We start from the raw sequence: 124,840 nt of genomic DNA, 5'->3' as shown, positions 1-124,840 counted from the left end.
GAAAGAAAGAAAGAAAGAAAGAAAGAAAGAAAGAAAGAAAGAAAGAAAGAAAGAGGGAGGGAAGGGAGGGAGGGAGGGAGAAAGAAGTCAAGATTTCAAAGAGCTAACCTTTTCAGAAGAATGAATTATTCATTGTATCTCATCAACAGCACAGCAACAGGGGGCATCTGGGTGGCTCAGTTAGTTTGGCAACTGCCTTTAGCTCAGGGCTCAGAATGGAGTCCAGCATCCAGCTTCATGGGGAGTCTGCTTCTCCCTCTGACCTTCTCCCCTCTCTTTTCTCTTTCACTTTCTTTCTCTCTCTCAAATAAATAAATAAACAAAATCTTTAAAAAAAGAAATACTGCCACAGTAAGTTTCAACTGTATGAATAGGGCAAAGGAGTTTGATTGTGTCCCTCCAATATTTTTACATGTCATTGGATAATTGGTAATCGGTTCCCCTTAGCCAAGTCAGTCAAAAGTCCTTATAAAAATTATTTCCTCTTTGAAGAGTTTTGATCAGGAAGGGATGTTGTACTTTGTCAAATGCTTTTTCAGCATCTATTGAGAGTATCATATGGTTCTTGTTCTTTCTTTTATTGATGTGTTGTATCACATTGACTGATTTGCGGATGTTGAACCAACATTGCAGCCCTGGAATAAATCCCACTTGGTCGTGGTGAATAATCTTTTTAATGTACTGTTGAATCCTATTGGCTAGTATTTTGTTGAGTATTTTCACATCTGTGTTCATCAAGGATATCAGTCTATAGCTCTCTTTTTTGGTGGGATCCTTGTCTGGTTTTGGGATCAAGGTGATGCTGGCCTCATAAAATGAGTTTGGAAGTTTTCCTTCCATTTCTATTTTTTGGAACAGTTTCAGGAGAATAGGAATTAGTTCTTCTTTAAATGTTTGGTAGAATTCCCCCGGGAAGCCGTCTGGCCCTGGGCTTTTGTTTGTTTGGAGATTTTTAATGACTGTTTCAATCTCCTTACTGGTTATGGGTCTGTTCAGGCTTTCTATTTCTTCCTGGTTCAGTTGTGGTAGTTTATATGTTTCTAGGAATGCATCCATTTCTTCCAGATTGTCAAATTTATTGCCATAGAGTTGCTCATAGTATGTTCTTATAATAGTTTGTATTTCTTTGGTGTTAGTTGTGATCTCTCCTCTTTCATTCATGATTTTATTTATTTGGGTCCTTTCTCTTTTCTTTTTGATAAGTCGGGCCAGGGGTTTATCAATTTTATTAATTCTTTCAAAGAACCAGCTCCTAGTTTCGTTGATTTGTTCTATTGTTTTTTTGGTTTCTATTTCATTGATTTCTGCTCTGATCTTTATGATTTCTCTTCTCCTGCTGGGCTTAGGGTTTCTTTCTTGTTCTTTCTCCAGCTCCTTTAGGTGTAGGGTTAGGTTGTGTACCTGAGACCTTTCTTGTTTCTTGAGAAAGGCTTGTACCGCTATATATTTTCCTCTCAGGACTGCCTTTGTTGTGTCCCACAGATTTTGAACCGTTGTATTTTCATTATCATTTGTTTCCATGATTTGACAAAGTACAACATCCCTTCCTGATCAAAACTCTTCAAAGTGTAGGGATAGAGGGCACATACCTCAATATCATCAAAGCCATCTATGAAAAACCCACCGCAAATATCATTCTCAATGGAAAAAAACTGAAAGCTTTTCCGCTAAGGTCAGGAACACGGCAGGGATGTCCATTATCACCACTGCTATTCAACATCGTACTAGAGGTCCTAGCCTCAGCAATCAGACAACAAAAGGAAATTAAAGGCATCCAAATCGGCAAAGAAGAAGTCAAATTATCACTCTTCGCAGGTGATATGATACTATATGTGGAAAACCCAAAAGACTCTACTCCAAAACTGCTAGAACTTATACAGGAATTCAGTAAAGTGTCAGGATATAAAATCAATGCACAGAAATCAGTTGCATTTCTCTACACCAACAGCAAGACAGAAGAAAGAGATATTAAGGAGTCAATCCCATTTACAATTGCATCCAAAACCATAAGATACCTAGGAATAAACCTAACCAAAGAGACACAGAATCTATACTCAGGAAACTATAAAGTACTCATGAAAGAAATTGAGGAAGACACAAAGAAATGTAAAAATGTTCCATGCTCCTGGATTGGAAGAATAAATATTGTGAAAATGTCTATGCTACCTAAAGCAATCTACACATTTAATGCAATTCCTATCAAAGTACCATCCATCTTTTTCAAAGAAATGGAACAAATAATTCTAAAATTTATATGGAACCAGAAAAGACCTCGAATAGCCAAAGGGATATTGAAAAAGAAAGCCAACGTTGGTGGCATCACAATTCCGGACTTCAGGCTCTATTACAAAGCTGTCATCATCAAGACAACATGGTACTGGCACAAAAGCAGACACATAGATCAATGGAACAGAATAGAGAGCCCAGAAATAGACCCTCAAATCTATGGTCAACTAATCTTCGACAAAGCAGGAAAGAATGTCCAATGGAAAAAAGACAGCCTTTTCAATAAATGGTGCTGGGAAAATTGGACAGCCACATGCAGAAAAATGAAATTGGACCATTTCCTTACACCACACACAAAAATAGACTCAAAATGGATGAAGGACCTCAATGTACGAAAGGAATCCATCAAAATCCTTGAGGAGAATACGGGCAGCAACCTCTTCGACCTCTGCCGCAGGAACATCTTCCTAGGAACAACGCAAAAGGCAAGGGAAGCAAGGGAAAAAATGAACTACTGGGATTTCATCAAGATCAAAAGCTTTTGCACAGCAAAGGAAACAGTTAACAAAATCAAAAGACAACTGACAGAATGGGAGAAGATATTTGCAAACGACATATCAGATAAAGGACTAGTGTCCAGAATCTATAAAGAACTTAGCAAACTCAACACCCAAAGAACAAATAATCCAATCAAGAAATGGGCAGAAGACATGAACAGACATTTCTGCAAAGAAGACATCCAGATGGCGAACAGACACATGAAAAAGTGCTCCATATCACTCGGCATCAGGGAAATACAAATCAAAACCACAATGCGATATCACCTCACACCAGTCAGAATGGCTAAAATCAACAAGTCAGGAAATGACAGATGCTGGCGAGGATGCGGAGAAAGGGGAACCCTCCTACACTGTTGGTGGGAATGCAAGCTGGTGCAGCCACTCTGGAAAACAGCATAGAGGTTCCTCAAAATGTTGAAAATAGAACTGCCCTATGACCCAGCAATTGCACTATTGGGTATTTACCCTAAAGATACAAATGTAGTGATCCAAAGGGACACATGCACCCGAATGTTTATAGCAGCAATGTCCACAATAGCCAAACTATGGAAAGAACCTAGATGTCCATCAACAGATGAATGGATCAAGAAGATGTGGTATATATACACAATGGAATACTATGCAGCCATCAAAGAAATGAAATCTTGCCATTTGCAACAACATGGATGGAACTAGAGCGTATCATGCTTAGCGAAATAAGTCAAGCAGAGAAAGACAACTATCATATGATCTCCCTGATATGAGGAAGTGGTGATGCAACATGGAGGCTTAAGTGGGTAGAAGAAGAATAAATGAAACAAGATGGGATTGGGAGGGAGACAAACCATAAGTGACTCTTAATCTCACAAAACAAACTGAGGGTTGCCGGGGGGAGGGGGTTTGGGAGAAGGGGGTGGGATTATGGACATTGGGGAGGGTATGTGATTTGGTGAGTGCTGTGAAGTGTGTAAACCTGGTGATTCACAGACCTGTACCCCTGGGGATAAAAATATATGTTTATAAAAAATAAAAAATTTAAAAAAAATTATTTCCTGCAAGAAAGAGGATACAGTTTGCTTTGGTGATTCTTTTTACTTTTGTTGATTTTGGAATTGAGAAATGTAAGACTATCTAAAATTGTGCTATTTAATACATAACTGACAATCAGTCCTGGTCATGTGAGAATTCCTTTGGGAAGCACACATTGATTTTTAAACTGTGTTAGATGAGAAATATGTTAGAGAGAATAACTTGAACCAAACAAGAGAAATCTCAGACGACTTAGCACTTCTTTTGAAAAACTAACAGGTAGGTTTTTTAAAAGAAAAATTTGGTCCAAAGTTTCTACTTTGTATTCAAGCTTTTGATGCCTCTTAAATTAGTGCCATTATTATCCATTAGTTTCTATAGCTGAAGCTATTTTCTACCATTTCTAGCACTGACTGAAAAAAATGTAAATTGCAGTAGGATTTAGGCTCTGGAATGGAGTAGTGTTTTCACCTCTGTTGTAATTGTATGCCAGGACAGGCTGCCTCACCTTAAAATGATTCATGTTTTGAGAGAGATGTGTAACAAATTGCAAGGCTAATCAATGGGAAAATTACCCAGTAGTTGAGGTAGGTTTTAATTAATTATATTGCTAGTTTGTTACAAGAGAAGGCTTTGAACAGGTAATCAAAGAAACATCACATATGGGCATTTTGTTCCTGTATCACTATGTTTAAAAAGGAAGTTTTTTGTTACCTCCATATCCTGCCAAGGACAGGGAAAAGAATGAGGTGTCCTTCTGGCCACTGGCTGATGGGTCTTCTCTCTCCTTCTGTGGAAATAAATGAAGACCACTCAAATGAGAGCCCACAAATGCTATTTATGCAGAGCTGGCTCTAGTAAGAAAGTCAACCACCATCATATGCATTTGGCAGAGACTCCAAAGCAGACAGAGGAAGGGCGAAAGCTTTATGAAGGAACAGAGGGATGGTTTCAGGTGTGCCCTGAGAGAGACGGTTGGCGTAGAGAAGATGCAGGTGGCGTGTTTTCCTGCTAGGGCCACCGTAACAAGATCTCACAGTGTGGGTGGTTTAAACAACAGAAATTAATTAATTTTCTCACAGTTCTGGAGGCTGAAAGTCCCAGATGAAGGTGTTGGTAGCAGTGATTCTTTTGAGGCCTGTCTGTCTGGCCTGCAGGTGGCTGACTTATGACTGTGTTGTCATATGGTCTTTTCTCTGTGAGAAGGTACCCCAGCACCATGGTGTCTCTCTATGTGTCCTAACCTCTTCCTGGAGGACATCAGTCAGACTGGATTAGGACCCGCCCTAATGACTTCATTTTAATCTAATCACCCCCTGAAAGGCTCTATCTCCAAATACAGTCATATGCTGAGGTATGGGGTGTTAGGGTTTCAATATATGAATTTTGGGGGGACATAATTCAGCTGAAACCATGAGCTAACCATGTGATTGGTTAAAGGAGCATACCTAGCTTTCTACATATGGTAGTGAATTGTAAATGGGGACAAAATTTGAAGAAGCTGTCAAGCTATTACACCCTGACTGTTTGGGATGGATTGTACAAAGGGTTTCACTAACTGGTTTGGTTGCTGCTGATTGAGTCAGAGTTTCATTGTCATATAAAATCTGGCTATTGTTGGCTTATATGTTTAGTCTCACCTGGAAAAAGTAGAATGTAGTGAGAGCAGGCACCTGTTCTGCCATTGACATCTTTAGCCATAGCTCCTAGAATGGAGCCTAGTGGATAGCTAGCTCTCAAAAAATAGTGGCTGAAGGACTGGATTCAGGTCAGAATATTCTTTGGTAACAAGTATTTACACATTTCTTTACCCTTTATAACCAGATTTTCTTATCTACAAAATGGGGATACTCCCATCATTTTAATGATAGTTATTGTTTATCAAACAATTACTATATGTTCAATTGGGATAGACATTTTGAGGTCACCATCTCATTTAATTTTCTGACCAGCCCCATAACATGCTTTATTGTTTTAATTTTACAGATGAAGAAGGAGATCCAGAAATGCTATCTTGCGTGAGTGACAATTACTAGATGTGTGACATCAGTCTGCTTCCCCTCTGTGATCTGTCATTTCCTCTTCTTTAGAAAGAAGGGGACAAAATATCCACATCAAAAGCTTGTTATAAAATCAATAAATAGGTAAAAGGAAAAGCTCTTCCTGTAGCAAAATGCCCATCACTAAGAGTAAAGAAAAAATGGCACCATCATCACACGTCAGAATACATACATGGCCTCATAGTATTTTCACACAAATCACTTTGTAATAAAGGAAGGAAGGTATCTTCACTGGAGAGAAAGGTGGTAGACACCACCTTAGCCAAGTAATGAAATTTAAGCCCACCACTATTGGAACAAAGGCACAGAATGTATAACTTCATAATGATGCTCTGAGAGAGACATAACACTCTGGTATTCCTGGCCAAAAGGGAAAAAAAAAAAAAAAAGCATACCTGAATCTAATCTGAATTTAATTGTGAGGAAACAATAGACAATCCTATACTGAGGGTATCTGAGGAAATAAATAGACTGAATTCTGCAAAATGTTAAGATTAAAAAAAATCTAAGGAAATGTTCCATATTAAAGAGACTAAAGAGACATAATAACTAAGTATAACAGATAATCCTAGATTGGATTCTGGGCATTATTATTATTATTATCATTATCATTCACTAACACCCTGCGTGAAGGAGGAGGAATACCTTGCCCCCTTCACAGGGAGTAAGAATTTCCTGTCCCTTTCAAGGTCCTTCTAGCAGGACAAAAAATAAAATCAATGAGAGACAGATTAACAGAAGAAAATCAAATGTAATAGACCTATGTATGGGGTATCAACATAAACATAGAAATTCTAAAGAGAGTATAGCAAAATGAGAGATATATGTCATTCTGAATTAAGTAGAGGGGGACAGGGGTCTGGGATGTCAGAGAAAAGGAACATACTTCACAGGACAATAAGAAGGGCATATGTTTGGTAATTAGATGTTTGCCCTGTCATACAGATGGGTCACTCACATAAAATTTATCTTTGCTAATAATCCTGTTTCTGGTAACATCCTCTAATTTAGATTCTTCTCTGTAGTTAAGGGAGGGGCAAAAGTTTCTCTGGAGCCCATAGGATCTCCACTGTTTTAATAATCCACATGCCATAGTTTTACATTCTTGTGGGGGTGGGCCTGTCCTAAACCCCTTCACCTGTTATAAAAGATATTAACAGACAATGAGCAAAATGTGGATAAAATCTGAGATTAGAAAACAGTATTACAAATTTTATTATCCTAATTATGATAGCTCTACTCTGGTTATGTAAGAGAATATCCCTGTTCTTAGGAAAATAAAGGGGAGAGTTTGGGTGCAAAACAGCCATGATATACGCAATGTACTCTCCAACAGTTCAGAAAAAACAAATAGAAGGTGAGGGAACAATAACACAAACACAGTAAAGTGCCCATATGTAGGGAATGGTCGGGGGAAGGTATTATTTACCCAATTTTCCTGTAAGTCTGAAATTGTTTCAAAATACAAGGTTAAAAATGAAAAAAGGTTTTAAATCCCTTGCCATAAGGATTGCACGAGTTAATACTTCCAAAGAAGGTAGACCCTAAAATTTTAGTGACTACTTATTCTTATTATCACAGAATCAAGAAGTGATGGCCACTTCTCTGGGCACCTCCATACCTTCCATTCAGAGTTGTGGAGAATCCAATGAGATGATTGACAGGAAATCCTTTACATAAACTGTGAAGTGCTGTACCCTTGTGAAGGGCTCTAAGCTTGCAACGTGAGCTCCGAGTCTTGTGTGTAACTGTGAAATGGGTTAATCAGTCTTTTTCGTGAGGTAGTTGAGGTACAGAAATCTCAACCAACTTCACTAAGATGACAAGCTTGGAAGTCAAGGCCTGGCTTCCAGTCCTGCCCTTTAGATAGCAAGAAAAATTTAGGGAAAAAAAAAAACTTTGCCACCCTGACATTTTTCATCCAGCTCTGAAAGGTACAGATTGGCTATGAGAGGTCAGGTTGCAACCCCTTAACCCAGCCCTGAGGCCAACCCAGTCACCTTGCCTGGAGCCCAAGGATAGACTGGAAGTAGAGGGCACTGTGAATGGGGCAAGCCTAAGGGCAACCAATTGATTTGTATCCTCCCTTCTCTATCTGATGCTGAAAAGACACCTTTCTTAGCCTCTCAAAGATTTGGTTTTCTCTCCACCTGTAAATATTGAAGGAAAGTTTTGGGAGGGGGATAGAGGGGTACTCCTGCATATCCAGGATTCTGACCTCTATATGCATCCAAATACCCCAGGTTGTTTATACTGGTCTGTTTCCTTATTAACATTTTTCTAAAGAGTAAATTAATTAAATTTATAAAGAAATCTAGGAGGAGGAGTCAAGATGGCAGAGGAGTAGCAGACTGAGATGACATCAGGTCACAGGAGTGCAGCTAGTTATAAAACCATTCCAAACACCTACAAACCCAATAGGAGTTCAAAGAGAAGCAGAGCAGAAATTCTAGAAACAGAAAATCACCAGTTTCTGAAAGGTGGGGCATACAGAGAAGTGAATACTAAGCGATGGGAAGATAGACTGCGAGGGGAGGGGCCAGCTTCCAGCAACTGGTGGAGCAGTGGAACACAAAATCTGAACTTTTAGAAGTCTGCTCCTCTGAGGGTCATCACTCCAGAGGATAAGCACAGGTGGAGCCCTCACGGGGACAGTGTCATCACAGGTCCTATGGGGTCACAGAAGGATCAGGGGTATCTGAGTGCAGCAGAGCTCTCAGGTGTCAGAGCAGGGAAGCCAACTACAGAGTCAGAGCCAAGGAGTGAGCTCTCAGCTTGGGGTTAGCTTAAGGGGGGTTCCAAGGCACAGTGGGGCCACTGCTTTAAGAAGGGAACCCACAACTGGCAGATCCAGGGAGACTCACCTTACTTCTCTGGAGGCAGGAATCTGCTGGGTTTGGAGACTCCAAACAGGACTGTCTACCAGAGATAGGAATGCTTGGTCACAGGCTAGGTGAGCTCGGAGTGCGGCTGGAGACCAGGGAGAGGGGAGTGATTGACTCCCTTTCTCTGAGGGCACACTGAGGAATGGGGCCCTGAGCTCTCAGCTTCTCTGGCTAGAGGCTGGGAGAATGCCATTATCATTCCCATCCTCCAGAGCTCTACAGAAAGCATTCAGGGAGCAAAACCTCCCTAGAGGAACCTGAGCAGATTACTTAGCTGGCCCCTGGGAAGGGTGGGGTAATTCTGGTCTGCAAAGACAATTGAGAATCACTGCAACAGGACCCTCCCCCAGAAGATAAGCAAGAACATCCAGCTAAGACCAAGCTCACTGATCAAGGAGAATAGCAGAATTCCAGAGGAGGGGAGGGCAAAGCATGGAATTCATGACTTTCTCCCCAAGATTCTTTAGTCTTGCAGTTAATATACTTTTTTTGTTTTTTCTTCTGCTAATTTTTTTAACTTTTACCTTTTCCTCTTTTAACATTTTTTCTTTTTTTAACTAGTTTATCTTAACAAAACCTTACCCCCAAAAATAATAATAATAATAATCTTTTTTGAACCTTCATTATTATAGTCATATTTTATTCTCCATTAAATCTAACTATTTTTTGTATATACATATACTTTCTTTTTAAAATATTTTTTCCGGGGCACCTGGGTGGCTCAGTGGGTTAAGCCGCTGCCTTCGGCTCAGGTCATGATCTCAGGGTCCTGGGATCGAGTCCCGCATCAGGCTCTCTGCTCCGCAGGGAGCCTGCTTCCTCCTCTCTCTCTCTCTGCCTGCCTCTCTGCCTACTTGTGATCTCTCTCTGTCAAGTAAATAAATAAAATCTTTAAAAAAAAAATAAATAAAATAAATTTTTTTTTTCTTTTTTTTTTTTTTTTTTTTTTTTTTTTTTTTTTTTTTTTTTTTTTTTTTTTTTTCGTTTATCCCCTTTCTCCCTCCCACGATTTGGGAGTCTCTTCTGATTTGGTTAAAGCACATTTCCCTGGGGTCTTTGCCACCCTTTTAACATTGTATTTGTTCCTTTATGTATTGTTATCTGGACAAAATGACAAGGCGGAAAAACTCACCACAAAAAGAAGAACAAGAAGCAATAGAGAAGGCTAGGGACTTAATCAATACAGGCAGTGGTAATATGACAGATCTAGAGTTCAGAATGATGATTCTCAAGGTTCTAGCCGGGCTCAAAAAGGCATGGAAGATATTAGAGAAATCTTCATGAGAGAGATAAAAGCCCTTTCTGGAGAAATAAAGGAACTAAAATCTAACCAAATTGAAATAAAAAAAGCTATTAATAAGGTGCAATCAAAAATGGAAGCTCTTGGGGCAACTGGGTTGCTCAGTGGGTTAAGCCTCTGCCTTCGGCCATGTCGTGATCTCAGGGTCCTGGGATTGAGCCCTGCGTCTGGCTCTTTGCTCAGCAGGGAGCCTGCTTCCCCCTCCTCTGCCTGCCTCTCTGCCTACTTGTGATCTCTCTCTCTCTCTGTCAAATAAATAAATAAAATCTTTAAAAAAATGGAAGCTCTTACTGCTCGGATAAATGAGACAGAAGAAAGAATTAGTGACATAGAAGACCAAATGACAGAGAATAAAGAAGCTGAGAAAAGAGAGACAAACAAATACTGGACCAAAAGGAGAGAATTTGAGAGATAAGTGACACCATAAGATGACACAATATTAGAATAATTGGGAATCCAGAAGAAGAAGAAAGAGAGAGGGGAGAAGAAGGTATGTTGGAGAGAATTATTATAGAGAATTTCCCTAATATGGCAAAGGGAACAAACAACAAAATCCAGGAGATGCAAAGAACACTTCAAAATCAATAAAAATAGGTCCACACCCCGTCACTTGATAGTAAAATTTACAAGTATTAGCGACAAAGAAAATCCTGAAAGCAGCCCAGAAAAAGAAGTCTGTAACATACATTAAAACATTAGACTGGCAGCAGACTTATCCACAGAGACCTGGCAGGCCAGAAAGAGCTGGCATGATATATTCAGAGTACTAAACAAGAAAAACATGCAGCCAAGAAAACTATGTCCAGCTAAGCTATCATTAAAAATAGAAGGATAAATAAAAAGCTTCCAGGACAAACAAAAACTGAAAGAATTGCAAACACCAAACCAACTCTACAGGAAATATTGAAAGGGGTTCTCTAAGCAAAGAGGGACTCTAAAAGTAGTAGATCAGAAAGGAACAGAGACAATATATATTAACAGTCACCTTACAGCCAATACAATGGCACTAAATTCATATCTCTCAATAGCTACCCTGAATGTTAATGGGTTAAATGCCCCAATCAAAAGTCACGGGGGTATCAGATTGGGTAAAAAAACAAAACCCATCAATATGCTGCCTACAAGAAACTCATTTTAGACCCGAAGACAGCCCCAGATTTAAAGTGAGGGGGTTGAAAACAATGTACCATGCTAATGGACATCAGAAGAAAGCAGGGGTGGCAATCCTTATATCAGATCAATTAGATTTTAAGCCAAAGACTATTATAAGAGATGAGGAAGGACACTATATCATACTCAAACAGTCTGTTCAACAAGAAGACCTTACAATTTTAAATATCTATGCCCGCAATGTGGGAGCTGCCAACTATATAAACCAATTAATAACAAAATCAAAGAAACACATTGACAATAATAAAATAATAGTAGGGGATTTGCTCACTGAAATGGACAGATCATCCAAGCAAAAGATCAACAGGGAAATGAAGGCCTTGAATGATGCACTGGACCAGATGGACATCACAGATATATTCAGAACATTCCATCCCAAGGCAACAGAATACACATTCTTCTCTAGTGCACATGGAACATTCTCCAGAATAGACCACATCCTGGGTCATAAATCAGATCTCAACCGGTATCAAAAGATTGGGATCATTCCTTACATATTTTCAGACCACAATGCTCTGAAGCTGGAACTCAGTCACAAGAGGAAATGTGGAAAGAACCCAAATACATGGAGACTAAACAGCTTCCTTTTAAAGAATGAATGGGTCAATCGGGAAATTAAAGAAGAATTGAAAAAATTCATGGAAACAAATGATAATGAAAACACAATGGTTCAAAATTTGTGGGACACAACAAAGGCAGTCCTGAGAGGAAAATATATAGTGATACAAGCCTTTCTCAAGAAACGGGAAAGGTCTCAAGTACACAACCTAACCCTACACCTAAAGGAGCTGGAGAAAGAACAACAAAGAAAGCCTAAACCCAGCAGGAGAAGAGAAATCATAAAGATCAGAGCAGAAATCAATGAAATAGAAACTAAAAAAACAATAGAACAAATCAACGAAACTAGGACATGGTTCTTTGAAAGAATTAATAAGATTGATAAGCCCCTGGCAGACTTATCAAAAAGAAAAGAGAAAGTACCCAAATAAATAAAAGCATGAATGAAAGAGGAGAGATCGAAACCAACACCAAAGAAATACAATTATAAGAACATAGTATGAGCAACACTATGCGAACAAATTCGACAAACTGGAAGAAATGGATACATTTCTAGAAACATATAAACTATCACAACTGAACCAGGAAGAAATAGAAAACCTGAACATACCCATAACCAGTAAGGAGATTGAAATAGTCATCAAAAATCTCCAAACAAACAAAAGCCTGGGGCCAGATAGCTTCCCAGGGGAATTCTACCAAACATTTAAAGAAGAATTAATTCCTATTCTCCTGAAACTGTTTCAAAAAATAGAAATGAAAGGAAAACTTTCAAACTCATTTTATGAGACCAGCATCACCTTGATCCCAAAACCAGACAAGGATCCCACCAAAAAAGAGAATTATGGACCAATATCCTTGATGAACACAGATGTGAAAATTCTCACCAAAGTACTAGACAATAGAATCCAACAGTACTTTAAAAGGATTATTCACTACAACAAAGTAGGATTTATTCCAGGGCTGCAAGTTTGGTTCAACAGCCACAAATCAATCAATGTGATACAATACATTAATAAAAGAAAGAATAAGAACCATACAATACTCTCAATAGATGCTGAAAAAGCATTTGACAAAGTACAGCATCCCTCCCTGATTAAAACTCTTCAAAGTGTAGGGATAGAGGGCACATACCTCAATATTATCAAAGCCATCTATGAAAATCCCATAGCAAATATCATTCTCAATGCAGAAAAACTGAAAGCTTTTCCACTAAGATCAAGACCACTGCAGGGATGTCCATAATCACCACTGCTATTCAACATAGTACCAGAAGTCCTAGCCTCAACAATCAGACAACAAAAAGAAACTAAAGGCATACAAATCAGCAAAGATGAAGTCAAACTCTCACTCTTCACAGATGATATGATACTATATGTGGAAAACCCAAAAGACTCCACTCCAAAACTGTTAGAACTTGTAGAGGAATTCAGTAAAGTGTCAAGTTATAAAGTCAATGCACAGAAATTAGTTGCATTTCTTTACACCAACAACAAGACAGAAGAAAGAAAAATTAAAGAGTTAATCTCATTTAAAATTGCACCCAAACCATAAGATACCTATGAATAAATCTAACCAAAGAGCCAAAGAATATGTTCTCAGAAAACTGTAGAGTACTCATGAAAGAAATTGAGGATGACACAAAAACATGGAAAAAACATTCCATGCTCATGGATTGGAAGAACAAATATGTGAAAATGTCTATGATATCTAGAGCAATCTACACATTTAATGCAATTCTTTTCAAAATACCGTCAACTTATTTTCAAAGAAATTGAACAAATAATCTTAAAATTTCTATGGAACCAGAAAAGACCCCTAATAGCCAGAGGAATGGTGAAAAAGAAAACCAAAGTTGATGGCATCACAATTCCGGACTTCAAGCTCTATTACAAAACTGTCATCATCAAGACAGCATGGTACTGGCACAAAAACAGACACATAGATCAATGGAACAGAATAAAGAGCCCAGAAATAGACCCTCAACTCTATGGTCAACTAATCTTCGACAAAGCAGGAAAGAATGTCCAGTGGAAAAAAGACAGCCTCTTCAACAAATGGTGCTGGGAAAATTGGACAACCATATGCAGAAAAATGAAATTGGACCATTTCCTTACACCACACGAAAATAGGCTCAAAATGGATGAAGAACCTGAATGTGATAAAGGAATCCATCAAAATCCTTGAGGAGAACACAGGCAGCAACCTCTTTGACTTAGCTGGAGCAACTTCTTCCTAGAAACATTGCCAAAGGCAAGGGAAGCAAGGGCAAAAATAAACTATTAGGACTTCACCAAGATCAAAAGCTTTTGCACAGCTAAGGAAACAGTTAACAAAACCAAAAGACAACTGACAGAATGGGAGAAGATATTTGCAAACGACATATAAGATAAAGGGCTAGTATCCAAAACCTATAAAAAACTTAGCAAACTCAGCACCCAAAGAACAAATAATCCAATCAAGAAATGGGCAGAGGTGGGGTGCCTGGGTGGCTCAGTGGGTTAAGCCGCTGCCTTCAGCTCAGGTCATGATCTCAGAGTCCTGGGATCGAGTCCCGCATCGGGCTCTCTGCTCAGCAGGGAGCCTGCTTCCTCCTCTCTCTCTGCCTTCCTCTCTGCCTACTTGTGATCTCTGTCAAATAAATAAATAAAATATTAAAAAAAAAAAAAAGAAATGGGCAGAGGACATGAACAGACATTTCTGCAAAGGAGACATCCAGATGGCCAACAGACACATGAAAAAATGCTCCATCACTTGGTATCAGGGAAATACAAATCAAAACCACAATGAGATACCACCTCACACCAGTCAGAATGGCTAAAATCAACAAGTCAGGAAATGACAGATGCTGGCGAGGATGTGGAGAAAGGGGAACCCTCCTATACTGTTGGTGGGAATGCAAGCTGGTGCAGCCACTCTGGAAAACAGTGTGGATGTTCCTCAAAAAACTGAAAATAGAGCTACCCTATGTCTCAGTGATTGCACTGCTGGGTATATATCCTATATTATCGTGGTGCTCCAAAGTGGCACGTGCACTAAAATGTTTTTGGCAGCAATGTCCACAATAGCCAAACTGTAGAAAGAACCTAGATATCTATCAACAGATAAATGGATAAAGAAGAAGTGGTATATATATACAATGGAATACTATGCAGCCATCAAAAGAAATGAAATCTTGCCGTTTGTGATGACGTGGATGGAACTAGAGAGTATTATGCTTAGTGAGTGAGTCAGTCAGGGAAAGACAACTATCGTATGATGTTCCTGATATGAGAAAGTGGAGATGCAACATGGGGGGTTTGTGGGGGTAGGAAAAGAAAAAATGAAAGAAGATGGGATCGGGACAGAGACAAACTATAAAAGACTCAATCTCAAAAAAACAGACTGAGGGGTGCTGGGGGAGTGGAGACAGGATAGGGTGGTGGGGATATGGACATTGGGGAGGGTATTGCTATGATGAGTACTGTGAAATGTGTAAACCTGGCGAGTCACAGACCTGTACCCTGGGGGATAAAAACACATTATATGTTTATTTCAAAAATTTTAAAAAAGTAGAAATGAGACGAAAACTTCCAAACTCATTTTTATGAGGCCAGCATTACCTTGAATCCAAAACCAAAGACCGCTTCAAAAAAGAGAATTACGGACCAATATCCTTGATGAGACATGAAAATTCTCACCAAAATACTAGTCTATAGGATTCAACAGTACATTAAAATGATTATTCACCATGACAAACTGGGATTTATTCCAGGGCTGCTAGGTTGGTTCAAAGCCACATATCAATCAATGTGATACAATACATTAATAAAAGAAAAAACAAGAACCATATGATACTCTCAATAGATGCTGAAAAAGCATTTGACAAAGTACAGCATTTTTTCTTGATCAAAACTCTTCACGGTATAGGGATAGAGAGTACACACCCCAATATCATCAAAGCCATCTATGAAAAACCCACAGCAAATATCATTCTCAATGCAGAAAAACAGAACTTTTCCACTAAGGTCAGAAACATGGCAGGGATGTCCATTATCACCACTGCTATTCAATAGTACCAGAAGTCCTGGTACCAGAAGTCCTAGCCTGAGGCCAGCATTACAAAAAGACAACAAAAAGACAGACAGAGAACAGACAGACAGACAACAAAAATAAATTAAAGGAATCCAAATCAGCAAAGAAGAAGTCAAACTCTCACTCTTTGCATATGATAGTATACTTCATGTGTAAAACCCAAAAGACTCTACTCCAAATCTGCCAGAACTTGTACAGGAATTTAGTAAAATGTCAGGGTATAAAATCAATGCACAGAAATAAGTTGCATTTCTTTACACCAACAACAAGACAGAAGAAAGAAATTAAGGAGTCAATCCCACTTAAAATTGCACCCAAACCATAAGATACCTATGAATAAATCTAACCAAAGAGCCAAAGAATATGTTCTCAGAAAACTGTAGAGTACTCATGAAAGAAATTGAGGATGACACAAAAACATGGAAAAAACATTCCATGCTCATGGATTGGAAGAACAAATATGTGAAAATGTCTATGATATCTAGAGCAATCTACACATTTAATGCAATTCCTTTCAAAATACCATCAACTTTTTTTCAAAGAAATTGAACATGGAACCAGAAAAGACCCCTAATAGCCAGAGGAATGGTGAAAAAGAAAACTAAAGTTCATGGCATCACAATTCCAAACTTCAAGCTCTATTACAAAGCTGTCATCATCAAGACTGTATGATACTGGCACAAAAACAGACTAGAACAGAATAGACCCAGGGTCTAGACAACTAGACAACTTCTGGGTCTAGACAACCCGACAACTTCTGGGTCTAGACAACCCAGAAATGGACCCTCAACCCCATGGTCAACTAATCTTCGACAAAGCAGGAAAGAATATCCAATGGAAAAAAGACAGTCTCTTCAACCAATGGTGTTGGGAAAATAGGACAGCCACATGCCGAAAAATGAAACTGGACCATTTCCTTACACCACACACAAAAATATCCTCAAAATGGTTGAAAGTCCTCAATTTGAGAAAGGAATCCATCAAAATCCTTGAGGAGAACACCGGCAGCAACCTCTTTGACTCAGTTAGAGCAACTTCTTCCTAGAAACATTGCCAAAGGCAAGGGAAGCAAGGGCAAAAGTAAACTATTAGGACTTCACCAAGATCAAAAACTTTTGCACAGCAAAGGAAACAGAACCAAAAGCACTGACAAAATGGGAGAAAATAATCACAAATGACAGATCAGATGAAGGGCTAGTAACCAAAATCTAGAAAGAATGTATCAAACACAACACCCAAAGAACTAATAATCCAATCAAGAAATGGGCAGAGGGCATGAACAGACATTTCTGCAAAGAAGACATCTAGATGACCAACAGACACATGAAAAGTGCTCCACATCACTCAGCATCAGGGAAATACAAATCAAAACCACAATGAGATACCACCTCACACCAGTCAGAATGGCTAAAATTAACAAGTCAGGAAATGACAGATGTTGGCAAGGATGTGGAGAAAGGGGAACCCTCCTACACTGTTGGTGGGAATGCAAGCTGGTGCAACTGCTCTGGGAAACAGCAGGAAGTTCCTCAAAACATTGAAAATAAATTTACCCTATGACCCAGCAATTGCACTACTGGGTATTTACCCTAAAGATACAAATGTATCTTTACCTTGAAGGGGTATGTGCACCCAAATGTTTATAGCAGCAATGTCCACAACAGCCAAACTATGGAAAGAATCTAGATGTCCATCATCAGATGAATGGATAAAGAAGTTGAGGTATTTATATACAATGGAATACTATGCAGCCATTAAAAGAGATGAAACCTTGACATTTGCAATGACCTGGATGGAACTAGAGAGTATTATCCTGAGCGAAATAAGTCAATCAGAGAAAGAAAATTATCATTTCATTTCCCTGATATGAGGAATTTGGAGAGGCAAAGTAGGATGTTTGGGGGTAGGGAAGGAAAAAATGAAACAAAATAAGATCAGGAGGGAGACTGGCCATAGGATACTCTTGATCTGACAGAACAAGCTGGGGGTTGCCGGGTGAAAGGGGGTGGGGAGAGGGTGGTTGGCTTGTGGATATTGGGAAGGGTGTGTGCTATGGTCAGTGCTATGAAGTGTGTAGGCCTGAAAACTCACAGACCTGTGCCCCTAGAGCTAGTAATATATGTTAATTTTTAAAATTAGAAAAAAATAAAATAAGTAAGTAAATAAATAAATAGAAATAAATAGGTTGGGTAGAAAACAAATGTTTCTTCCTGATCTTAACATTGTATAATGGGCTCTAAACAAATGAGTACCTGAGATTTATTTTTAGCTGACTACATACAGATTTGTTTCACTGATTAAATATGAAGAACACATCTATAGGTGATGTTCCTCCCTGAGGGGCTCAATGCATTTTACAGAACGGCATCACAGGTAAGTCAAAACCAGAAGAGAAAATGTTTAGAGAAAACAGTCCTTAAAAAAAAAAAGTTAGCCTCTGTTTCCCCACTTGTAAAATAATATGTGGGTTTATTGTCACAGCTGAATGGCAAAATAAACAGGAAGAAATATTTTCTATAAACAGTACTTAAGCGAAACAAATGCCCCAGATTCAGCAATGGTACCTTTAGGAAATATTTACTTTTTAGTTACCCCCCAAACTCAAATACTTCTCAACTGGGAGATTCACTGAGCCTCCTGATTTGACTGCTAACCAATAATGACTTCCTCACAGGAGTGTTTCTTGTGAAACAGCCCATCATGGAACAACAGTGGATGGGTCAGTGGGGGAGCCATGAGTTTAAAAACTGAAAAGAAAATTGAAGATGGTATGAGCAAATGGATAAGAGCAAGCAGGTTTCTGATGCAGGAATTTTCTTATTTGGAGAAGTAATTTTATTTTTATTTATTTATTTGTTTGTTTGCTTTGGTCGTTGTGCTTTGTTTTATTTAAGGAAAGGGATATAATGTGCCAGGACAGCACAGGAACGTCTTACAAATTCATAGATTAATAAAAAACATTAATAATCTGCTTCTATTTGATGTTCCTCTAAGCAATTAAACTAAAGGATGTCAAAATATCTTATTTACCATTACACTTCGAAAGAAATAAGCATCAATTGATAGCTTTATGTACATCAACTAGATTTCTGATTTCTTCAGGAAGCAATAGATTAAGCCACTCAAGTACCACATCATTCACTAGCTCCAATCATAAATAATAAACTCCATCCACTTAAAATTTTACAACAGTGATTTGCATATTTGCCTTCAGGTGGTAATTTTTCTACAAGCATCGAGTTAATTGTTATTTGGCCACTCTTATTTAACTTCTCATTAAGATTTCTTTAATGTAGCCAACGTGTCAACTTTAGATCTTTCATGCAAAGAAACAAGAAGTATATAAAATACAAATACAAAACAAGTGTATATAAATTGTTTTTTTCCTTCACCATTGAAGTTCTTTAACACCATTATTTATTAATTACTATAATTTATTAAGCATCAGATTTCAGGCACTAAGGGAGACACTTTTAACTCGAGATCTCTACTTCTTAAAAGGAACCTTGAAGGTTGGTACTATTACAAACCCTACACAGAAGAGAAAAATCAAGGTCCACAGTGGCCTTTCAGCTGATAAGGGGGTTACTTTTCCCCTTGCACCCTTGCATTACTTCCTCCCCTTCTCCTCCCCTCCCGCAAGGCCACAGGACTCTATCCTGCCCCCCCCCCCACACACACTTCTTTAAACTTACTTTAATATACTATAATATTTCGCAGTAGTGGAATACAGTGGTCATTGCTGTTAAATCCCGTGACACATTATCCCTTCATGCAGTTCTGGACAATTCTAGGTGTCAGAAACCATTAGCAAAACTGGGGAAATATTGAGTACGCTTTTTTAACCCATACTTTTGATTGAGTACAATGCATATTGCCCAGTCAGTTTTAGTTGAACTTCCGTGATGTTTTAAATTTCTGCAAACCTTTTGAGGGTAGGAAAGAGATTTTATTCACCTTTACTTGTCTGCTGCTGAACCCGGAGTCCCCAGCACACAGTAGGCAGTCCATAGTACTGAATGAATTGGGTATCTAGGCAATCGTTTTATTCTTAATAAGCCTTAATTAGGTAATTGAACGTTATACGAATTTTTAAAATGGTATATTTAGTGGAGGCTTTGTGTCTTCAAAATGATTCTAGCCCCTTAAGGGACCTAAAATTGAGAGGACAGCGGGTAACTTGTCCCTCTGGGATGGATGGGCACTATGTGGTACTACTATCACCCACCTCAAGCTAGTTCTACTTGGGAGCTCCCCCACACCTGTACCGCTCTCAGTCAGGGAGAGGACCCCCGGGGGGACGGGGTAGGGGAGCGGGGACCCAGCGCCACCCCACGCACTCGGAAAGACACGTTGAAGTTCAAAGGAGCGTGTTTATCAGCAAACAAAGGGCGGCGCGGTCTTGGGACCAGCTGAGGCCTCCCGAGAAGGGCAAGAGGGCCGCGGTGACATATGGACATTCCGCACGCGAGCAAAGGGACACTCGATCTGCGGCTCCCGGCGGCCCCACCCACCAGCTCCAGCTGCCGGGCCCAAGTCGCCGCCCGCTCCCGCGGCGGATTCTCCACGCGCGCAGAAGGCAGCCTCGGGCGCCACCGTCCCGAGAACTTTCCCATCCTTCCGGGATAGGGGCCGGCTGTAGGGAGGGGCGGGTAGGTGGGGGCCTCTACGGAATTCCTTCCAAGGACTTGGTGGGCGGCCCTTCGCAAGTGGAAGGTGGCTGGTCTTCAAGTCCAACCCCGACCCTAGGGCGCCCCGGAGAAGGTCCGGGGAGAGAGGACCAGGCGGCGGCGCGGGAGGAACAAAGGGAGCCAGCGGGCCGAGGAGGATGCTGCGCTTCCCTGCGCCCCACCCGGCTGGCCCGCAGGCGCTGCCTCAAGCGCAGGTAGCCCGGCCAGCGGCGCGGCCGGAGGGTGTGTTCAAGCGGGGAACACAAAGACTCACTTCCGCGGGGCCAGGCGCCCGGAATCCCCTGCCCGCCACTCACAGCCTGTTCACATTTCGCATCCCTGCCGCCCGCGGGACCTGCGTGCCCGCCGAACGCCCCGCGCGGTGCCGGTGCAGGTAACCCTGGTAGGAACTGGGGCTGGCTGCAGGCGGCGGCCGGGAAGAGGCATGCCTTTTTAGGCAACCGCGCCGCCCGCGCAGCCCCACGCAGCTCAAGTCTGCAGTCGCTCTCTGCCAGAGACAGGGTTCCGCGCGCAGTCGGGGAGCGCCCCGCCGTGCACCCCGACTGGCGGGCCAGGGGCGCGGGGAGCGGACTGTGCAACTTCCCAGCGCCCGACGCCCGGCCGCTAGGTGAGCCCAGGCCGGGAAGGGGCAGGACAGAGGCGCCGGCAATGGGAGGGGGACCCGAGGCGGGCGGAGGGGACGCGCGGAGCCCGGGGGCGGGGCGCGGCGCTAGCTCAGCTCCGGGGCCGGGAGCCACCGCCTAGCCGCGGGGCTCCGGGCCGCGGTCCCTCCCGCCGCCCGCGCCGCTGCCGCCGCCGCCGCCGCCGCCGCCGCCGCCGCGCTGCCGGGAACAATGAGGCGCGCGGCGCGGGGCTGAGCGCAGCGCGGCGCGGGCCCTGAGACCGAGCCACACGCCGCGCCTGCAGCTGCCGCCCGGCGCGGAGCGGCTCTGGCCCCGTGGAGGTGATCCCACAGGCCTCCCGGGACGCGGGCGCGGTCGTTCGGGGCCCCCGAGGTGGCGCGGGGAGGCTGCTCCGCGGAGGCGGGGGAGGCCACCAGCAGGAGGATCTTAGCCGCGCGCTCGGCGTCCGCAGACCCCAAGTTCCGCGGCGTGCGTCGGGCGCTCCCGGCCCGGGCTCCCGGCTCCTGGCTCCCGCGGGCGGCCGAGGGAGTATGGGAGCGCGTGGCGCGCGCGCCCGAGCGGCTGCCCGGGAATAAAATGTGACACGCGCGTCTTTGACTCTAGCGCTGCGCGGCCGGGGAGCGCCAAGCACCGCGGGGTCGGACGCTGAGAGGCGCGGCGTCCGGAGAAGGTTTGTCCAGGAGAGCTTGGGATCGGGCGGTAGGAATACGTCTGTCTCGGAGTCGCTGCAGGCTGTGCGCTGCCCTGTAGGGAGTTAGGCTCGGCGACCTGGAGCCAGACAGACCTTGAGAGGGGGAGGTTGAATGTTTTGGGGGAGAAGCAAGACATTCTTCGAGAGGGTGAGCGAACAGGAGGGCTTGAGCTTTGGGGACGGGCGGACACAGCTGTGCTCCTGCGGTTCAGTCAATAAAACGACAATCTTTTATTTATTTATTTTTTTAATTTGGCTCTGGGAAGGAATCGAGATTTTTAATTGCCTTTCTCCTCCCCACCCCCATGTAAAACTGCACTTCCTAAAGCTTGAAGTGTGTTCTATCGATCTCTAGTTTACTGTAGCTATATGTAGGGACAAAAGGGGTTCCTTAGAATCCCAAATACCCGGGTGTTCATTCTAGGCACTTGTACGGGGAAAACTCTTGCTTTTAAGTTGTACTTTTCTACGTGTATAGAGAAGATATTTGATGCATTCTTTTGGGTAAGCAACGTTAACACCCATTTCTTTAGGATTTGACGGTGCCAGGGAACCGAGCGAAGTTAAACTTGTGGCTCGCAGCAAGTGATGCCTTCCAAGGAGAGCTGAATAGCTGTGTTTGGAGAAGCCCTGCTTTCCAGGAATTTAAATGAGACTTTTTGTGGTTGCCTTCCATGTCTCTCCTCCTAGTACCATATTTGTTTTGTCAGGCTGAACTTTCAAAGCTGTTTTATAATCCGAGAAGCACTTGGGGAGAAAAGTTATGCTTGGCTGGTTTTTTGTGAACTTATTTTTACAGGGTCATGCTGAAAATTTGACGAAAAGCAAACCATATTTGGTTGAAATCTTTGTTTTCTGTGCCTTTTGCGTTCTAACAGTGCAAGGGCTTGTTGATCCTCTGCACCGGGAACTGGCTGCTTGGGTGAGGGTATTGTTGGAGCACTTGCAACAGATTTGTCTTAAGCGCTTTGGGCATATTTAAAAAGCCTCATGCATGTTACTCGATAATTACTTTTTGGGGGGGGGGGGATTTTGCTCAATATATTTGCCATTTTGAGATAATTGTGACCAATGAAGAATTTCAAAAATTGAAGTGCTGTGTATGTGATTGTATTGTTTGCAAACTTAGGGCTAACACTTCCTAAGAAAAAAAATGATGTGTGGCCTTGAACTTATTTTTACCCACTTTCCTTCTCCCATTATTTTTCTAAAACTGGCAGCCAGAGTTTTTGCAGCACTCCAAGGCTTGCTTTTCTACTAAAGCTTGAGAAAAACTGTTGACAATGGTGAATGAGTATTATGATCAAAACAGAGAACAACCTAAAATAATAGGTGAATTGCCTTAAATTTTACAGTTACGTTAAAAGCAGGGGCACTCAGACATGTTGGAATCTTGATCCAGTTTTTATTGTGCTTGATGTAAATTTAGCATTTTACCTTTTGGCCTGGTGCAGTTGGACCTTCTGGAATTTTAAGTGAATTCTCTTGGCAAAATTGTGAGGTGAGCCTTGGCTCTTGGTGGAATTCTGAGCCCCACAGTTTAGACAGACAATAGAGACTGTTGGAGAGTGGTCAGAGCAAAGGCCAGCATTTGATGGGTTTCTTAGGTCGTGCAATCTATCTAGAAAGTAAAGATAATGAAATGAGGATATGCAGACTGGAGGGTTCAAGGCCGAGATAATTTAATGTTTAAAATAAGTGAATGGGGGCACGTGGGTGGCACAGTGGGTTAAGTGTGTGCTTGACTTTGGCTCTGGTCATGATCTCAGGGTCCTGGGATGGATCTGCATTCACTGAGGAGTCTGCCTGTCGCTCTCCGTCTGCTCCTCTACCCACTCATGCTCTTTCTCAGCCTCTAAAATAAATAAATAAATCTTCAAATTATATAGATAGATAGATAGATAGATAGATAGATATGGACTTATTGGGCAGAGAAGGACAATCAATCCACTACGCTCACTTTCTGGTGAGGAGAGTTAAGAAGAAAAGGAAGGGTTTATTTACTCTGGGGGTGAAGACTTAAGTTGGGGCTAAGGGTGGATTTGTGGTCAGCCAGTGAGATACAGGTTAAATAATGAAGGGGATGCTGAGAAAGCCCTGGAGGTGCTTGCTTCCAGAGCTTTTTTCCCAAGGTTCTCCTCTTTCCGAGATGATTCAAGTATGTCTCTGACCTATTGCTTATACTAACTGCAGTGGTATACTATAGGTCCAGAATGTACCCAAGCGTTTGTTTGCCAAGGGCTCCTTACTTCTTTCCTAAAATGACAAACTCATCCTGAGCTTTCTGTGTCTACTGCTAAGATCAATTAAATGCTGAGTTCCTTTCCACAAACTTGGAAGTATTTACCCTTTGAGAAACACTTGATTTTCGATTTAATGCCTCTTTCCCAATACTTCTGAATAAAAATATATTAGGCATCGATAATGAGTACAGTCTTTAAATATTCACCCTCTCTTCATTTGTGATGTGTTTTTCCCCCTCTTGGATCTTCTCTTATATGATCTTAAATCTTGACTGATTAAGTTAAATAAAGTACTTCATCTGACTTGCTTAACTGTCTAAGCATAAAGTAGTACCCTCATGACAGGTGTTTAAGATTTTAAGCATTGAAAGCTCTTCCAAAAAGAACTATGGGATGAAGTTCACCACTGAGTGTAAAAGAAATAATTACATAGAATCAGATGCTAATTTTGGAATCAGGAAAGTGCAGGTGTACATTTACATAGCAATTTTCAATGTTCTCAACAGGTGGAGGTCAAGGTCAAGATTGAGTGTGCTGTGGAAGCTGACCAGCTACTGTTAGTGGATAAAGTCAGACTTTCAGTTTAATGTATCTGCATTTTTCTGAAAGCCCTCCTTCCTACTTTTGAGAGATTTGTCTGTAAATATAAGTAAGTACACAAGGCACAGACAGAAGTATCAGAGAAATACGGATTTGTTATGCCCCTTACCAAATCCCATCCTAATCTGCAATTCCAAGTCCAACCCCCTCCCCCCCACACTGAATTGGTGGGAAACAGTTGCAGTGCTTGGAACCCACACCACCTGTGGGCGAAGTGGAGGCGATGCATTTCAAGGGTGTGAGGTGTGAACTGGACGTCATAAGGTCTTCCAGGCAGCGGTGGTTTGGTCCAGCACTAGCATAGGTCCTAGACCTGCTGCCGCTGTGTAAAAGCTGGTTACCAGCAGTTGCCCTTCCACTGTCTTCACTTGACCACTGGCAGGTTCTGGGTCATCCCACAGTGAGTGCCGAGTCACTTCTGATTTGGGGAGGAATTGCTCTCTGGATGGAAATGATATCAGAGAAATGCACCCACACTCCTCGGGATTTCTCTGCCCAGAACTGTTCTTTGTCCCTTCTGGGTTCTGCTGCCCCCTGTAGTCTTCCCTAGGAAAGAATTCTGAATTCGAAGTAGACATGGGCTCTAACAAGGGGGTGCGTGGGTTGGTTTTGCAGTTCTTCCTCAGAGAGCAAAGAAACAGCAAGGAAATCTCTTGGCCAGTGCCCTCAAACCCGAGTCCTAGGGAGTACTGTCCCTGCAGAGCAGGTCTTGGAAGCAAGTCTGAGCTGGACCGGCTTCCAGGGCTGGGAAATGAAGCCATAAACAGATTAAATCCTCTCCAAGGTGGCTTCTCTTGCTGGGATTCCATGCAGTTGGAATTGTATACTCTCGCATACTTAACAGCAAATTCCCATGCTCAGAGGCGAATCACCCTTTAGTTAACATGCTGGACATCCCTCCAAACACCATGTGGCCCCAAGAGAGACTAGTAACTCCAAGGATAATCACAGTGATTGCTCCAGATTGACTGTGAACCATACCCTGCCTCTTGCTCTGCCCAGCTTATCATAGTACACCTAGCCCCAACCCCGGGAGGTACAGCTATTCCCATTTTACAGGTGAACAGACTGAGCCTTACAAAGATGAGGTACCTTCCTCAAGTGTCCCCTAGTAGGAGAGTGGCAGAGCTGGGTTTGGGACCTGGGTTTGTGTGTTCGGAAGTCTGTGCGGTGAAGATTGAGCTCAGACTCCATGGAGAAGCAGGCATGACTCCTCTGGTGGTCATTGTCTTGGAGCCTGAGAAGGGCTGTGACCGTGAGATTTCATGTCTCAGACCATGGCCGAGGTTGCTGGATGAGGAAAATTGTATAGGATGGAGGAGATGGCAGGGGCACTCATCCAGCAAAGCCTATGGATTCAACGGAATCTGGAAGCAGAAAGGGGCACAAAATGCAACCTAAAAATGGTCCCCATAGGTGAGACTATCTGGGCAGTCAGTATTAGAATGAAAATTGGGCTTGTATGAAGGGTGTCTTAGCAAGTGAAATTTCCAAGCAAAATGTTAAGCTAAGATTTGAGAAAATTATCCCTACACTCTGAGTTATCAGGTCAGTGAAGAGAGCAAAGCTCAGAAAGTAGTCTCTCAGGACATTTAGAAGTACATTGGCTAAAGCATGAGACGATACTCTGTAAAGAAAAATCCTGTGATATCTTGATTAGAAACTGCTTTTTTCGGAAGTTTATAATTCACACATTAAGTTCTATTCTAGGCTGTTCCTCGTATTTGAGCCTGAGAGGGAAATGCATTATTAAATTTAAAACAATTGGTTTTCCATGTTCAGATTATATAAATTTTTCAAGGAAAGGTTCTTGCGTGTTGGTAATTGTGGTTTCCAAAATGACTTAGCTTTCAATTAAATTGGGAAAAGGGTAAGTCTCTTAGATAATCTGAGAGCTTTCATTATTCAGAGATAAATTTGAGAAGTAGCTTCCTCGAAAGTGTAGTGATGACTTTTCTGAAAGATAAGTATGTTACTATGTGCTAAAAACCTGTGTTTGGGCCTCTGACCACAATCCAGTAGAAAAAGATATAGCTTATACTGCATTTGCTTCTTAAGTGATAGAGTCAACCCAGTTAAGCTATAGAAAGGGAAGCATGTGATTGAATGGATGAATTTAGTTGTACTATGAGAAGAGGGATCATGCTGTGTAAATTATATTTTAAAATTAGGAAAACTATATCCCCCGCACAGAAAAGAGGTCTGTCCTTAAAAAGAACATGTAACACACACACACACACACACACACACGCACATGTATACACATACACGTGCAAATACAGGAGGAATACGTCCCTGCATTAACAAGGCTTGCCAGTCGTAATTAGGAGTGAGAACCTGAATTAAGATACTTATGCATTAATTGTTGGGATTCACAACCATCAAATAACTTAGAGTGAGTGGCTTAGAGTCCTGAACTTCTGACGGAGAAGAACATTCTTTTTCCTGTATTCATATCTCTGAGAGAATCGCATGTTCCAAATTATCAGTGGCTTGATCGAAGGTTATCAAAACATGCAGGGTTTCAACTTTACTTTTGATTTATTATTAATAGGATAGATATAGGAAAACACAATTTATGTGTGTGAATGTGTGCATCTGTAACACAACAACAGCATCTTCAAGGTACTTTTAGGGGCTTGCAGAATTTTTTTTTTTTTAAAGATTTTATTTATTTATTTGACAGACAGAGATCACATGTAGGCAGAGAGGCAGGCAGAGAGAAAGGAGGAAGCAGGCTTCCCAATGAGCAGAGAGCCCGATGCGGGGCTCGATCCCAGGACCCTGAGATCATGACCTGAGCCAAAGGCAGAGGCTTTAACCCACTGAGCCACCCAGGCGCCCCGCAGAACTTTTTTTTAATTAAAAATTTTTTTAAAGATTTTATTTATTTATTTTACAGAGAGAAAGAGATCACAAGCAGGCAGAGAGGTAGGCAGAGGGGGGCGGGGGAAGGAGACTCCCCACTGTGCAGAGAGCCTGATGAGGGGCTGGATCCCAGGACCCTGGGATAACAACCCGAGCTAAAGGCAGAGGCTTAACCCACTGAGCCACCTAGGCACCCCACAGAATGTTTTTGACTGTTGACACTAATTCCCAAGGGAGGCCTCTCAGGCAGGGCAGCCAGGAGAACCCATGTGGGGCCCTATACATTAGTCAGCTATTCGATGGCCTGAAAGAAGTAGAGCTGTGTTAGGGGTTTCAGGTGGACCTGAAGTTGGCCTAACAGTGCATGTGACTTAGACTCCCTCTGAGAGAACAGGTAACTAGTTGAAGTTACCCTGAATTGTAATGTCTTCGATCTTTTTAAACTTTAGGTAAAATAATTAAGATAATAGCAAGCTCAAATGTTTGATTTGGGAAAAAAATATTGATACCATCTGGTGCTCAAGATATTTTGGGGGAACAATTGATGAATAATGGGAAGCTGACCAGTGCGACATCATTACTTTATATTATTATGTGTGTATCAGTGTGTATGTAATAAGTATGTAGGTATCTGATTTACGTTTTTCAAAGGGCAGTTTTCTTCCTTGGAATCACAGTGTAGTTAAAAACTATAGTCCTCTGCCCTATGTTCAAAATTTGTAGCTGAGAGAGTTGAACCAATTAAGTAATTTGCCCAACTAAATCCTTGATGCTTTATAATAACATTCAGAGAATGCCATTAAATAGATTGATTGCTTCATTAACTATTTGAGGCAGGAGAGTTTCAGAAACTGACTTGATAGTAGTAGGAAAACGTCTACAGTGTGACTGGAAAATAATGGGAGTGCTTCCATGACTTAAACCCAAACATGTCTCTACTGGCTATACTCTGTAATTTTCACATAATTAAAACGTATCATTAATGTATTATAATCATACCCCAGAAATGCCCCACATATCGCTGTGTAATACATACACAGAAAGAGCAGAATTAATTTCTTTAAATTGTATTTAAAAAATGTGCTTCATGAGGGGTAGTCAAAAAACTCCTGGAACAGGGAATCCTTATTGTTCCTAGTGGTATGTATAACCCAAGGATAACATGGAACTCTTGTGAGTATGATCAGATAGAGGATAGACAGGTTTTACAGGCAAAACTAAACTCCGCTGACCCCAGAGAGCCCCCAGTGGGTCCCTGCCTCTCAGTTGCCCAAATTAGATGTATCTTGAACTCACGATATTGTATTGAAAATGAAAGGGGAGTTTATAATATACAAAATTATCCTGCATTATGGCCCACACGTTTGGTCTGGCAATTGCAGTATCAATGTAGAGCCTACCAGGAACCCTGGATGCTTAGTGTATTGGGGCAGCTTGCAGCCAAGGGCGAGGGTTGCCCTCCACCAAGTTCAACCTAGAAGGTGGCAGCCTGGTAGGGAGGCCATTTCTTAGAGCCATTCCTTACTGAACTGAAAGACATCCATAAATTAATTAATTGGCTTTCCAGAGTACATATTTTCTATGAACACACATAGTCTTTTCTCTCAGGGAAAAAATTCAAGTTCTGCATGTGAGGAAAGGTAGACAGAGAATGGAATCATACATGTACATTTTTGTTTGTTTGCTTTATTGTGTGCGTTTTTTTGTTTTGTTTTGCTTTTGTTTTCTTATGTTGTGGCTAGAAAACAGGATTGATCGTTGCAACTATGTATTTAAACATTCCCCTTGTTTGTTCTTTGTAGTTGCTAAGCAAATCTTTTTTTCCGAGATAAGGGGAAGTCCCTTGGACTGTTCACTTAGGTGTGTACTTCAAAATGCCGTTTCCTTCGCTTGGACCTGATGGTTTGTAGAGAGAGAAAAAGTAGTGACTGGGTCAAGGACTCCATTTCTGGCATTGGTAGAATGGGAGATACATGTTCACGTTTTACTAAGAGAAGCTGATGCCATAAGCATTTTTTCAACTCGGGGATCTTGGAGTGACATCATTGAACAAAACAAGTCCAGAGCGTATCTTTTTTTTCCCCCCAATTCATGGGACTACATTTGCTTTCATGTGACACTATTCATGTCACCTCCCCTCATGCTCACAAATCAGATTTCATCAACCTTAAATACAATAGAGGTAGAACAATGCCACTAAACCTCCTTCTAGGATCTCAAGAGGATACAGAGAAGCAAACTTAGCCATTCCCTTGCAAATCAAATAGGTCCTCAGAGATTGGGCTAAAACATCCAGGGTTGGAAGACACTAATCAGTAAGAACTGGCTCATGTCATGTTCATCTTGAAAACAGAAATGGATGGCATCAGATGGAATCTGGGAGGAGAAAAGAGATACACAGAAACCTGCCATTTCCACCCCCCACCCCACGCCACTTACTTATTCCCCCAGAGAGGTCCTTTATCCTATCTTCTTCATTTTCTAAGCGTGTTCTTGTGTGGCACGTGCTTCTGGTGTCTGTGCAATGTGGGAGGCAGTGTCACTTCTCCAAGCTCAGTTTTACTCTGGCTTTTGGGCAACAACTTTACCTGTCTTGAGTTCTTCCGCTGTATTCCTAACCCGGGAATTGCTGCAAAGACAAATAATTATTGAATCTTTAGCCAGTGTCAACTGTGCGCAGATCGTAAGCGAAAAGTTTGATGAGTTTTCATAAACCGAATACTCCCACAGAACCAGCTAGCTCAAGAATCAAATATTACCAGTATCCTGAAGCTTCCAAATTCTCCTTCTGGTCACTGTCTTGCAGAAGGTAAACACTATTCAGATTTCTCACAGGACAGATTAGTTTTGTGTCATCTGCTTATGTTCAATTTTAAAGAAAATAACATTTTAACAATTCAGTATATATATTTTTTAGGGTAAGAGCAGCGTTACCCAGCAATGAAATACAAGCTGTGTTTTAAACTAGAGAAGTTTAATATTTGTTCCAGTCACTGAAACTTCCATGTTGCATAAAATGCATTTTGTTATTAACAATCAGTTGTTAATAACATTAGCGCTTAGTTTTGCCATTTGTTGGATACTATAGTTCTTCCTTTCCGTTTGTTGCATGACAGGATCAGAAATAAATTTTAAACTGTATTAAAGGCTAGTAACCTTATGTTCTAAATCTCAAAATACATTTTAATATATTTCAGTTTATTAGACATAAAACTGAACATATGACAGTTCTATGGGAAAAAACCTTCAAAATGAAACTTCCTTTACTAACTGAATTTAATTTCATTTGGCAACTCTCGGCCCCCCTAGCTTGTGGATTGGCATACTTCAGTACTGCAAGTGGATGCTGAAAAATGGATAGTTCTAGGAGATATTTTACATAATATAGCTAGACTTTCTTAAGAGATGTTTTTTAAGGAACTAGCTCAGAAAAATTCAGCAAGACATGGACGGTTAAAGTCACATAGATTTCTTAGAGTTTTTGTCTTCATAGAGATATTCTACATCACAATTTGGAAATAATAAAAAAATCCATAAACTAAACAAACAAACAAACAAACAAAAACCTAAAAAATCTAGGGGTGCCTAGGGTGGCTTGATCATTACGCATCTGCCTTTGGCTCAGGTCATGATTCTGGAGTCTCAGGATAGAGCCCCGCATCAGGCTCCCTGCTCAGCGGGGAGTCTGTTCTCCCTCTGCCCTTTACCCTGCTCCTGTGTTCTTTCTCTCTCTCTCTCTCAAATGAATAAATAAAGTCTTAAAAAAAAAAAAATCTGAAAACTCAGTTCCAGGCTATCCCTTGCCTGGTCTGTACTTGCAGTGGGCACTGACCAACTTGGGGAGAGGTTTTCATTACACCAAGCAACTAATGTTCAAAGGGATATAAAGAAAAGGTAGAATGGTATCTCAAAGTTTACCAAAAAGGAAAAGAGTAAAAATTGGAAATGTGATTTAAAAGCAAAAATGTTAACAGGCAGATTGCTTCATAATGATCCAATGTCCTCAGATTATATTGTATCAATTCAGGATTTTCCCAAAGCCAGAAAAATTGGCTTAAACCCAAAGCCAGATGCTGATGGAACCAGTGGATAGAGAGCAGGGTATTTTGGCCGCCAAGCTCACACGGCGTAAGGAGTCTGGTGATTTGGTTTCTGTCTCCTGAAAAGGAAGCTGGATCTCTTACCTGCCTGTGAAAATGCAGCTTTTGTTCAGCACGCCCTTGGGCATTTGCTACTTAAGTGGCTCGAGACTTGGTGATTGTACTTCATGTGACCGCCCAGAGTCTCTCTCCTGACATTGACTGTTTCTGGAAGGCAAAGTGTTTTCTCTCCTGACATTGACTGTTTCTGGAAGGCAAAGTGTTTTTTGGGCGTAAGCTTCTATCGTTTATCGTGTTCCTCACAGAAAAAAAAATGGAGGGATGCCCTGCCCGATTAGCTCACGGAGCATTTTATAAGAGGAATTCATTTTACAGATGGCTCTATTCCCTCTTGCTCACCTCCTGAACCCCCGTTCATTGTCCATATTGGCAGAGTCTTCTTTCCTAACCCTAACCTTGATCATGTGACTCCTCTCCTTTCCTTAGATGCTTAAGTGCTGACCCCCTAATCCAGCCTACCCCCCACATTGCATAAAGGACACAGCCTGGGATTTTTAGAATATCATGTGCTTCTGGATTGAGCCCCCCTGTTTTGGTCTACGCTTTCCCACTACTAAGTTCTCTCTGACTGTTTTGGACTGTGACTAAGGATGGACCTGCTTCTTTTTCTTTCTGTCTCTGTCACACACGTGCATACACGCATGCACGGATGGTGCGTGGTGTCCTGGGCTACAACACCATCTCTCCTTGTTGTACTTATTACCCCACATTATAATTAACCTTTCCTTTCTCTCTCCCCTGCTTAACTGTAATGTCCTTGCAGGCTGCCCTGTGGCGCTCTGACCCCAGTTCCTTAGCACATCTCAAGGTATTGAGCCCAGTAGGTGCATGATCAATGTTTGCTGAATGAGTGGAGCTATAAGTATTACTAGATTTGAAAGGATTACTGACTGCTCTTAGTAAACATGATTTCTAAAACTGAAGGGGAGAAACTAGGATCTTTTCTGCCTTTTTTTTTTTTTTCAAGCTGAATCCCCATGTATATAGCTCCCCCAATTCTAGCCATGCATTTATAAAGAGGACATTCTGAAGACAAGGAACCATGGACCAGGTGGACTGTTCTGTACATGCATGATCTTTAGAGTTACTATTAATCACTCTGGAAAAAATAAACATTTACTTCCAATGTTAGGAAATCAGAGTTAAACCATTCAACCTTCTAATTTTTATGCCTCTTGTGAATCTCACAGAGAAAACTGGAAATTCACATTTCTTTTCATAAGTGTTACAAATGTGGTTGGGCATCTTTGTTCCCCTCTTTAACAAAGCATTCAGAAGTACAGGACACGTATAATTGGTAAGTGATTAGTAAATAAATTGGGTAGGAACTGCCCAGGGAGGTTTTATAAAAGCTCTTTGTCTAGGATTCATAAATGTTGTATCAAATTCTAACAATTAGAACTACATACATTATCAGCACCTGGTGTGATAATAAAGGTTGGTCTGGAGCGAATGGGCTCAGCAGCATTTTGTTATTGTGCTACCTTATTTTCTGGCTGCCCATGAATCATCTACGAATAGGTATTAAAACTTGGAAATGTGGGACGCCTGGGTGGCTCAGTTGGTTAAGCAGCTGCCTTCGGCTCAGGTCATGATCCCAGCGTCCTGGGATCGAGTCCCACATCGGGCTCCTTGCTCGGCAGGGAGCCTGCTTCTCCCTCTGTCTCTGCCTGCCATTCTGTCTGCCTGTGCTCCCTCTCTCTCCCTCTCTCTCTCTGAAAAATAAATAAAATCTTTAAAAAAAAAAAAAAACTTGGAAATGTACTGCTCAGCTATCCATTAGGAATTATAAATGCAATCCCCCCATCCTGAGATCAGCCCAGCCGAGTGCAAGTAGAAAGGTATGCACACTTTCAGCTGAAATTCTGGGGAAGACACTGTGCAGTGTTCTTCCTGTGTCTGTCACATGCGTGGCCCTGACCTTGTTCTGCCAGCTCTCCCTGTGGGAGGCAGCCCCAGGGCTGAGGAGTGCCTTCCCAGGACAGAGGGTCAGTGTGCAGCCGAGGTCATTAAAGTTTTATGTAATGTAGTGTATCTTCACAGTAGCTTCCCAGATGCCTGTCCTCTTGAGTACCAAGCACTGTACATTTCTCTTCCCACTAAGTAAGAGAGTTTTGTTTTAAAGTTTGCAGTCTCCCAAAGTGTTGAGTTAGAGCTAGGCATGCCTGGGATGAGTCATTTAATTAAAGGGACTCTTTCCCTGACTCCAAATCCATACTAGAATTAAAATTAAATGTTACCAGTGGTTGAAGTTAGGGACCTTTGGCAGTTCTTGGTGATAGATAGAACATTGCAGGCATAATAACAAAAGCACAGAGAATTAAAAAAAAAAAAAATGCATGGGACATATGAATAAACTGTTTCCCTGCTCCAGTTACATATGCTTAAGATACAAGGGACCACTTGGGAGTAAAGAAAGAAGAACCTAACTGTGGATTTCTTCTCACCCATGGAAATAGCTTTAAATAACTTTCATAGTCAAGTTAAGTGGATTTTAATGACTTCGTGTATGTTGGCTATTAGCAGTTGTTGGTGCTACTGACTGTGGCAGTTCATTCTGGAGACCCCATCGCCACCCTTGGCTGTGGGTAAATCTCTGCATCATCTGCGCAGACTCACATCTGTCCCTGTGTTCACACACCAGGCAAAGGAAGCTGTTCAAGTAAGAAGTACTTGTATCCTGATAGATAGTGTGGTTTAGGTCCCAGAGTATCTGGCCATTGCTGTTATTTAAAGTAATATATTCAAATATCTGTGGAAATTATTTCATTTTTCCTTAATGACCTTAGATCTCTACACACCCCCAAGCCCTTTTAATTTTCCTTATGAGTCGTGTTATGCCAGCTTAATAAGGCTGCTAGGCCAGCGGGTTTCCCTGCACTTTTTAATTATGTCGTTGTCCCGGACATGGTTTTCGCTAACTGGATGTGGTTAGAAAATTCTCTTACTGTGCTCTATTACTTCCTGGTGCCAGCCGGGAAGGCCTACCCCCACCGTAAAACCAATCCACCAACTTTGGTTGAACCCTCATAATCACTGGATATTGGAACTCTTTTCAAATGGATCCCAGGTTTTTGGGGGAGGCGGTGAACATGGCCTGCACCTTCAGTGTTGAGTTTGGTGGTGTTTTGCTTATTTATTGGTTTGGTTTTCTTTTCTTTCTTTCTTTCTTTTTTTTTTCCCCCTAGCTGCTTTAGACTCCTTGATAGGGTTTACTCTCTGGCAGAAAGCCTCAAAGTAAACACAGTTTTGTTGGCTTTCTAGAAATCGCCAGTTTTCATAATATGAATCTAATAAGAAGTATTGCATTTACCATGCTTTCATTTCATGCAGATCTGAAATAATTCAAAATTTCAACTTTTCAGGCCCTCTTAGGGAATTACTATTAAACATTCCATTTGCACACCAAAATAATGGTCTTTATTATTTTTTAATTAATTAATTTTTTTTTTTTTTTTGAAAGCCGCCTCCCGGGAAGGGAAGATTAGCATCCTGCAGGGGGATCTCATTGAGGCCTCCAGCTCTCTCTGCCGAGGGAAAGGTGGAGATGTGACTATGTAGTGATCGGAAGGATTCCTGGTCTGAGCAGTGGCAGAGTACAGGGCTCCCCAGGTGACTGCCACACAGACCTGGCTCTCCCCACGTTCCCCTCTGGCCATCTTGCGGATGGGTCCCTAGCAGTCCCCAGGGATGCATCACATTATCTGCAGTAGGTGACATGGAACGAGACTGGACACAGAGGTCAGCTCCCTGAGGGCCTTCACAAACAGCTGGGCCCTCTGTTCGGTCCTGCCATTACTCAGGAAGGTGTGAGGCACAGGTGTGAGGGGGAGCCGGGACCCCCACGGAGCTGGGGGAGGGGGCTTCAGCCCTGCATCCTTGCATGGCTGGACCCCTACCTGGCTGGACTCCAAGGGCAGCCTCAGCTATCAGTTAATGAGAAGGGCTTAAAAGCAAACAAATCCTTTCTTCCTTCCCCAGGGTTCTTGAGTGTTCTGAAAGGGTCTGACTGACAGCTTTGAAGACCCCACTCCTGCCCAGAGAAGGGAGGCAGCGGGAGGGCTTCTGCACGGTGTCACCTCTCAGCCTCTCCCCTCCCTAACCCAGGAAACAGGCAGGAAAAGGGTACCTCCAAGCCCCCCTTCTTGGGCAGGCTTCAAGGTTATCCTGAAGTTCAAAGGGCAACTGCTGTTTGGGGGTTTCTGGAGGACAAGGTGAAGAAATGAGACGAAATATGTTTTCTGTCTGCAGAAGGAAATTAACAAAGTTGTCTGGGGTTGGTATTTCCTGGAATATGTGAGTAGAAGACGTAGGTTCTGTAGAGGAGGGGATCTTCCAGAGATCCAAACTGTACTCTCCCTCCCTCAGGGGCTGCACCCCCCTGCCCAAGAGGAGACTTCGCAGTCCCTGATGTCCCCTGAGGCACGACTCCCTCCCCTGGGTAGGTTCTGTACAGGAGGGGAGCTTCCAGAGATCCAAACTGTACTCTCCCTCCCTCAGGGGTCGCACCTGCCTGCCAAAGAGGAGCCTTTGCAGTCCCTGATGTCCCCTGAGGCACGATTCCCCTCCCCAGGGACTTTCTCAGCTGCTTCCGTCTCCTGCGGTGGCTGTCATCCTGGGCTTCTGGTTACCACCCACACACCTTCACACATCTCCCCACCCCGAAAATTCTTAAATGCAGGGGTTTTTCTCACTTACCTTTGTGTCACAGGGGCTAGCCAATTCCTTCTAGACAGGTGTGTATAAACGAAGTTTCTGTCATGCTAGACACAGCCTTGTTGCCCTCTACCAATGGATCACTCACAATCCACTTTTTATCTCACGACAAATCCCAGGACGGAATGTGTGTGATGGCGTTCTTTCCACGAACAATGTATTTAAAATTTTTTTTTCTTTTGCACTCCCTAATTCATGCTCTTCGGTCATAATGAACACAAATGGGGACCGAAATTTATAGAAGAAAAGTACATTCTGAGGTTAGAAATTTCCTTCCTAAAAACAGAAACCCGTTGGTTTATTCTGACTGTCTCTCAAGCCCCCACCTCCACACTGATGATAGATCAATAATTTTTTTGCCTGTGGGATTCTCTCCCCACCTCTCCTCAGCTTCTGGGCTCCCATCTCTTTGTGGGGCACGTGATTTCAGGACTTGCGCATTAACAGCAAGCGCTACTGAACCATGGCTGGAGGTTTTCGGGACAGTTATCATTGCTCTGGGACTTGTACACAGATATTTCGTTTATTATGGCAGGTTCTAAAAATTTATGACCTGTGAAAAGTTTATTTTCGGTGTAACTGAGGTCAGGATTGGATATTTAATCCAAAACCCATATGGTGCTGAGTTACGCACTGTGCTCAAGTGCTTTGTAAACCATAGAGGGTGGCCTGAGGAGAGAGATGGGCCTGAACTCAACTGACCAAGCCTCCAGATTCCAGGACCTCCACTTTGCTGGCGCTGGGGTGGGTGGGTGAGGGGACAGTGGGTGAGAGGGGTTGTAGGAATTATTCCTCTTTTCTTTTATTTCTACATTTTTGACATTAAGACCTCCAGAGCAGTTTAGGTTTATAGAACACAGAGATCCCCCCACCAGCCCCCCTACCCCTGCAGGTACACAACCTTCCCCACCAGCAGTCCCCACAGTTGGTCAACCCACACTGACATATGCTGTCACCCCAAATTTGTGGTTCACATTGGGGAACACTCCTGGGGTAGTACCTTCTGGGGGTTTGGACACATGTGTGTTCCTGTGAACCCACTGTTGGAGGACCACACAGAGTATTTGTTCTGCCTTAAATATCCTCCCCCAACTCGCACAACCACTGATCTACTGTTTCTATAGTTTTGCCTTTTTCAGAATGTCATATCGTTGGAATCATACAGTTTGTAACCTGTTCAGACTGGTTTCTTTCATTAGTAGTTAGAGCATTGAAGATTACTCCTTGTCCTTCTATGCGTTGAGAGTTCCTTTCTTTTTAGTGCTGAATAACAGTCCTTTGTCTGGTTACCACAGTTTATCTGTCCATATTATCCAATAGATTATTCACCCATTTAGCCAATGAGGGACAACTTGGTGGCTCCGGAGTTTGGGCAATTGTGATGGAAACTGCTATAAACATTCCTGTGCGGGTTTTTGCGTGGACGTGAGTTTTCAGTTCCTTCCAATAAATACCAAGGGACATGATTTCCAGAGTACATGGGAAGAGTATGTTTAGTTTTCAAAGAAACGGACAAACTGTCTTCCAAGGTGGCTGTCCAGCTTTTGCATTCCTGCCAGCGATGAAGGAGAGCTCATGTTGCTCCTCACCCTTGGAGACGTCAGTGTTCCAGCAGTTCTGATAGGTTGTTTATGGGTATCTCGCGGTGGTTTTAACTTGCGTGTCTGTGAGGACTGAGGGCTTGAGCATCTTTGCATACACTTACTTGGCATCTGTATATCTTCCTTGATGAGTTGTCTGTTGAGGTTGTTCACTTATCTTTTAATCAGGTGTTTTACTTTCTTACCATTGAGTTTGAAGAATTCTTTGTCTAATTTTGATCACAGTCCTTCATCAAGTATGACTTTTGCAAATATTTCCTCGCAGTCTGTGGCTTGGCTTCTCATCCTCTTGCGATCGTCTTTCAGGGAGCCGTAGCTGTTTGTTTTAATGAAGTTCAGCTTATCAGCTCTTCCTTTCTTAGATGGTGCCTTCCATGTTGTATTTAACAAGTCCTTTCCATCCCCAAGGTTGTCACGGTTTTCTGTGTTATCTTTTAGGCATTTTATAGTTTTGCATTTTGGGTTTAGGTCTGTGGGTTCTTCTGCTTCTTGTTCCTAAGTTTCTTCCCTTGTAAAATGAGAGTAAATCATCTGGGTCTTTTTTGACATATCTCTCCTGGACTCAAAGGCATCACCTGTGGCTGTTATTAGTAGAACCACAACACCATAGTCAAAGGCCATGGGCTTGCTGCAGGTCTAGCAAATTTTTTTGGCGCTTGCTTAATGAGCCTTCATAAAGGTTTGGGGGTTTTTGTTGTTGCGGTGGTGGTTTTGCTATTGCATTTCCTTCTTCTATAATATAATACCTTATTCTTTGAAGTAGGTTTTGGCTGAGGGAACTTAAATCCAATAAGTGGTTTTGGCGGGGAGGGGTGGTTTAAGATCCTGGGGTGGAAATTCCCTGACTTTGAGTTTACCGTGAGACTCGGGCACACAAAATTTTAGTCTGCTGCTTCTCATCCACATTTGGTGTTCAACCCAACATGCTGTCTCTGCACTCGAATGCCTGTTCAGTAGCAAGTGCTCATTTCGGACCCTCCTCCTTCCTAACCAGCCCAGTCCCCTAAAGGATTGCACTTGCCATAAAATGCAGCCTCTGGTTATGGAGGTAATTAAGTACTGGGGAAAAGAAGCAGAAGGACTTTGAAGTTACATAAAACTCCTCATTTATTTGTTTTTATTAAGGTTCTTAGAAATGACTTCGCCCTCTTTGTCTCTAAAATTGTGGAGACTCTGTTGGATAATAGTTACGTGTTCCTGGCTCAGAGTGAATACAATACTTGCCTAGTGAATGGAGAAAATACAGCCTAAATGATTGAGAGAAAACAAGAAGAAAAAAAGAAAAGCCAACGGGAATAAACAATTAATTGTCAGATGTCCAGATTGCTACCAATGGAATAATGACAAAAATATTCTGAAACTCTGGGAACCCTGTTGCTTTTAATGAGAGGCTGACTGAGACGCTGTCAAAGCGCAGAGCTCTGGAGTCAGCCCAGGTTCAGATCCTGACCTGCCACATCTTACACACTACCACACTACGTGACCCCCACAGCTGGCTGAGGGACTCCATGTGACATTTAAATGTGGCTGCGGGGGGTGGGGTGGGGGCAGCAAATGCCCTTAACAGGATCAAAACAAAACACTTTTTCCTTTCCTTCCCTTTTTTCCTCTGTCTTGACTTGTCATGGTGTGTCTAATCTTTTTTTTTTTTTACGATTTTATTTATTTATTTGACACACAGAGAGAGAAATCACAAGTAGGCAGAGAGGCAGGCAGAGAGAGAGGAGAAAGCAGGCTCCCTGCAAGCAGACAGCCCGATGTGGGGCTCGATTCCAGGACCCCGAGATCATGACCTGAGTCAAAGGCAGAGGCTTAACCCACTGAGCCACCCAGGCGCCCCTGTTTCTAATCTTCTAAGTAAAGAAAAATTAAAATGTAGTGATCAGCACAAATTTTACCATTCATCTTTCTGTTGCACAAAGCCAGTCTTAAATGCCAACGTGAGAGCATTCAGCACCCGTGCAGAATCGCCAAGATCACATAAGGTACAGTCCTTGGTGACACGTGCTTATGTGTTTCGTTCTTACCGGAACAATGGAAACAAAGCTCAGAACGACCTGAGCTGTTTTCATTTCACCTCATGACCCACATCCATTCTACCCACTTCAGCTTTCCAGCAAGGAAGGAAGGGCTTTTCTATACCCATCATTTTTAGCATAGATAGATGGTTCATCCAAGGAAGTAAGAAAGGACATGATAGGGCCCTTGGTCCACTGTGTTTCTTATTTTTGCTTCTGAAGCCAGTTCTGGCTCTAGCAAAGCATGGCCGCTTGGGGCTGCCTGATTCCCCTACTTAATCACAGAGGTAACACGCTTACCGTGTCCTAACTGTGAGTCGCGCTAAACTCCTGTGCATTGTGGGCTCACGGGGCATCACGCATGCTGTGTGTGAGTGGCATGGGAAGGCAGGGTGGACACTCGTATCACACGCATTTTATCCCTACCTGCTCTGCTCACACACATGCTCCTGTTGTCCTATCGTCCCCTGTTCCCATCAGTTTTTACTTGAAATACACAGACTCAAAAGACAAATTTATTTATTTATTTTTTTAAGATTTTATTTATTTATCTGACAGACAGGAGATCACAAGTAGGCAGAGAGGCAGACAGAGAGAGAGGAGGAAGCAGACTCCCCGCTGAGCAGAGAGCCCGATGTGGGGCTTGATCCCAGGACCCTGGGATCATGACCTGAGCCGAAGGCAGAGGCTTTAACCCACTGAGCCACCCAGGCGCCCCAAAAGATAAATTTATTATTAAGAACTTTAAGATCGTGGCAGGAGAATGTGAATGCAGACCCGGTCCTTCAGAACATGGAGACCTATTGCACGGCACTAGTCACATGCCTGGGAGCCTGGCCCTGGTGGCTGACATCCAATGGATTTTTCACCTCAAGGAACCCGTTTCTCATGATAAAATCAAGCAATAATATGACCCAACTCATAGGCTGTATTCATGTTTCAATGTTTATGAAGTACCACACTTGGTGCATGGTATGCCTTTACTAAAAGCTCATTCTTAAGCCACTTCGCCCCATCTTCAAACAGGACAGTTCTGTTGTTGGAGAGATAAGCTAGTGAGGAGGCAAGCTGGAGTCATGAAACAACACTTCTAGAATTGAGCAGGCGGGAAAAAATATTATAAGTCACAAATACATTTTATTATCTCTGTTGAAATGATTCAGTGTCTGTACAGATGCCTAAGAAAATAAAATGTGCCTTGACGGCTTTGAAGAGCAAAGTGGTTTTATAAAACCATGAAACACGGCTTCCAGCCCCACACCTCTGTCCCTGTGGGCAGCATGCTTCCTTTCTCTATGCCTGCGCTTTGTGCTGGGTAAAGTGAGTGTCAGACATCCGACACAGATACTAAAACTTGTCACATCGTGGTGCGGTGTCTTAAACAGAAGAGACAGAAGGTAAAAACAGAGACTTGCAAATGTGTATAATAAGGACATGATGGAAAGAAGAGTGATAATAAAGCCGTTTTGTTATTACCAGCATGCTGGCCGGGTGCTGGCCGTGCACAGGACACTGTCAGCTTTCTTTCCCGACAGGCTTGTCTGGCGGAACTCATGCACCAGCACGATATCAGCCCCATACAGATGTGCACTGTTCTGTAGCCATATGTCACCTTTGAAACTCTAAGCATACCCTTGCCACATCTCTTTGAAGGGTCTTGCATAATTAAGCCTTCTAGGGGCTCCTGAGTGGGCCAGTGAGTTAGGAATCCGACTTGATTCTAACTCAAGATCCCAACATCAAGCCCCATTGCTGGCTCCCCACTCAGCGCGGAGTCTGTCTGCTGGAGATTCTCTCTCTCTCTCCTGCTGCCCCTCCCCCACCATGCATGCACACGCATGCTCTCTCAAATAAATAAATAAATCATTAAAAATGAATTAATTAAATAAAGCCCTTTCTATAATCTGAAAAACCTAGTGCCCTGGAATTAATACCCCCAGAGTCCGCTTTTTCTTGATGAGGTAAGATACAGTGTATGAGAGCTGGCTCCTGAATATTCAGGAATTTTGTGAGCCAATTTTTTGTTGTTGTTGTTAGAGATTTTATTTATTTATTTGGCAGAGATCACAAACAGCCAAAGAGGCAGGCGGAGAGAGAGGAAGGGAAACAGGCTCCCCACTGAGCAGAGAGCCCAATGTGGGGTTTGATCCCAGGACCCTGAGATCATAATCGGAGCTGAAGGCAGAGGCTTTAACCCACTGAGCCCTCGGGGCACCCCATTGTGAGCCAATTGTTAAACTACGTTGAAAACAAAAGTAGTCCGTTCTCAACACTCATCGTTTCCTAATTATTTCTATTTCCTATCACCTCTGCTCTCGAAGTTGTTTACATCTGCTGTGTCTGGATGGTGCCTATACTAGCCCACGATGAGCTACTGTGCATCTCTTCCCAGCTCTATGTTTGTTGATGTCACCTTAGTAGTTTAAAACTGGCCACGGCGGAGGTATGTCCACCAAGGAAATGGGCAGTTGCCGAAAACCTGCTGTCCACTTACCATTTCTCTTTCCCAAGAGCCAACTGTTAGACATTTATTGGCACATTACTAAGTAGAAATGAAATTGGCATAGAAGTTTCTTTCGGAAATTTGTTACGAGCTGTGTAGGCTACTATAGACCACTGCAGAACCAATTAGAAAGTGTGCAAAAGGAAAAAGGGAAGGGAGAATCATTCTTGAATCGCCCATGCCCCGCAGTACATTAACTGATTTTCACATAGAAGTCAATTAAAATCCTCCTAAAGGCTGGCTAAGCTATAAGATGTTACCTCAGTCTTGCAATTGAAGAAACTGGTCCGGGGTTTAATAACTTAACCCACATTGATATGGTTAATAGCAGAAGAAACATATTGGAGAAGTATTTGAATGTAGGTGTCTGTAATTCAGTTCATTATCTTTTCCCTATAGAATGGAAATTCCAATGCCTTTTGTAAAAGGAAATAGTGTTGCTAATTATATGGTAATATTTTTGTAACTGTAATGAATCCATATTTTTTTCTTTGTTCATTCGTGTGCACATCAAGCGTTAAAGTCAGCTATGTGCCACCCATTGGTCACGATAAGGTTCTTTTTTTTTTTTTTTTAATGTTGTTCGTCACCATACCATACAGCATTGGTTTTTGACGTACTATTCCAAGATCATTGTTTGCATATAACACCCAGTGCTCCCTGCAATACGTCACTCCTTAATACCCATCACTGATCCAGCCCATCCCCCCACCCCTCTCCCCTCTAAAACCCTCCGTTTGTTTCTCAGAGCCCACAGTCCTTCATGGTTCATCTCCCTCTCCGATTTACACCCTTTCATTTTCCCCTTCCTTCTCCTAATGTCCTCCTTGCTATTCCTTATGTTCTACAAGTAAGTGAAACCATATGATAATTGTCTTTCTCTGTTTGACTTATTTTACTCAGCATGATCTCCTCCAGTCCCATCCATGTTGATACAGAAGTTGGGTATTCATCCTTTCTGATGGCTGAGTAGTATTCCAGTGTATATATGGACCATATCTTCTTTATCCCTCCGTCTGTTGACGTCTCTCTCTACTCTTTCCACAGTTTGGCTATTGTGGACATTGCTGCTGTGAACTTTGGGGTATACATGACCCTTCTTTTCACTATATCTGTATCTTTGGGGTAAATACCCAGTGGTACAATTACTGGGTCACAGGGTAGCTCTATTTTTAACTTTTTGAGAAACCTCCACACTGTTTTCCAAAGTGACTGAACCATCTTGCATTCCCACCAACAGTGTGAGAGGGTTCCCTTTTCTCCACACCCTCTCCAACATTTGTTATTTCCTGTCTTGTTAATTTTGTCCATTCTAACTGGTGTAAAGTGGTATCTCAATGTAATTTTGATTTGAATTTCCCTGGCTAATGATGATGAACATTTTTTCCATGAGTCAGTTAGCCATTTGTATGTCTTCTTTGGAGAAGTATCTGTTCATGTCTTCTGCCCATTTTTTGACTTGATTATTTGTTTGTTGGGTGTTGAGTTTGAGAAGTTCTTTACAGATACATGAAGAGGTTCCGCCTGAGGGAGGAATGGATATGTACAAAATCCTGGGGAAGTGCAGGGAATGAGGGAATGTCAGAGAGGAAGGCCAAAGCTGGTTCTGAAAAGGTGAGGCTCTTCAAACACCTGTAGATGAATGTGCGTGACCCCTGGGTCTAACGTGTCATGCAGGTTGGCTTTGTTTGGTGTGACAGAATTAGGAGATTGTGGTCAGACCAGTCTCTGCAAGGAACCCAGAGAATTTCTACCAGACTGCCTCCTGCAGCACCCCTGGAATGCAGAACCTGCGCTTCCCAGTCTTCCCAGCTTCTGCTCACTCACCACCCAATGCCCACTCACTGCATCCCTGGCACCACCAAGAGCAAGGACGAGTAGCCTCAGGGAATGCATCTACAATGCCAGCTCCAAAGCCCTGCCGGCTGATTTTGGTTCAGCAGGTCGGCAGTGGAACCTGGGAAGTTTCCCCTGTAAAATGCAGCCCTAGAGACTCCGAGGCTGCCCCGGCATTCGTTCTGTAGTTCCTGTGCTGTCCCCACCAGGAAGAAGGCTCACAGACGTGATGATAATAACAGCCCTTCTGGCTTCCCGTTTCTCTCATACCCAGTCTCTGCCTATCCCCACATTCACCCTATGAGGTGTTCAGAGCAGTTGATTGCTCTTCTTGGAATAGAGTTTTGAGAAGTGAGAATGGCAGAGGTTAATCGAGCACTGCGGGGTCCCACCATCAGCAAACTGAGGACCCAGACTTCGTGGGACTTGCCAGTGTATCTCCCTTGGGAGCACAGAGCCCGTGGGGGGCCCAGGGGTGACCTTGTGCTCACCCGCTCTGCAGCCCACCTCAGAAATGTGCCTTTCATGGGGGACCACCTGTGCTCTCCAGAGTATTTTGGACTCCATTGGAACAATTCCACAGACATTTACAATGTAGTCATTTTATTCTCCAGATTCCTCATTCTCGATTTCTGCAGCGTTCTGTTCGGGTGTAAACTTTAAAATGTTCTAGAAGTAAAACCCGTGATCTGATCTAGTCAGTATCATTAGATGACAAGGAATGTATTGTGAGTAGTTTGCCTCCAGCTAGCTTGGCAACACAATGCACTTCATTTCACTATACCGTGAGTTCCTCGTTGGTGAAAAGAGAAAGTTGGCATCTTTGTAAGGCATGTCCCAGTTCTTATGAAAGCACTCGAGTCTCCAGCATGGAGCGAGGAAATGTCACCACTGATTTCATGTTCTTTGGCTTTCCCAAGACTAATAACATTGACATGGTGAGCTATGAACTCATGATTCTATTATTGTAGTTGCTCATTGTGCGGTTGGGGGAAAACAGAAATGCATTTTATGTGTCGCATTAACTAGGCTTAAAATAGCTCAAATATTTGTTTACTCTAACGTGCAGTCACTTTTCTTGACTGCCCTGTCTCCATCTAGAAATGCGGTTTTCTTATATGTCTTGCCTCTTTTTAAAGCCTGCGCCATAAAGCAGGGTGAAATTACACTCTTTGGCACATGCCTCTCCAATGTTTCTACAGAGAGCTGATATTTCATTCGCTTATAGAATCGGGACTGCGATTCTTACTAAAATGAGAGGAGCATCCAAGTCACAAATGCTTTCATAGCACACAATGTGATGTAGACCTACGTCGCCCACATGGCTTGACGTGAACTTCACATTCTGAGACCCAGATCCTACTTTAGGGTATATTCTTTCCTTTTAAATCAAAGTAATCATTCCACACTGTTCAGAAATGAATTCGTGCTATAGATTTTTATCGAACACATCTGACATTTTAAATAAATTTTAGACTGATGAATTCAGTGTTTCTGTGACAGAGATCATAAACATTTTCCTTTTTCCAAAGCAATGTGAAGCGCGTATATTTGTACTATAGTTAATGCTGTTAAGTCAGTGGAATATAGTTGCTGCAAACATTTGTAGAGCAAAGGAAAAAAAGCCTTTATTTAAATCTTGCCAAGAGCAGAGATAAAATGAGCAAATGCACAGTGGAGTGAAGGAAAACATAAAGATCCATACGGTTTTATTGCTGTGGTACCCTGGTGTGAGCATCTTATTTAAGCCTCGTGGAATATATGGTACCGTCACTAATAATTTCATGTCTGAATGTGTACCTTATAAGAGATGTTTGTTGAGTGAATAAGTGTTGGATCAGTCTGTCTTTTTTTTCCCCCCCGTTACGGAGCTTTCATTTCCTCAGCATGGAAATTAGATACAGACACCCTAAGTGTAGTACTGTTTGTATATTTTCATAAGAGTAAGAAATAAAATAAGCAAACATAAATTCTCTTTAATGGTGAAATGCTCTTGGCTAACACAGGTACCCTGAAGACAACTTTAGTAGTTATTTCCATTAAATTATAGAATCACGAAGGAGAAGACTGAGTTTCATTGTTCTTTTAATCTCCACCACATAACACAGTGTCTGAACATACAATAAAGGCTTAACACATGCATTTTGTGTGTGTGTGTGTGTGTGTGTGTGTGTGTCCCCACCAAGGGCAGGTGAGAAGCCACCTAGCCATGACTTATTTACAAATTAGATAAAAGGGCTTTTTGAAGACCAGAGAAGAATTAGAGCCAGAAGGAAAAGAGGCTGGGGAGGATGCGGGGCGGTGTTAGATAACAGGGCACTGTTTAGCATAGATATTGGGCTCTAGAATTCATCAGAATGATTTATGATTCATGGTGCCAACCCAGAGACACACAGTCTTCAGATAGCCTCCTTCATCGGCTTTGATGCACTGTGGTCCTGTGTCATCCTGGTCGCTTTGAGGTCACGTTCTGATGATTCCACCATGACTCTGGATTCACCCTTCCGTCCCTCCTTCCTTTACTGTCCCTGACATTTCAGGAGTGGGACCTGGCCCCTCTACAGGGAAGGTCTGAGTTTCCAGCATTGGCAGTGGTTCCTCATTAGTGGTCCTAATGAGGCCTTTCCAAAGTTTTGTGCGATCCCTCAAGCCTGGGTGGATGTGGGCATATTATTATTTCCATGTTTCTCTCTTCTTCCTACCTAGTTCCATCCGTCACAAAGTAAACTTCCAGAACCCATATCCAACTGCATGTGGTTGAGTCTCAGCTAAAACTGTCTGTGAAAGAAGGTTTTTACGGAGCTCTCATGGGGAGGCTGAAACCCACTGCTTTTTATTTATGTCATTATGTGTGATAAAGACATTAAAATTATAGTGTTTCTCACACGTTCTGGATAGTATATTTTATAGAAGCCAGCATTTCCGTCTCACGGTGTGTTTGCAGATTAAGTAACAAGTGGTTTGATCTTTGTAAAGAGGATCTATTGTACATTTATGCACTCAGCCAAATTACAGTACAGATGTGCAAATTCCCACCTGCTCTATTGCTCCCAGCTCCTGTCCCTCCTCTTGAAAGGCGCCCAACCCCCCAGTACGTAACTTCTCACTGTCCGTTTCTTTTCAGCTTAAATGTCCCTGCCTCCACATGACCTGCCCAGTCTCCTCAGCCTAAATTATGCCCCAAAGTCTTGTGTCTTACAGTCCCTCAATTCCTTCCCCATCTCGTTCCTGGAATGGCCAAGCCCTGACTATGTGCCAGGTACTATCTAAGGTCTGAGGAAAGATGGGTCCTCCTCCTGGAGCTTAGGGGCTGTTGGAGAAGAAAAGCACTAAACATACAACATATCAAGCAGTGAGGTGTACCAGAAGTGAAGATAAAGGCAGCTGAGTGAAGTCAAGGGAGTTTTGCAGGGAAAGTCCTTCTGAATAGAGCTGAGACCTTAATAAAGCCAGGAGGGTGACAGTCAGATTCTGGAGGATGGTCCCAGGCAGCAGGAAGGGCCTGGACACAGGCCCTACAGCAGGTGGAAGCTGAGCGAACAGGATGTCCCAGGGACCATGGGGAGGAGGAAGGCGAGGGACCAGTGGTAGGAAATGAGGTAGCGAGATAAGTGGGGACACACCAGGTACGTGAGGGAAAGGGAAGAGAAAATTGACAACAGGGACCCAGCAAGTCTGTGGGAATTAATTCCCCCTCAAAGAGTTTCACTCAGCCTCCTGGAGCATCCACAGAGAGCAGGCAGGGTGGAAGCAGGGAGACGGGTCCCAGGGTCGTTGCACTGGTGCTGGTGACAGGTGGCTTGGACCACTTTGGGGCAGTAGGGAAGGCAACTGCTTGTGCGAGTGTAGGTATTTTTTAGGGTTATGGCTGTCTATGTCAGGTTAGGGCTGGTGGTTGGAACTGGGTATAGGTTTAAGTAGAAAGAAGCAGCAAAAATAACACCAAATTCTTTGACTTCAGCACCTGGGGAAAGGCCTGCCATTTACTGGATGGAGAAAGGCTAAGGGATGAAAAGGGAGTAACGAGTGTCTGGCTTGGCCCCGTGAAGTCTGAGATTGCTAGGAAAACTGAAAGGGAGCTGTCACACAAGTAGTTGGTTGCATGGGTTTGCAGTTCAGAGACGTCAACATGATGATATAACTGTGGGCAGCATCGGGAGGGAGAAAATGTAGCACGCTTCTAGCTTATGTAGCAGATGTCTACTCTCAGTCCACATCCAGAAGTGTTCCAGAAATGCAACTTATCTTAATTCAACTTAAGCTGTATTTTGAGACCTTATACCACTCAGCATTGGAAAAATCTAACTGCCAATTTAACTAACCTTTTGTAGTTAATTAAATTAATCAAAGTTGACGTTAACAAAGGTTCTTAATTTAGGGCCCTCCCTCCACGACTTAGCTCAGGGAAACCGTCTAGTCCTTAGCATCCAGGTTCATGCATTTTGGCCTGGGCACTGAATTAGCTGCCTGGCCTTCTGCCTTATAGTTCATTACAGGACGGTGCTCTCTATTGTCCCCCTTTGTCCCCCTGCCCATGCTGCATGTCCCCTCTGTGTCTGTGGATTCGCTTTACTTTGGGGGACACAGAGGGTTTTTTTCCTGCCATTCTGGGTGCAGAAAACTCAGGTTCCCACAGCCATCCCTGTGCTACCTCCACAGCCTGAGGTTGGAGGTAAGAGTGCGGGAAGATCTCTTCTACAAACTAACCTTGAGCTCTGCTGTCTTCTTCCTCTTAGCATCGACATTAGAACCATCTTCAGGGCCCTGGCCAGTGGCCAGTTGCTCTGTTTCAGTTCCCACTCTCCTTTTCCATCAGCCAGGAGATCTTTTCATTCTCCCTTTGGGCAAGAAAAACTGGGTCAGCAAGTTATTCTTCCCAGTTTTTGTCCTGCCCTCCCCACCCGTTGAAATATAGCTTTGGAACTTTATATTTTTTTTATTTATTTACTTATTTATTATTAATTATTTATTTTAGAGAGAGAGCATGGAGAGGGGCAGAGGGACAGAGAGAAGCTTAAGCAGGCTCCATGCCTGAGCAGAAATCAAGAGTCACAGGCTTAACTGAATGAGCCACCCAGGTGCCCCATGTTTTTGAACTTTAAAGGCAAGAATTGACATCACCGCCTCTGGTTCCTTTTCAACAGTTTTCCTTTAGACCTGGGAGGTCTTCTCTGTATCTTGGTGAATGGAGGAAGGTCGTGGGGTAAAAGGGAATGTGGTTAAAAAAAAAAAAATCCAGTTAAGACTGCACAACATAGTGCAAGACTGGTATACCTGACTTTTGTCCTTCCCATACGGTGAGCTCGATGGGGGTCAGGCAATATTTGATTTGCTCCGCATGGTAGACACAGTAGAAGGTAGTAGATGCTCAGTTATCTATGGAATGTATGAATGAGTGCAGTGACGGAAGACCAGGGCTGTGCACCTACATGCGCAGGCTCATAGGTACAGAATGCATCTGTGCTGCTGTTCGCAGGGGAACCGTGATTTAGTGGTCGTGGCTGCGGTGTTCTGGCTCTTCGAGCATATTCTAAGGGTGAACCAAACCTCAGAATTAGAAACCTCAGAAATCATTTCATAATATGGAAATTTTCTACAGACTTAAAAAAATGCAACTAGAGAAGCATACTAGAGAGGAAACATTTGAACTTTTCCTAGGTTAGTCTTCAGGGCGCTGGGGCCCTTACGTGCCCATTTCATCCCAGCAGCTCAGATCTTACCTTTAAGGGAACAGGCAATCAAGCTTCAGAAGTTCAGAGGACAGTGTTGAAAGCTCCGCACCGAGAAATTTCTTTGAAGTCTCATGTTTTCTATTAAATCTTCAAGTTGATTTTGTATTTGACTCCATAATGGGTACATGTATGTGTTTTAATATAAAAGTTCATGCATTTTGAGGACAGTCTGCCTTATCCTCTTACGCTGGTGGAAAATGCGTCCCATCGTTAGGAACTTGGTGTTTGGGTATTAACAATTTGGCACTTTCTCTTAATAATGTTTTAAAAGTTCCATTCTTAAAGCCAAATTTCAACAGTGTTAAGGCCGCATTAGTAAAGCCACTAAATAGCCTTACAAAGCAAACTATTGGAAAAATAGTCACCATCTACAATCTTCCCTGGCAGGGTGATTTTTTTTTTTTAATATATATAATGGGATCATCTTTTTGATTTACACAATTTTATGGGACAAAAAAATCATCTAAGATAACTTTGATATAATAATGGAATCTATAGGGATGCCTGGGTGGCTAAGTTGGTTAAGCGGCTGCATTCAGCTCAGGTCATGATCCCTGCATCCCGATCGAGTCCCACATCGGGCTCCTTGCTTGGCGGGGAACCTGCTTCTCCCTCTGCTTCTGCCTGCCACTCTGCCTGTGATCGCTTGCTCCCTCTCTCTTCCTCTCTCTCCCTGAAAAATAAATAAATAAAATCTTTTAAAAAAATAATGGAATCTATATATTCATAATTATATCATGAAAACAATGAATTTGTAGGACATCTAATTTTAAGGTTCCTACTAACGCATTTTTCTTGAGTATTTTCTACAACCCTGGCAGGTAAGGAGAGCAACCATTATCCTCATGTCCTCATTTGGACGGCCTACAATTTAACCAGGTACTGTCCTGACTCCAACACATGCTAACAGTGGGACTTTTAAGTAACTTCAGTGTGATTCATATCTCTCATCCATATAACGGGATTCACCATCACTCCCAGGTCATAGGTTTGAGACATACAAATTATAACTGTTCCGTGCTTTAGAAGATATCACGAATGTCAGACAAATTGGAGGTTAAATTATTATGGGCATTACTGAGAGCCATGTGTAATTTGTGACCTTGGTGTGGAGAATACTTTGGATTATCAATCCCCCACCTTTCTTCCCAACACTACCAAATCTACACTTAAGGCCAACTCAGTTTGGCCTACAGAGATTCATACCATGACCCCTATTTCTCAGTAGGCTGAGAACTCCTTCTATGTGGGAAAATCAAGAGGGGAAGCAGAGATCAGAGATGTTGTTCTGGAGATGTCCCTCAGCTTAACCGACACAGGACTCAGAGACAGTCAGTAAGATGGCACCCATCAGTGCTTAACACAGAGCCTGGGGCCACATGGAATAGCTATTTTTAGATACTACTTAATGGTAACAACAATTGAAACTCTGTTGGCATTTTCTCATTAAGATATATTATTCTGTATCAACCTGTTAAAGTTGGGATTATTTTCAGCTTCATATGATGAAGCTGAGAATCCAAAAGGTAAAGTAACTTGCCCCAAATGACATACCTGGAAAGAGTGAGGGCTAGAATCTCAGTGCTTTTCTGTGCTTTCATAAATCACTCTAACTGTAAGTTATTCTTTTCTGGATTGATGATGGTGTCACATGAGAGTCTTAACCAAGCTGGAATCCAGTTGTAGAATCTAAATGTTAGATTTATATTTTGTGTGAAGAGAGTAAGCAGGAATTATTAGCCAAAGAGATTAGGAAATAGAGATGTAAATATAAACACAGTTAATGATTTCTCTTTCTTATTTTTACAAGTCTTTTAACAACGTCTATTTTTCAACATTCATTACGTGTAAAATTGCTATGTTTAAATCTGTTCAGAGAGAGAGAGAGACAATACAGGTGCACCTGGGTGGCTCAGCTGCTTAAGCATCCGACTCTTGGTTGCAGCTCAGGTCATGATCTCAGGGTCATGAGATCAAGCTCTGTTTTGGGCTCTGCACTGGGTGTGGAATCTGCTGGAAATTTTCTGCCTCTCTCTCTCCAGCTGCCCCTCCCCATCCCTGTGCACACTAGCTCCCCTCTCTTTCTCTCTCTCTTGCTCTCGCTTTCTCCCAGTTAAATAAAATCTTTTAAAAAAACACAGAGAATACATAAGAAGTGAGTTTATATACTCGGATTTAGTATTTATTAATATTCTGCCCTACTACTTTGGATCTTTTCATTATAAGAAAAGACATTTTTGAGCAACGATGCGAGTGTTCTCTGTCCCTCCCATTCCTCCAAATCTCGGTCTTTCTTCCTCAGAGGTAGCTGCTAGCTGAGGTTGTACGGGCATTTTAAAATCTCTCGTGAGTTGGCTTCGGCAGCTTCTGTGTTTTCCCCCCAGCTTTCCACTTGAGATCTCCTGGTGCTGATCTATGGAGATGGATCTAAAGCAGTTAGCCTTTTTTATTTTTGTGATTTGTTAAGATGTGGCTCTTGCCACAGAAAACAGTTTATTTCCCCTGATGGGCAAAACAAGTGCCCTGCGGGGCCTTTGAAGTTTTCTGAAAGGGGGTTTCTTCTAAGCGCTCTTTCTTCCTGGGCTCTTGTGAGAGCCAGCCCCATTGTCTGGACTGAAGAGACATGTTGGACTTTGAATCTACTCCATGCTTTTGAGGTTCAAGAATTTATTTTTTTTTTTTTTTAAAGATTTTATTTATTTATTTGACAGAGAGAAATCACAAGTAGATGGAGAGGCAGGCAGAGAGAGAGAGAGAGAAGCAGGCTCTCCGCTGAGCAGAGAGCCCGATGCGGGACTCGATCCCAGGACTCTGAGATCATGACCTGAGCCGAAGGCAGCGGCTTAACCCACTGAGCCACCCAGGCGCCCGAGGTTCAAGAATTTAAATCTTACTTTCCCCAAGAACTTCATCCAGTTCCCCCCAAGGCCCAAGTATCATAAGTTATATAGTCAGCCTGACATTAGGTCTATAAATATTCATTGAATTATAGCAATGGAAATTAAAATAAGGTAACACGATGAACCATTAGAAGATAATTCTCGGGCATCCGGTCCCTAACTGAATGGGACTGAGACAGCAGAGAGAGGTCTCTGTGGAGACTGGGTTTATTCCGTTCTTATTAGCTTGAATCAGGTGCTGGTGTTGATCAAAACAAGGGCACGTCCATTTGGGACTATGTAAAGAGAGGGTTGCCTACCGGTGAGTTTCAAGTGTATACTCATGAGGCCAATACTCATACAGTGAAGTCCATGCTGGTTATACCACTTTTTTACTTTTACAGACTCTAAGAGCCGGGATTGAAAAATCATATTTGTGTGGCTTTCATTTCGGGCCAGGCACCGGGCCAGTCACTTCGCACGCAGAGCCTTACTCATTCATTTCACAGAGCTGTGAGCATCTCAGCAGTGTGATGACTCAGATTGGATGAGGAACTGAGGCTCAAAGGGTTGAACTGGAATAACACAGCTGGCAAAGCATCTGAACAGGCTGTCAGACTGCAGGGCTTCCAGGTCAACCGTACATCGCCTGCCTTCCTCATGGGTAGAGTCGTCAGTATCACCCTGTAACACTGGGTAAGCCGGAGATGGTGGCTGACTTGTCCCCTGAATGGTGTCGGCTCTCCCTTGCCATCACACATGCGTCCCCTGCCAGCCCACACTGAAGCTCTGGCCCCTCTCGGGCTGGGTCGTACCGAAGTCCCCTATAAGAACCACCTGCGGACCACCTACACTTTTACCTGGAAGCCCACTTTATGTTTGTGGGAACAGGGTAGAACTTTCAAATCTCAGTGGCAGGTAGGCAATATCTCATCTTTGTGACTATTAAACATCACTGCTGAAGCCAATTTACAGCTTCAATCATGAGCCTTGGCATATTATTGGTGTAAAGTGTAAATATTTGAATGTTAATTATCGTAAAACAAACAGGCCACTGTGTCCAAAGCAGATGAATGCTGTTTCAGGAAGCCAGCAGACCCTCGCTAGTAGGCAGCTTGTGTTGTCTCTGTAGGACCAATAATAGACGTCTGGAATCATTTCCACCTCCCTCTGCCCCAACAGCACCTGCCACCTCATTCCAGAAAGTTCTGAAAGCTAAAAGCTGCCCAGAGTGGCTCACATATGTGCATCCTTGCCTTTTAAACTATTTCCCATCTGCCCTACTACTTGAGGAAAAATCTCTGTTGCTGAAATGATTCACCCAGAAAGAGAATACGATAGTCTTCCTGAGCCATTCCTGTTTACCTGACTTTGCACCCTGCAAATTCCCACCCCAGGCACACTTAACCCAGTTGTGCCACTGTTGGAAATGACTAAGTCCCTTTCATACACATGTGGGCTTCAGTGTCCAACCCTCGTCCCCCTCCTCTTTAAAGTAACCTATGATTACTTTCATCTGTATCGCTCCTCTGTACAGCCACCTGTCCTGGGACAGAGAACCATGCAGTCAGAATTGCAGTCTTCCTACCAAGATGACAGATTCCTTGAGATCCTGGACCTTCACACCTGTGGCCTCACTGGAAATGTTAGTGAATTGGCACCCTATTCTGACTGGGCAAAATCCACTCAGTTGGCCCGCCAAGGCTAAACTGTCTCTGGCGACTGCCCAGCAGGTGAATTCTGGGGAGGTGTGGATTCCAAGGCCTAACTGGGAAGATCAATTTCTCCAGCGTTAAAAAACATGTCAGGGAAGATGGGATGTTAGAGGATCATGCTGCCGGGTCAGAGTAGGGAGCTAGCCCGAAATTTGGCATAGTACTTTATGGCCGAAAGAAAAAGAATCTCATTAAAATCTCCAGCACTGGGTGTGGTACATAAGCATTGACTGCTGGAGCACTGAAGAATAAAATCAAATAAAAAATTTCAAGCACGGTGCAGCGTCCCCTGGTTTTGTGATCTAGTTAGTACAAAAAGACGGGGGTTCTGGAACAAGGTGCATGAAGCGGACCACTTAGAGCTTCCGTGTCTCCATATACTGAAGGAGAATAATAACATTTACTAGGGAGTTTAAGGTAAAGATTACACTGGGAATGCAGAATTAACAATGAGACTGCACAGAGGAGGCACTTGGTATAGTGCCTGGCGTGGGGCAGGCATCTGAAACCGCTGCTGCTGGTTCATTCCATCTCCCCTACTGCTCCTGACTGCTGTTCCTTGAGATAACCTAACCATATGACCACTGCTTACATTTGCTGCACCCCTCCACACACACACACCCCCGCTGGCCTGGGAAGGCTCGCAAGCTGTGCATCCCTCCCTTTGAGCCCAGCCAGGAGCCCTCTCCAGGCAGTCTCACTTATTTTGTTTTATGAATTGTAGTCATTCATTTCATTTATTTAAAATATTCGTCGGGATCCTTCCATGGAACCACCTCCACTGTTTGCTGGGAACACAGGCTGAAAGTGATATGGTCCCACCCTCAACTAGCCCCCGCTGTTCCCAAGATTATTCAAGCTTCCAAATTTGACATTCAACAAGAAGCCACGCCACCGGTGTTTTAAACTCAGGCCTTGGCCAAGCAAGCTCATGTGAGTTGGCCAGCCCTCACGGAACAGTGTCCCTCTTCGCACAGCGGATGGCTACCCCTGTTCCGGTCATGAGGAGATGTTGCCTGAGCCAGGCCACCTTGCCCTCGGGGCTCCCAGTGCTCTCTTGTAGGACAATGAAGCCACCGATCCTCCAGGACCCATTAGAAGGCCGGGCAGCCCTCCACCACCCAGCCCTACTGACCGGGCTGACCTCCTTCTTTCTGTTCTTCTGGACATTAGCTTAAGAATGGGCTGAAACCAATCCCGGAGAGAATTAAGGCGGGAGGGGGGCATCTTCTGGAGTTCTGCACACGGCAGCCTGGATGCTAGCTCACTAGCTCACATTCACAGAAAATGAGAAAAGGAAAGAAAAGGGATTATTTGTGAAAGGAGCTGATGGGGCTGTGAAGAGACAGAGAGGCATTCCAGCTGGGGACGTCCCCTCCCTCTTCTGAAGGATGAAGAGTGTTTTCTTGGGTGTGTGACAAAAGCTAATTTTAGAAAAATGAATCTGGGGAGAAAATGACTCCTGAAGTCTATTAAGACACATGAATGTCTCACTATAGCTCACAGACTAAATCTTCTTTATTATATCAATGTTCAAGTAAATACTTAGATTTAAGATCCTTTAGACAACTTCTACACCAAAAAAGAGACACGAGCGTTTCTCAGACCAACAGAAAACCCCGGCCAGATGGCAGCTGTAACACACACATCCATCAAAGTGGGTTAAAAAAAATACTCTCCATTCAGGAAAACCAGGGAGCCAGCCTGTGAACCTCCAGGCATAAGAGGGACGTCGTTCAAGTGGCAGAGGCCAGAATCAACTTCTCTTTCCCCTTGAACAAAATGAGACACTGGCGTATTAACCCTTTGCTGCACTGTCGTCAGGTTCTCCTGTGGCTTACACTTTGCAATTCCACCTGACGACTTGTAATAAATGGTACCTTTTGGAAAATGTGATGTCTCTCTGAACAATTTCAAGGAGAGTTAACACTCTTTTGTATTATTTTGGACATCCATGCAGAAAAGTGACTCATTCCTTTGAGAATTAATATCTAAGAGGCACTGAAATTCCTTAGCAAGTAGGACAATCAAAATAATTTCAGAAGATAAATTCTGAAATAATTTATTTCAAAATAATTTCTGGCCGTGGGTCATTTTTTCATTGCATCAGGGTTCATCGCTTTAGTGTTCCCATATAGGTTTCCTAGAGGCGTGGCTCGAAAGGCCACAGAAAATGGGACAGAAGTGGGAATAGACAAACAGTAGTTCAAGGAGGCAGAAAATATCCATCTGCTTAGAATGCAAACCTTAGCACAGCCAGGTACTAGTGTTAGCATCGCCGTGGAGAGAAGAGAAGGCCACATCACACACACAGACTGTGGTTATAATCTTGCCAGTTGTCTTCCCAGGGGAAAACTGGCAAGCACTCCACTGCCCCAGTCACTTAAACTAGCCCCGGCAAAGCATACATGAACATGAGATCAGGGAGCACATTGTCATTGGCATCTGGGGACAGGTGACTCACCTGATGCATGTCTTATGTCTCCCTGATGCAATTTATATCACACAGCTAACGATGAAATAGAACAATGAGCATGCATTACTTTGCTTAAACTGGATCATTATAATATTTCAGATACACCACATTAGAGGGGGAAAATGTGTTTTTTTTTTCTTTTTCTGTTTCTTAGCTGAACATCTCTTCTTATTAGGCTATCTGGTTCTTTTAAGGACAAGAATGACCAATGGATCTGACACTGACCATATCCTCCATTTCTCTCTCTAACCTGAGTTTTTGTAAAGATGCCGATGACGGGACCAATGATACGTAAAATGATTTCTGTAGCATTTTGCTGGCAGAGGATTTGCTCTCGCCTTGTGTTTAATCATTTTGGAGAATGTTCCCTTAATTGGCTGCAGAAGGTTTGCAGCGACGGAAGTTGCGGGGAAGGCTTCTGGATTATTAGAAGTTCAGCCTAATCATAATTGAGACAGGGATCCCACTCCTTTCTATTATTACTGTGCATCAAAAGCCACAAAATCTTACCTAATGAAAAATCCTCATTATTGCTTTTGGGATCCCTATTGCTTTCACAGTGCTCAGAGGGCTTCACAGATCCCAGCCTTCTAATCCCCAAAAAAGTGGGCAGAGAGAACCAAATCTGCCCTAGACTCCTGGCCCCATTGCAGCTCCTCTCCTGCTTTTCCTTTTAGGCTTTCCTTTTCTCCAGACTGCCTCACTCCCTCCCATTCAAGTCTGTCATCTCCCCACAGAAAAACAAGTCTTCGGCTGCTTCCGTTGGGAACTAGGCATTTCTGTATAATGGGGTCTATATGTCTGATGTTTCCACTCTGTTGCTTTGAAACAGCCAAGTGTCATCTGTCATCTGGCGGTTGGGGCTGCGGGGGAAGGTCAGAACTCTCAGTTCTGATCCCAAAGGCCAGAGGTTTCCAGGTCATCCGCCAAGGATCCAGGCTTCCTCTTCATCGTCGCACCCCCAGCAACCTGGTACACACCCCTTTCCTCCTGACTCTGCATTTTAAAAATAGTCCCTCCAGCAAATGCCCCACAAAGAACCTCCACTCCCCATTCTTTAATAATCCACCAAGTAAGCACCCAGAGCTGTTGCTCAGTATGGAGCAACCAAGTAATAAGGATTTCTAGCCAGAAGCAAAAAGACTGCCTTTTAAATTAGCAACTACAGCCTTGCTGGTATAATCATTTCTCTGGTCTTTGTCCTCAGTTCCTGGCAGGAGCTTTTAAAACTCTGGTCATTTCCTGAGTGACATGAGTGTTTTTGTTATGTTCATGAGGTGACTCTTGGTGGGTCTCTGCTTGGCTTCAGGATGGGGACTGATCCCCAGAATGGTCACCAGAAAGGCCCAGACTGGGGACTGAACTCATCACACGGTTAAATCAGTGATTTAATCAGTCATGCCTAGCAAATGGAACCCCAGGAAAAGCTCTGAATGCCAAGGTTGGGTGGAGATTGTGTTTCATGAACACAGGGATGTTCGGGAGAGGGGGAAGTTCCCTGCCACCGAAGACAGAGGGCAGAGATTCTCTGTTTGGGACCCACCCCCCGAGACCTCAAACTACCTGTATACCTTCCTGAAAACCCAGTAGTCATTAGTGTAGGGCATTTCTGAGTTCATCCTGGCTGATTATGGAACCTGGGAGCATCCCAGATTGCTAGCCAAATGCTCATAAGAGCAGGGAGCTCATAAGCCTCCTCCTTAAGGCTGCCATCTGAAGCAGAGGCAGTCTTCTGGGCCTGAGTCCTTAACTCCTGAGCACCATGCTAACTTCAGAGGTTGGCGACAGAGTTGTATTCAGTGTGCTCAGTTGGGGCGATGACAGAAAAGTGGTCATTGAGGGTGGTTTTCTAATTTCTAATAGAAATGTCGAATCCTGGAACTAGGCTCTAGATCTACAGAGTGGGCATCACAGTTTGAAGCATGTGCTCCGGGATAGGACTAGAAAGATCACTTAGTGGATTCTTCCTCAAAGTGTGGTCCCGAGTCTATGCATATCTGCACATGGTTCATTACCAGGTACTGATGAGATGTGTATAGAACTAGCTGGTCAGCATTTAGCATCTCTTACAGCAATCAGGCTTTTCCCAGATGCTTGGGAATGGAAATATAAAAGTATCAGGTTGTGACAGTTTGGAGGGAAAAAAATGATCCTTCCCCTACAGATAGTATACTTCAGAATGGAGTCAGAAGTTAACGTTAAAAGTATGAGTCTTAGAGTCAAGCAGATGGGTCGGTACGCAGTCTCTGCTGCTTGCTGTCTTTGAGACTTTGGGCAAGTTACTCAATCTCTCTGAGCTTTTGTTTCCGCATTTATAAAATGGAGAGAGCAGTCTTTCCTAGGAGCAAGTGAGGTAGGTAGTCCAGAAAGAGTGCTAAGCGTGGGGTGTGGCACAAGTTAACGGCTGGCATCATTTCTTCTTTGTAAATTTCATTTCTTCTTTGTAAATTTCATGGCATCAGCGTGTCTGGCTTGGTGAATGCATGTTCTGTCTATGTGTGTTTGCTTTTGACTATAAATGAAACCAACAGCCTTGCCTTTATGTGATTATATGGTAAAGCAAACATTTTTAAAAGTTACAACATATACATGTAAATGAATATTGCTTTTCAAATCGTCTCTGAGAGGCTAGACCCTCATTTCAAGGATGCCCCAGTGTTGGAAGATTCGGGGCTCTTCTCATTTCACATTTCTGTTAGCGCCTGTCCCAGTGAGCTGTTCTTATGTAACAAATAGCTTCAAAGCCTAGTGGCTTAGAACCACAATCTATCACTATCACTCTGGCTCTGTGGCTAGACCAGGCTCTGCCAGGTTCTCACTTGAGGTCTTCCCTGCAGTTACCGTCAGAGGTTGGCCAGGGCTGGACCATCTGAAAGCTCAACGCACCTGGGCATGCAACATGGTGTCTTCACTCTTCATGTCTCTTGTGGGGCCTGGACCACTGGAACAGCTTGAGGGTGTCTGGGCATTGCTGAGTTTGTGTGGCCTTTCCCCATGGCTAGCTTGGGTTTCCTGGCTGCATGGTGGACTTAGGTCCAAGAGATATCTTTGTTTGTGGCTAGCCTCCTCCTGAAGGGGTGTCTTAAGAAGCAAGAAGCAGAAGCTGCTGGACCTGAGCTGGGTAACTGATCAGAGCAGCTACAAAGCCCCTCCCAGAATGCGAGGACAGGAGCCATAGACTCCAGCTCTCCATGGGAGAAGGTCAACAAATCTATGTCCATATTTAATTGGCTACAGAGCCACAAAGTAAATGTGGTTTTCTTACATTGGCAGATCTTTTAAACCACCAAAGACAGTGTATAGCTTCCAGGGTAACTACAGATATGTAGGTATCATTCACATTGATAGGACTTATCTGAGTACAAACCCCAAATGCTGCATTTTGGTCACACCTCACGTGCCTTGGATTTTTAGTAACATCCATCAGCCTATGCCAGGGAAGGAGAGCCCCTTCTGAGCTCCTCCCTCTCTACTTTGAGTGTCTGATTTCTATTAATGACCCCCTTGAACCCCACATGGCCCCCCTTCACACCTCCCTGTCCCCCTTACCTGCTATATAGAAATCTGAAAGCCAATGCAACCAGCATGGCATACCCCCTTGCTCAGAAAACTTCACTCCTCCCCATTTCTCACAGAGCCTGTGGCTCTGGCATCCACATAGGTCTTCGAGGTCTCCCATGCCTGGATGGGTATCACTATTGAGTTAAGTTTTTCCTACTTCCAACCCCATCACCCAGACATACAGCACCCCCCCACACACACACACACGCAGACTCATGTTATTCTTTTTTTTTTTTTTTTTCTTTTGTTTATTTGGCAGACAGAAATCACAAGTAGGCAGAGAGGCAGGCCGGGGGTGGCGGGGGAAGCAAGCTCCCTGAGCCTGACGTGGGGCTCAATCCCGGGATTCTGGGATCATGACCTCAACCGAAGGCAGGGGCTTTAACCCACTGAGATACCCAGGCGCCCCACTCATGTCATTCTTTTAGCCATTATTACTCAGTGTCTCCCTCTGTTGGGCCCTGTGTTCATTGTTAGGCTCCAGTAGGCTCCAGTATTATTACATATGCCTTGTGTTTTTTTCCCTTTGGGGGGCTTTGCTTACATTCCTGAAGGCTCAGTGCATTTCTTAGTACCGTCTTATCCCACACAGCAATGTCACAATACACACGGATTGCGGTACTGTATGAAGGAGAGGCTCCTTCTGCCTTACATTTTATCTTATACTTTTTATTCATCTCCGCCTCCTTTGTCACCCTTTCCCTGTTGGAGGCTCATCGACAAACAGCAAGCTCTCTCCTCATCTCCTCCTTTATTTGAAATGTTAACGCACCTCCCTCCTAGTCCATCAGAGATTCATGATGGGGATGAAGTAGGAGGGCGTTTCTCGGGGTGCATTTTTGAAGTCTACAGGTGCTATGGTATAACATTGGCCCAGGGCCAAAGTCTCTGAAGCATTGCTTATTCAGGACCATAGGTGGACTTCTGGTATATTCCAGGAAGCCTCCAGAGCCTGGGGGAGACTATGAAGACTCTGATATGGCTGTCAGTCCTTAGAAACTGAGCCTTTGGTGTTCTGATAAAGCAGGGAAGAGAGGGCCGACTCTACTTCTTAATTCAGCTGCTTTGCTTTACCAAATGGAATTCTGTAAAGGCAGTTGCAGGGAGAGGTTGTTGGGATTGGCCCCGATCAGCCCCAGGGTGGGGAGGTGGCTATACCACCAGAATTTTCCCAATATACAGCCACTCCTCCCCTCTCTCCCAAGATTCTCAATGAGACCCCTTGTCTTGCAGAGGTCCGGTCTGTGAAACGGGGATGTGACACTGGAATTTAGCCAAAATTCTCAGATGATTCTGGTTTCTAATGCCTCCTTTTAACTCTCCCCTACAGAAACGTTGCTTAGGCCAGATTGTCCCCAGCGCCCCTGCCGTCGGAGCAGGTGTCTTCGGGTGGCTAACCGTAGACCTGGCTGTTTTTCAGGTTCATTTGGCTTACCACCGCTTTAAGACACAAGGTGCTGACCCCAGAGACCTGCCATGAAACCACACTTGAAGCAATGGAGACAACGAATGCTTTGCGGGATATTCGCCTGGGGCCTCCTCTTCGTGGTGATTTTTATTTACTTCACCGACAGCAACCCAGCTGAGCCTGCGCCCAGCTCTTTCTCCTTCCTGGAGACCAGGAGGCTCCTGCCTATGCAGGGGAAGCAGAGGGCCATCATGGGCGCGGTGCAGGAGCCCTCCTTGCCCGAGAGCCTGGGTACACACAAGGGGCTAATGAACCGACGCCCGCCTGGCCCCTTCCACGCGGGGCCGGAAGATCTACCGCAGTGGGCCCAGGTGCAGGACGGGTTCAAAAATGACGAAGAGTTCTTTTCATCCCAGATCGGGAGAAAATCGCAAAGCGCTTTCTACCCGGAGGACGACGACTACTTTTTTGCCGCGGGTCAGCCAGGATTGCGCCGCCACACTCAGGGCACGCCGGGACCCCCCTCCTCCCACGGGGACCAAGGCCGGCTGGAGGGGGCTGCACCAGCCCGCCAGGCGCCAAGAAGGCGAGCGAGGAAGAGGCAGCGGAAACCCGGCGGGGGCCTGGTGCTGGAGGACGGCGAGGACGGGGACAGACTGTACTCATCCATGTCCAGGGCCTTCCTCCACCGGCTCTGGAAGGGAAACGTCTCGTCCAAGATGCTCAACCCGCGGCTGCAGAAGGCCATGCAGGACTACCTCAGCGCCAACAAGCACGGCGTGCGCTTCCGCGGGCGGCGGGCGGCCGGGCTGAGCCGCGCGGAGCTGCTGTGCGCGCTGCGGAGTCGGGTGCAGGTGCGCACGCTGGACGGCAAAGAGGCGCCCTTCTCCGCGCTGGGCTGGCAGAAGCTGGTCCCCGCCGTGCCGCTGAGCCAGCTGCACCCGCGCGGCCTCCGGAGCTGCGCCGTTGTCATGTCTGCCGGCGCCATCCTCAACTCCTCCCTGGGCGAGGAGATAGGTGGGTCCCGCCGCGGTGCGCACTCGGGCTGACCCTCTGCATCATCCCTCCCTGGGGCAAAATGAGCCTGGTGGAGAGGCCAACAGAGGTCTTTTGGGGGGGTGATTTTAAACCAGAAGTGTTTCTCCACTAGTTGGGTGTTAGGGGCGTAGGAGGCCGGTGCCCTGGCCCTTCCAGGTGCTCAGAATTCGTCTCCTACAGACCCTGTGTTCTGCGTGGACAGGCTCCCAGCATTGCCCACAGTAGGCCTGATGAACCCATACATGGTAGAATCATGGGAGGAGAGAGAGAGGACTAGAGAGGAAAGCAGAACTCCCATGGGGGCAGCGACAGTTAGGGATGTTGCCTCCAAAAAGAAGTATAAATGACGGTAATTTTAGTTAACCCCGGGACTAAATGGGTGTTGTGGGCTCGGGGGAGAGCACTTCTGATGAGAACAGGGAGTTCGGACCTCACAAAGCTTGGCGCACATCCAACGGTTGGGTGATGGCCAGCACACCTAGCAAGGCCCTTCTCCAAGATGGTTATAGCTCATAACTCACTTAGAAGTGACAGTTAAGGGGCATTGCCCACTTGTTACAAAGGAATAACCATTGTTTCTTGGGTCCGTTAGTGTTCTGTGTTCCTGAGGAATGATTTGAAATGCCATTGTAATCAGGCTTCACAACCCAGACGTCCCTCAGACGTTCTTGGGAATGAAGCTGAATGTGAAATTTTTAAAAAGTTAAAAAAAGAAAAATAGTAGGCAGGAGTACGGGCTTGAGGTCTAGGGTCCCAGGGTCCCTGTGCTGACATTACAGCCGGCTCATAATAACAGTGTCCGCGTGCCACATGCTGCCTGAGTTGGAGCGGAGCAGTCTGCAATTGATTAGGGAGGAACAGTGGTTTAAAGCTCCCTGGGGTGAAGTTCTTCCCTGTTTCCGAGGACCATTATTAATAATGTAAGAAGGAATTTAAGTGGTATGCTTTAAAGCAGGCGGCAACTTGCTTCTGGTTTGGTTTTGCTTTATTTTAAACACCTCTGCACAGTCACTGCATATTTGGATTGCTCGTGGCATGTCACGGAGATTTCTCTTGCTCTTTCTTCTGGCATCAATATCCCTGACCAGAGTCTTGGAAACGCTCTTCAGAATTTGGAAGAGAGCGTGAAAGACACCAGGAATTACACATTTCCGGGGAATGGGAAATGTCACTTACATCTTTGTCAGTTTCTAGCATCCAAATTTAATTTATATTGTCTGCACTTACATGAAGCTCCGTGATTAGAATTATAGACTCAAAGAACACACTCAGAAATGAAGAACATAACTCAGAAATTTTAAGAAATTCTCTCTATTGTTTTGTCTTGGTTCCTTTGAATCCAACTGCATACTACCATTTTATGAATGCTTAATCGGGGGCACCTGGGTGGCTTAATCGGTTAAGCAGTCAGTTCTCAATTTCAAATCAGGTCATGATCTTAGGGTGCTGAGATTGAGCCCCGCTCTGGCTCTGTGCTCAATGGGGAGTTGGCTTCAGGATTCTATTTCTCTCTCCCTCTGCCCCTTCCTCACTCGTGTGCTCTATCTCTCTCTTTAAAGTAAAGATTTAAAAAAATCCATAATCAGAGCATAGTTCAATGTTTAAAAACAACAACAAAAATCTTTCCTTTTTATAAGCTAGTGTGTCTCTTAGTCTCAGCATTTGGGCATGCCAGGTGCTGACATTTCTCCTTCCTACTCCCCTGATATATACGTGCTTCTTAACACAGAGTTGTTAATGGTACTCCTGATAAAAACACATTCATGCCATGGATTCCTTCAGGCGACTTGGGATATTGGGGCGTGTTCTGCTAGTCAGCGAAAATCATGGCCCTTAGATTTCGTGGCCCTTAGATTTCAACTTGTGAAACTGGCTAAGGGAAGATCAGAGAACTTACAGAAAGCCATGGTGTCATGAAAAACTGACGAAGAAGCTAAGAAAGTACCGGAGGCTAGCTCCACGTCAGCCCTGCCAGGAGGCCCCTCCAGGCTGACCCTCGGCGCGGGCGCGGCCACCCCGGGGTTCTCCGAAAGGGAGACCCGTTGCGCCTCAGGTTTGCTTATCGGCTGCCCTCTAGCTCCCCCTGCTGGTTGCTCCGCGGGCGATGCAGTCCTGTTTCCCTGCTCTGCTAATCTGAGTCTTACCGTGTTCATTGTTTTTGAGAATGATGCAGCAGTTGTAAACACCTCCACTTTGAATATGTTATTGAAAAGCAAACGGAACTGTTTTGGAAACATGGAACAATCTTTCCTGGAACCGAGAGATGATTTTTTTTTTTCAGCCGTACATATAAACAGTAATAATTTGGTAGTGAGTACCAGCAGTCTTGTGCAGACTCCCAACAGAGGAGAAATGTCCAACAGTAGTAGCCTTGGTATGGGAAATCAGGATCTGTGTGCTTGAAACTCAAATTCTGAGAAGTGTGTGGAGGGAGGGGGATGGGAGGGTGCAGAGGTCTGTAAGAAGAGGGGCATATAGTACTTGGTGGTTAAGAGGTTGGGGTTTGACATATCCTGATATCTTAAAAGGTGAGAGCGCAGATCATATAGTCATTGAACAGGCATCGATTATTTATTGATCCCCAACTCACCAAGGCCTGATTCTATGTTGGGCAATAGTGATGCAAAGATGAGTAAGGCACAGAGCTAGAGCTTAAATCCTTGGCAGTCTAGTGGGGGAGACTGAATGTAATGGGCAGTTCCAGTCCCATGACTGGAAGAACAGAGAGATATGCAAACTGACAGGGAAGAAATGACAACAGAACCATGAGCCACCATGAGAGCTGATGGCCAGTAGGTAGAGGAGGTTAGCAAGGACTGCCCAGAAGAGGGAAATCCAGGACAAAGGCCAGGGTAACAAGCGAGACAATGTGAGGAGTTCTGGGAGTGGGGTGGGGGTACACAGAGGGCACCGGGGTAGGGGAGCTGTGGGGCTGGTGAGACCTCCAGCGAGCACAAGGGGCCTGGAGTGGGGAGGGACCTAAGCCAATAAGCAGGCAAGCGGGCAGCTCATGATGTTCTCACGCATCTCACTCCAGAAATTAGACTTCACATAATAATTGTAATAAAAGGTGCCCCTTCTAGGTGTCTACTGCTGCAAAGTCCTCTTTTAAATGCTCTTCCGTTCCCTGTTGCAAGCCAAGGATACAATGATTCCTGCTTTATGGAGGCACCTAGAGGCACAGGGGGTGGAACCTGGACTCCATTAAGCCCCACTCTCCCTCTCCAGAAACTCCCAACTCTGACCCTGTGCTCCTGGTGCAGAGAGAGGCCTTGTGATCTTTGAAGCAGGGAAGTGATGGGTCAACTTTTCATAGGAGAGAGAGTGTTCCAGAGCCTGGATCACAGGGCACAAAGAAAGTCAGTCACTGTGGCAGTCCCAGGGAGAGGTGAGACAGGCCAGGCGGTGGAGTCTTGAGAGGGATGAGTCATCGCTGGCAGGCCCTCCCCTAAAGACTGAAGGCTTTTGCTCCCTTGCTGGTTCAGATTTTGTGTTCTGGAGGAGCACAGAAAAGGAGGAGGAGATGAGGGAGCCCAGTACCCAAGGCAGGGCAGTGACTTAGTGCTCCTGCACCTCCGGACTGGCTGCTCCTTAAAGGGTTTTGATTTTTTTTTTTTTTTTTTTAATCTTTGTTCAGTGAATGCCTGCAGCCTGGCTTGGTTCTCAAGGTCAACACGAAATGGCTCTACCCTGGAAATGCCTTCTTCAGCAATGAGGCTTTACTTTATTCCCCGTGTGCTTGCTGTCTGATCCATTCCTCCTTGCGTAAATATGAATGGACAGCTTAGTTTTTCAGGCACACTATCGAGGAGACGCATAGCTGGGCAGAGGTTTACAAAACATGTCTGCCTGATAGACACACTCTGGGCTTGCCCCGCTCACCCGCACCTGCTTCCCCCTCCCATCCTGCTCCTGCTGGCAGCTCTGGGGAGGTTGTATCTCCATCCATAGCAGCCTCCCTCTGTCTCTACCTCCCTGCCTCCTCCCCGAAAAGTGACCTTTTAACTCATTCCACTCCCACCACTTCCAAAGGAACAAAGCCAGCTTCCGTTTCCATGCCCCGTGCTGTTCCTGGAAGGCTTAACACACCCCAGTGTAGAATCCTGGCATTTCTTTTAATTTTTTTCTTTTTCTTTTTCTTTGTTTGTTTTTTTTTTTTTTTTTTGAAGATTTTATTATTTATTTGACAGACATAGTGAGAGAGAACGCATAAGCAGGGGGAGTGAGAGAGGGAGAAGCAGGCTTCCCGCAGAGCAGGGAGCCTGATGCAGAGCTGGATCCCAGGACCCAGGGATCATGACCTGAGCTGAAGGCAGACGCTAAGGATTGAGCCATCCAGGCATCCCAGAATCCTGGCATTTCAAAGCTGCGACACTTTCGGGGGCCCTCCAGGGAATTTGGAGCATCCACTTCATTAATTTGCAGTACCCGGCCCCAGCTCAGGAGCCTTGGCTTGTTCACCTTGGCTTTAGACAGAGTCCGTGTCCAAGGGCGGCATGGTTTAGCGGGAGGGCTGTGGCTCAGATGTGCTGGCCTCACGCTTCTCGTCCTTGTGTTGTCCTGGTTATCTTCATTCCTGAAGGTCACCTCACGTCTGGAGTCTCTCGTCCCTCAGAGAAGGTCGCCCCAGATCAGCAGTTCACGTAGTGTGTGTGGTTCTCATTTGGGGTCCCCAAGACCATTTCAGGAACTCATAGAGTGAAAACTATTTCTTATAATAATGCACAGGGGTCTTCTGAACTGTTGGACCTTCACTGGTGATGTAGAGGCAGAGGTAGGTAAAACTCCTGGTTAGGGTAGTTTTAGGCAGTCGTATCCAACATTACTTACTAGTCATGCTGGTTTTCACAGCCACGCTCCGTGGGGAAAGAAGAGAGTGCCCGTTTCACTTACAAATGTCCTTGATGAAGTAGGAAAAAATGAAAAAAAAAAAAGTTTGTTTTATTAAATATCAATCATTGACTCATGTATTTTTAAGACAAAGTGGGCAAAAAAATGAAAACACACTTCCGCATACCAGCGCACAGCAGAGAAGCCCTTGTGTGGTTCAAGTTATGAGCGGCAGTAGCCACTTTCGTCATGAAACACAGTTTTTACTTGAAACCCATGACTGATTGGCATACTTTATTCAGACCTGCCTATTTGGTAGATAATTTCTCAAAAAGGAATTGAGTAAGCCTGTCACTTTTAGGAAAAGAGCTGACAGTATTTTTTGCCAGTGATAAACCTCAAGCTTTCAACCATGAACTTGGAACTGAACCCAAGTTCCTCTACCCGATGCACCGCAAAGCCGATCCCTGAGACATCAGGCATGCAGCAAGGGAATGGTTTATTTAACGCAGCCAAACCAGGACACAAGAGGACAAGCCTCAAATCTGCCTCCCCAAAGGGGGAGAGAAAGAGTTATTTATAATCACAGGGGTTGAAATTGCATACATATGGATGAAAAGGGCAGCGAAACTTATGACAGCTCATGAAGAAAGATGGAATATGTACACTGAGCAAACGTACATGTAACATACATCCTGTGTTCACTGGGGCAGAGACTTCACATCAGAACGAGGCAGCATTCAGCCCCTGACGTCAGGATGTTATCTTCAGACAAGGAGGAGGGGCTGTGGGTTTGCTCCAAGAACCATTTTAAACTGGATGGGGCCTTGGCCTTGTTATCTTGGGTAAGGAATATGGGACCTCGTTTGTTCCCAGGCTGGAGGCATATCAGTTGACCTTGAGTCCAGGCTTCTGCAGAGAGAGCCAGTGGGCTTGTTAGAGGGGTCTGAAAAGGCACAATAGCTGATTAGGTGGAAACAGTTTTCTGAAAAACAAGCTTTAAACTTTCTCCTGGCTTCAGCCTCATCAACCGTAAGACACATGGTTTCAAACTTGGAAGCTTCCCATACTTAAAACTGATGAGATGTGTGGTAATTTAACTGATGTGATTTGGGGGGATACTTTGTAATGAAATGCATCAATATTTGGAAGATCTGCATTATCGGTCGAACTCATAGCTCCAAATGATCATTGTGCAATGCTACAAAATCATGCCTGGGTGAGTAATCCATTTTAAGAGCAAGATGAGGTCTTTGGATGGATTTCAGTGGAATAGAGCATGGAGCATTCATTTACATTGTTTCACATTCCGTATTACAGAAGTTTTTCTTGTTTGTGTTTTTTTAAGAAACCAGCACTTGTCAAGTTTTGATGAAGAATCAAAGAAGGATATTTCCCATAATCTGGGAAGACTTAAAGTACTCCTTACATTTTCAGCAATATATCTGAGCCTTGACATAATTCAACTAAATCAATACATTGCAGCAGATAGAATGCAGAAGCAGATAAGAAAAACCAGCTGTCTTTTGAAAAGCCAGGCGTTAGAGAGATTTGCAAACATTTAAATCAGTGCCAGTCTTCTCACTATTTTTTGAAAATATGGTTATTTTTCATAAAAATATTTTATTTTAAAATAAATAATAATACATAGATAATAAAATAAATAAATAAATGTCTTCTGATTTTACTTCCTAAGGTGGCATACACTGAAAAATATAATCCAAATAAACAAAAGGACTTTGGGTTTTTGATAATTTTCAAGAGTGTGAAAGTGTTCCAAGACCCCCAAAGTGAGAACCACTGGTTTGGGAAATCTAATTTTTCCTTAAATATCATTTGAATTTTTGTGACAAAGTACTATTCAATAAAAATAAATAATAAAACGATTCATTACAAAAGATGTGCAAACAAGTACTTATAAAGAAAATAGAAGTGTTCATGTTTTTTGACATCGTTTATGCAAAGCAATGGATCACCTAGAACATCAAGATTGGCAAACCTCTTTTGTTTTCTTTTTATTTTTTAATAAGAGCCAGGAAGTAAATATTTTTGGCTTTGGGAGTCATGGGTCACCGTCACCACTCACCTCTGCCATTAACAGACAGTAGATAAACAAATGAGTGTGCCTGTGTCATGGTACAGCTTTAGTTACTAAAACAGGTGGCTGGTCATAGCTTGCTGACCCCTGGGACATTTCCCCTGAAAGGACACTGTAGAACTTTTTTAAAAAAATATTTTATTTATTTAACAGAGAGAGAAAGAGAACGTGCACAACCGGGGTGGGCAGCAGGCAGAGGGAGAAGCAGACTCCTTGCTGAGCAGAGAGCCTGATGTGGGACTCGATCCCAGGACCCAAGATCATGACCTGATCTGAAGGCAGACACCTAACTGACTGAGACATCCATGTGCCCCAACACAGTAGAATTTTTTTAATGGCATAGCCAGGAATCTTTTATGCATTCTTTGTGTTCTATTTAATTCTGGTGCTTGAAACTGGAATACAAATTCTTTCGAGCTCAGAGCTCAGAAGCTCAAGAAAGGTACCTAACGTAACACTGTTTTGATGGTGACATGTGTGCCCAAGGAGTCTCTACTAAGGGAACAGGAAGGTCTCTCCCAAGGAGACTGCTCGGGAGGGGTAGCAGGACTCAAGTGAAGAAAATGGGCTGCTTTAGCGACTTGCCTGGGGTATGGTCACAGTAAATGCAGTAAACACAGGGTACCTCCAAAGGTTTTTCGGCAAATCAGAAATATGTAATCTTACCTTTCTCTCTCTTTCTCTCACACACATGGCATTGTTGCTGCTCTAACCAAGTTAAACTTGAAATGTGCGTGGAATTTTTGAAGCTAAAGATAGCCCATAGAAATTCCCTTATTGCTGATTAACTCTGGTTTCTGGGCAACACAGTAGCTGGCTCAGGAAATTTCCAGATATAGGTATGCATATAGACTCCTTTGTGGGAAGGGAACATATCCCCATTCCCATCCCTTAATCGGGTGAGCTCACTCTCCTCTGCCTCTAGCTGTTTGTGTCCCTGTCGGCCTGCAGGAGATGGGAGCTTTGTTTTCACCCAGGACCTCTAGGAACTTGAAAAAAAATCTGTCCTGTTGAATGGAGAGAGACAGAGATTTATGTTGTACTTGAGGCTCGGTGAACCAAAGTGTGCCCTTACGGAGTGCAAAGTACCCTGGCAGCCAGTACCATTGGTGGGGCTTCCGGTCCTCCAGGGCTGCGGCAGGAAGTCACACCATTGCTGGGGATGCAGAATGCGCGTGATTGCTCTCACCTGGGTCCTCTGGGCATCAGCAACACTATGTGAAACACGGAAGCCATGACTGGTTTTGTTTTGTTTTGTTTCTAACTTTTCAGTTTTAATTCCAGCATAGTTAACATATGGTGTTATATAGGGCTGTGGTTTTGGATTTTTTTTTTAAGATTTTTATTTGTTTATTCAGGAGAGATGGAGAGATAGATAGAGAGAGAGAGGGGCAGAGAGAGGAGAAGCAGGCTTCCCATGGAGCAGGGAGCCTGACATGGGACTTGATCCCAGGACCCCAGGACCATGACCCGCCTCAGAGGCAGACACTTAACTGACTGAGCCACTCAGGCACCCGAGGGCTGGTTTTCTTTTTAAGTACAAACCGGTACCCTAAGGAATGGAAGTTGCATTAAAGGCTGTGGCTCTTCCTCTGTGAGAGACGCCCTTGGTCTCAGTGCAGGCAGCGACATTAGTGGAACTGTGGGAAGCCTCCATGCTCCCAGCAGTAAAGAACCACACAGGCAGCCCCTGTCTGCAGCATCCTTCCCTGCTCCCACAGACTCCATTTTTGAAATATTCTACAATTGTTCAGAGAAAGGCTGCATAGAGCAGGTTACCTTTAAAGAATGTGAACACATAAGGAGTATCTAAATATAGCTTCATATATAGATGATATAGGACCACCTGTCATGGATTCATATGTTTCCATATGTCCCCAAGCTTGGGACCCCATCCTATAAACACACTATACTGAGAAATATGTGTATAGGTAGCTTAATTGGCTGTTTCTTATTAGCTTCAGGTATTGAAAATTTTGCTTTAATGCTTTTTCTAAATTACGTTGATTTGACAGCAAAAAATACAGTTAGTTTGTCACTTATGTACCCTTAGATTCTCATGATGCAGTTTTGAGATTCAACTCTGCTCCTACACGCGGCTACGAGAAAGATGTTGGAAATAAAACCACCGTGCGCATCATTAATTCCCAGGTAAGATGGATGGGGTGTCTTCATGGATGTACATCTTACTGGGTGAGTGAAGAGAAACTACCCAGTTTTCATGGACCGTGGTCTTGCTTATTTCTATGGGTCTTGTAATTAAAGGAATTGAGAAAAAATACAGATAAATAGGAACTTCTGTGTGACATGAATAGGAAGACGTGAGTAAATAAGGTTAAAAGCAAGATTGGAAGAGATTATGAGATTGGAAGAGATTATGCTGAGTGAACTAAGTCAAGCAGAGAGAGTCATTTATCATATGGTTTTGCTTATTTGTTGAGCATAAGGAATAACACAGAGGACATGGGGAGATGGAGAAGAGAAGTGGGTTGGGGGAAACTGGAGGGAGAGACAACCACGAGAGACTGTGGAGTCCGAGAAACAAACTGAGGGTTTTGGAGGGGAGGTGGGTGGGGGGTTGGGTGAGCCTGGTGGTGGGTATTATGGAGGGCACGTATTGCATGGAACACTGGGTATGGTGCATAAACAATGAATTCTGGAACACTGAAAAGATTTTTTTTTTAAAAAGGAAAGATCAACATACATGTAAAACTGTATGTGTATATGCATACACACGTGTATGTACATAATCATAGACTTAGCATATTGCATTTTAGGAATGGAGGAAAAGACAGTTAAATTTAAAAGAAATCACAGCTATGAGAAAGGCTGGCGATAAAGGTGAAAAAACCAAGGGTTACAAAATCCAAGGGTCAATAGTGTGGCTTGCAAACTTTAGTCCGTCATTTGAAAAATTTTAAAAAGTAAATGAATTGTTTTGTTAAAAACGGGAGTATTTTTTTTTTCCTGGTGTTCTCCATAAGAATGTTTTCCAAATTCAAAGCAAAATTATTCTGAAAACCACAGCAGTTCCCAGAGTTTCAAACTATAGAGAAAGAACATGAGATGATGGATGATTTATGACAGGTTGCTTGCAGGAGGAAAGATTAGCTTTCTGCGTGGTACCCTGAGCCAGGCAGCCTGCAGCAAAGGAAGAAACAATCGCTATATTTCCTCACTTCTTAGATGCCATCGATCGTAGGAGCCACCATTCACTGAATCACAGCTTCCCAGCTTTTCAGCGTTAGCTACCCCACCGAAGGAAAATATGTGTCCCCTGTAAGATACACCCTGGCTTGAGAAAATTTCAAATGTGAAGAAAGAAAGTATATCTCGAGAACTGAAAACTGACGACAACCAATCCTTTTTTCCCCCCTCTAAAATTGTGGTTAAAAAAAGATGATTGGTAGGTGAGATCAAAGGACTCCTCCAGGACCGGATAAGGCCACAGAGGGAGGAAGTCACATGGCAGCTGCCATCCACCAGCTGGCCCATCATAAGACGAGTCATCCAAAATGGCACCTGCCTCCCCAGTCACTTGTGAAAATAACTGGAGAAGACGTTGCAGGTGCTGATTTAGCTAGGGCATTGCATCTTTTGGGAGCTGATTCGATGATACGGGCTATGAGTACAGTGCTGGTGAAAATAGAGGTGCTGGGGGATTTTATTTTTAACCTTCATTTCCCCCAGACATTTTTTTTTTAAAAGATTTTATTTATTTATTTGACAGACAGAGATCACAAGTAGGCAGAGAGAAAGGAAGAAGCAGGCTCCCCACCAGGCAGAGAGCTTGATGTGGGGCTCGATCCTAGGACCCTGGAATCATGACCTGAGCCAAAGGCAGAGGCTTTAACCCACTGAGCCACCCAGGCATCCCTCCCCAAAGACATGTCTTTACTCACATTAACATGCGAGGCTCACCTCTCCATCCTGCAGAGGAAAAGACAAAGTCTGAACAGCTTCCTTTTTTTCTTGCTCTGATTCATTTTTTAAATTTTCATTTTATTTTTAAGATGTGATTCTGAAGAACAAAACACTTGTTTTGAAATGCCTTTCATTTGTATTTGCAGATTCTGACCAACCCCAACCATCACTTCATTGACAGCTCATTGTATAAAGATGTCATTTTGGTAGCCTGGGACCCTGCTCCTTATTCTGCAAATCTTAATCTGGTAAGTGTTTTCATTAGGGTAAGTGCCCCTATCCTAGCAGTCAGACAGTGCCACTGACTGATTAATAATGGGAGCAGGTCAGGGATTAAACTTTCACAGAAGGAAGCCAATCATGGGAGCTACTTAAATACATGCGTATCACACCGTTTTGATACCAAGTTCCCAGCGCATACTTGGTGAACATGGTCTATCTAATGAAAAAAGGGCTTTTGCTCTCAAGGATTTAAAAACAAAAACAAATGACAGTGTCACAATGTTCAGATATTCCTAGTTACCCTAGAGGCTGGGCCAGGTAAACTCAGATTGTTTCCATTGTGATAGGGTTACTTCACCTTGCTAGTTATAAGATCTTCTGAAGTAAATTCAAAGTGCTTGGCAAGAGAATTTAAACTTTGTGACGCAGCAGCTTATTATTCTTTAAGTGGAACCTATTACAGGCTTTTTTGGAGTGTGCCACTCTTTGGCTTCTGCCTCTAAACCTTCTTTAATTTTACATGGTATAGTGTAAACAAGATTATTACTAGGCATCAAAATATAAGCGAGTTACATTCATGGCATTCTGGCAAATCATTGCCCATCTAAATGAGCAGCTAGTTACTTTTGGCCAAAACTTGGATGAAAAGCCAGTGCACTTGTTTTTTAAGGAGGGCTGGGAAAGATGTAGGACAGTTTAGTTTCATGAAAGATGCTGTGAGCTGTGCCAAAAAAAAAGCATCTTTCAACTCGTTCTGCCATGACCTAAGAGAATGCATCCTTCCTTAAGATGAAAGTGGAGGAACAGATCTTGGCTCCCCCAAGAGGTAACTTTCCAACAGACCAGTTGTCCAAGGTCAAATGGGTCCCTCTGGGGATATTCTGTCACTGTGCATCTTGAGACTGAGGCTGGACATTTACCTAGCATGATTGCTAACTGGTTCTTAACTAGGAGTATGAACCACAATCATCTGGAGAGTATTTTCCAGATGTATCTGTCAGAGCCCCATTTCCAGATATGTAGCCTGCAGACTGAGTGGGTATTTTTTGAGAAAGCTCTCCAGCTGGTTCTCACAGGTACTGTCTACCAAGAATCAAACAGGAAATTCATGTTGGAACTCTTCAGCTTCCTTTCCAGACTGAAGTTCCCTGGCTTTAAGTTCTGACCAATTTCTTACTGTTTGGGACAGACTGAGAGCCCTAACCATGGGACCTTATTTCTTCCTCCTTTGGAAGAAACCAAGCCCAGGGCACAGTGCTGTCCAACCCAATGGCATGAGCACGATAGTGCCAAAATCCAGGTGACAGGGCTACTTTCTGTGTGTTCTGTGCTCTGGAGGGGGAGAGGGGTACAGAAACTGAGACCCATACTCCTCTTGCTTCCCCTTGCTGTGTCTTGGCCTGGGGGCAACGTTTACTAAAGATGATTGGGCCAAGCCCTTCTCAAAAATTGTTGAAGCCACAGAACCCATACAATCAGGGAATATTACTTTGGGTCTTAATATATACCTACTAATCTCCCCAAGGTGTCTATTCGAAGGGATAATGGGGTCCTCAGAGCCTTATGATCTAAGTCTCTCCCCCACATACCTCCAAATCCCATTTCATGATGGCACCTGAGACATTCTAAAGACATTTAAAAAACAATCAACATTATTGTGCATTTTTTCATACCATAATGTATGTATAATCAGTAGAAGTATACATTTTTATGAGTATTAGCAAATTTATATAGTCATGTATCTATCACCACAGTTAGGAAATGGAGTATTTTCATCACTCTAAAGAGTTCTGGGCACCTGGGTGGCTCAGTCGGTTGAGCGTCTACCTTCGGCTCAGGTCATGATCCCAGGGTCCTGGGATTGAGTTCCGCATTGGGCTCCCTGCTCCATAGGGAGCCTGCTTCTCCCTCCCCCATTGCCTGCTGCTCCGCCTGCTTGTATTCTCTCTTTTTCTATCAAATAAATAAATACAATCTAAAAAAATTAAAAAAAAAATCAAGAGTTCCTGATGTTCCACCTGTCATTCTTCCCAGTCCCACCCCAGACCTAGGGAATAACTGGCATGCTTTTCTCACTGCACGTTAGATATGGAGCACATGTTTTTGAAATACACTGATGGATCCCAGGAGTCAACCAAATATGGCCCTTTATAAATAAAGTTTTATTGGGACACAGTAATGCCCATTTGTGCTCTATCGGCTGTGACTTTTCAGTACAATGGAAGAATTGACTAGTTGAAGAAGACTGTGTGGCTCACAATGCCTAAAGTGTTTAGTGACTATTTACAGAAGAGTCTGGCACCCCTGCCCTACCTCACTTCCCATATTTCACTAAAGAACAAAGCATCCGTCCTCCAGAGCTAGAACCCTATCTCTCTTTGTTCTGGTTTCCTTGTCCAGTGAGGCAGCATCTGAGGAAGTGACAGTCATCACCTCCCCATCCTGTTCCCTCAGCCTGGAAGTAGCTTCCACTTCCTCCCACCCCAGATGCTGCCCAGTTTCCTTTTCACAGTGTGAGGCTCTATACTTGATTGTGTTGATTTTTTTTTTTTTTTTTTTTTTTTTTTTTTAGTGGTACAAGAAGCCAGATTACAACCTGTTCACTCCCTATGTTCAGCACCGTCAGAGAAATCCAAATCAGCCATTCTACATTCTTCATCCAAAATTTATATGGCAGCTTTGGGACATTATCCAGGAGAACACCAAGGAGAAGATTCAGCCCAATCCACCATCTTCTGGCTTCATTGGTAAGTGTATATAAAAATGGATAATCAGGCTGGCAGGGTTAGACTTAATATTTAGTGAATGTACAGTTGCATTATTTAATCGGAGAGGAGTACAGAAACTGAGACCCATACTCCTCTTGCTTCCCCTTGCTGTGTCTTGGCCTGGGGGCAACGTTTAGGAGCAATTAGAAGGTGGTTTTAGAGGAAGTATAGATTAGCTGAAGATAGTAGAAATACTCTGTTCTGATTATCTCTTGGGCATAACAAAGTACCCCCCAAATTTCAAGGTGTAAAGCAAGAACTGTTTTATTTTCTGTCATGATTTTGTGGGTCAGGAAGGGCTTGGCTGGGTGATTCTTCTGTTCCACCGGCACCAGACGGAGTCACTTGGTGGTATCCAACTGCTTCCTGTGATGTCTTCCCTCCCATGGTTGAACCCCTTGGTGTGGATGGCTGGGAGGGTGGGCTCAACTGGAACTGTTGACTCTGTGCCTACATGTGGTCTCTTGCATGGTGGTCTCAAGGTACTTGGACCTCTTAAATGGATGCCTGGGTCTCCCAGCAAGTTTCTTAGGGCTGAGGCCTAGAGACATACACAGGATCACTTGCACTGTATTCTGTGGGTCATAGTAGTCAGGGGCCCATGGGATTCAAGGGGAGGACACACAGACCCCACCTGGGTCATCTCTGACCCACCACCCACTCACCCATTCACTTTGTCCACGTGATGCCAGAGTAAGGAGCTGAATTTGTGAAGGTACAACAGTGTCATGTGCTGTAAGACAGTAGGTGCAGGCTCTGATGAGAATAATTCTAGGACCTTCTACAGCTCTTGCTACCAGAGTGCACTAGCTCTAATTTTAAAAATGGATTGTTTTATCTAACAGGATCATCACACTTGGCTTATTATATATATATTTTTTGCAGCCAGACTTTGATCCTCAAAATGTGTGGTCTTAAACCCCATTTCTTTACCTATGTTTCAGCTAATCATCCCATTATCTTTTTGATTTTACCCAAGTAGGGTGATATCAAGGAATATCTCTGATCCCTTTGGCAATATGATAGCTGCAACAGAACCAAAAGATATTAGTTTGTCTACAAAAAACTGTGATGCTCTCCACCCTAATTTCAACGAATTTCCAACCCTATATCTTAACTTGGGCCACACAGTGGGTCCCTGTGAATAAAGGAGAGATTTATGGAGATGACAGTGGTTTAGTTATGGATACAAGAATTTCAGGTGGATTTTGGAGTGAGTTTCTGTTATTACAATAATGTGAAATATTTTACATAGAATTCAAGACAGAATTTACGATATGACTCTGCAGATTATTCTCCTTAGGCATAGCTAACCCCCCTTCTAATGTCATGGCTTCGACACTCTATTTCCAAATCAGTCCTGAAATGCTAAGTACTTTATCTTTTGTGCAATTTCATGGGATCCTGTTGATTTAGGAAAGAAAGTATAATCTCATTTGTCAGCAAAGGTTAAGTCGGATAGAATCATGCTTAGACAGCATAATAGGATGTGGCGGAAGTTTAATAAAATCTTTTTCATATTGTTGCCTTCTCATGAATTCATGGGGCTATCTCTTGCTTGGAGCAAAAGTTTTCAAGCACAGTGAGGGCTGTCAAATACGCTTACCACGATGTGTAGTTCGAAAAATTCAAGTTAGAGCCTCATAGCTGTAGAGAAACCTTTTTCCATGTGTTTTTGTTGAAAGGAATCCTGCCACATATGGATAGCTTCCTTTCATAGCTCTTTACTGAGAATTTGGAGTTTTCAGAGGCTGACACTTGCCTTTGAGACTTCTTTGACTTGAAGAAGGGGAAACACACTTCGATGGCATTGCAGGAGTGCTGACTGAGTCTGGAGAGGTGACGTGTGAATTGTTCTCTGCCATTTAGTACCTTTTTGATCATGGGCGGGTCTCTTCCTCCTGCAAGCCTCCCTGTGCTCTTAGAGGAAATGAGAATGATAAAAATCTTCCTCGAGGTGAGTTGGTGCATGGATTTACGGATTTATGAGGATTCCCGTTTTCTACCACTGTCCTGTCCAGAGTGGCAGCCAACCACCACCACCATGTGGCTATTTACATGTAAATTAATTAGGATTAAACAAAAGGGAAGATTTGGTTCCTCAAGCCCCGATTTCCTTTCAAGTTCTAAACAGCCCCGTGTTCTGGCAACTGCTGGCCTTGGTAGGCAGTGCAGAGGGGGAACATCTCCATCGTCACACAGAGTTGTACAGGACAGCACTGCGAGTTCTGCTAATCCTGGAAAAATGAGAAAGAGCAACCAGGTAATTACAGAAGTCTTAAATTCCCACTGGGCGAGCTGTGCTGGGTGACTGGGGATACCAGTGTCTCAGAAGACCTGGCCAGCCATCATCACATTCAATTGCTGTTCTTGTTCCCAGACAGATTTTAGTGCGAGCCCTCATGAAGAATGGGCAGGAGAGGCAGCCCGGGCGAGATGTGCCCAGCAGGGCACTGTTCACCCTCTGAAGACCCTGCAGATGTTGCCATTGGCCTGCCTCCTCTTTGATCTTGCTCAGAAATATGCTAAGAGCCAGAGTCTGTTTGATAAATTCTCTGATGTTCCTAAGTATTGGTAAAATGATGTCACTCACATCTCCAACTTTCTGCCACAAGAATTTTTAAAAATCCATGAGTTGTTTTCTGTTCTAAAAAGTATTCTCCATGGGCGCCCGAGTGGCTCAGTAAGTTAAGCACTTGATTCTTGATCTCGGCTCAGGTCGCCATCTTAGGGTCATGGGTTCAAACCCTGCCCTGGGCTCCACACAAGGTGTAGAGCCTGCATTTAAAACAAACAAACAAACAAAAACCATTCTCCAAATACTCCTTCATGTTCTAAAGTGACATTGAAAAAAATTATTGACTTCCTAAACTCACAACCTTAGCATTTCCAGACACTAACCTCTCCTGTCCCTTGCTGTACAGAAGAAACCATAATAGAGACAGTCAGTGAGATCAGGACGTTTCTGGGTGCACAGTGGAGGGTTCTACGGAAGTTTGGGGGTCAGTAGGATGTCCTTTCTCAGAGACACACAATTTCCTGATATTCTGCTTTCCTCATTAGCACAGGGCTCCACCTGGAGGTAAAGCAAGATGAGTCTCTGTACTTTATTGATGTGATCATCCATACGGGAAAATAGTCTCACATTTAATTACTTATATTTCTAAACCCACTGCATATATTTCCCTTGTTTGTGTTTATGAATCTGCTTGTGTAATATAGACGGGCTCTAAAAATTGACTGTTTTGAACATACAAGACATTTCTTTCCATGGAAATTTATAGCCAATGGCCATGCACTTCCCACAGGATCACACCTTGAATGCCTTAAATGTCTTGTTATTGGTTGCTGTTCCTGGGGCCTCAGTTCATCCTATTGGAGGAAGATGGGGAAGATGGAAAAGAAAAGGCCACCCACCAAGTGGATGGGTACCTCCCATGTAGGCACCTCCCATGTAGCAGGTGCAGGACTAGGCACAGGCAGGGATAGAGGGAAGGAAACCAGGCAAAGGTCCTGATCACCACAAACTCAGGGTGCAGTGGGTGACCCACATAAGTGTGTGTTCCCTAAATAAAATAAAATCACAAACTATGCAATAAAGGAAAAGAACAGGGTGCATCGAGGGCTGGAATGTGTCTGTTTTGTCCATCATGTTCATGCTCTAGCCTAGCACATAGGAAATATGAGAAATAATTATTTGGAGAATGAATGGATGTTTTAGTTCAGTGGTTCTCAAGTTCAGCATGTATCGGAATCACTGGAGGGTTTGTATATTAGTTACCTAAGGCAACAAAGAAAATTACCCCAAAACTCACCTCTTGGAAGGAATCGGCTTTTATTACTCTGTACAGTTTCTGTAGTCAGTATCACGGGAGCACATTAGCAGAATGGCTCACCGTGCTGTCGTTCATGAGGTTGCATTCCACTGTCTGGACATAATTTGGCTGATCTGTTTTCTAGATGGCTCACTCACAAGTGAGTGATGACCGGTTACCTCAATTCCTTACCACAAGAACCTCTATAGGTGTACTTGGAAGTCCTCACAACATAGCAGCCAGCTTCCCTACAGGAAGCGATCCAAGAGAGGGCAAACACGAGGCCACAGTACTTTTTATGGTGTCCTACACTATCACTGTGCTATTTTTTGTTTGTTCCATCAGTCAGTGCCATTATTGTGGGATCGAGCTACCCAAAGTTGTGAACACTAGGTAAGGCACCATGCTGAAGGCTCACTACCACACCTTTCTAAAACACAGACACCTGGGCCCACCCTAGAGTTTCTGAGGAGAAGGAAGTGGCTAGATTTTGCATTTCTAATGCGTTTGCAAGTGATGCTAATGCTTCTGGTCCTCGTTCTATGCTTTGAGAACCACCCTTCTAGCATTTTGAATCTTGAAGTTAGAAGGAACTTCAGGAGTCTAGTCCGCAGATCCTGTATGGATAGATGTGCCATCAAAGTGATAAGCATTTGGCTCAGTAGGAGAACAGAGGATGTGACCAACTCATTATTCTTTTTGTTTCTTTGAGGACGTAGCTAAAAAATTTACTCTTATCTTTACTGATGGACGTCTTTCATGTCTTGAAAACTCGCAAAATGTCATATTTAATAGCTGGCTGTAAATGTCTTCTTAAAAGTGGATTTTTGTTTGGTTGATTGGTTGATTCTATCATCTTGGGACCCAGATTCTTTAGATATACTGATTGTTTGGGTATAAGTTTTGGCACCAATAAGCAAGGTCCCAACTCTCACTGATTGCAGGAAACCATCCCCAGTAACATTCAGGCAGATGGTTCAGCCAACATCTCCCATTCTAGAAGCAAGAAATCATTTTTGGACCTTCCTTAGGAACCCCTAACCCTGAGCCAGGCATCTCCTGGATGGCATGTAAATCATGAAGGTTTGCCTGGTAGATAGGAGCTGTGGTGGGTATGTGTGCTTCTTGCAGGGAAAAGAGAAGCAATAAATACATATCCTCCCCCTTATCTGCAGAGGATACATTCCAAGACCCCCAGTGGATGCCTCAAACCTTAGATAGTGCCAAACCCTATTTAGACTGTGTTTTGACCTATACATACATACCGATGAGGAAGTTGAGTTCATAGATTGGGCACAGTAAGAGATGAAGAACAATAACTGATAATAAAATAGAACAGTTATAACAATCTATCACAAGAAAAGTTATGCGAATACTGTCTACCAAACTCTGTTATTGTACTGTACTCACCTTTCTTCTTGTGATGGTGTGAGATATGATAAAATGCCCATGTGATGAAGTGAAGGGATGATGTGGCCATTGGGACTTGGTGTTTGTTAGGCCACTTACTGACCCTCTGATGATATGTCAGAGGATCTGCTTCCAGACTCCAGGTGACTGTGAGTTGCTGAACCTGCAGGGTAAGGGGAGACTACAGTGTTGATGGGAAGAAGAGTCTAGAAGCTTCTGTCCACTGCACCCCTCTGAATGTTCCTTAGAGCAGGCTTGGAAATATTTCTGCATCAGTGTTGTCTTTGATCACAGTACCCAAGTACACATTGTACTTTTTCCTGAGTTTTGTGGGATCTGTGTATTATCAGCTCCTATGGAGAAATTTTCTTATGGGCAAGATGTCCTAGTAAGGTGAGATTAGGGCACAGATATTGAACTTGGACCTAAATAAATTCTTTTTGTTTTATCTACAAATAACAGGAACTGCCTTTTCTGATTTTAAAGACAAAGAAGTAAGTTGTAAGACTTGATGAACACATTGACCTAGCATTGAAGAAAACAAACTCTGAGAGTGTCTTGACTGAAACTCATTTTATTGCTGGAAAAACATCCCAGAAGTTTCTTTTGTTTGTTTGTTTTTTAAAGATTTATTTATTTTAGAGAGAGAGAGTGAAAATGGAAGGAGGGACAGAGGAAGAGGGAGAGAGAGAATCTCAAACAGTCTCCCCACTGAGCATGGAGCACGATGTGGGGCCTGATCTCAGGACCCTGAGAGTATGACCTGAACTGAAACCAAGAGGCAGACACTCAACTGACTGAGCCACCCAGTCATCCCCAGAAATTTCTAATTCACATACCTGAAGGACTTACCAAAGCTAATAATTTTAATATGCTTTCTTTATAATTAAACTAAATTAGAGAACATATGTGAATAAATTCTATAATAGTGACACAGTGTCAATACATTTTAAGGTCAAGTAAATTAAACTATACTTTCATTATAAGCTTTATTTAATAAGATACTTATTAAAGATTTAATATCTATGATACACTGAAGCTAGTCCTCTCAAGTTTCTAAAGGAATGTTTTTAAACTATGATTTCTCCTTTTTTTATAACATTAATCTGATATTATGACCAAACTACTCTTTCAAACAAAATGTTTTGAAGAGTCACTGCTGAAGAGATAAATATTCACTGTAATTAAACATGAAAACTAACTCAAAGTTGGACATTGATTAGCGGTAATTGTCTTTCAAAATATTTTAGTATAACTGCGAAAATATATTCTGACTTTTGTTAACAAGATAATTATGTGAAAATCAGTGAAAACTTAACTAAATTCTTTTTTTTAAAGATTTTATTTATTTATTTGACAGAGATCACAAGTAGGCAGAGAGGCAGGCAGAGAGAGACAGAGAAGCAGGCTCGCTGCTGAGCAGAGAGCCCGATGCGGGACTTGATCCCAGGACCCGGGATCATGACCTGAGCCGAAGGCAGAGGCTTTAACCCACTGAGCCACCCAGGCACCCCCGAAAACTTAACTAAATTCTTAAGAAATCTCATTATTAACATATGTAAATCCAAGGAGATTTAGGGATTATTTGCCCCAGCATAGATATTGGTCAAAAGCTTTCAACAAACTTTAAGGAAGAGACTCACTGTCTTGCTGTATAAGATTTTCTTTTATAACTAAATATTTAAACATTTTTTTAAAACAGCAAATAATCCCACCACTAGTACTCCAGGACTGCCATCTAAATGTATTTTAGTCTAATAGTCTTCCAAATCTGGACCACAGAGTTTTGTTTTCTTAACACTGTTGCACTGTTGCAGTGAGGGGCACCTGGGAGGCTCAGTTAATTAACATCTGACTCTTGGTTTTGGCTTGGGTCATGATCTCAGGGTCATGGGATCAAGCCCCCCATTCTCCACACTCAACAAGGAGTCTGCTTAAGATTCTCTCTCTCCCTCTCCTTCTGCACCTCCCTCTGCTGGTGTGCACTCTCTCTCTCAAATAAATAAATAAATCTTAAAAAAAAAAAAAAAAAAAGTTGTAATGAATAAGCTTCCAGCAGTGTGGGACACTTTGTAACAGGTTCACAATAAATGTTTGCTGAATGAAGGAAGGAATGAACAAATGAATGGGAAGTTGTGATTTATGGTGCCCACCTCCTCCCATACCACTCCATGTGTTTGCTGTATGCTGTGGTTAAGACCCTGGGCTCTACAGAGACCAAAACAAACCTTGGTTCTACCAGTCAACTAAATATGTGATCTTGAGCAAGTTACTCCAAACCTCCAGGCCTCAGTTCTTTCAATGAGAAAATGAAGATCCCAATAGCACCTTTAGGTTTGAATTCTCATGTGCAAATTATCATGTGCTTAGCACAATAGCTAGTGTTTACTATTCACTGTTACTGCGATGCTTCTCATCTAAAACTTCACGCTCAGTCAAATAAGACCATATTCGCAACTATAAAAAACACTGTTCTTTCATTACGATACATAAATCAAACAAATAAGCTTGTTCTTTTTGATATTACAGAGGCCATATCTGTACATCAAATAAGAATATCCTAACTTATGCCTCTCTTTAGTTATTAAGTATTTGGGTTGTTTCAGAGTATTTGATATTCTCAAACAATTACATTGATGAGTCATCCTTCTCTCTATGTACAAAAAATACTAGGGTTTATTCTGTATGTGAATATGTGACTTTTCTTCCCTTAAATCATTTCTTAAGCTAGAGTCCCAGCGTATTAGTGCCGAGCAAAGGGTATGTATGACATTTTGATGATGTTGGTTAAATGTTGACATACCGCTTTGTCTTTGACTTTCTGATTGGAGCCGTCTTTGTCCTTACAGTTCCCAGAAAGAGGCACACTAGTAAATACACTGGAAATGTGCGACATGTACCACCCTCTTCTCTAGAGAAGCAGTAGAGGGATTCTTGCACCTGGTGGACTGCACATGCATTTTTTAAATTAAAAGGAAGTAACATGGATCAAGGTAATTTTGATGATCCATAAAGACTTCTCCGGAACAACTTTTTCATCTAATTAGGTTCCTTACCCTCAGCCCACTGGTGGGGGGGCTATTCGTGCACACATGAATAGCATTTCTCTCTTTTCATCCCTACTTGGATGCTAGATATTTATCTTGTTATTTGGCACTTTGAAGTCATTTTGACTGTATTTTAGCCTGATTGAAGATAAGGAATAATTTACTTGGAATCCCGTGGCTTCCATTTTGTTCTCATAAAGACAGGTATTTTTGTAGAGAAGGTCTGTGAACTCCCCTGGGGGTCATCAAGCATGGCAGGATTGGTTTGTCACTTACATGCAATAGGGCATTCAGCCAAGCCAGGAGGCACCAGCTTCACCATCCCTGGCTCATAGCCAGGACCAGCAGGCAGATGAGCCTGGTAGCCCAGGTCCCAACCAGCAGCACACAGAGGCGACGCTCTAGTTAAATCTATAATTGACCAAATGACAGTATTTTTTTTTTTTTTGCAGAAACCACCAACACATCTTGCCACTTCTTAAAAGGCAACCACTACTGATTACATTATAACTAATATTTCTGGAATTCATAAATGCAGACACTATAATTTCAGGTTATTTAAATATGCACAAGAATAATAGGCTGAAAAGCAAGCCATAGCTTTTTTTTCCATTTTGTATTGTTTTGGGGGGTTCTAATTTCCCAGTATATCACCCACACTTAGATGTTTAGCAAAAAATAGTCACTTAACATTTATATTTATGATTTTGTAAAAATGTCACAATTTTATGGATTAGGTGCATTTCCTCATGAATAGCGAATCCTGAATGTGTATTACCATCATATAATACAATATAAATCAGGGAAAATTTGGTCTTCAAGTATTACCCTTGCATTATATGATTTTATCTAATAAGGTAGATGCTTCTTTAACTATTGTTATATTACAATAAGTTTAAGTCTCCAAATCACCTTTTAGTTACAAATATTTTCTGGAATTCTCCCTTGAAGAGTTGCTTTTGATCTTAAATAATCCTAAGTATGATTCTCATGATTTCCTATTTCATGATGAATTTATGGGGGAACCTGATAGAGCTGCTAGATTTCTATTAGGCTGGCATATTCCATACCCTCAGGTTTCCTTTCACTCTAACCACTCCTTCAGAAATATGTTTTGCAGTGTTGTGTTGGTCATTCTCAGAAACTCCTACTTTACCTTATGTATGATTGACATCCAAATGTTAACTGGAACTGAGGTCAGCCAGTATTTTGCCCGTTGCTTGTATTGTGCTATTTCTATCCATAGCTCTGTGTCATGTGTTGAAGGGATACATACATTCATTAAGGAGAAAATTCTGGATGATTTTGGATGTTACTTTAAATCTTTTGCCAGGGGAAAGCAAGATAAGTTTAATCACAGTTAGGGGTGCCTGGGTGGCTCAGTGGGTTAAAACCTCTGCCTTCAGCTTAGGTCATGATCCCAAGGTCCTGGGATCGAGGCCCACATCAGGCTCTCTTTTCAGCGGGGAACCTGCTTCCCTTCCTCTCTCTTTGTCTGCCTCTCTGCCTACTTGTGATCTCTCTCTGTCAAATAAATAAATAAAATCTTTTTTAAAAAAAGATTTAATCACAATTAAAGTCAAGGCTATAAATGATTATACTAGATCTGAAAACACATCAAATCCAAAGCTAGAGATGCAAAGTAGAGTTTTATAGGGAAAACCTCATTCATTCAGAATTTGTGATACCCTGTACATGGGTTGCGGTTTACATTTTATTCTGGTTTTGGAGCAAATAAATAAGTGTATATATTGCTAGTATGCTGAGTCATATAATGTGACATTTTATTAAGACTGGTTGAAATGCTTTTTAATTGGGTTTGATAATTACATTGCATTATACAATACTTAAGGACATGTAATTTGGCAAATGAATGCTTTTTGAGTCATAATTGCCTGGAAAAATGTGCGCCTTTTTTTTTTTCTTTAAATGAATCCCTAGTATGGACTCATTTATAAAAACTGGCCAAAGAAACTGAATGTTAATTGAATTATATTTAAAGATTTTAAAAACTTGGCTACATGCCCATCTGATTGGCTTAGAAAAATACATTAAGAAGTGTCTGAATACTAATCTGCCTATCTAAAAATCTGGCTTCACAGTGAAAGCAGAAATTTTTTTAATTGAGGTTTAATTGATATACAACATTATATTAGTTTCAGGTGTAGACCTTGATGATTAGGTATTTGTTTCTATTGCAAAATGATCACCACAGTAAATTTGATTAATGCCTGTCACCATGCTTGGTTTGCAGAAATTTCTCTTATGATGAGAATTTTTAAGATCTATGTTCTTAATAGCTTTCCAATATGTAATAGAGTGTTATTAACTATAGTCTCGAGGCTGTATGTTACATCCCATGACATATTTATTGCATAACTGGAAGTTTGTATCTTTTGGCCCCCTTCACCTGTTTTGTCCACCACCACTCCTGCCATCCCCCCCTGCCCACCACCTTTGGCATCCACCAGTCTGTTCTCTCTATCTGTGAGGGTGTTTTTTGTTTCTTGTTGTTGTTTCTCTCTTTTTATTCCACATATAAATGAGATCACATGATATTTGTCTTTCTCTAACTTATTTCATGTAGCATTATACCTTCTAGGTCTACCTTTCTTCACTTAGCAATGCCTTCAAGGACTTTTAGGCTGTTTCCACATCTTGGCTATTGTAAATAATGTTGCAGTGAACACAGGGGTGCTCATATTTTTCTAGGTGGTTTCTTTTTCTTTGGGTAAATACTGAGAAGTTGAATTTCTGGATCATAAGGTAATTCTATTTTTAATTTTTTGAGGAATCACTGCAGTGTTTTCTGTAGTGGGGCTGCACCAATTTACATTCCTACCAACAGTGCACAAGGGTTTCTTTTTCTCCAAATCCGTACCAAAGCATGTTATTTCTTGCCTTTTTGATGATAGACATTCTAACAGGTGTGACATTGCATCTCATTATAGTTTTAAGTTGCATTTCCCTGATGATGAGTGATGTTGAGCATCCTTTCGTGTACCTCTTGGCCATCTGTATGTTTTCTTTAGAAAAATATCTATTCGGTCTTCTGCCCACTTTTTAATTGGATTGTTGGGGTTTTTTCCTATTGAGTTATATGAGTTCTTTATGTATTTTGAATATTAATTCCTTTGATTTACAAATGTTTTCTCCTATTCCGTAGGTTGTCTTTTCCTTTTGTTGATGGTTTCCTTTGCTTTGAATAAGTTTTTTAGTTTGATGTGTCCTACTTGTTTTTGTTCTGGTGTCAAATCCAAGATCTGTGTGAAGGAGCTCACACCTGTGTTTTATTCTAGAAATTTTATGGGTTCAGGTTTTACATTTAAGTCTTTAATCTATTTTGAGTTAATTTTTCGGTACGGTATATGATGGAACTCCAATTTCATCTTTGGTACGTGGCTGTCCAGTTTTCCCAGGGCCGTTTATTGAAGAGACTGTCCTTCCTCCATCACATATTCTTGGCTCTGTTGTTGGAACTTGATTGACCATTTAAGTTTGGGTTTATTTCTGGGCTTCCTTTTCTGTTCCATTGTGTCTGGTTTTATGCCAGTACCGTACTGTTTTGATTACTACAACTTTGTAACATAGTTTGAAATCAGGGAAGGTGTTGCCTCCAGCTCTGGTCTTCTTTTTCAAAATCGTTTCAGCTATTTGGAGTTTTTTGTGGCTCCATACAAATTTTTAGAATTGTTTGCTCTGTTTCTGTGGGGGAAAATGCTATCGGGAATTTGGTAGGGACTGCATTGAATCTGTAGATTGCTTTTGGTAGTATGGATATTTTAACAATATTAGTTCTTCCAATCCATGAGCATGGACTGTCTTCCCATTTATTTGTGTCTTCTTTGGTTTCTTTCATCAATATAGTTTTTCATCAGTATAGTTTTGAGTTTGCAGATCTTTCACCTTCTTAGTTAAATTTATTCCTAGGTATTTTATTGTTTATAATGTAATTGTAAATAGGATTGTTATCTTAATTTTTCTTTCTGATAGCTTGTTATTAGTGTAGAGAAACAAAACACATTTTTTGTATATTGATTTTATATCCTGCAACTTTACTGAATTCTTTTATTAATTCTAACAGGTTTTGGTCTAGCCTTCAGAGTTTTGTATATCTAGTATCATGTCATCTGCAAATAGTGAGTTTTATTTCTTCCTTTCCCATCCAAATGCCTTTTATTTCTTTCTCTTGCCTAATTGCTCTAAGACTTCATACTATTCTGGATTAAAGTGGCAAACGTGGACATCCTTGTCTTGTTCCTGATCTCAAAGGGAAAACTTTCAGCCTTTCATCATTGGGTATGATGTAGCTGTGGGCTAGTCATATATGGCCTTCATTATGTTGAGGTTCATTTCCTTTATACCCATTTTGTTGAGAACTTGTACCATAAATGGATGTTGAATTTTGTCAAATGCTCTCCTACATCTACTGTGATGATCATATGACATTTTTTCCTTCATTTTGTTAAAGTGGTCTCTCACATTGGTTGATTTATTGATGCTAATTCATCCTTACATCCCTGTAACAAATCCCACTTGATTGTAGTGTATGGTCCTTTTAATGCACTGTTGAATTTGGTTTGCTGATATTTTGTTGAGCATGTTTATACCTATGGTCATCAGGGATATGGGCCTGTGATTTTCTTTCATTGCAGCATCCTTGTCTGGTTTTGGTATCAGGGTAATGTTGGCCTCGTAAAATGAATTTGGAAGTGCTCCCATCTCCTCTGTGTTTTGGAAGAATTTGAGAAGGATTGGTATTAATTCTCTTTTGAATGCTGGGTGAAACCAGTAAAATTTTATTAGTGATGAAAGCAGTTACTTTTTGGTAGTCTACTTAACATTAAAGTTTAAGTGATTTTTTAGAAATTCTTTACTGAATAGCATAGTATTAAATTATTTGTATTCTTTTTGATTTTTAGGTAACCCTGAGCAGTCCTAAGAGAGGAAATGAAAAAAAGAATAAAAACATTTTTAGCATAACCAGATGTGAATTCCCCATATTGGTCTGACATGGAGAATTGATCATAAAGTAACATGATACTTTGAATTTATCCATATATGGTCTCTTTGCAGAAAAGATTTAACCTGGCAGGCTTGATTGCTGATCTTTAGGAAGGCATGCTTACAAAGTTGGCCCTTGGCTGGCATCTGGGATCTTTGATTTGGGAAGGTTCTCAATCCCATAACTGATAAGAATAGTTCACTGTGCCCAGACTGTTTATGTAAGCAGTATGGTTTATGCAAAATACCTGCTTTCATTCTGGAAGTCTGGAATTTGGGTATGTGCCAGGCAGAGATGGCCTCCACGACCAGTTCCCAGTAAAAACCTTGAGCACTGAGTCTTGCAAAAATTTCCCTGATTGGGGAGCTTGGGAGGTTTAGTGTGTTAAGCCTCTGCCTTTGGCTGAGGTCCTGATCTCAGGGTCCCATAACTGAGTCCCGCACTGGGCTCTCTGCTCAGCAGGGAGCTTGCTTTCCCCTCTCTCTGCCTGCCTCTCTGCCTACTTGTGATCTCTCTCTGTGTGTTAAATAAATAAATAAAATCTTAAAAAAAAAAAAAAAAACAACTTCTCTGATTGACATTTCACATGTGTTGCTAGGGGTATTAAGCAAATCCGGTGTGACTGCATTGGTAGTAGAAACTTGGCCTTAATTTCCCCTAGACTTTGGCTGATTTCACTTTGTATCCTTTTGCTTTAATGAATTATAGTTGAGTATCACTGAATATTAGGTCCTGTGGGTCCTCCTAGTGAATCATCACACCTGGGGCTGGGCTGGGGACCCTCAACATGGTACTCTACTGATAGTAATTCAGAGGACTTCTAAGAACCATGTGTTGTTGGTATTTACATCATTTGTGGGTAATAGGGCTCAACCTCACAATACTTTCAGAAGCAATGCTGGTAGTAGGACTCAAATATTCTTTCCCAGTGTATTCTGTAAAACACTCTCTTCAAGTCATCCAAAGAATTGTAGGTCATGGGCTCTCTACCTCTTTTCAAATTTAAAGGTTAGTTCTATAATTTACTTTCTTTCCTTAAAGAAACTTTCTCTTAATCCCCATTGATTAGCACTGTGCCCAGTTTAATAAATGTTGGATTTAATTGAAGAGGTCACCAGCAGAACATGAAGGCTTTGATCTTTCCCAGCCCTGTCCCAGCCCTGCCTCCCTGTGGTGTCTACACTCACACGCCCTGTTCCCTGATACACACCCTGTGAGCTGTGCCAGGGCTGTTACAGAACTCCAAATACCAGTGTCTACGTCGTTCCTTTTCACAAAACAAGAAGAAATTTTGTCTTCAGGATTTTGTGTGTTACTAAGTGCCATTGACTCATAGGATAACTGATGTGTAGATCTGACCACACTTAGTAATAGTGATTTTCAGTATTTATTATATGACAGAGTCTGAATCTAAACTCAAAACAATGCGTAATAATGGACTTAATAAATTGAAATGCAGAGTATGCATATGCCGAATGAATTGACCATGGTGTATGAAAGAAGTTCGAAATAAGAAAAGTATTCTCCGGTTTTGGTTCCCTCAATCTTGTCCACCTTTCACATGTACCCAACAAATTGTAAATTACTTTTTCCCTTCCCTTTGAAGGGGTTGCCATACCTATTGTGATATCAGCATTACAACTGGCTGTGGTTTAAACGGATAGAACAGATTCTGCCATTAAGTTTTAGGGTGCTCTAGGCTCTTGGATACTGGAAGCCACAAGTTCATATGAGTGCACGATGGGATGGACAGCTGCTTTTGTTAGTCTGTCTCATATAAGGAAAGATCAGAGGAATTGTGCAGATAACTCAAGGCAAGAACCCCCACTTTCTTAACCTGTATTGGCCTCCATTTTAAACTATCATGACCTAACTGCCAAGTTCCTGCATTTTTGAAGTTCTAGAAGTTGTTTTTAAAATACAAGGGGTTTATATTAGAGAACACTAAAATGTACCTATTTACTTGCAATGAAACTAACTTCTTGCCCAGTCTTCTGACAAAATCCATATTGTAATCTAGCAAATGCATGATTAAGATGTAAAAATTAACCAGCAGCAGAAGTGAAAATTTTCTCTAGGAAACTTTCTAGAAAAAAGAAATTAAATTCAAAGATCTTAATAGATTTTTTTTTTTTTTTAAGAGCATGAGCAAGGAGAAGCAGAGGGAGAGGGAGAGATAGATAATCTCTTAAGTGGGTTTCATGCCTAGCACGGAGCCTGATGCGGGGCTTGCCCTCACTATCCTGAAATCATGTTCTAAGTCAAAATCAAGAGTTAAGACGCTAACCAGCTGAGCTACCCAGGTGCCCCTTAGTAGATGACTTTTGAGACTAAGACGTATCAAGGACTAGAGAAACTACCCAAGGATCTTCTCTCTTGGGTGTGGATAGCAGCTCAGCTCTAGATTTAATCTAACATGTAGAATGTCTAGCTGCTTAGGACACAATATGGGAATCCCTTATAAGCAGACTTTTTCAAAGAATATGTGTGTCAGAGCAGCATGGTCCTCAAAGTATGGGAAGTGGGATGATTTGGTCCAGAAACATTAGTCATTGTTCTATAAATAGATGACTATAGAAATTGAACATATTTACAACTTCTGTAGCAACTTGACATAGCATGGCATCCAAATGTGTAGTAATTTTTCTAGTAAGTCATTGTACTGTATTTTACAGAAGTAATAGTCTGTCATAGATTAAGCTCCACTCCCCCATGGCCCTTCACCACAAATAGCTTAAGTACATTGGTTAAAAGCTAGTTTCCTGGACCCCAACATAAACCAGTGGAATCCAAATCTCTGAAAATGGGGACTGGTCCCAGGAATGGGCATTTAGCAAGCTGCCCCAGTCATTCTTTATCATGCCAAAATTTGAGAACTGCTTTAGGAAACGGACCAATAATGTGGCTAATACATTTCCTAAATATAATGTTAACTTTTGAAAGCCATCCACTGTAAGGACCAGAGTGGCAAAGGTGACAACTCATACACGTTTGACTTCAGGGAAGATGCTGTGTCATTGGCCCACAACACACCACAGCTAATAGGGCCCTGTGGTTTCTAGGTACAGTTCTGTTGCTAGTTTTTGAGATGCCTTTGTGCAAGACACCGTCAAAGCTTCTTCACTGCAGGAAAATGGTTTTATTAATTGTACTAATGGAAAGCATCTAGGTATGTGAGGGAGGTCTAGGATCCTTTGATGTGGTTCCTTCTGCACAGCTGGGAGGGCCCCACACCATGCCCAGGGGAGGGCGATGTAGCACAAGACCCTGTTCCATAGCTCCTGATCAGAAAACACTGATGCCTGCCTCAGCTCTGTAGACACAGGCCCTGTGACACTCATCAGGAGAGAACATACACATCAGAGGAGTTCTTGTTTGTTTCAGGTGTAAAGTAACCAGAATCAAAGGGGGAATTTAATGCTCCCTGGGCACATGGCTTTCTCATTCACCATGTCAATCAATAGACCAGTTTATAAAGAGGAAGAAAAAAATATTTCTAGAGCAGTAATTGCTCATCAGAAGGGAGAGACTTCTTTGTCACCTCGGTGACTTCAGGTGGGAGGTGCTGCTCCTTGGCTCCCCCTGAATCACTGTCACTCACGCAGCCATCCCAAGGAAGGAGCCACAACCTAGCAATAGGGCAACCTATGAAGAGAAGGAGGAAATGGGTTGTGGGATGAAAAGGAAAGAAACAGAATAGTAACTTGAAGTTTTGTTTTGTTTTGTTTTGTTTTCACTTCATTTTATTTTATTTCTTTTCAGTGTTCCAGAATCCATCATTTATGCACCACACCCAGTGCTTCATGCCATACGTGCCCTCCATAATACCCTCCATCAGGCTCACCCAACCCCCCACCCCCACTCCTCCAAAACCCTCAGTTTGTTTCTCAGAGTCCACGGTCTCTCATGGTTCATCTCCCCCTCCAATTTCCCCAAATTCTCTTCTCCTCTTCTTCTCCCAATGTCCTCCATGTTATTCCTTATGCTCCACAAGTAAGTGAAACCTTATGATAATTGACTCTCTCTCTTTGACTTATCTGACTCAGCATAGTTTCCTCCAGTCCTGTCTATGTTGATGCAGAAGTTGGGTATTCATCCTTTCTGATGGAGGCATAATGCTCCTTGTATACATGGACCTTGTGTACATCTTCCTTATCCATTCGTCTGTTGAAGGGCATCTTGGTTCTTTCCACAGTGTGGCGATTGTGGCCATGAACATTGGGGTACATCTGGCCCTTCTTTTCACTACATCAGTATGTTTGGGGTAAATACCCAGTAGTGCAGTTGCAGGGTCATAGAGTAGCTCTATTTTTAATTGTTTTGACAGAGCTTTTGAGGACATTTTTGCTTCTTAGAATTTGAACTGATTCTCTGTTAGGAATCGGTTTTATTCTCAGCCACAATCCTGTGCCCTGGCTCTCAAGACTTTAAAGGCTTCTAAACAGGATGCCATTGTCATCTGTGGACCAGCACTCTTACTCCTGCTTCTCTTCCTCCCCTTGTCTGCCATGCAGCCTGGGAGGTTCAGTCTCACCTCCTTGAGGAGTTCCTCTGGACCCGGACAAAATTCTGCCCCTTCTCTCTCCTCTCCCTGTGGCCCTTATGCATGATATTCTCTGATTGTGAGGATTGTCATGGTTGATTAATAAGAAATACAGTTGTCCCCTGCAGATAGATGTTGCCATTTAACAGGAACTAACCATTGTGACTATGTTTTTTTTTCATTAGAAAGGATCGCTCTTTCATAAAAGGGATGTATGTGTGTGTGTGTGTGTGTGTGTGTGTAGTTAAAGGATATTAACAAAGATGGTGGTGGTGCTGGGAAAAAAGAAAGCCTTTTAGCCCTTCTAGATCAAGAACTAGATTTGCCCAGGGAGGATAAAGTTTGATAGCTCTCTATTTGAAACATTAAAAAAGAAAGAAAGAAATTAAAGCGACTTTAGTACTGACAGTTGCAGGGAGATCAATAATTTTGGTAATAGGAATCTTCAACTCTGCGTCTCCACTTCCATCTCTTTCTTTTCAAACAACTATCTTAGAATCAGTTACAATCAAGCAACTATTTTATAGTCAGTCTTTTTCTAGCCATTTCTTCGGCAACTACTCTTGCAAATAAGGACAGGTTGTGTGTGTGGACCGTGACACAAGATACTTTAACTTGGGGAATGCAAATCTGTTACTAGACTGTCCTCTTGTTCAGTTCAGTGCCGTTGTCTCCTCCTCCTCTCTCGCCGCCCCGCCCACAATAATCAGCCAGACGCCAGAATGTGCGCCTGTCACATCTCGGGAGGTGCCCCATGAGCCACAGACAGGCCACTTGCTGGCGGTCCTAACACTGCAAATGTGTAAGTGACAAGAAACAAGTGCAGACCAAGTGGGCATCCCACAGTCACTCCCACCACCGCGCTCCGACACATTCTCCCTCCCGCCCCGAGTTGTTCAAGAGTTTCTGATTTTCTTTCCGCGGCAGGGATCCTCATCATGATGTCCCTGTGCGGCGAAGTGCACGTGTACGAGTACATCCCGTCCATCCGGCAGACGGAGCTGTGCCACTACCACGAGCTGTACTATGACGCGGCGTGCACGCTTGGCGCCTACCACCCACTGCTCTACGAGAAGCTGCTGGTGCAGAGGCTGAACACCGGCGCCCAGGGCGACCTGCACCGCAAGGGAAAGGTGGTTCTGCCTGGGCTCCGGGCCGTGCGCTGCCCCGCGCCCAACCCCGCTGGTCCCCCGTCTTGAAGAGGGCCTCTTGAGAATCGATGTGCAATAAGGTACTACTGTTGTCCTCTGAGTCACAGGAGAATACTTGAAGATGTATTTTAGGCAATGTAGTCTTCAGTCCTTTAGACTGTCACTTAGCGGTGGCCACAAGAATTCTTCTTTTTCTAAGCCATGGAGTATTTATGACTGCTTTGAATATAGGAATGGAATTTAAAAGGAAAAGAAGCTCAAGAAAGATGCAAAAAAAAAAAAAAAAAAAAAAAAGAAGCAAACATATGACAAATGTGTATTATACCTCCAGAAATATTAACCTTTTCTTAAGCCGTGGGCACCCCTGTGAGGCTTGGTTTCCGCTACAGTTTTCAGTGATGTACTTGATATTATGAAATGGTTTAGACACCCATGTTGGGGTACAGTATCTGTAGCGCCTAGTGTGTCACTCACACATTTGTTCATTATTAAAGATCCTAGCATTTATGACAAGCATCTGAATCAGCACTCAGATGTGTTTATCTTAACAATAAAATTCCCCCGTATGTGTTGAGAGATGGCAAACTTGCTTGCTGGCAAGCTGTGGCATTCCCCTGCTCTATTTCCCAGTGCCCGCCCAAGCTTGCTCTTTGTGTATCAGGACAGATTTCTAAAACCAGAAAACACCCCTCTCGAGCAGTCCAAGGAAAAAGTCAACCCTGGGATAGCACTACAGAGGAGACGCTTTGTTTTCCCACAGTATTTTCTTACTTTGACAAATAAATACACAATCACCTGGCTGCAGGGTGGCCTAGGGCCAGAATCCTCCCAGCTTTCCTGCATGGTACATCCTCAGCTGCCAGTCCTCCTCACAGCCCTTACACTGTTACACCCACAGACACTTGTGACCCCCTGCCACCGTGGGGAGGACCCTGTCAGAAGGAGGGGATATGGAGCCTTCACTCTGTGCTTCTGGGTATGCACACCTGTCTCTTTCATGGAGATTTCTTTCAGGCCAATAGGAGCTGCTGGAACACCAGCAATGATGTACTAGATGTTCACCAATTGTCCCTGCAAATAGATATTGAAGAACCCTGTCCCTGTTTTCACAGATATATTTTATGTCAGCAACATACAAGCCATATAATTAAATAAAATTGTGTGAAAACATTGTTCTTTAACAAGGAAAATACGTATATGCTTGAGAAGCAAAGGTACTGGGGGAAGAAGTTGTCACCCCAATATGTTAGCTATATTCAGATCTGTTTTATTTTGTTTTTAATCTCAACTTTTACCACTGATACATTGCTATAATGTAGTGAAACAGAAACATTTTGGAATACATTAATTGAATATGCTGTCTCTCTATGTAACCAAAACATAGCACAAGAGGTAAGACTTTTTAAATTAAATACATTCTCCCTTGCAAGTCTATGAATGTCAGGACAGTTTAGTGGGAAAGTTTTTTCTGTTCCAGGATTGGTTTTTCCCTGAGTGCTCTCCAAACTACTTTCTTGAGCAAGAATGGTTTATAGAAATCGACAGCTTCTGTTTGGTGAGTCTAACTCCCCAGAAATCGGGTTGGGTAATGGGCATCTCTCTCCTATGGCTTATTATAACAGTGAACTAGAGGAGTAATAGAAAAATTTCAGTTATGACAGCATCCACTAGAAGCCCATTTTGAGAGCTTTCTTTCCAGGTCTGTGAGAAGACATCAATCATTTTGTCCTACACAGTAGCTTATGTGTAAGCTAATGTGGTCAAGCCGCTTTTCTCTCTGGTTTCCTGAAAGACCTTAGTCTTGTCCCCATGTGTAGTGAGTACGGAGTTCAGATTGTGAGGTTGCTCTGAGTACAGTGAGCCGTCCTTCCATGGTCTTGGTTCTCCCTAGACCTCCCAGCTCTGCCTTCAAATGTCCATGACACTGAAGTTCCTTTGATAGTCTTCCTGGTAGATTTCCTTCAGATCTTATTACCCAGGACAGCCCCCTTTGGTGATATAAGAGGCTGGTTAGAGAAAGATTCATTGGGGGTCACTATAAATATTCAAGTTCAAAAGCCCCAGAAAGTACTTCAAACACTTCAAAGATTTTTAAATAGCATTTTGTTGTAATGCATGTACTTTTAAAAGGTCCTTTTAGTCTCACTGACATTACAAGAAAGACTGAAGAGCATAAAGGAAATCCAATTAAAATTTTTGAATTTATTATGGCCTTGAAGACTCTTGGAAATCAGGGTCTGCGAAACATTCAGAAAATGTGGTGCACATATTAATATAGTGTGACTGGGCATTCTTCTATTTGAAAGTTTAGTTTAGCTTCCCAAAAATATCATGCAGTTAGAGTTAACACGACTGCGTCTAGTATTAGCTAAATTGGCCCTAAGTGCCAGTATTTTGCCAGACATTGATTAAGTCCTTCTAGGCTACATTTCCTGAACTGCTGTAAACATACAGCTCTTCCGTGGAGTAGTTAATGATAAATGCTGTCCTAGTACATTTCTTCCAGGCTCTGCCCCTCGCAAGACGCTCCAACTGCTTCTGGAAGGGATGTCCATATGATCTTTAAGGTGCAACCAGAAAGCATTAGCTGTCCCAAAATAATTTCACAACCCCTTTTGTGACGGTTGTTGTTATCGCAAAGAAACGAATTTTGGCCAAGAATGACAACTCACCTTTATCTAGGTTTTCACTGACTTGTTTCCCCAGTCCCTCTCCCAGGTATGCGGGTAGGGTTTAACAGGTGTCCGACGCTCACTGTCCACGGGGAATACCGGTGCTGGCCCTGTGTACCTGACCTTCCCCGCTAAGTTCTTACAGGGCTGCTTTTATCAAGAACTTTGTGCAGAGGCCAAGAGAAGCTCCATTAAAAGTTGCATATATGCATCGTGCAACATCAAGGGCATACATTAAGTTAAGCCATGTGAGCGACTTTTGCCCATGTTTCAATTACTGGGGCCTTCCTTTTCGCCTAGACGCAGAGCTCGGAGAGCCCTGCTTCAGTCATAGCCCTTCAAGCGTCTTGTGTCCTCAGTCTCTGAGCCAGACATTTAATCAATCCTGAACTCACCAGTAATCATCTGTCATTGTAGCCATAGCGTCTGGACAAAGCGAGGCTGAAATGATCATTAGCATTTACAAAACTGGGAAATAAAAGTAGCTGTTTAAAGCTACCACGGGGTTGTTCCATTACGTGTTTATGAGCCAGTTCATTCTGGTGGAACAGATTAATACCTTATGTTGCTGGCTGACCCTTCCGGGCGGGAGCACTTGCAGCCACTGAATTAATTAGGTCCTGTTTGGCTGCATTAAGTGGGATCAGTCTCACGTGAGTAATGGCACACAATGGAGGTGTTCTCCGGGCACAAATGACATGATGAAAGTTCTCTCCCCAGCCTCTCTCAGAGATCAACACACCGCACGTGTTTGAGGCTGGTGGGCAAAGTGACCTGGTCCCATTTCTGTTTAGCTATAGGAAGAGACAGAGGGAGGAAGGGGGGAGTTATCAAGAAATCCATGACTGGCCAAGTTGTTTCTGTATTCTGTCATTGTCTGATTCGACTTCCTACTTTCTGATAGCTTAGAGCTCTCTACTCGGTTGTTAACAGCCCATTCAGGCAGTGCGTTTAGAAATTAATTGCTTAGGTAAAACGTGCCTGAGTTCCAACTTGTTTTTTTATATTCTGGACATTTCCATTGTGAAAATACTCTGCATGTTCTTGTCACTTGGGCATTACTTACACAACTGGTAAACGAAAGGTATCGCTCCGGGAATTCAAGGATAAAATATAAGTTCTGATTTTTGTTTTATTAAGTGAATGAAGCCTTTTAGTAAGAAACAATAATCCAGCATATTCTTCTACAAGCTTGGAATGATAGAATTTAAAGAATTAAAGACATTGCTATAGTTCTTACTTTTGTTATGAGAGTGTGCATGTAGATATAGTTATATAATTGTATATATACATATCTACACACATGATCAGTCTTATATTGTCTTTTTTCATCAAACTTTATTCCTGAAACATTTATAATAAATTTTATTTTAATTATGCAAATGCCAATTTTTTAGTAGAAGAAAGCAAGTGTTATATGTACTTCTATTAAAAAAATAAATGCCGTCTTCCCACACACTGATATTCTACACACCCTGGGCGTGTTTGAAAATATGGCAGAAAATTTTTTTAATGGCAGAAATATTTAAAAGGCACTATGTAGGTAGAACCATTACCGAACATCGTAACCTCATCGGAAACCTAATGGAACATTGAACATTGATGAGAAGGTTACTTATTATAGCTCATGGCTTTTACAAAGATAGTGGGGAAAACTGAATATTGGTTCTGTGGAAAACAGTATTCTTACCAGGTAGGTTTCAAACAAATTAACTGCACTGGTAATGCTAAAAACCTAACATTTATGATACCATACATCCTGTTGTACGCTAGCTAAAATCTTACAAAATTTTTCCGGTGGGAACCAGTGAACTTTTTTAACAGCTTTGGGAATTTTTTTGTATGATAATTTTTAAACTGAAATGTGTACTCTTCAAATTAATTAAGGCCTGAGCTTTTTCCAGGAGTCACATTTGAAAAAAGTGTTTGTATACATTTTAACACCTTTGATATTTTCTATTTTGGTTTTGTATATTTTTATGTATACACAGTGTACAGACCTTTTTCTTGTAAATAAAAACATGTTTTCATTTGTCTAGACGTTTCTCTGTTTTCATGTGTAAAAGTTGCAGATAAAAATGAGTGAGGGGCAGAAGAAAGAGGCATCCCTAGAAGAACCCGGCAAAAAGCCGAAAGCTAATTAGAAAATTGGCAAATGGGGTACCAGCAGCAGGCTCTGGAACTGTGAGTAGGGACACTGCCTGGGCCGAGACCAAAGGCAGGCTCTGTCTTCTTCACCCAAGGGCTCACTGCCAAATATGAAGATCTACAGTGGCAAAAACAAGCAGGAATTTTTTAGGCGACCACATCCGGATGTCGAGTTAGTAGCCCAGCATTTTGGTTAATGGAATGCCTTGGAAGACCCATCCCCCGCTGGCCAGGGCTTTGGGTCTTAGAAAATATGCCTAAGTTATCAGAGGAAGGCCTTGGGCTGGAGAAATCATGTTAAGCTGCCTCCATGTCCCACTCACCGTGGGATCTTTGTGCTGGCTGTGGCGGGAAAATCGGTTCATTAGGCTGCTCGAAAGAAGTTCCCGGTCATTTGTGCTTTCTGGCCACAGTGCAAAGGAAGCGTTGAAGGGAGGCACTCAGGTGTTTGATGTCAGGACTGATGTGAGCAGCTGGGGAATTCGGGAGCCATAAATCACGGCTCCACATCTGGGCTGCATCAGAGAAGACTCCTACCACCTCTGTGTTACTGTCAGTTTTCTTGCCCCCACAAGATGACTGCCTGCTTCCAGATAATTGAAACGCAGACCTGGCTCCAAAGGTCCTGATTAAAAGGCTGCTCCCGGGGCGCCTGGGTGGCTCAGTGGGTTAAGCCGCTGCCTTCGGCTCAGGTCATGGTCTCAGGGTCCTGGGATCGAGTCCCGCATCGGGCTCTCTGCTCAGCGGGGAGCCTGCTTCCTCCTCTCTCTCTGCCTGCCTCTCCATCTACTTGTGATTTCTCTCTGTCAAATAAATAAATAAAATCTTTAAAAAAAAAAAAAAAAAAAGGCTGCTCCCCCCAGACTCAGAGAGCAGCCGCGGAGGGGCCGGCCTTGCCGCAGAGATGCCTCCGTGGGGGACTGGCTGGTGGCCTCTCGGATCCGGTCGCTCCTGGGAGGACCGAGTGGGGAAGACCAGGAAGGACTGTCAAGTAGCTGACACAGGGATGAAGGAGGAGCAGGGAGATGTGGATGAGGGTGAGGGACAAGGAGGAGTAAAGGGAGAGGGAGGGAAATCTAAGTGCCTGGAGTATCAACGATTTGCATAACAAAGGCATCCATTCAGAACCAAAGCTGCCTCTTGGCTGAAGGCTCCAAGGGTTAAGGGAGCTCTAGGCCTAAAATATTAGAAACCCTGGAGCATAGAATGCTTCAGGAGGAGGGCTGGCCCCTCCAGGAAGCTGGGATTGGCAAACTGCCTATTGTTGTAAATAAAGTTTTATTGGCACACAGCCATACTCCCGTGTTCAGGTATTATCTAGGCTGCCACATATAAAGAGAACTTATCGTCCACCTGCCAAGCCTAAACATGAATTATCTGGCCCTTTATAGAAAAGGTTTGCCCACCTTTCATTATAAATACAGTGGCCCCCAGGCTTATCCCTGGTTTTGCTACCCATGGTTCAGTTACCCAAGGTCAGCCGCCAGATGATCCTCCGGAACCAGATGACCCTCCTTCTGACCTGTCAGCAGGAGGTCAATAGTGGTGTAAGGCTATGTCGCAGCACCTACACCATTCAGCTCAATTTCATCTCATCATATAGGCATCTTATCATCTCACATCGTCACAAGAGGAGTAGAGCACAATCATATACTCAGACCACATTCATATAACATTTATTGCTGTATATTGTTACAATTGTTCTATGTTGTCATTAATCTCTACTGTGCCTAATTTATACATTAAGCTTTATCATAGGTATGTATAAAAATATAGTATATATAGGATTAAGTACTATCTTTGGTTCTAGGCATCCACTGGGGGCTTGGACTATCTCCGCCAGAGATCCGGGAGACCACTGCACAATTTACCAAGAGCTATTTAGGCAAGCCTTGGGGTAGATGGTTGCGGTTAGGCTTCACAAAATCACCTTCTAAGGTAGCTATTTTATTAGACCCAGAAAGCTGGGACTCAAGTTTACTCATCGACCTATAATCACATGGCCAGGAAATGCCAGGGGCTGGCTTGCAATCCTCGTCTGACTTCAAAGCTCATGCTTGGAACCATTACGGTAGGCTTTTTAAAGCAGCCTTTAGTATCTAGATATACTGCTTGAATACTCAAGTAACCCATACCCAAATACTCCAAGTTTTGGAGGACAATTATAATTTGAATATTTTGAGAAACTATGCTATGAAAGTTATGGAGATTAACAGAGGATCCCGGTTTTTCAAGTTCTCTAAATCCCCAGAATACTAAAATGCATCTGAACTACATGAGTCAGTCAAGTACAATTTTTATTTTGTTATTAGAAGCCAGTCTCTATGTGGGTCCCACTCAGGGTGTAGAGTGCCTCTCACGTGATATAGAGAAAGCAGGCATAGAGCACTGGCATTTCATCCACTATTCCCAGCTACTGTCCTAAATTGCATCACACTGGAGAAACAAACAGTACTTAACCTGAAAAATGAGATTCCACCTGAGAAGCTGATCACAAAAGTAAAATAAAAGAAAAATCAATGACTTTGAAAAATACTTTCCTGTCATTGCTGACTTCCTGATCCTCACAAGGGGGGAGAAAAAAGAGGATTAGAACAACAGCATGCCGCTTCGCGATTTAAAAAAATAATAATAATAATGCTGGCCTGAAGCCACTGGGGAGGGTTCTTTTTGAATCACACCTCTTCACATTTGTGAAGCCTGTTTGAGGGAGCCCTGTGCAAAGCCTCTAAGGGAAGACCAGCCGGGACCTTGGCAGCCATGTTGGGCGGCAGGAATGAAGAACCACAACCATGATACCTAAATTACCTTTCCAGAGGGGCTCTGAGAGGTGGCCTCAGCTGGCCTAGGAATCCCGAGACAACAGTGGTGTTGCAGACAGCTCTCGTCTAACCTACATGACAGGTGTATGTAACGTAACTGTTTTTTCCATCACTAAACTTAATTTTTGTCTTGAATCCCCTTCCCAGTTCAAGGTAAAAATTACCATATTTCATCTCATCAAAGACATCCTTAAGTATAAGAAGCACCACTACAGAGAAAAATGCTGTAATTAAAGTAGTGAGATCTCAAGTATGTGCTGACGAACACAGCAGCCACAAGCCACATAAGGATATTGAACAGCTGAAATGGGGCTCATGAGATTTGAGATGTAAAGTAGAAAATACACCTCGGATTTCTAAAACTTACTGTGAGGAGATGAATATAAACTATTTCAATCATTGTGTTATATTAATGATACTGAAGTGATATTTCAGACAGTTGGGGTTAAATAAAAATATATGAAAATTAATTTTACTTGTTCCTTTTTGTCTTTTTAACATGCTTACTAGAAGATTTGCAGTATTTATGCTCATGTTCTAGCTCTGCTAAACAATATTTTGAACTTGTAAGTTGGTTGGAAAGGCTTTTAAGCTTATTTAGACAAATTTTGCGTTCTATCATCATGCTTGTATATACAGAAAAGCTAAATATAAGTGAAATAGATTATTTAAGATATTCCTTTTTCTTAAAAGATTTTATGTATTTTGCAGAGAGAGAGAGAGCAGGAGAATACAAGCAGGGGGAGAGGCAGAGGGAGAAGCAGGCTCCCCACCAAGCAGAGAACCCAGTATAGGGCTTGATTCCAGGACCCTGGGATCAGGACCTGAGCTGAAGGCATGATGCTTAATAGACTGAGCCACCCAGGCACCCTTATTTAAGGTATTATTAAAGCATTAATATTCAGAGGCTCTCTTCTGAATCACTTTTTGAATAAGAGTCACTAATTTCTATAATTTTCTGACCCACAGCTGTTCTCTGCACCATCAGAAGCAATGGGATACCTGGGTGGCTCAGTTAGGTAAGCATCTATCTTTTGCTCAGGTCATGATATTGGAGTCCTGGGATTGAGCCCGCATCAGGCTCCCTGCTTAGCAGGGAGATTGCTTCTCTCTCTCCCTCTGCCTGCTGCTCTCCCTGCTTGTACTCTCTTTGTCAAATAAATAAATAAAATCTTAAAAAAAAATAAAAATGAAGGGTGCTCTACTATCATCTTCAGGATTTCCTTTTGAACTACTGATACATTCTGCAATTTTAATCTCACAAGGAGACAAGAACAAATTCTTAAAACTACTGACTAGCAAATAGTGATGGCAAACTGCATTTCAACTTCTGGGATGTTAAAATATGAGGGAAAAAAATCTTGGTATTATGAAAAATGATATTTCTAGCCAACTGAGATGCTCAGGTGCCCCGAAAAATGATATTTCTAACCTAGCTTGGATTTAATCCCATTCTTACCCCAAGGTTGTGTTTAAATACTGGACTACAGAAGAGCACTTCTAATATGGCAGTGTGAGATCTACCAGAAATCCACTCCCTCCGTGAAAGCAATAAGAACACTGGAAGAAATCATTGTAATCAAGTTTTTCAGACATTAGGACAATAACTAAGGGCTGACCACAATCCAAAGAGTGTTCATTCATGAAGAATGTCTAAATCTCAATAAGAACAGTGAGCTTTGTGGCATTTTTAACTTGCCATATTCTCTTTCCTTCCTCTCCAGCTCCCAGAGAGTCTTGAACAACAGCCTCACAACTATGATAGGTGTGAAAACCAGAATGCTAGCAGCCACTGGAGGATCAGAACAGCTTTTGAGCTTCCCAAAACCCCTAGAAAACTAGCACTACTTGGCCTCTCTTACAACTCACTGCAAAACACCTTTCTCAGAGATTGTAGTTCTTTTCCTGATTCAGAGCCATCTGGGGCTAATAGCCCTATCACTAGGGTGTTTGCTAAAAACAACCGGCAGCATTCTTTAACATTGCAGCTATCTGAGGCAGTGATACCAGTTAGAGGTAACAAGAGGCTGACCAAAGTCTTATAATAAAAAACTGGGAATGAGATATCTGTAGCAGTCTTTGAAAAACCTTTGACATCTCTGCATATGACAAGCAAGTCATATGCAGAGATGTGTGTATGCCCAGAAAAAACCTGAGATTCAAGTCTTCAAGACATGCTTCAGTATACACATAGACCCCTTGGCAAAGGCTAGGTAACTTATTGGTTCAAGGCATTGAAGAAAATCACTCTCCAATCACTAGCTAAACGCTGAAACTGAGCAAAGACCTCAGTGACTGAATACAACAAGGAATACAGAATTTACATAATTAGTCCAGAGGGTCACTAACAAATAGCAAAATAAATAACCATGGAGAAGGGAAGAGAATCCAATTTCCAGAATTGCCATAGTAAATAATACAAAATGTCCAGTTTTTAACAAATGATTATGAGACATACGACAAACAAGAAAATATAGCCCAAAGATGGAAAAAAAAAAAAATCTATGAGGAAGATAGATGTTGAATTTACTAGATAAAAACTTTAAATCAGCTATTATAATTATGCTCAAAGAACAAAAGATAACCATGTCTAAATAATTTTTTAAACGTGTAAGAGCAATGGCTCATATAACAGAGACTATCAATAAAGTTATAGATATTATAAAAATAATGAAATAGAAATTTTAGAGTTGGAAAGTATGATCTCTGAAATTAAAATTTTGCTAAAGGGGCCTAAAAGCAGATTTTAACAAGCAGAAGAAATAATTAATGAATTTGAAGGTGTATAAACTGGACTGCACCACAGTAAAAACCTTTGTGCTTCAAAGGGTACCATTAAGAAAGTGAAAGGACAAGTCACAAAATGAGAGAAAATATTTACAAATCATATATCTGATAAAGGTCTAGTATCTAGAATATATAAAGAGCTTCTACAACTACCCAATAAAAAAGCATAGAAATCCAATTAAATGGAAAAAGGATTTGAAGAGATATCTCTATGCAAAAGATGTACAAATGGACATGAACCCCATGAAAATGTATATCAAAACCACGTGATACCACTTGACACACACAAGCATGTCAATAATCAAAAACGAGACATGGCAAGTATTGTAAGAGTGTAGAGAAATTGAAACACACTTACTTTGCTAGTGAAGATGTAAAATGGTGTGTCTGCTAAGGAAAACAGTTTGACAGGTCTTCAAAAAAAATAGAGATTCAGTGATCAAACATCTTAGCAAGCCCATCCTAATCTCTGGATCTTGTGAATATGTCATGTTACATGGCAAATGGTATTGTGGTGCTTGACTGGCTCAGTCAGGAGAACATGCAACACCTGATCTCGTGGTTGTGAGTTCAAACCCCACTTGGGCATAGAGTTTAAATTTTTTTTGAAAAGTAAACAACAACAAAGAATTCCCACATGGCAAAAGATAGTAAGATCTCAAATAGGAATTAATTAGCTGACCTATTAATCAATAGGGAGATTATTCTGGATAATTAAGGTGGACCCAATGTAATCTTAAAAGTAATGAAAGAATTGGAAGAAGATATGAATAAGGAGAACCAAAGAGATGGTAATGTGCTATCTCTACCCCAAGCATCTGTCTTTGGTGATGAAAAAAGAAAGCCACGAGCCAAAGACTGTGGGCAACCTCTTGAAGCTGAGAAGGGCAAGGAAGGGAGCCTCCAAGAGGGAATGAAGCTCTGCTGACACCTTGATTTTAGTTCAATGAGATGAATTTCAGATTTCTAAATTACAGAACTATAAGATAATAAATTTTTGTTATAAGCCATTATACTTTGTACTTTGTTATAATAGCCATAGAAAATAAATGCAAAGCTCAAAAAGTTATAAACATATATATCCACACAAAAATTTACACATGAATATCCATAGCAGCCTAATTCATGATAGCAAAAAGTAGAAAAAATTCAAGTATCCATATTGATGAATGGATAAAGAAAATGTGGTATGTCCATACAAAAGAATGTTTGAAACTAAAAACATTTTATCAAGTGAAAGAAGTTAGTCACAGAAAGACAAATATTTTATGTTTCCTTTCATATGAAATGTCCAGAATTAGGCAAATCCATACAAACAGAAAGTTTCCTGGAGATTGGGGTGAGGGGAGAGTAGAGAGTGACTGTAGATGCATATGGGGTTTCTTTCTTGGGTGATGGAATGTTCTAGAATTAGACAATAGTAATGGTTACATGAACCTGTGAATATGCTCAAAACTACTGAATTATACCCTTTAAAAGGTGAAGTGTGTGGTATGTGAACTATATCTCAACAAAGGAAAAATAAATTTCCTTTTTATTTATACTCAAATGTATTTATACTCAAAAATAAAACTCAAGTTTCATTGAAGTGAAATTCATAACTGTGTGAGGGAGCAGCTGTTCATGGCATGAAGCCCTGGAGGACAAGTCTGATTCTCAGCCACCATCCATCCATCCATCCATCCATCATCACTGTGTGTATCGTGGTTGTGGTTGGTCTAGCGTCCAACCACAGCCAAGCAGATCTACCACCTCTCCTCTTCCTGCAGTCTCAAGGCCTCTGGAGATAAACTGGTCCTCTCACAGGCTACTCCTTTCCCACTTTGGGTAGGCTCACAAATCACAGCTGTGTCTTGTGAAGTGATGGGACACCCAGGAGTCTCTTTGGCTTATTGTTTATAGAGTCCATTTGCTATCCTATGCCATCCTGGTTGCAGGGGTTGCCTTACATCTTGCTTCCTCCCACGGTTCCCCAGGACAAGCAAGTCATGTGTTCTCTCTTTTTGGTGATCTTCAAACCCACCTTGGGATTCTTTTACTGCCCTGATCTTGGACTCAGCCTAGGGTTGGAGGAGCAGGGAAATGGCTCCTGGTTCTAGGCCACCAGTATCTACCTTTCTTTGTTCTACTCTAGCTTCTCTGTCACCCACACTTTAGAGAACCTTTAGCCAACTGGATACAGAAAATAACTAGTTCCTCCTATGGTATGGTCTTCTGAATCTTCTGTCTTAAAACCAACTTGGCTAAAGAAAATCAGAAGCCAAATATCTGATTCTTCATTTCTCTATATTTTACAGTTATATTCCATCTTTGAGGAATGATGGTAACATGCCTTAACCTCCTGAGCTGGAGAAAGAGCCATGGATTAGGAATTATAGGGGGGAGAACCTTAAATTACTGTTCCATGCTATTATCACCACATACCAAATTTGCAAAATGGCCAAGTTCTGAATGAAACACAAATCAAAAATAGCCATGGTTCAGGGACTTGGTCCCTATTTAGGGCGTGCTTTAACTGAATGATTCTACCACACCTGAAGGTTTTTGTGAAACTTTCAAATATCAATATGTACGCTCATCTGACATACTAAAAAAGCCTTCTTTCTGCAGAAAATTTGTCTCTCTTATGTATTCAATACGAAATTATAACTATAAGCATACCTGAAGAACAATAAAACAAATTGCTGAGTAATGAATGAAAACGGATACTTTAGGTTTATAATTTATCTTCCTTTCCTTCCTGTTTGTTTGCTTATCTGATGGCATCATTAGCAGACGGGAAATACTTGGTGCCAAAGATTGAAGAAAAAGAACATGGAGAGAAGCAGGAACCATTCCTTCCCTCTTCCTCCCTGCCTCCCCTGCAAATTAGGTCTGACTGCTCTATTTATTACGGAAGCAACTCCCAATATCAAATTTAAATTTTGCCTAGGTGAAAGTCCAGCAGGCTGACATCCTTCCTCATGGTGGAGGGGACCCAGGCTACTCTGACTTGAAGCTCTTCCATTGTTGAGGGCTTTGAAGCACTCCACAGGTTCTCTCCATGGCCCCACAGAATGAGAGAACACAATGCTGGCAGGATGTCATGGGACATTTTAGGGGTCTCAGCATGGTGTGTCTTACTTCTGCCCACAGTCCCCACACCCTAAATCAATCATATGCCCCATGCCTAATTTCAGGCACTGGGGATGTAACCTAGCTGTGTGCTCCCAGGGAGACAGAGGCCTTGTAATATCTTTGGCTTGGCAGCTGTTAATTCAGTTTGTATGAGTATTTTAGAGGATGTAATTTGATAAACTACTTACTCCAGAGTGCTAACCACACCAGACAGAAAAGAAACTATAAAAATTTCTTGGAACTAGGGAAGCCAATGGAAATGGGCACCAAATAGGAAGTTCTGGATCAAAAGAAGGTTCTGGAAAAACCTTAGGTAGAGATGCTACCTAAGGTTTCAATGCTATACTAGCATTGAAAATGCAGCACCATGTGCCAGTCAAACACAGGTCAGTGAATGATTGCCACCATGACAAACACCAGGGACATGAGGTCAAAGGGCAGTATTTCTTGTATTTTTCACATGGAGAAGGTACAGAGCACTCATAAAGAAAACAATTCCCTTGGATTCCCACCATCAGTTCAACCATTTTTAGTATAATAATGCTGTGATGTGTGTCAATATAAAACTAGGCAAATTTCTGTGTTTGTAGCTTTCATACAACTATACACTAAAAACATTTTTTAGTTAAATAGAAATAAGCTATTAAATTAATTAAATCCCTATCAGTAGCATTAATGTGACATAATATTGTTTTGTTAAAGCTGGATCACACAAATTGGATATGGACTGCGATAGAGAAGATTCCTTTAAAATTCCTGCATCTAAAAAAAATTAAATAAATAAATAAACAAAATAAAATTCCTGCATCTATCCTATAGACCAAGTCTCTTGACACTTTCTTCTATGTGAAATGTATTTATATAGTGTATTTTTACATCGTCTAGCATCAAATTGCATTCTTGTCTCAATAACCCACATTTCATTTAATGCTACATGATGCCAATTTGAATGCATTAAATTGCATTCTTTTCTCTTTGAATATTAAAATAAAAAATAAATGAATTTTAAAAAAGAAGAAAAAAGAGCAAACACTGAAATATGACAGTGCTTGACCAGCAAACAATGTTCTGCAGCTAACTCCAGCTTGCTGTCAGTTTTTGTAAATAAACTTTTATTGGTACATAGCCAGGCTCATTCGTTTGCATATCCCCTATGGCTGCTTTAATGACACAATAGCAGAATTGGATAATTATATCAGAGACTCTATGTCCCTCAAAGTCTAAAATATTTGCTAGCTTTGTGCTTACCAAAAATGTTTGTAGATCTAGATTGAGATTATTTGGAATAAATGTGTACTACTGGGCTAGTTATCTATTTAGCTGCCTAAAAATTAACTTCTAGGGAGTTAAGCAACAGCCATTTTATTCAATCTCCTAATTTTGTCCTTCACAAATTCGTGCAGCACTTGGCTGAAGGTTCTTGGCTCTGTGTACTCAGCTTGCGGATGGGCTGCTCCAAGGGCTCCAAGGTGACTTCGTTCACCGACCAGGCACTTTGCAAGGATGGTGGGAAGGGTCTTAATGGGGGTGTCTCCCCAGCAGTCTCAGGGTTGGCCGACTTCATCAAAGGCCGCCCACAGCCCCTGGAGAGAATACACCAAGAGGGCAGGGCTGGAAAGTGAGGACCTCTAATGCTTATCTCCAGAAGCCTCAGAAAATTCTGCTGCATTCTACTGGTCAAGCAAGTCACTAATGCAGCTTCAAGGCCAGGAGAATTAGACCCCACCCCTCAACAGGAAGAACGGCAGAGAATTTGCAGCCACCTTCTATTGAGCACCCCTATTTCTTGGCTATCAAGGAAATGAAAGCATACAACCTAAAATACACATACAGCAAACACAAAACCTACAGATACGTCTGAGGAGGCTGATGAGTCTGTGATCCCGGTTTGAAAAAAACTGTACAAGATTGTAGGCAAAAGACAAGAAGATGGGGCACCTGGGTGGCTCAGTGGGTTAAAGCCTCTGCCTTCGGCTCAGGTCATGATCCCGGGGTCCTGGGATTGAGCCCCGCATCGGGCTCTCTGCTCAGCAGGGAGCCTGCTTCCTCCTCTCTCTCTCTCTGCCTGCCTCTCTGTCTACTTGTGATCTCTGTCAAATAAATAAAATCTTAAAAAAAAAAAAAAAGACAAGAAGATAAGGGTGAGGGAATCTAAGCAGTTGCTTTAATTTTCAAACCAGATAGTCTTCCCATGCATATATATCTGTATATATATGTATAAATGTACACATATGTATGCATGCATATTTATATTAGGTGTGTTCTAGTGCAAAGAGCATAGGTTTCATAGTGTGGGTAGTGAGAAAGGAAGAATCCACATCCTGCATTTTGTTTCTTCATTTATATGATCCAAGTGTGATGGAAATTAGAGCCCCCAAATATTCACAGCCATACAGGCCAGCACGGCACCCCGCTCTCCAGCAAGGTCCCCAGCAACAACAGCCATGCCTTGTGTCAAGCACCTGGAATCACATTATTGATTAGAAAGGCAAGGTTCAGTCCCCGCCTCCCTCACTGGCTAGGTGACCTTTCGTAAATTATTTACTCTCTCCGAAGTTCAGTTCCCTTACGTGTAAAATAGAGATAACAATACCTACTCATTGAATTATTGCGGTTATTAATTTAGACAGTGCATGTAAATTATTTAGCACAGAGACTTACACCTAGTGAATATGAATGGCTAGTGGTGGTATTATTATTATATTTCGATCTCTTCAGTCTAATACATCTAAATAATTAATGGAAGAGGACACAGACACTAGACATTGAAGACGGCTACCTTTTCAGAGAGATTTCATGTGTTTAAATTGCAAAAGTAGGAATAAAGCTAAGTCTTTGGGGTGAGGATTTATTTTCAAGGTGATCTAAACAAAATTTCAGGACTCCTCTTTCATGAAAGGGGAAAATACAAGTCAATATGGTTATTTTCTTTTTTCTTTCTTCTTGGTATCCAACCAGCCCCCTGGTCATCCTGGAGAAGGGAGGGATGTAGGATCCATCATTGGAATCCTCCCCTCAAGGAATACAGATTTGCACTCCCTGTTGCAGTCGTCTGCTAGTGTCTCTGTCCGTGAAATTTTAAAACCCTCATCTGCTGTCTAACTGATGCAGGCTAGCTGGCTGGGTTGGAAGGCCCGGAGTGACATCCCAAAGGACCAGCCAAGAGGGTTTTTGGCTTCTCACTGTATAGAAATCAAACACCAGCAGAGAGGAAGTAAGAATGGAGTTTATTAAAGATACAAGGTGAGTGCAGATACAGACAGAGCATCTGAGACTCAGAAAGGAAAGGAGAGTGAGTTTCATTTTTGCTTGGGTTTGGGGAGGTTTATTGAGGACAGTGGTCTGGCGCTGATACACATCTTCCAAGTAGTCGGTGTCCTCTGTATGTCACTCATGCCCTGGAGCCAAGGGTCTTGATGAGTTGGAGGATCTTGGAAAATATTCATGCAACCCCACCTGATCACTTCTTAGATGTTTTCTATTGTGCTGGAAGACTCCCAAGAAATCATTAACTCCTTGACCTTTTCAAGGAAGGCATACATTATATGTTCTATAAGGTGTGTGTAAGGCAGGGGTGTAGGTCCTAGCAACAATAGTAGCAGGAAAAGGAGCGAAAAACACAGTTTTTCACGGGGTCCTTTTAGTTTCTCTGTCTCAATACCACTTCACAAGACAAGGCTTCAGACCAGGTAACTCATTTTATGGGCAGGAAGTACGGTGATAGCTTACACGCAGAATCCTTTTGCTTCACCATATTCCCCCTGTCTGCAGATGGCAACATCAGCAAGGTAACAGCAATATGGCATATGCTCTGTCCCATAATTGGCACAGGTGGGTCAAGGAACCCTTCATAAACCACAAGCAAAATACTGGCTCCTCCTTTCCAGCTCATTGACTACAGGCTTTAGTCACATGACTCACTTAGACCAATGGAACATGAATGTATTTGTCCAAGATATGCATTTTCCCAACCTCATTTCTTTGATTAGAGCAATTCTGCTTTTAAAACCTAGGCAAGAATTTAAATTCTTATTACTGAAAAGTAACTCTCGTATCCAAAAGAAGCATAGATGGTTTACTCAAATCTGTGCTGGGATTTGATGTTCTCTCCTTAGATTAGGATCTTGGCAGCGGCCCTGGCATGTCACTGAGAAATAACTTCAAGTCTTTCCAGGCTGATGACCACAACCCATACCTTGTCCATGTTCTTTTCCTCTCCAGCTCTCTCACAGGAACTCCCAAGTGCATAGCCTGCCATGATTCCATGCTAAAACATTTATTGTACTCAATTAAATGCTTATCAAGAATGATGGAGGTATTAATGGGATGTGCATGGAGGATCAGACCTTGACATTTTGATTTATCTCTTGCTGGCTTGACACAATGGTGGGAGGAGGAGTTTGTTCTAGGAGGTTAAAGAGTTCAGTATGCCACCATAGCTCCCAGCGAGGTCATTGGGACAGTGACACTGCCAACTGACCAGGAAGTTTCCAAAAGGCAGCACTTGGGATTTAAAGAATTCTTGTCAAATTTATCATTCCTTTCCCAAAGGAGAGGATTGATGGTTTATGAAGCACCCCACCCCCGCGCAGCTTGGGGTGCAGGCAGCACAGGGGAATACTAAGTACATGTGAATATGTGAGGAGCCTCTGGAGAGAAAAAATTCCTCTCCCAGCCCTCACCCCACAAAGCCAAAAACTAAAACATTACCCCAAAGCTCTAGGGAGATCAAAAGTTGCTCATATGATAGCCTGAAGTTTATCCAAAGGTGGGGAAAACAAGCTTCTTTTTCTAGTTGCAGCAGACATCATTAGATGTTCTCCAAAAGCCACATTCTTCTCTTTTCCAGGCATTTACAAAATTTACTCTGAGACTAAAACACGAACTTCAGTCTTTATCTGTCAGGTGAGAAGGAGCTGCTCTGGTCCCTGCTGTGCTGTGCTGTGCAGAGGGGAGCACATGTGGCCAGGGCACTCAGGGTCAGGGAAGTCAGAGCCCACATGCAGCTTCCCATGTCTGTGGCCACAGCTTGAGTTTGCATCCATTAGGGACAGCCAAGGTTGACCTAAATTCTACCACCAGAGGAGGACAATCTCCTGAGGGTAAAAGGTGGTCAGATTCAGATGTTAGTGGGTTGAGTGGGAAGTCACTGGGCATGAGTCATTTTCCAGGGGCCCTGACACAGAGCGCTGGGCTAACCTTCATCTCCCAATGCCCCTGGCATTTGTGTGCGGTCACAGGATGGAAGGTAGACAAAGGCATGTAGACAAGGTGATGGCAATGCCCACCACACCCCAGCCTGGTCATTACAGGCCTCCCATAAGCACTCCTCCTTCTCCTTCTACAACCAGCTAGAGAAGGCCTGTAAAAACAGTCCAAATCCCATCAGCCTGAGCTCTACAAAAGTATAGATCCTGCAGGTTCAAGACAAAACATTTGGTAAAACTGTTTCCTAACAAGACTTGACAAAGTTGGCTGAGGACTTATAAAGCCTGTGACCCTATGGAAAGTGGTGGGAAAGAGCTAGAAGACTCATGTGGGCTGCTTGTTTCTTGCTGCATTTAGCAATGTGCTGCAAGAAAGAGATCAATTTAGAAAAGTCTGACCAGTTTGCAAGCAGAAATGAAAAAGAGGAGCGTATCTGAATAAACATAGGGTCTCATCAGGGTGAAAAACAGCTGATAACATCTAGACTCCAAACTTTTAGAAGAAAGACCAAGAAATGCTTTGAGCAATAATAATTCATTAAGATTAGATAAATAAAGTGAGTCATCCCCGTGGCAAGTATCAGATCAAGGATGTGGCCTGGCCCCAAGTGATTGCTTCAATGGCCTTGCCTTGACATTGAAAGAGGTATAGAACCCAGAAAGAAAAAACAAAACAATGCAGTCTTGAGAATGATATCTAGAAAATGTCCTGGGGCTCCTGATATGTCGAACAAAGTGGGCTCACACAGATTATAAGGATTGGAAGAATTGCCCTGCCAAGGAGAATAGACAAAATAACAAAACTCCCAAACCCAAACCCTCTGAACCTTAAAGAAATCTTGGCCTCCCAATTTGCAGAAAGTGGGCCAGGGAATCTCACAGTCCCCTTGAAAGACACTAGAACATGCAGCCTCCAAATATGCCATTGTGATATAAGAATTGTTTGAGCTCAAGGCAATAAAGAAGCAGTGACTACAGAAAAAAGATCTCTGTCGCTTCTCTGTCTGCTTCACATAGGACATAAATTTCCATTTGTGAAGGGGTTTCTCCTCCTCTTCCGTACCAGGAAGAGAACAACCACCACCGTCCCTGGAGACAAAAAGCTGGCCCAGAGTTAGATCTGATGGAAAACTCTCCTAAAATAATCTTCACCTTCCATTAGTTTCACCCATTTCCATCTTCCCACAGTGTACCATCCCTTAGGACCCAAACCCCTTTCCTTTGTATTGTCACTTCTCCAGACTTTATCGCTCTTTGATAAAATGGCATATAAGCCCCTGGGCCTGACTTCTTCTTTGAGTCTACACTTCTTTTCTACGAAAGCCTCTGCATGCATACAAAATAGACTCTTCTTCGTCTTAATCTGTGTCCTGTTAGTGTTTAATTTAGGGGCCCCAGTCACTGAAAGATAAAAAAGAAGAAGAAAAAGTATTATTTTCCTCCCCTCCACTGTCTGTTACCCTAAAGTTCCCTTCCATGGTTAACGTGTGAAATAGGGAACAAGAAAAACCCACCCAGAAGCAGAATCACAGAAGTCAGGGGACAAGGCAGTTCCTTCTAGACCAGAGAGGAGAAATGGTGTTGCATCAAGGAAATTTGCACCATGCTGGAACAGAGGGACCTTGTAATGCCTTCCTAAAAGGATTTATTTCATCATTTCAGCAACTGCTATCTGTATCAGATTTTTCCCTTTTCCAAATGGGACATTTTTGTTGTGGTTATCTCATCCTTCCTTCAGCATTGGGAGTGAGGGTGGCAAGGGTGACAAGAAATAGGAAGAATCTTTAAGTCTGTCAAATCATATGGAACTACATTCAGATCTGCTGGAGTAGGCTGGATATACCCTGAGAACTTGAACTTTAAGCCTGACACAGCGACAGGATAGGACTTACATTGTCTCCATTAGAGAGCAGAAGAGGAGTGTTCTACAGAAGAACAAGATATGAACAATATCTGGGGAGTAGAAAGAGGGACAGGGACAGAGAGAGCTAGCTTCACACTTAACTTGTTCTGTGCTGCCTTTTGGATATTCAGTCAGTCAAGATGTGCTAGTTTTCCTTTACAATTGGGTAGGGAAATGTGCCTGTGTTCCAGCCAATGGGATAAGATAGGAAGTGATGGGACCCACTTCCTGGGCTGGCCCCACACATCTCTTGTGTGATGCTCCACATTCTGTCCTCTTCCCATGACTGGATAGAGATGATCAGGGCAATTTTGTAAGTTGAAGGAAGCAGAGCCACACTCAGCCTGAGTGCCTGAGTGGCTGCATGGAGCCAAGCTTGATGGTGACCAGAACCACTCAGAACCAGAGTGTGAGCAAGAAATAGACCCAGGTTATTGTAAGCCATTATGTATCATGGGAGTTGATTTTTAAATTCTAGCTAGCACTACCTTAAATAATATACTGATTGCCTCTTATGCTTTCCTGACTTCCTGGACCACTAATCAAGGTCGAACTTACAAGTCAGCTGTTAGACATGACAATTTTGCCGACCCTCAGAAGGCTTCCTCTGCCTCCAGATAGCCCCCTTGTGTTCCAGTGCCTAAAACTGCTCTTCCGGAGGCATTTTCTTCAGGTTGCTACTTCCTTGACATTGGACAAAGCAATGAAAGTCTCTGAACCTCAAAGCCATTACTTGTAATGTGGGGATGGTGACTGAGCTACCTCCCGTGGCCATGGAAGAAGAAGATGTTACAAGGTAACATCACAGTGCCTGATGCAGGGGGTGCTCAGTAAATGCTCACATTAATGTCGTTGCTATTCTATTTATACTATTATAATACTATTATCTTAAAGAGATCCACGTTCCTCTGAAAATCTTTTTGATCGGCACTCTTCAAACACCTTCTAAGAGAGAAAGGAGGGTGTAATCCCTAGTGCCTGAATGGAGTCTCTTAGCACTAGTTGAGAGACTGGGAAGGTAGGAGAGCTTTGCACAAGGGAGTATGCTACGAGCTGAAACTGTGACCCCTAAGGGGCCCGGGGATACCACAAGTGAGGACAACTGGGTTGTCCCATTGCTGCCTGGGCCAGCTGTGAGGCGACCGTCACTCCTGACAGTCCGACTTAACATAAGGCAAACAGCTGGCAGTGGAAGGAATAAGGATACTAGGTTTTGAAATAGAAGGAGCCTTGAAGGAGTAGGGGAAGAAGCAGCAGTTCGTGAAATAGAAACTATGCTGAGGGCACCTGGAGAATCAGGAGCTAGTCTCTTGCAGCAAGACCACAGTAAATTCGGTTAATGGCTGTGGGGGGACAAAGTGCTTTCCCTAATATTTCTGGCCACCCACATCATAATTAGGTTCCCAGACCATCTTGCTGGACCACCTGTGGAGGCAGAGCCCAGGAATCTGGACTATTTAAAAGTCTCTGTGTGGGGCTTCTGGGTGGCTCCGTGGGTTAAAGTGGGTTAAAGCCTCTGCCTTCTCCTCAGGTCATGATCTCAGGGTCCTGGAATGGAGCCCTGCATTGGGCTCTCTGCTAAGCAGGGAGCCTGCTCCCCCCTCTCTCTGCCTGCCTCTCTGCCTATTTGTGATCTCTGTCAAGTAAATAAATAAAATCTTAAAAAAAATAAGTCTCTGTGTGATCCTTATCCCTAACATTCAGGAGCTAGTAGTTGCTCAGTAAATGTTAATTTTCTTTCTTCATGTTGGTAAAGGACATTAAAAATATCCTTGCACCTGGAAAATTATCTCCCAGCTCCCACAAAGCTGCATATCAGAAAGAAATTAAAATTGATTATTTGCATAGAAATACTTCTGCCCTGGTTGTGTTTCAAAAGATCCATGTTCGGTTATCTCTGTTCTTTTATGTAACCATGATCTGTAAATAATGTTGGAAAGTGTAAGGTCTAAGCACCCTGAGGGTTTTATTCACAGTGCTATTGACTGTATCTCCAGAGCCCAGCACACAAAAGGTCCATAGTGAGTGCTTATTGTAGTGTATTGAATTTTAAAATAAGACTCAAACTAGAAGCTCAGCTTAGTTTCTTGGTAACATTCTATTCGCATTATTCATCAGCAGTTCTCTAGTGAAAGCTAAGCAGCTTTATTCTTTATTATGAAATAGCATTGTTCTTGATGTTCTTTCCATGCATTTCATTAATCATGATAGCTCAGTAATACGTAATTATAAGGCCAAGCTTTGTACTCCTTGTAGCCCTAGCTGCATATATGCATAATTATTAAGAAACGCCACAATTTATAACAATAGGTAAAATATTAAAATTATTGGCAAGGCGTTATTTAATGTTGCTTAGGAAATGTGCCCCAATTAAGACCTCTGGTCTTGAATTCATTTTTGATCATTTCACTCTTCCCACAGTCTTTTGAGAAAAAGAAATCCTTGAATAGAATGCTGATTTTCATCATCTCACCAAAAAGAAAAGGAAAAGAATCATCAGCATTGAACAGACCAAAAAATTTCAAGTGCATTTTTGTGTAATGTGTTCATACAAGAAAAAGAGTATTAAGCAAACACTGTGTACCAGATATTATTCTAGCTGATAGAGAAGAGGAACACACAGTTACTCCCCTCTGGAGATGTTACAGGAGAAATATGAGTGTGTATAAACAAAAAGTTGCTCAGGGCACACCATCTCTCACTTCCTCACTCCCTCCAGTGAATCCAGTAGGAGGGCACGGTGCATACAGCCTTCTGCAGAGTAGTTTGGAGAAGAGGCAGGTTGGTAGATAGAAACTGGCCATCATGCTCTCAGGGAACACGCTCTCCAGAGAGGTAAGGATGGCAAAGCTGTAGGAGATCCCTTGGAAAGGACAGTCCATGCACGTGGCAATGCAAAAGGGCGGGATGCCTGGCCAGTGCCTGGTTCCCCATTAGGGAAAGTGGCTTCCCCCAGCCCTAGAATGAGTGCCAGAAGTCCCATGACTTCTAGAAGCTGACAGTCCAGTTGAAGAACAAAACAAATGTCCAATTATACAGCATGTAAGGACCAGCCTGCTGTGATTCTGAGTTTACTCTCTGGACCTGGCAACCTTGTCTACACCCGCACCACCACCAGCATCCCATCAGCAGATAAATTGTGTAATCCCTCCTCCCTCTCTTTTTCTGCAGTCAGGATATACCATGATACGACCTTGGGGATGGTTGTGTTCGATGATCACCTCTGGGTAGGGTGCTCAGAAGATAGCTCCATATGCATGCATGTTCAACAGGCAAAAGCTGTCCTGACCAGAGCCCACGGAGCATCTGCTCTACCCAACACAAAGCAGAAAGTGTCCTGAACAGTGTTCACTTCACCCTGCACAGGAAAGATGATGGTTTTTAGAAGGAGCAGAAATGAGTGATGACTGTACACAGAAGCATCCTCACCTCTTAATTGGAAGCAGGGCAGGAAAGTGGGGGAAGGCGTCAGCTGCCCGTCCACAGGTGTGGGCTGGCCAACATGACACCATCTTCTCTGAGATTAGTGGCAAAGGTACAGCCCCCAAGAAGTTTTATTTCTTCTCAGATGAGAGACTCCCAGCTCATTCCCATGAAACCTGCACTTTAGTAGCAGGTCAGTTGAATTAAGGACATTCCAAGCCTTGATTTGAAGAGAAAACAAGGTTTGCCACAGTAGTTAACCAAAAAAGAGACAAGACATCTTAGAAGGAGATTCAAATTATTCCAAAGCTGAAGTTAATAGGAATGCTTTTTTGTTTCTCTCCCTAGAGGTTATGTTGATCTGGCAAATTAGCAGCATGCCTCAGCTCATTGCTATTTCTCACTGAGAACTACCACTGCGGAATAAAAGGGGACTATAGAAATAAGACCCTACAGGGCTGCTTCCCCAGAGCTGTTCTAGGGGTTCTCTGACTTCCTCACCCCTCTCTTTCTCAGCCTGGTGATTCTGAGCATGCATGCGTGGATTCCTATCATGAAAGAAAATGAGACTGCAGGATTTATTTCATACCATGAATAAGAAAAACAAGGAGTTCACATCCTAAGACATGGTTGTAAATAGCTAAGAAAAAAAAAAAAACAGTAAAGAAGTGTGAGGAAGACCCAGGCAACCCATCCTTGTCTCTGGGAAACCTGACTGCCTCTCTACCAAGCCTCCATCCATCCATCCATCCATACATCCATCCATACATTCATTCACTTGTCAGATATTGATGGGCGTTGACTATGTTTTGGGGACTCTGTGATACTTGGAGGTACAGCATAAATGAGATGATTGTTGTGTGTCTTTGGGTTAGATATGTCCCGGCTCTAGCTCCAGTCTTCTACAAATCTGCTCACCTCTCTCAGGAGCACAATTATAAATTCTATCTTTATTGTTCCTTGGGTAGTGATTTTCTGAGGTGATATGCCTTTCCATTTCAATTGGACCAACTTAACAGGCATTTCAAATATTAAACTGAATAACTTTGTTAGGTAACATATCCAGTCTCACAGCTTGAAATACTACCTGAAAATCGATAACCCCCAGAGCAATCCTTCAGCACTTGGGTTTTAGACTTGTATATCCAAATGCTGTCTTGACATCTCTACTTGGACGTCTAGTGGAGTTCTCAAAGTTAACATGTTCAACATGAGCTCTCCATCTTTTCCTGAATACCTCTCCCCCAAACCCACATCTTGATAAATAGAATCTCCTTTCTTCTACTGCCCAGCATTAGAACAACAAACTCTTCCTTGACTCCTCTTTCCCTCACACCCCATAACTAATTCATGAGCAAATGATGCTGTTCTCCCTTTGTAAGATCCGAAAATCATCCTCTCTTCTGAAGAATGCTTCGGAGCTTTCTGCCTGGTCTTCCTGCTCACCTTCTTGCCTCCCTTCTGTTTAACAACTTGGACAATAACTGCCCTTTTGTTTATTGAATGAAGAATGCTGGACATCTCTCATAATTCAGCAGGCATCATGCATTTCAGGTGACTTAGGACACTGGTGCTGCATCAACTGGGTTCTTTCTTTCCTGGATTTCAATATATGATAGTTCAGCAAAGAAAACCACATCACAATTTGTACTTAAATATTGCAGAGCTCCACTACACATTTATTAACTCTGTCTTCTGTGTTCCTTCCTTAAATAAGTGGGACTGCTCCCCTCAAAAGGGGACAGTTCCAAGCAGTGACAACACCCACTCCCCAGAGTGGAAGCTGTTCTGTCACTCACTTATGCTGGCACAGACATCTACCCAGCTAAGACCCCACTCTGTGGATGCTCACACCTGCCCCTGCTGCAGACTGATTGACAAGCAACCTCCCCTGTCTGTTTTCTGGCTCCTTGATTCTCCCATCTAATTTTAAATCCCAATTGAATATCATCTATGTCTTGCCTAGGATTCTTTCCCTGCCTCCCTGTTGGTTGGTGTTTGAGTGTTATCATTATCACCTAATCCAGTGGCGGAACTTCAGGAGGGGCTCAAGACAAAACAAACAATTCTGAAGGATGCTATAATGTGTATTTTTATTGCTGCCATTACCTTCAGATCAAGAGGGAACTGTTTTTAAGGGATTAGCAAGTCATGTTGAGAATTCAGGAAAGTTAATAAGTACATGTGATTTGCTTTCTGTTAGAATTTATAGCTTATAGGAATAACACTTGTCTACTTTATGTAAGGACACAGAAGAAAAAGAAAGAAGGAAATCATTTACAGGCTTTCCAAGAGCAGATTCACAAGATTTTTTTTTTTTACAACATTCTTTCTTCAAATAAAGGATTGAAAGAAATTTAGTTAAGACTTTAATATCTTTAATAAAATGTATACCCTTAAAATCTACTGCATTCCATTGTCTTTTTTTAAAAATTTTATCTTTACTTTCGTTTATTCAATTTCAAGAGCTTGTCATTTCTCTGTGTGAATCCACATTTCTTTTTTTTTCTTTAATTTTTTCAGTGTTCCAAGATTCATTGCTGCATTCCATTGTCTTTGATGAGACTTCTAGAATGAGAAAAAAGTAATAGATTTCTAAGAAGGCATATTTTCAGTATATGCATAAGTTACTGCCCATCTGTATTTATTCATATTCAGATTAAAGCCTTGTGGATATGGAAAGTAGAATTTTTTAAAAAATTTTTGTAACTATCAGAGCATTGAAAATCATTTAATAATGTATGCCTTCTATGTTCCAGGAGCACTATTGAGAATTAGGAGTCAATGACCCCACCAAACCACAAGTGGCAAAAAATCATGGCAGCTCAAAACTCAGCAGAGTGCTTCATGCCGTGTGGTCAAGTGTGAGCCAAGTGCTCATTCCCCAGTTTTGCATGGTGGGAGACAACTTGTTGAAGTCTGACAGGTGTTTGCACTGACTACCTAACTTTGATCATCCTCGTCCCTGCTTGGTGCCTCTTCCCAGGGAGTCTAAGCTAGTTCCCTTGCTTTACATTTTCATAGCATCTGAACTGTTCTTCCATACCACTTTGTCCACTTAAAAATCAATCAGTCAAGATTTACATAGTCAGAGACCATATTTGTCTATTTTTTAAAGATTTTTATTTTCTTATTTACTTATTTGAGAAAGATAGAGTGGTCAAGCGCAGAGGGAGAGGCAGAAACAGACTCCCCACTGAGCAGGGAGTCTGACTCGGGGCTTAATCTCAGGACCCCAAGATCATGACCTGAGCCAAAGGCAACCATTTAACCAACTGAGCCACCCAAGCATTCCAAGGACCATATTTGTCTTATTCAGCATTTCCATAGCATGGTAATCATAGGAGTCCCATGATAAATATCTATTAACTGGCATATTGACTAAAGTCATAATAAAACTCTAGCAAATCTATAGGGGGCAATCAAATGATCAAGGGAATGGAGGGTTGAAATGTTTCCATTCTGAAAGAGGCAAGTTGAGAGAGGATCATGGGTCTATACCATTCATATCGCTTGGGAGGTTTTGGGCAAAGTATATTTCCATTTTTAGAATATTAGATGAAGGGGCAGGTTTTCTATAAAGTTCTAGCCAGCACTGAGGATAATAAACTTCTGAAATTATATAAAAATATGATAAAAATAAAATACATAAAGAAGCATCACAGTATGTTTATGGTTGAGGAATTTATAAAATATCCTCAAAAGGAATACATGATGTTTGGGTGTTCGTGTACTTTAAATACCTTTGGAAGTGAGATTACAGAGGCCACAGGTGTTTCTTAAAACTCTAGAGTGCAAAAGAGTTTTCTTCTCTTCTCTTAAGGTCTGTGGCTGGCCTGCAAAACACTGGAACAAAAGACAGAGAAACAGGAGAAAATATATGAATCACATTGACATGAGGTTTGTGCGTGAACATGGAAGCCACCGTATATAAGAAATGAAAATTAAAAAAAAAATAGATAGGCTAGAGAGGTCACATGCCTTTTTTACAAAGAATGGTAACTGTGCAAATATGCCACAACAAAGGGAAAAGGGGTTTGATGTAAGGGTGTCAAGTTGTAGGAAAGTGACTAGGAAATATACAGGGAAACTAATGAAAAGTACTGTAATTTTAGTAGGTTTTTTGGTACAGATTCACCTCTATTCGACTTTGTTCTCAGTGATAAGAATTTTCTCCTTGGGGCACGTGGGTGGCTCAGGGGTTTTAGCCGCTGCCTCTGGCTCTGGTCATGGTCTCAGGGTCCTGGGATCGAGTCCCGCATCGGGCTCTCTGCTCTGTAGGGAGCCTGCTTCCCTCTCTCTCTCTCTGCCTGCCTCTCTGCCTACTTGTGATCTCGCTCTGTCAAATAAATAAATAGAATCTATTAAAAAAATAAATAAATAAAAAGTATTAAAAAAAAAAAAAAAAAAGAATGTTCTCCTTTACCTGGTGTGGGGAAGGCATGTTTCTTGGGGAAAAGGTATACCATGCTTTTAGGTAGAAAGGAAGATGTTAGAAAGCCATCCCTTTGACTGCTTTTCCTTAGTCTCCTTCAGCTTAAAGTAAGTATTATGACAAAGTAGCATATTTGGGGGTCTAAGTACTGTTATCAATGTCCGTAACATACTGTTGGGTACAAAGGACTATGGTGATATCCATATCTTGATGTTAAATTCCATAGTTCAGGGCGCCTGGGTGGCTCAGTGGGTTGAGCCGCTGCCTTCGGCTCAGGTCATGATCTCAGGGTCCTGGGATCGAGTCCCACATC

General features: G+C 42.6%; 1 protein-coding gene across 2 annotated transcripts; it reads left to right on the top strand.

Moving 5' to 3' along the window:
* The first annotated feature begins 20,607 nt into the window (after positions 1-20,607).
* On the top strand, positions 20,608-100,725 carry ST6GAL2 (ST6 beta-galactoside alpha-2,6-sialyltransferase 2). 2 transcript variants are annotated; one of them, XM_059406380.1, is made up of 6 exons: positions 20,608-21,139; positions 62,175-63,179; positions 72,182-72,279; positions 74,199-74,300; positions 76,847-77,021; positions 95,790-100,725. In XM_059406380.1, exons 2-6 carry the CDS (start codon positions 62,231-62,233, stop codon positions 96,059-96,061), a joined length of 1,596 nt encoding a protein of 531 aa, XP_059262363.1. In that variant the 5' UTR covers positions 20,608-21,139; positions 62,175-62,230; the 3' UTR covers positions 96,062-100,725. The 2 variants fall into 2 exon arrangements, with proteins under 2 accessions (XP_059262363.1, XP_059262361.1); XM_059406378.1 differs by lacking the exon at positions 20,608-21,139 and adding an exon at positions 21,399-21,825.
* Positions 100,726-124,840: the final 24,115 nt, after the last annotated feature.

Source organism: Mustela nigripes, chromosome 7 (genome assembly GCF_022355385.1).
Source record: "Mustela nigripes isolate SB6536 chromosome 7, MUSNIG.SB6536, whole genome shotgun sequence".
Taxonomy (NCBI): Eukaryota; Metazoa; Chordata; class Mammalia; order Carnivora; family Mustelidae; genus Mustela; species Mustela nigripes.
This window is presented reverse-complemented; position numbering and strand designations above follow the sequence as displayed.

What these genes read in the sequence shown, in the direction of transcription:
- ST6GAL2 (XM_059406380.1), top strand. Translation starts at nt 62,231, where the DNA reads ATGAAACCACACTTGAAGCAATGGAGACAACGAATGCTTTGCGGGATA. An exon ending in TGCGCATCATTAATTCCCAG is followed by an intron (nt 72,280 to 74,198) that starts GTAAGATGGATG and finishes TTGTATTTGCAG; the next exon opens with ATTCTGACCAACCCCAACCA. An exon ending in ACCATCTTCTGGCTTCATTG is followed by an intron (nt 77,022 to 95,789) that starts GTAAGTGTATAT and finishes TTTCCGCGGCAG; the next exon opens with GGATCCTCATCATGATGTCC.